Source organism: Vulpes vulpes, chromosome 4, assembly GCF_048418805.1.
Source record: "Vulpes vulpes isolate BD-2025 chromosome 4, VulVul3, whole genome shotgun sequence".
NCBI lineage: Eukaryota > Metazoa > Chordata > Mammalia > Carnivora > Canidae > Vulpes > Vulpes vulpes.
Genome location: NC_132783.1, coordinates 123,100,737 through 123,244,915, shown reverse-complemented (window position 1 = coordinate 123,244,915; position 144,179 = coordinate 123,100,737). Strand labels below are relative to the sequence as shown.

At 35.9% G+C, this 144,179-nt stretch overlaps 1 protein-coding gene across 1 annotated transcript; it reads right to left on the bottom strand.

Moving 5' to 3' along the window:
• Positions 1-67,046: 67,046 nt before the first annotated feature.
• Positions 67,047-121,543, bottom strand: EMB (embigin). Its single transcript, XM_072757293.1, has 13 exons — positions 121,522-121,543; positions 120,481-120,662; positions 119,832-120,408; positions 108,448-108,537; positions 106,860-106,949; positions 105,269-105,358; positions 89,082-89,265; positions 88,761-88,849; positions 80,505-80,632; positions 77,395-77,674; positions 76,609-76,642; positions 73,788-73,842; positions 67,047-73,201 (listed from the first exon to the last, which is right to left on the bottom strand). Exons 1-13 carry the CDS (start codon positions 121,541-121,543, stop codon positions 73,184-73,186), a joined length of 1,839 nt encoding a protein of 612 aa, XP_072613394.1. The 3' UTR covers positions 67,047-73,183.
• Positions 121,544-144,179: the final 22,636 nt, after the last annotated feature.

Here is a 144,179-nt window from a genome sequence, read left to right as displayed (position 1 = left end):
ACTGTTGGCAGAGGTGAGTGATGGGCCTCACTGCAAAAGCCTGAAACAGCATGGAAAGCCTGAGGAACAACACACTCAGGGTCTGTGCACCACTGAGTATGAAATGGAAAGAGTGGAAGATGAGTCTAAAAAGTTACACAAGACTAGGGATCTGATAAGAAGAGTACATTCTGCTAACGAGTTGCAACATCTTTCTGGAGGCAATGTGAATACTTAAAACTTTTTTTAGATGTTGTTGGCTGGACTTATTGTGGTGATCATTTTGTAATATATACAAATACCAAATCATTATATGTTATATACTGGAAGCTAACATAATGTTTTATGTCAAGTATATCAGGTAACAAAGAAGATGACATGCTCATTGATCCAAGACTTCTCAACTAAGTAGTTATTCAAACACCTGGATCAAAACGACTTCTTAGTCAGTGTCACATAAAAATGATCTTAAAGTTTCCCAACAATTTAAGGAAAATCATGGCTGGTTTTTTTGTGGTTGAATGAACCCAGAGAATGCATGCATATTCATGCCAACAGAGATTAACCAGTGAAAATAGGGATTAATATATAAGTAAATATGTACCATTTAAGAAAATTTGGTATGCAAATTTAAAATTAAGAACTAAGCCAAAGGGATGCCTGAGTGGCTCAGCAGTTGAGCATCTGCCTTCAGCTCAGGACATGATCCCAGAGTTCCAGGATCGAGTCCCTCATCAGGCTCCTGCATGGAGCCTACTTCTCCTCTGTCTGCCTATGTCTCTGCCTCAATCTGTGTCTCTCTTGAATAAATAAGTTAAATGTTTAAAAAAAACAACTAAACCAAAGAAAAATAATTTAAGGAAGACTGTTTGCATTATTTTTCTAAGATTTTATTTAATTATTTGAGAGAAAAAGGGAGCAGGAGGAAGGTGAGAAGCAGGTTCCCCACTGAGCAGGAAAGCCCAACATGGGGCTCAATCCCAGAACCCTGGGATCATGACCTGAGCCAAAGGCAGACACTTAACCAACCAGGTACCCTGACTGCTCACATTATTGGAAGATGATTAACTTCAAAGAACTTTTCACCTTGTGTGTTAATCTACACATGAATACTGATTCTTTTTCTTCAAACATAATTGACCACTTGAAGTCTATGAACCAACAATTTTTTTATTGCTAGGAGCCACTTGCTTCTGGATACCAAGTGAAAATGAAGACAAGGCTCTAGTAAAATGATTATACAAGGTAGAAAGATACTATGTTTTTAACATGCACTCTGCACTTTTTAAAACCCACCTATGATATGAAGGGAGCTAAATCTCCACTGATGATTTTGCTTAAGCCTATATTTATCTTTTAAATTTTGGTCAGTGAAGGAACATTCCCAAACTCAATTTTCTGAAATTTTCATTTCAATTTTTGCCTTTACAAATCATATACACTGAATACTGTAAGAAAGTACCTTTTAAGAGTTTGTCATTGTATTTCTCTCAGATGTTGTGTACATGACCTTATCTTCCTAATATCATGAGATGTTCTAGATTCACTTTCCAGACTTCAACCTTTGCTTGCATTTAATGTAACACTATTTAATTTTTCCTCTAATTTATAGGAATGAAAAATGAATGGCTTATAACATAAGGTTATGATCCAGTATTGAAGAAAAATGACAATTTGAATCTAAAGGTTAACTTAATGGATGGCTTTCAGAAATTTTAGGAATCACATAAAAATGTTTAAAGGTAGTTCTTTAATAAATTGTTGGAAGAGTATTCAAAGAAAGGATGAGAGACAAGAAACCTTTAAATTGAATAACATCAAAATCCTTAGTAAGCACTTTTACACTAGATCCTTGGGAGAAACTATAATATCTGCTAGGCTTTTTCTAACTTGAACTCCCGGGCTACCAATTAGAAATGGAAAACTACTTAAGTTATGCCTGTTGCCCACAGAAACCATTTAGACTCTAGGTTCATGAGCCTTTGGTCAGATCTATAGAGAAGGCCGAAGAAAATATCCATATCATCAGGGAAGAAATAGAGAGGTCTTGACTTAAAACAAGGATGTGAAGTGAAAATACAAATATCTAGACTATCATTTCTTTAATCGAAAAGCACCTAGGATAATCCTCCTAAACTTTTCCATTAAGCTCATGGCCTAGAAAATTTAATGCAGCCCTTGGGGAGCCTACAGGCATAGCCCAAAGTGCCACCTAAAGTTTGAAATATTAAAAGTGTCAGTATAACCTTTAACAATGTTTGCAAGTTTTGTATTCTACTCCTTAATATATCAATGTTTCTTCTAATATAAACATGGTTTCAGCTACCTATATGTTAATTAATCCTTGTCATAAATCTTTGAATGAAATCAATGCTCTCAATGTTAATCATGCTTATTTCTGGCTTTATAGACCTACTGTACTCAGCTTGAGAAGCATGACAGGCACAGTCCAAAGATTTCTGTGTAAAGATCACATGCTAGAGGATGATACTGACACCACTAGGGCTCCAGAGATGGAGGGCTATCTGCTCTTCAGCTAGTGAATGCCACTGATGGTCTTTTAAATTCTCTTCATTACTTGGGGAAACGAGTGGTATGGGTATGGCTCATACCTTGAGATCAAAATAGAAAAAGAATTTGTATTCTTCAGTAATAAAAATTCAAGGGAAATACAATAATTTTCTCAGCTTAGGGTCATGCTCATCTCTAGATCAACAGTTGAGCTGAAAATTGAATGCCATAATGACTCCAACATAAAACTGTGAGGTTTTAGGCTGCGTTGTCAGATGGCACAGGGTGGGAATGTATGACTGGAAATCTGCACCAGAATTTTCTGACTGGGGTGGGGAAGAATGGCTTCCCTGATGGGGAAAGGCACTACTGCTTAAAGCCAGGAGGATAAGGATAGGAGCTGGAGATACTAAACTCCTATTCCCCTTTCAGGTCTCTGTTGATTAACCTCGGGGAGTCCTCTCTTGACTCTCCCTGTTGATTTCATTATTCTCTTTACCTCTCCCCATAGACTCTTCCTAAATTGACAAAATATTTTTATTCTCAATTTCACTGTATAAATCTATTACAGAAAGTTTGTCCTATTCTCACTACGTTAAATATAGTAAGTTCTCACTAAATACTGACTGCCCATAAGATTAAATAATGATCACTTTTCTACCAGACATCAATGGCAAATCAGTAATTATATGATAATAATAATATTTAGCTTCATGCCCTCCTCTTATCATTAATTCATTTCCTCCATTTATGGGAAGTGTATGCATGCTTGCATAAACTTTTAAAATCTTTCTATAATGGCTTATCTTCTGAGCAGAAAGTAACTAATTGTGTCTTTCCTTTCTCAGATTCATATATGTTTGACTAGAGAAGGCAATCAATCACAAAACCCAATTAGCATGCTACTCTCAGCAGCTATGCATGTTGCCGTAGTGTCCTTCATTCATATTAACATCATCATTTTAGTAGAGACTATTAAACAAGTAAAATAATACCTGGTGGAATGGCTTAAAATTAGGACACACTTCATCCAGCTTAACTGCAATAAATTAGAAAGGTATATGAATAAAAGGAATGTCTTATTCACTGGAGCTTTTCCTAAAAGCAAAGATGCATTTTTTTTTTAAACAGAGAGACAATTCAAAGCACATAAGAAACATCAGGTCCTCTTCAATGAATTATGACTTGTGGTTATTTCCCCAAACTATGAAGACAGATTGTAAAATATTAATCACCCTCAATCTCTCTTATCATGCAGGACAGATGGAAACCTCAGACTTAAATGCTACAGTCTTGATCCAGGTCACTTGGAAAAGTATATCCCGGAACTGGAGTGCGTTGCTCAGAAATTCAGAGCAAATGTTAATGGACAGTAGAAAGTAGAGTGATGTCATTGGTTAAGTCAGCTGAGACAGGTGATCTGTAGGTTGCACCTTAATTCCCATACCATCTTCAATCTGTCATATAAAATTAATGACTCACTCTGAACAATAAATGACTGTTGTTTGAAACTATAGGACAAATTCCTTTGCAAGGTCACTACATGTAAACACTGCATACTTTATTAAACTCTGACTGAGATAATCAAGAGGAAAATAATAAATTTGAATTTGACATTAGTCCTACCACTGTAGCACTGGAAAAGCAAGAAAATTGGGACTTTTTTATATAAAGAGTAAGGAAATGGATAAGTTGCCACAAGTGATAAATGACATAAGAAATCTGATTCTCAACATATGGTTTAGAGATCAGACAAACAGAAGGATGCCCTATCCCTAAAATGTTGACATAGTGACAGAATTTTCTATAGGAATTAAAATTTCATTTTCACAAGAGTCAAAGAATTGAAGGGCTATGGTATATAGTGACACATAGATTCTGCTTGGGCATTTTATCACCTATATCAGTGCTATACTCAAATACCATGAAATGGGGTACTTCAAGTTTGCCAGCTACAAACTGTCAATTTTTCTCAGGAGTGCATGGATTGGGTGACTCAGCAGATTATGGATTTCCCATCACAAGGAATTCAGTCACAAACCAAAAGACCACTTAGCAGAGATTTGGGGTACACCTTTAAAATCCCTTCAACTCTCATACTACCAAATCATCCTGTACTTGTACATATCAGACATACCATACTCTTGTAATTATTTCTTCAACAGAATTCTTCCTCTAGGTGCCATGAGGGCAGGAGGCTAGTAATACCTTCTTCATTGCAGTGTCCTCAGAGACTAGCACAGTGTCCAACAGATGAGACATTCAATAAAATATTGTTCATTAACTGATTGACAAATCTTGCAAACCTAAAATAAAAGGGTGCTTGCTGAATTAAATGTTTTATGATAAAATCAACGTGGCTTCCTCTCAAATTGAAATGGAAGCTTTAAAGAAGGTTCAGATTACTGTAACTTCCAAGGTCCAAATTAAAATATACCGAAGTTTAAGCTGACTTCATTTATCATTATTAAAGGGCAATAACTCTTTGTAATTATAAACATCTAATTCTCCATCCCACTCCTAGTATATACTAGCATATAAATATATTAGCATAAATAATATAAAAAGAGGTGGTTGTATCATTCCTAAAACCATTCATTTCCTTTGATTTGTCATTGAAATTATAAAATCTAATTAAGCATTTTCTAAACAAATGTGATCTTCGAAATAAATAATGTTACTCTGTCAAAATTCTTCTAGGAGCCTTGGAAATTTTTGATAAATGCAGTCATAAAAAACAAAAATGCCAACAAATCAAGTATGAGTAATACTGGGAGGAAAATTATAAAATCTGGAAATATTCTACCTTTAGATTACTTCAAAATTAATTTCATTTTCCCATTTTGCTTTCATTAAACTGAAAATCAAAATTGTAGAAGATAGTGTGATTTATGACACTAATATGACAATCATCATCTTGCATACTGAAAAGAAAGATGGGGCACCTAGGTGGCTCAGTGGTTAAGCATATGCCTTTAGGCTCAGATCATGATCCTGGGGTCCCAGAATCAAGTGTCATATCAGACTCCCCACATGGAGCCTTCTGCCTCTGCTGTCTCTGGCTCTCTGCATGTCTCTCATTAGTAAATAAACAAATTAAAAAAAAAAAGATAATTACCCCACATCAAAAGACTAAAAATGAAGGCATTTTTATGAATTTAATTTAAAATAAAAGGTTCAAATTCTGAATACATATATATATTTATTATTCCCTTGAACTGACTTAATTGTTTTTTTACCCCAAATATCACACTGACAGCCTTGATTACATAATCTGATTACATAGATCAGAGATTTTCCACTGCCCCAAGGGCCACAAAGTCAAGGCTCATAGGTAGAATGCCTTCATGCAGATGTGTTTTTAAAACTGAATGCCTGTAGCAGGGTCATGTATGTACCAGTATGCTACAGTTGGAATTGCCTCCCATTTTCTAGTCAAGCCTACCTCACACATAAATACAATCCCCTTGGTAGTTTCTGATGGCCTTTGATTTTTTGAGTCCAGACTAAAATCAACCTCCAAGAAATAACAAAATGTTTTTTCTCTTCATTCAATGAACCAATATACTTCATAGATATAATTGTTTCTCTTCATGGAACTAATACAAGCTTTAATGATAGTAAAAATAGTGACTAATGCAACATAAAAATTTTCAGGGCAAAATGCATATATGTACAACCAAATAAAATAGATAAATAATGAAATTTAGAAAGATTACACAATATCCAGGGACAGGCCTAGTGTTTTATATGTAATATATCATTTAATGCTCAAAACTATGAAAAAGGCCATATCATCATCATAGCCATTCTGTAGATAAGAAGTTTAGTGACATAAATATCTTATTCAAAGTCATCTGGCTAAGTAGATGGCTAGGATGTAATTCAAACCTAGGAAGCCTGACTACATCTACATTATAAATCACAGTAATATTTTGTCTATATATATGTATACGCATGCACATGCGGAGACAAAAATATCAAGATCATACCTATATGCAAGGCAGCTTTTCCTTTCTTCTAGCTAATGGCTTCTTGAAGATTTGAGAAAGACAATGCCCTTCAGTTACATTACAATGAAGAGATCAGTAGCTAAATGAATTTAAATGACCACGCAGCCATTCAGCTCACCAATCTTTAAAATTGCTTTTAGTATCAAATTGTATTACAGCACAGCACATTAGTTATCTAAGGTGTATTAGTTACAAAGTATCTTTATTGCTTTTATCTTTATTGCCTTTTTTTTTTTTTTGATGTGATGGACACCACAGAACAAACTGACTGAAAGTGTCACAAAAATAATTTAATAAAAATAATAATAATAATTTAATAAAATAATTTTAAAGAAAGTACATTGTAGAAAGTATGAAAAGGATAGCAAGAGCTCGATGTATAACAAAACTGACTGATATATTCTATATAGAGAGCATAATGACAATTTTTAAAGCAGTTCTATAAGAAAACACTTCAATATTTTTAAGTAATATGAAATTTCCTTATTCTTTTCAATTACCTAGTAATATGAAAATTCCGCATCAATGCAATGGATTTAAGATTTTTTTCCTCTTATAAATTAGCTTATGGACAACTACACTCCCCACTGAACTGTGCATATAAGGTTTGATCCTAAATATATATTGTGTAGACTTTGGAAACTTAACTATGATATGGATATTGTCCAAGTCTCAGACTGGCTACTAAATAGCACACACACGGGGCAGATATGAATAGCACTGAAAAGGCTTTGAAAACAGAACTGACATTGTAACCACAGCCTGGGAGAACCAAGTGGAACTTGTGGTTTGAATGCCATTGGATATTTTGCCTGCTAAAACAGAAATGTCAACATTCCTCATAGAATTTAAAGAGACTCAGTGTCTCATAACATAATATGCAAAGCATCCAGGATATAATCCAAAATTACTTGGAATATGAAGAACCAGTAAAATATCAATTTGCATGTAAAAAGTCAATCAACATATGCCAACATCAAGTTGACAGAGATGCAGGAATTATTTGACAAAGACTTTAATGCAGTTATTCTTAAAATGTTGCAAAAAATAAAGACAAAAATTCTTGAAATCAATGGAAAACTAGGAAGATGTTATCAAGAAATAGAAGTTATGAAGAAAAATCAAATGTAAAGTTTCAAACTAAAATAATAAGGAAAATTTTAAAATTACTAGATGGGCTCAATATTAGAATGGGGCTGACAGAAAAAGAGTAAATAAAAGAGATCAAAAGAAATTATGCTGTATTCCTTTTTTTCTTTTTAAAAATTTTATTTATTTATTTGAGAGATACAGAAACAGCAACAGAGACACAGAAAGAGAACACAAACAGAAGCAGGCTTCCCACAAAGCAGGAAACCCAATGTGGGGATCAATCCCAGGCCCCTGAGATCAGGACCTGAGCTGAAGGCAGACGCTTAACTGACTGAACCACCCAGGCACTCTTTATGCAGTCTTCTTAAGAGAGAGAAAACATTTTGTTTAAAACATGAATAGAGACAGGAAGCCATGAGGAAATACCAAAAGGCCTAACATTTGTGTCACTGGAGTCTCAGAAAAAGAATAGAAATAGTATGGTATAGAAAAATATGCCTAAAGAACAATAGATAAAAAACATCTAAAATTTGGTGAAGCTTAATGCTACAGATTTAAGAAACTCAGAAAAGGTCAAACAGGATAAACATACACAATAACAAAACAAACAAAACATGCCCTATACACCTAATAATCAAACTAGTGAAAACCAAAGATTAAGAAGTAATCTTGAAAGCAGCCACGGAAAATGTTACATTACTTCTAATAAAACAATGATTTGGGGGAAAAAAAAAAAAAACAAGATTTCTCATCAGAAACAACAGTCAGAAGGAAGTGAAACAACATTTGTAAAGTGCTGAAAGAAAAGAATTGGTGACCAAGATTTCTACATTCAGCAAAATATTTTGCAGAAAAGAAGGTGAAATAAAGACATTCACAAATGAAGGAAAACTTAGAAAATTCAGGGCTAGCAGAATGCTTTAAAATAATTACTAGCAGAAGCACTTCAAGGCAGAGGGAAATGATATCAGAAGGCACTTTTGAATATCAGGAAGGAAAGAAAACCAATAGAAATGGGTAACATTTCAATAGATTATTGTATCTCTCTTGAGTTCTTTAATACACGTTTGATGGTTAAAGGAAAAAACTACATTTTCTGATAGAGCTTTCAATGCATGTATACATAATATGTATGACAACTGCAAAATAAAGGGTAAGGGTTAAAGAATCTATATAAAAATAAGATTTCTATATCACATCTGAGGTAGAAAATATTGATCCCTAATAAATTGCAAAAATTTAAGTATGTATTTTTAAACCCTAGAGCAATCAATTTAAAAACCCATTCAGAACAATATAGTAAACATAATAGATAAAATGAAATAGTAAAAAAAATTGTTCAAATTTTTTAAACCCACAAGAAGATAAGCAAAGGGAGACAGAAAAACTAAAAATATAAGGACTTATCAAAAAACAAATATAAAATGGTAGCCCTAATTCCAAATGTGTCAATAATTACACTAAATGTAAATGATCTAAACATACAATATAAAAGACATGTCAGAAGATCCCTGGGTGGCTCAGCGGTTTAGCGCCTGCCTTCGGCCCAAGGCCTGATCCTGGAGTCCGGGGATTGAATACCATATCAGGCTCCCTGAATGGAGCCTGCTTCTCCCTCTGCCTGTGTCTCTGCGCCTCTCTCTCTCTTTCTCTCTCTCTCTCTCTCTCTCTGTCTCTCATGAATAAATAATCTTTAAAAAAAAAAAGGTCAATAAGGGTTTGAAATAAAGTAACATAGTTCTATGCTATTGGCAAGTAACTCATTTTAAATATAATGTTATAGGTAGGTTAAAAGTAATAGGAGAGGGGCACCTGGGTGGCTCGGTTGGTTAAGCATCCTCCTTTGGCTCAGGTCACATGGGGCCTGATCAGCAGTGACCCTGCTTCTCCCTCTCCTCCCACCTTGTGATCTCTCTCACTATCTTTCTCAAATAAAAAAATAAAGTCTTTTTAAAAAGAAGAAGGGGCTCCCTGGGTGGCTCAGTGGTTTAGCACCTGCCTTTGGCTGGGGGCGTGATCCTGAAAACCCGGGATTGAGTCCCGCATTGTGCTCCCTGCATGGAGCCTGCTTCTCCCTCTGTCTGTGTCTCTGCCTCTCTCTCTCTCTCTGTGTGTGTGTCTCTCATGAATGAATAGATAAAATCTTTAAAAAGAAGAAGAAAAGCAATAGGTTAGAAAGGTAAACCCAGACAAAACTAATCAAAAGAAAGCTGAAGTGGTTATATTAATATCAAACAAAGTACTTTTCAGAGCCAAGAAAAATATTAGGAATAAAGAGGGACATTACATGATAATAAAAGAATCAATTTGGCAAGACTTAATCCTAAATGTGTATTCATCTAACTATAAATCTTCAAATATATGAACCAAAACTGACAAAAATAAAATGAAAACTACACAAATTCACTGATATAGTTGAAAACTTCAATACTACTTTCTTACTGATCATTAGAACTAGTAAATAGAAAATGAGCAAAGTTATAGAACTGAATAACATCAACCCATATGATATAATTAAAATCTACACAAGACTCCTTCCAATAAAGGCATAATACCCATTCTTTTCAAATGCATGTGGAAACTGCTAAATAGAATGTATCCTAAACTATTCAGTAAATCTCTAGTAGACTTAAAGGAAATGAAATTACATAAAGTATGTTCTCTGTCCATAATGAAATTAAACTAAAATCAATAATATAAAAATTCAAGGTTAAGGTCTCTAACACTTGGGAATCAAACAACTCATTTTTAAATAATTCATGGTTCCAAGAGTAAGCCTCAAAGGAAATTAGGAAATAATTTGAACTAAATATAAACCAATCTACATATTATCAAAATTTATCAGATGCAAGTGAGGCAGTACTTACAGGGAAATTTATGGTATTATATGTTTATAGGGAAAAAAGAAAAACTCAGATCAGTAGCCTAGGCTTCCACTCTATGAGACAGAGAGAGAGAGAGAATTATATGAAGCAAAAAAAAAAAAAAAAAGAAAACAAAGAAAAAATAATTAAAATAGAAGTAGAAATCATTGAAATTAAAAAAAAAACCACTGGAAATCAAAAAAACTAAAAACCAGTAATTTGAAAAGATGAATAAAAATGTCAGCCCTAGTAACACTCATATAAAAGAAAAGAGAGAAGACATAAATTCCCAATATGGGGAATAAAAGCATGCAGGCATTAAAATCAGGGGGCACCTGGGTGGCTCAGTTGGTTAAACATCCAATTCTTGGTTTTGGTTCAGGTCATGATTTCATGGGTCATGAGATCAAGTACTCCCCATCTCCCTACACGTGCAGTTCTGGCTTAGCGGGTAATGATTGAAGACTGTCTCTGCCCCTCTCCCCACTCATGCATGCAAGTGCGTGTGTTCTCTCTCTTTTTCTCTTTCTCTCTCTTTCTCAAATAAATAAATCTTTAAAATAAAATAACAATTAGGGAATATTATAAACAACTCTATGCATATAAATCCAACAACTTAGATGAAATGGCCTAATTCCATGAAAATCCTTAACTATCAAAACTCATCCAAAATGAAATAAATAATCTGAATAGCTTTATAACTACTAGAGAAATTAAATCCATAGTTTTGAAACCTTCTGTAAAAGAAATGTGGATTGTTTTGCTGGTGATTTCTTAAAAAACATTTAAGGAAGAAATAACACCAATCCTATAAAACATGTTCCAGAAAAAAAAAGAAGTAAACTTCTTAATTTGTCTAATGAATTCAGCACCAATCTGACACTAAAAGTGGGCAAAGACGGGATAAGAAAAACAACTATCTACCAATATATTTCATGAATAAAGAAGAAAATATCCTCAGCAAAATATTCACAAATTAAATCTATCAATATATTTTTTAAAATGAATCACAATCAAGTGTAGAATTATTCATAAAATCGCAGTCTTGTTCAATATTTGAATATCAATCAGCATAACCCACCACATCAATAAGGAAAAAAACACATAATGATATCATTTAATGCAGAAAAAGCATTGACAGAATTCAGAATCCATACCTGATAAAAACACACCTAACTCAATATATAAAGGAATTTCTTCAATTTTATTTTGTTTAAAAAGCACTTACCAAAAATCCTACATCTATATCTTACCTAAAGGTGAAAAACTAAATGATTTCCCCCCTCAACAGGTGGAAGCAAGACAAGGATGTCCACTCTCACCACTCCTAATCAACAACTTACTAAAAGTCTTCACCAGCACAATAAGGCAAGAAATAGAAATGAAAGTCATACAGATTGGAAAGGAAGAAATAAAACTCTTCCTATTCATGAGTAAACATTTTTTTATATTTTTATGTCTCCTTTAATGATTAAAAATCATACAAACTTGATATTCTAAATCACTTGGAATAGCCATTGTGGCTCAGGGAACACTTTCTGCCCTGAAAGTCTTTCCCAGGCTGAGTTGATGATTCTGTGGTCAGAAATCACATCGGCTTTAATGAGGACATTTAAGATGATTTTTATGTTGACGTGGTAAAAAAAAGTAATTAGCATTAAAGAAGATGGAGATGATGACATCAGTGACCCTTTGCCTTAGGAATTGTCCTCTGGAACTGACAGGATTGATGGGTCTGTGGCCTTGTGACAATTCCTGCTGTCTTCAGGGCGACCCTAACACTCGCCCGGTGTCTTGAAGTGACTTGGCAGCTCCAAGGACAGATCAGGAAAGAGGGAAAATGTAAAAATCCTAAGAAGTCTATTTTTAAAAACTCCTAGAACTAATTAATGAATTTGGTAAGTCACAAGATACAAGGAAAACATACACTGATCATAGTTCTATATGCCAGCAATTGGAAACTAAAATAATTGAAAACCAAAATTTTAAAAAATTATTTACAATATCTCCAAAAATATGAAATTATTAGGTATGAACCTAATAAAACATCTGAATGCTGAAAACTAAAAAAAAAACAATAAAAAATTTAAAATTGCCTAAGTAAATGAAAAGATATATTGTGATTATTACAATTAAAATTACTTAAAATTTAAAAATTTCAATAATATCAAGTGCTGTTGTGAATGTAGAACAAAGCAACTTTCCTATGTTGTTGTGGGAATGCAGAATGAAACAGCTACTCTAGAAAGTGGCTGACAGTTTCTTACAAAATGAAATATATATTCACCATATATCTTACAAAGTGAAATATGAAATGTGACCCAGCACTCCCAGACCTGAGTATTAACCCTATAGTAATAAAAACATATGTTTACACAAATGTTTTTCAACAGCTCTAACCATAATATTCCAAAACTGGAAACAGTCCAGCATCTTTTCATAGGTAAATGATGAAACAGCAGGACATCCATGCAATGGACTCCAGAGTAAAAAAAGAACATGTTCAATATATGCAATATATTGAATGAACCTCAAAAACATTATGGTGAGTGAATTAAGCCAGTCTCATATGGTTATGTACTGTGCAATTACATTTTTAAGACATTCTCTAAAAGACATATTTATAGTGCCAGTAAACAAATCAGCAAGACAGAGATCTGGGGAGTCATGGAGATGTTCTATATCCTGGTATGAGAGTATTTACACAAATCTACACAGCTATTAAAACCCATAGAACTGTACCCTACAAAGTTAATTTTACTGCATGTTAACTTTAAATAAAATAAAAATATAATGGAATCAACAGAAGTTATTTGTACTAATCCAGGACATTCTCAGGCTCAAAAAAATAAGCTAAACTAATATTGACTTAATCAAACAAAAGTCTGTTTTTCATATCTAAAAAGTCCCAAAATAAGCAGTTTCTTGTTTGGTTAGCTGCTCAAGAATGCATCATGGCCTTGGATACTTTGTATTTTCAGGTTATTATCCTGTTGTCTTTTCATCTTCATGCGTGTTGTCTCTTGGCCAAATATGACCACTAGGGCTGCAGGCATTAAGATCTTGCTTAAGGCTGGAGGAGGGTGTTAAGGACAAAGCCGTATCTGCCCTCATTATCAAGAAATAAGCGTCTTTGCAGAAGACCACTCACTTCCAGAAGACTTCTCTTTACGTTTTACTGACCAGAATTGGTTCATTTACCCACCACTGTATCCTGATTGTGTATCCAATTACAAGTGAAAGACTAAAGAGTTTCCTGCACTCAAAGTCATGATTCATCTTCAGAAATTGCTGCCCTATCATAAAATTAACTAGTTACACAAGTAACTACTTGCTTCTGCCACTTAAGAGTATGAGCTAAAGTTTGCTCACTTGTTATTTCCACTTGATATGCAGAATTTTTGTAATAGACTACTTCACCACTTAAGTACCACTTCATTTTCACTAATAAAATAATCATTTCAAATCCTTATCACAAGTTTTTTAAAACATCCAACCTATATTATAGAAAAATATTTTGGATAAGTTTAAATATATTTCACATCAAAGACTTAAAAATACATGGAAAAAAAAGAGGCGTACATGAATGTATATGAAGAGGAACTAGTGCTATGAAGAAGAAAGTAAATTGATACAAATGTCTGACAGAAAATGTTAACAGCCAAAATGTTTTCATTCTACACTCAAATCTTTAAAAGAAAAAATTTCAATATAATTTTCCAACCACCTTAAGAAAAGTATTTTCTTCAGAAATGTTTGATGTCATTTGCTTAAGGATTGCATGTTAAGAGTATTGTCAAACTAAAAGGGATCTGGAGAAAGGCACTAAAGATGTGAGAATACATCCTAACAAAATTCACATTTTCTTATTGTTTTAAAAGTCTGCTATTGTATTTTTTTTTTTCAGAGCATTGCTTAAAAAAGCAATGAGCACTTGCTCATTCCTGATCTCATTTTCATCTTTCATATTCTGTGCAAAATTTCCAACCAGGGAAGAAACATTTGGTACCTTGGGTTGTTTGTCCTTTTATAGTCTTGCTGATCTTTGCGTCTGGCACCTCCGTACATTTTTTTTGGTTTCCCATGGAGTATGCAAAACCCAAAGAAAAGCTTATTTTTGTCCAAGATGGTGTCAAAGAACAATATCAAATGTTCATGTAAGCACCTGCCAGTGGGTCAGCATTTAAAAAGCTCAGGTGGAAATTCAATGAGAATTCAGACCTACTTTTATAAGTGATCTTGCTAACCTAACCTCCTATTTTTTTAAATGCTAAGCTCTACTGAACAGCATACAGATAAATCAAATACAAACTGCTAAACTACTTGCTGTACCAGCCGTAAAAGACAGAGTGTCTGACTCCTGCTAGTTACTTTCCCCTTAGGAAAAAAAAAGGAAGCAGTTGCTCTGAGCAAATTTCTATTGACTCTCTAGTGCTTTTTTGAGTTTCTTTAATGGCAAACCATAAAAGTAAGATAAATATGGTTGTGAAATTTCACTCATCATTTACAAGAAGGCAAAAAATTAAAATCCCATCCTCTTCACCCTCAGCCCAATTTCTGACATTTGGTTCAGGTATTCTCAATAAAGATGATTCTCTATGTGTATATGCCCAAAGAAAAGCATTTATGCTGGCAAACGTGTTCAGTGAATAGATTCATCCTGGTAATGTCATTGCAGAGAATTTAATCCAATAACATGTATTAGGTTATAAAATTACTCATGTTTCCATGATTTATAAATACAATAGTTTACTTGAATGTGTAATTCACTAAACTCTAAGATAAATTTTAAAATTACCACCACCTCCCTTCACTCTAAGAAGATTAATTTAAGTACTGCTTCTTCAGGGCAGACCCGGTGGCTCAGCAGTTTAGTGCTGCCTTTGACCCAGGGTGTGATCCTGGACACCCGGGATTGAGTCCCACGTTGAGCACCTGGCATGAAGCCTGCTTATCCCTCTGAGTCTTTCTCTGTGTCTTTCATGATTAAATAAATAAAATCTTAAAAAAAAATACTGCTTCAACAATAAAATAGTGCCATCATATATATAGACTTCTACAACTCAATTGTTTTTTATTCTTACCTGCATCTGTTTTCACTAAACTTTATCTGTAAGTCTTCTGTCTAAAGGGAGGGCATGAGATTTTATTCCTTTGCATGACAATGAACTCCTTTAACAATACTCAGCCTTCATTGAGACTGTATTTAATATTTTTATAGAACCAATATCAACTTCTTTGTTAAACTAACTCTTCCCCTAACTCCCACCATCAAAATACCCTTTCAAAACAAAATGTTTCATTATTACTATCTTCCTTTCATTTCTTTTAGTCTGAAAGTCCTGGAATAAATGGTGAGCATTCTGTGATTCAGCCATAAGAGAAAATACTTTCCTTTCTTTGGATTATGCATCATAAACAATGCTGTCTACTGTTAAGCACACGGATACACACACACCCTTCACTCATGTTACTGTCCAATAAAGTCAGCTCTACTATTAATAGTCATTTGGAGACCTAGGCTCCTTCCATCTTGTGAAACTACCATAGAGGAGAGAGAGAATAATACAGTTTTTTTTCAATGAATTACCTCATTTTATGTCCCAATAATGCAATGGTGTGGAGAGTAAATATACTAGCTCAAGAGGCTATTTGATAAAGCAAAGAGGGACAAGTGATCATAATTTCATATAAAAGTCAGCTCCTTTGGAAAGTATAGTCAAACTCCAATCTACTAGCCCTTCATTAAACCCAGGCTCCATATTTACTAGAGGTATGACCTTGAGGAAATTATTTATCATACCTGTAATTCAATGTCTTTATTTTAATGTCAATATATTAATAGTACTTACATCAAAGGATTAGCCTACAAACTAAATGGATTATTACCCATAGGGTATTAAAACAGCACTGATCACAGAGTAAGTCATCTCTAATGTTAGACTTTATTGTTTATTTTTTTGTCTTTTCCCCTGAATTATAAATTTCCTTAAGTGGTAGCATTATAAAAACCTTAACAGTGCCTAAAAAACAGTGCTTGCCAATAAATATGTCAAATCTGTAAACTTATATCTTTATGTATATCTCATGTAACATGTATATATGTGATATATATAATCTTGTATAATATATATATTCAATACATACACATAATCTCATATAATGCTTGCATGAGTGCCATAAGGTAGATATTTTTATTTCCACCTTAATAGATGAGGATAGGAGGTTAAGAGAGATTGCATAATCTCCCCCAAAGTCATATAGCTCATCAGGATTCAAATCCAGGCCTGTCTTTCTGTAGCATCCCTTTCCTACTACTGCATACTACCTAGGAGTACATAAGCCAATTAATTCATACTACCAAAATGGCCTTCATCACATATTTTGTCATATCTATCTTCTCTACTTCTGCAAATTACTCAATTAGCAGACAACATGCTATATTAATTAACTAATGGCAAACATTAAGCACATGAATCAAAATTTGGACAGAGAACAAAGTGATTTAGAAGTTAGAGCCAACCAATTCTCAAACAATTAATTAATGTTTGGTGAGGGAAAAGTCATAGATGGCTCCAAGTTTTCTAGCTTAGCCATTACTGTGTAGAACTCTGGAACAAAAGAAGTTTTGAGAAGATGTCTAGGTAGGGCTATCAAGTTAACAGTAGGACAAACAGACTGCTAAAAAGAGAAGTTTGCTCTAGATAAAGGTATAGGATTCATCATCATAGAGGTAGAGTACAACATATGGGAGAGAAAAGGTCCAATCACAGATTTAAATGAGACTTCTTTCCTTACAGCATATCCAGATTCAGGTAGCATGGAAGCTGTCTGAATTGTTAATAATCTAACATCCCTTAGTCTTTCCAATGTAGCACATAGTTTTAATGTATTCCTGGATATAATTAAAGATCCTTCTATTTATTTTCCATCTCATCATTCCTTCTGTTGGTTAATGATGTTATAAAGTATTAAATTAATTAAACAATTAAACTGAGGTGATAAGCAAACCAAAATCTAAGCCAGAGTCTATTCCTATAAATATACTTGTATCAGAGAAAATGAAATTTGAGAGCAAGCAATCATAAACAACTATGCTTTCCCAAATACGGTAACTGCCCAAGGTATACCTAATCAATTACGTTTCTTGCTATGCTTTCACATCTGCTGTATAAAAGCCTTTACCCTAGGTCCTGTCAACAAAGTGCTCCTAACCATTTTGATTTGGTGCTGCCTGATTCAAATCAATGTTTGTTCAAGTTCTTGAAAATGTTAACGTGAACTCAATTTATCTTTTGACAGAAGGTAAAAAAAAATGTACATCAAAAATGTACTCTGTCACATTTTAAAAACTGGCATTGCTTATTTCCATCTAAGAGTAAAGATTTGAACTTGGAGCAGTTTCTAGTAACTACTAAATGAAGAACAGCAGCATATAAAGTACCAGTAAATAGAATAAAGCAATTTTAAGATGTTAAGAAACTAAGGCTGTCAGGACACTAAAGGTCACATATCCTAAGTGAAAATCCATTTTATTGTCCTCCCAAAACCTATTTGCCCCACTGGCAAAAATATATCAGTTTTGCTTCAACAAAATAACCTTTTTCTATTGGTCACACCCTTGATAAGTCTGTAAATCAAGGGACACAAGTCTCTTCTGACCAATGTGTGGACAGATGACCCCAGTATGGCCAATAAAATTTGAGTTATCTCTCTACCTGAAACTGAATCTTGCTCAGAAAATATGTTGATAGAATTCATTAGGAGTCCTAAAGCTAGTTAGTGGCAAACTAAGAACAAAATCCTACTTAGGCTTTCCAGAAAATTGTTCTATTCTGACTACACTTTTCACTTTCCCATGTGTTAGAAAATTCTATACCAATCACAGGAAATACAAATCACAATATACAATACATTGTATTATATGCATATGGCATATTATATACATATTACATATACATATATATGTATATAATATTCTATACCAATCACAGGAAACATAAATCACAGTATGCAATACATTGTGTGTGTGTATATATATGTATATGTATGACGTATATGTGTGTGTGTGTGTATATATATATATATATATATATATGTATATACACAGTACACTGACATATTTCCAGAGGAAAGATATTTTTCACTTCACTTGTATGACAAATAATTACACAAAATTATTTAAAGAATAATATCCAAATACTTAATAGTCTACAAACGATAGCTGTTAAAAATAATACTTAAAATATTAGGGGGTGTTGTATAGTATTATGAAAAGGCAAGGCTCTCCAAAATACATAGCTAGCTCACACCCCACATCTGTCTCTCTTGCTATTCTGGTAGGAATGGTACCATTACCATTAAAAAACAACCTATTCATGAGAGACCCCTAACTCTGGGAAATGAACAAGGGGTAGTGGAAGGGGAGGTGGGCAGGGGGTTGAGGTGACTGACTGGGTGATGGGCACTGAGGGGGGCACTTGGCACTGGGTGATATGCTATATGTTGGCAAATTGAACTCCAAATAAATAAATAAATAAATAAATAAATAAATAATAAACAAACAAACAAACAACTTCTTGGGATGCCTGAGTAGCTCAGTGGTTGAGCGCCTGCCTTTGGCTCAGGGCGTGATGCCGGGTTAGCAGGTTCGAGTCCCACATCAGCTCCTTGCATGGAACCTGCTTCTCCCTTTGCCTGTGTCTCTGCCTCTCTCTCTACATATATTTCATGAATAAATAAATAAAATCTTTAAAATAAAAAAAATAATAATAAAACAACTTATTTAAGTATTCTTTTAATTTACCTGTAGCTGGTCTCCTGGGATGAACTCTAGACGCCTCGCGGCTGCATCGCTGCGGGAGGAACAAGTGCCCTGAGGATAAGGGCAGAGGGCTTGAGGCTGCTGAGGCCTGGGCCCCGACCGCCTTGGGACCTCAGAGCTCCCCACCAGCATCCGCACCTGTGCCCCAGGCCTTGGGGCCTCAGGAAGGCAAAAGGTTTCTCGGCCCGCGCCTGCGCAGTTCAACTCTCCCTTGGGGCCTCCAGTTTCTCTGCGGCGCAGCCTCTGGGCGGGAGCCGGTCCCCCCCCCCCCCCCACCTTGGCCTCCGAAGCGACGCGCCAGCAGTGCAGTCTCTAGGAGGATGGAGGGGGCTCAAAGCACCCAGGAGAACTGGAGTTTGCTTGATAGGTAGCATGAGCAGGAGTCTGGGGGAAGAGCCCCCCCACCGGGGTGCCCTGGTGTCTGTCGCCTCAGGAGTCCCCTGCTGGCACCTGTAGAGCTCTAAGATCTCTGGAGAGCAGGCTTCTTCCTGGAGGAGCGGCTGCGGCAGCAGCGCCTCGCGCCTGGCTTGGCCATTTCCAGAGCCTCCCCGAGGCTGAGCGCATCCCAGCCCATATCTGCGCGTCCTTGCATCAGGACCTACGCGTAGTCACCCCCACCCCCGCCCCACACACCCCCAAAGCCACATAGTGCACCATGCGAGCTCCATCTGTGGTTCCTGTTTACCTTCCTGGGGCCCCACCCCACCCCCCCACACACACCTGCCACCAGCTCCTGGGCCCTCGCCCTCGCGCTTCCCCACAGGCGTTCAAACGAGGAAAACACTTACTTACAGAGGAGCTTGGGTGATGGGGTCAGGTCCCCAGTGCAAGGTGCTGGCAGTCGGGCTGGTTCTCAAAGAGAGATCAAAGCCCTGAGGCTGTTCGGGGGACAGGCTTGAGGAGCAGCCGCGATGGACTCCTGGGACAAATTCTAGACGCCTCACGGCCACCGGGAGGAACACCTGGCCTCTAGAAGAATGGACCTGTGAGTAAGGGGTGCTGCGACTTTGGCCTTGACAGATAAAGACCTATTCCTCAGGAGCCTGCACCTGCGTCTTGGCCAATGTCTTGGGTATCCTAGAAGATGATAGACTCCTGTGCAGTTCCCTCTCCAAAACAGACTTTGTATTTCGCTCTCCCCCTTGCACCTCTATTGAGATGAAATTCAGTCCTTCAGTCCTTGCCAGGCCCCTGGGAAAAATATCCCTCGCGTTGTAACTCTGACCATTGTTTCCAGCAAAGTTTCAGAGGATTCAGGGTTTCTTGATCGGTGGTGTGAGCCAGACTCCAGAATGACAAGTCAGGGCAGAGCTGCTGAGAAGCCTGGTCCATCAAGTTGTTGTTAGCTCTGTCCGTACTTAGTTCTTGCTTGGAGATGCCAGGTGGAGAGGTTGTCTCCTTAACATAGTTGTGGCAAAATGATTTTGATGTAGTCTCCTGAGTGCCCAGATGTGAGCAAGGGTGGGAGGGTGGTGGAACCTGTTTCGAGATGACATAAATGGGCAAATGTGAACGTCTAACGTGATGAGAATCATTATCTGAGTGGGATGGAAGAGGGGCTGAGGTTTATGGCCAAAATGACAATTATGGTAATTATGACTAATTTAAATATTTGAATATGTAAATTAAGTAACTTTAAATATAAAACAGACTCATAAATTAAACATATATATAAAAAGTAAACAAACATGTAAACAATTATAATTTCATTATTTGTCATCATTATAATTATTACCTATTACTATTTTTCCTTGAGGTTTCACCGTTGTAGCAATGGCAGCTAAATGCCACTATGAAGTGTTTCTATTTTAAAAAAATCCCCTGGTTTATCTAAATTTAATCAATACTCTAGTTAGCCATTTTAGATTAATTATATCTTGGGTAACATAACCAATACTTCAGAACGAGATATTTGAGCTTAGTTCAAGATCTGGGGAAGGTAGTGAAGAGAAATATCCTGACAGTGGAGAAAGGGGTAAGTCTGGACATAGCAGGTCATCAATCATCACTTATTAGTGGTGGGCACAAGTCTGTGGTTTCTCACTCTGACTAGAACAGTCATCAGATGTTAAGGAAAGTGGAAAATTGGGATGAGAAAGCCCTAAGTCTTCCTGCTTCTCTGTAATCAACAAGTAAATTACATGAGTAGAAGACAAGCAAATGGAAATTTAACAGTCTTCACCTGGGATAAAACCAGTCCACAGGGCAGCCCGGGTGGCTCAGCAGTTTAGCACTGCCTTCAGCCCAGGGCCTGATCCTCCAGGATCAAGTTCCACATCAGGCTCCCTGCGTGGGGCCTGCTTCTTCTCCCTCTGCCTGTGTCTCTGCCTCTCTCTTTCTCTGTGTGTGTCTCTCATGAATAAATAAATAAAATCTTTAAAAAAAATAAAAAACAATCCTATCATTATTAAAAAAAGAAAAAGTCCACATACAAGGCAGTAAATGAGAATTGTGCCATGACATAATTTTATACTGCAAGGCTAGCTTTCTATAAAATCTCTAAAATTAACCTTCAACAGAAGGTATTTCTTTAATCTCTCTTTATTATTTTGTCTTTTTTTATTCCCTCTTCTTGCTTGTTTTTTCACCTGGGTTCAATATGTATATTACTGTTTTTCTTACAAACAGGCAGATTCATTTCTTGGGGTGGGAAATTCTAATATTTTATAAGCCTTCTTCCCATTTCTTCTAGCTTTTTAATTCTAAATTATATAAAATTATTTATATGCTTAGGATTTCTTTATTTAAAAAATAGAACACTACTTAGAAGGAAATAATAATTACTCATGATTATGTAATTACCCAGATTTATCCACTGTTAACATCCTACCATTTTGGATCACAATTATCTTTTTTTATTCACTCACTTATTTCTATGAGCATTATAAATACTCAATAAGAATCAAACAATGCAGAAAGTACCAAAAAAACCTTAAAAGTTATCCTGGAAAAACTACTAAAAAATGATCATAATTTCCATTAGGTAAATGCCATCCTAACTAACTTTTTGGAATACACAGAGATAGGAAAGTAGAGATTTACAAAATGGGCTAATGGGTAAATCAATAAGAAGATAGGAGATAGATGTAGGAACATTTTAATTAAGATGAAATAAGAATAAAGAAGTTTTATTTAATTTAAAACATTTCATTTATTTTTACTTAATTTAATAAGAATAAAACTAAAAAAATTTAAACCTTGAATTTCTTCACAAGAAAATTAATTTCCTAAAGAATCTCATCAAGATTGAAATGAGAAAAATGAAGAAAAATAGATCAGATATGCAGTATTTTTATTAGTAATATTTTGTGTGTACTTATGCTTAAATAATATACATTTTTCATCTGAAGTTCAAATTTAACTACAGATCCTGTAGTAAATAAAAATATAAGACAGTTAAATTTGAATTCGAAATAAACAATAAAAAAGTGTTTATTATAAGCATTTTATCTGATAGCCCATACTATATCAAGTTTGGAGTGGTGGTAGAGAAGAGAGCCAGGCCATTTGTATAGAAGAAATGCCATTGAACTTTGAATCATTTCCCCAATTCAGAACATAGTGCTTGGGGATCCCTGAGTGGCTTAGCGGTTTAATGCCTGCCTTTGGCCCAGGGCACGATCTTGGAGTCTGGGATCGAGTCCCAGGTCGGGCTCCTGGCATGGAGCCTGCTTCTCCCGCCTCCTGTGTATCTGCCTCTCTCTCTCTCTCTCTCTCTCTCTCTCTCTTTCTCTCTCTCTCTCAGAAATAAATAAATAAATCTTAAAAAAAAAAAAAAAAAAAGCAGAATGTAGTGCTTGAACTTTACTTCCAAAGGCCTATTCCTTTCTTTTGCTTCACCTTTTGCAGTAGGGATTTCCATTGTGCTTTTTTAGAAGTTAGAGGGAAAAGGGATCAACACTCTGTTTTCTTCCAGGTTTGGGTGTTATTAAGAAAACTTCTCCTCTCACTTAGAGTGGTTCTGGGCTTGAGGACCATACCAGGCTGTGCTTTTCTATTCTGTTCAGAAATATATGTTTCATTCTTTACTGAGACGTTTGGTTTTTGCTTGTTTTGTTTGCTCTGGGTTTTGAATAAAATTACTGTATTTACCCTGTGTAGTATTGGTAAATTTATCGTTGGTTTCCTTTTTTTCTTTACATTTTTTGCTCATTTTTTCAGGAGTTGACAGGGAGGGGGGGAGTCTATAAAGAAGTTACAATCTTCCCTCTTAGCTCAGTGATACTATCTTTAGATTTTCTATGAGCTCTACTTGGTGAATAAAACTATATAGTTAAAATCTTACAGTAGCAAAAAAAAAAAAAAAAAAAAAGCTTTCTTTGTTTTGGTTTTAGTATAGAGTGCCTAAGATTTGGGCCTTTGAGTCAAACTGCCTGGATTCAAAGCTCCATTCTACCTTTTCCTCCCTGGAAACTTAGGCAAGTCTCAAGCTGATTAATCTTCATTTTCCCACCTTGTCAGTGAGGTATAATAGCACCGCCTTTCTTGTAGACATTTTCTGAGACTGAAATGCAATAAGGTAATTACTCAACAGTGTCTGGCACATAGAACATGCTCAGTAAACACTGATGATTCTTATTATTTCAGCCATTAAGTAATATCCTCTATTAGAATCACAAAACATTGGAACTGGAAGAAACCTTTATACTTACTCAAAATATTTTAAATGCATGTAGTAATTTATTCTTTCCTGGTGCCATAAATAATGAATAACATATTGTTGTCCAATGTCACATTTTGTCAGCATTATTGCTTTCCCAGAAAGGAGGCATTATTAAAAAAAGTTTGAGATTTATCTGTAGTAAGAAAAGCAATACTATATTTACAATGTTGGGTTTGGTTTTTTTTTTTTTCTTTCCTAAATAACATAGTGAATTCAGGTGCTAGGAGACTTTTATATTTCAACACTTTCACTGTTGGTGCTATTGTGGAAGAGGGAACTTTGAATGAAGTAAAGATAAAGCAGTATAGACAAGTAGACTATAATATCTTTTGGCTTGAAATTAGGAAGAAATAAACAGAAGTTTTCAGCAGTTGAGCTGACTCTGACACCCCCTCAATTATAAGAGATGTCCCTGCATAGTGTGACACTATTTGTAGCTTGATCTCTCCCCAGAAGTCTGTATGCTTAAGCTACAATTCATATACTTCAACAACCTTAGGGCCCAAGAGAGCACTTGCTCTGTCAGATTTCATGCACAGACATGATTGAACAAACTGACAAGCATGGTTAGTTCCCTTGTCTGAGCTCAATTTTTATTTTAAAATGTTTCCACATTTTTATTTACTAAGTGTGAAAGAAAGAAAGAAAGAAAGAAAGAAAGAAAGAAAGAAAGAAAGAAAAGTGATATTTGGGGAATATCACATCCACACTATTGTTGCTAAAAGCTTCTTTATGAAAAATATAAGATCCACATAATTACATTTGGATATAGAGACTTATACTGATGAAGCTAAGATTATAAGTTCAATTCCCTCATGGACCAATTAGGTTCTTTTGTTGCTCCTCCAGAAGTTATATGGAGTCATTCATTCAACCATTCATTAAATGCTTAGTACTGACTAGGCCTGGGCCACTACTAAGGACAAATCAATGCTTAGTTAGGGCTACTGTTTGCAATCAAAGAGCGTGTTCTACTGACTGTGTCCCTGTTTCCATTTGGCCAAACTGTAAATGTGAGAAAAATCAAAGGAATAGAGAAAGGTTAAAAATGTAATATCATTTCTAGACACTAACCTATAGAGGAATCATTTTATATATAAATGAAAGTTTACTTATATCAACAGATACTGCTTTCTGAGCTGACATCCAGTCCACAACAACAGAAGGTAATAACAATATGAAGCATGATAGTTCTGTTGCAAGAAGTAAGAAAATACAAAGAACAAAAGGCAAAATTGGGCTCCAGATTCATAATCCTTGGAGAAAAGGAGCTCATCAGGGTAGTTAAAATAATTTGTTCATATGACAGAAGTCTCTGTAACGTTTCAAAAATGAGCTCTTGAATGGAGTGAAAGAAGAGGGGGAGGTAGGATTAGACAATTCTAAATACATGTTAAGCAAACACAGATCTTTTAATTCACACAGCAGTGTCCAAACTATTTCTTTTTGAGTCTCAAAAGCTGAGTTATTATCTGTCCAGTCAAGAGCTATCTTTGGATGTTATAGAAAAGAGATTTCTTTCAGGTGTTTGGTTGATCATACTGTGAATTCAGTAGGGATTTTTTTAAATATAGAATTATTTTAAATGTTTTGAGGGACACTTGGAGTGACACAAATCATTATTTTATTTTATGGAGATCAAGGCCATTTAGACATCCTCTGGTAATGATGAGTTAAACTTGTGGGCAGCCTGGGTGGCTTAGCGCTTTAGCGCCGCCTTCAGCCTGGGTTGTGATCCTGGAGACCCGGGATGGAGTCCCACGTTGGGCTCCCTGGGTGGAGCCTGCTTCTGTACGAGCACTGAAGGGGACACTTGACGGGATGAACACTGGGTGTTATACTATATGTTGGCAAATAAAAGTCCAATAATAAATAAATAAATAAATAAATAAATAAATAAATAAATAAATAAAAAAGAATCTGCTCTCGCCAGCTAAAACACACATAGGCCTGGCCTGTTGTCACACACATGCATACTCATGTACCTTCTTCCACAGATGATTCTTTGCTTAAACTGCTTTTCCTAAGGTTTAGACACCCAAAAGTCTGTTTGCTCTAATTTCATAAAAAGCTTGAAACATTGGTTCAACAAGTTGAATCAACCTTCATGAAATGATTATTTCCTTTCTCTTGTTTTTTTTCCCTTCATTAATACCTGACTTCCAATTCCTAGTACAACATATATTTCTATTTTCTTTTGTTTGGGTTCCTTTTTAGGGTTTTGTTTTGGTTAATCTCTCCTTTAGGGGAGATTTTTTCTTTTTGCTATTGAATATTATTAAGACTTTATTTTAATGTAGAAATAATTATCATAAGCACTTGGACAAAATATATTGTAACAAAACATTGGTACTAAAGCACTATTGGTGCTAAAATTTTAGGTAAATTTTAAATGCTTAAAATAACTGTCAAGTCATTCAGAATACTTTCATATTATCTTCAAATTCGTTTACATCCATGATTAAAATTCCAGAAAAGCAAAATTTAATCCTTGTAAAAAGCAACAAAGTTGATCCCCCCAAAACCCAGTCATTTTGATAGAAAATGGAAAATGTACTCAAATGTACTTCTAATAGTTAATGGATTTTTTTCATAAAGGTTGCACTGATTACATGTGTTCCCAGGAGACTAAAACCGTATGTCTTGACAGCTGATGGCTGCTTGAATAGCCTAGTAGTTTTTAGTATTCAAAACTGAAGATATTCAATTAGAAGCTTTTCTATGTGATTTCACAATTAAGAGACTTTTTAAAAGCATTTTTGGTAAATGGGAAGCTCTGTACAGAACCTTATTAATAAGGCAAAAATATTCTAAAAGCCTTTCAATCATTGTAGGCAGTAATTTCTGTAATTTCTGTAATTTCTGTCAGGATTTTTATTTTAGGGAATATACAAACTACCCTCTATTGGACAAACATTTCTGGAAGATATGAAGAAGAGACAATACTTTTTCCCATAGTTTCTCCTATAGAAAGTAATCTGTCTTGTTGTTTCCAAAGTCAACACTTTTCATACAGAAAGCTTGGGAAATCTATTCTAGAATACCGTGTTATAATAAAATCTTAAAAAAAAAAAAAAGTATTACAAATTGGGCAGCCCCGGTGGTGCAGCGGTTTAGCGCCGCCTGCAGCCCGAGGTGTGATCCTGGAGTCCTGGGATCAAGTTCCACATCAGGCTCCCTGCATGGAGCCTGCTTCTCCCTCTGCCTGTGTCTCTGCCTCTGTGTGTGTGTGTGTCTCTATGAATAAACAAATAAAATCTTTAAAAAAAGTATTAGAATACCGTGTTATACATAAACATGCATCCTCATCTAACAGACATGAAAGTCTACTCTAGCAAGAAACAAGTAGACACAATAGTCTTGCACATCTGTAGTAACATTCAACACCTCTACCTTCCTTTCAGAGTGCACTAGCCATATCTGATCAGCTCACATCAAAAAGCAAACAAATACATGAACAAAAACAACAACAAAACCTTGACTCTACATGTGCATGTTGATTTCCGGACAAAGTACAATAATGCAATTCAACAGATAATTGAAAACTATTACAGAAGCTTCAGAATGCCTAACATTTTGCAGACAGAAGATTTTATGTAATGTCAGTACTTCCCTGTGCAACTTAGTATCTGTAAAAAAAAGCCATCCACAGGAGCTGACAGTATGTCCTTTTAGTCAGACGAGGGACAGTACACCAAATGGTAATTCCACAGAAAAGACACATGCTAATGGGAGCTAGACATGGCATATATGAGAAATGCTAAGAAGATGAAAATACTGTAAAAAAAAATACAAAAATTACACAAACACAATAGAGATCCACTGAAGTATGAAGCAATGGCTCCAAATAGTGGAGAGGTGGGAAATAGCTGATGGAAAAAGATAAATTTGTTCTAGAACAATTATGAGTTTCTTTTTCTTTGTCTCTGTCACTGCTTCTATCTGTCTGTCTCTCCTTTATGAAACAAAAACAGAGGAGAAACTAAAAGATAATAGTCTTTGTGTGGCTACTACTCACCTATACCAAATAAAGTTATTCCCACACACTTCAGAAATTGTGAGAAGCTCGGAGTTCTTAATGTGATACAAGATCTATAAAAATTGCACTATGTACTAATATATGTTAGACTTTTTAAACCTACTTTTCTCCTTTAAATATTTCCTTATGTGTTAGCAAATATTAATATGTTTTTTCTGGCATTTTATTCTATACCCTCATTTGCCCTTTGCCATGTTCAAGTTACTCAAGTTTTTCTAATGTGCATTTCCTCAAGAAAGGGAGACTTTAGGTAAGAGTAATTAGAGGACAGATGCTCAGTGGCCCAGAGAGGCCTGAGAAAGAATGAACACCACAGGTAAGTTGGTGGGATCTGAGAATAGTGAACCTGTGTGCTGCTTCAGGAGTGTAATACTCCAGAAACAGCAAGACTCTAGGGAAAGAATAGGTATCTATTATGCATGGACAGACAGGGCTGTAAATTAATTCCTTGGAGAGAGCTCCCTCCGTTGGTGGAACATGGAAGCAGCAGAGCCATTCCCAGATTCACGGGAATGTGGTACAAACATCAGAAGAACCTATTAGGTCTAGAGTAGTATTAAAGGCAGAAACAACATAAAGTGATATTTCTTTACACCTAAATTTTGCTGACTGAGATTTGTATCTAGCTAATTATCAAAATAATTATCACCTTAAAATGTCATCATCAGGGATCCCTGGGTGGCTCAGCGGTTTGGCGACTGCCTTTGGCCCAGGGCGCTATCCTGGAGTCCTGGGATAGAGTCCCACATCGGGCTCCCGGCATGGAGCCTGCTTCTTCTCCCTCTGCCTATGTCTCTGCCTCTCTCTCTCTATGTCTCTCATGAATAAATAAATAAATCTTAAAAAAATAAATAAATAAAAAATAAAATGTCATCATCCATCCATATAGCATTTCTGGATTTACCAGAGGAGTTAGAACATGGAATCTGATTACTTCATTTCAGATGATGAGCTAAACAAATCATTTATCTATTCTGTGCCTCGATTTCCTAATTTAATAAAAACAGCACTTACCTTATAAGGTTGTTATGGGGATTAACAAATTAATATCTGCACTACTTAAAAATGTAATAAATGAAACAAGAAATAAAGCAAACAAGTGACATAACTCAGAAGAAACTGAGTCACTATACTCACAGGTCACACAAACTACAGTACAAAAAACATTATGGACAGCAAGGTGTGGGAAACTCCAAAACTATATTCCTTTTAATATTAAAAGTATTATATTAAAAGCTAGGGTATTAAAAGCCTGATTTTTCAATAAAGGAAACCAAGATTCAAAGAAGTGACTGGACTGGCACACTGATTTTTGGCACATTAATTTGGATACAAAAACCAAATATGGTCTACATTATCACACACTGGGCTGCCAACCAGATTATCCCAGAGGGCTCAGCAAAACACAAGAGATCCTGCTCTGGTCAGCTGTACTGAGTTTCAGGAAGGGAAATGTTACTGTGGCCTTGATGCATAATGGAAACTTGCACATTCCTCTTTTGATGATCAGTGAAACTACCAAAATTAAAAATAGAAAAGTTACTAGCAAAGAGTAACATTTAAAAATCTAAAAAAAAAAAAAAAAAAAAATTGTGTTTCCTTTTAAAAGGTCCCTGTGTCCTGTAATACATGTCATCAGATAGCATCTCCAGAATGAATTAGGAGTTCATGTTGAAGAGAAATAATTTAGAGAAATGTTTTATTTGTAGTATCTATAGTTTGAAATAAAGCATTATGTATATTCTAAAACACAGGTATTTTAGAAACTGTAAAGGTGACAGGAAGTAAACATTTGAGCAGAATATCCCCATCCATAAATAATGACTATTAATAACGTGATGCCTTTTAACATCCTTTAAAATTATGTCCCTTTTATATATTATATCTATTATACATATACACACATATATGAATGTAATGATAACTGTATAGTGCTGTTTTGAAGTTATCAATATTATGAAATTATTTTCATATATATACATAAATGTTTGCCTCATTTTTAAGTTAAAACAATATGAATTTTGTATCCCAACTCTGAATAAATAATGCCAAATAACTTTCCAGATCTTGCCATTTCACAGTGCATTAATATTAAGTTCTTATCTAGAAGCATGTTTTAAAAGTTCTCCTCCCAAATTGTTAAGTAGAATTATGTATTCTTCCCCTTATATTTAATTTACTTTCTTGAATATCTCATAAAAAGTCGGGAAACTCCCAACTCCTAGTCCACTGTATTTCTGTATTGTAAAAGATAGTATGAGTCTGACACCTGCTGGCTATCTATGAAGTTGCACAATTGTCACAAATTGGAATTAAATTTTAATTTCAGTTTACAAAACTCCTGGCTCCCTTGTGAAGTAAAAATTATCAGTGGTCTTTCTTTATCTCTTTCATTTTTGGTAGGAATTTCAGGTTCTACTTTTCTTTTTTTTTTCGGGTTCTACTTTTCTTAATAAATTTATCATTTTGTATTTTTTACTCTTAAAATGAAAGATTGGGTCAATATTTTAAATAGAAGCTTTAAGATTTAAATCTCATATTCCTTAAATTGTATTTTAAAATGATCAATAGATAATAACATCCCCTTTTCGTTAAAGCCGTCATTGTTTTCAATTTTACTTAACTCAAAGTTGTACTGATATGAATCTTTATGTATAGAAATTTTTCTTTATTAAATGAGACATACTTACACATCAAAAAAATGAAAGTAGAATTGAAGATGAATATTTTTGGGTTATTTAAAGCTAATATTAAATATATTCAAATTCTACAGCAAAATGAGGTATGACAGATCTATGTAATGACTCCAAATATTAGCAATGGGCCACTGTTCATTGGGTTCGCATTTGTGTGAACCACTGACTTAAGCATAAAAAAGAGCAAGGCAGTTATCTCCATTCTTGCACTGAAAATACTGTTTTGAGATATTTGGATCAGAGATGATTAGACAAACAAATGGTAGGAGTCAAAGAAAAATATGACTTCCAGAGGAATATATAAGGAAAGCTTCATTAATTAAAATTAAATTTAAATGGAGGTATGAATTCCATTTTTTTTCTTTCACTTATTCCATTTCTACAATTTTTTTTTTTAACTAAAGATTTTACTTATTTATTGGAGAGTGGGTGAGAGAGAACACATGAACAGGGGCAAAGGGAGAGGGAGAAGCAGACTCCCCTGCTGAGCAGGGAGCCAGATATGGGGCTCAATCCCAACACCCTGAAATCATGACCTCAGCTGAAGGCAGAAGCCTGTCTGAGCCACCCAGGTACCCTCACTTCTACATTTAATGAAAGTTTAGTTTTTATGTTGGAGTGTTTAATGCTGGCTCATAATCTGGCTCTTTTTCTTTTTAAGATTTTATTTACTTATTCATGAGAGACACAGAGAAAGGCAGAGACATAGGCAGAGGGAGAAGCAGGTTCTCTGCGGGGAGCCCAGTGTGGGACTCAATCCCAGGGACCGTGGGATCATGACCTGAGCCGAAGGCAGACGCTCAACCACTGAGCCATCCAGGTGCCCCACATACCATTTTCTATATGAACTGTCACATCCACAGATAAAGAATTTTACTTTTTTCTTTTCAATATAAGCACCTTTTACTTCTTTGATTACACTGACTAGATGTTGAATAGGAGGGCTAGAGTGGACATCCTAGATCCTTATCTTAGAGGGGAAGTATTCAGTTTCTCACTAGGAAGTGTGATGCTAGTTGTAGGTTTTAATCATGCCCTTTATCAAGTTGAGGAAGCTCCTTTCTCTTAGTTTAAAGAGTATTTTATTTTTTATTTTTTTTTTAAAGAGTATTTTAATTAGGAATAGTTGTTGGAGTTTTTTTAAATGCTTTTTCCTACCTCTATTGAGATACCCATATACTTTTCTTTTTAGTTGTTTCTAAGGTAAATTATATTTATTGATTTTTGAATGTAAAATAACTTTGCTTTCCTGGGGTGAATTGTATTTGGTCATGATGTGTTTATTATTCTTTTAGTATATTGTTAGATTTGTTAAGATTTTTTGCATGTATATTTATGAGAGAAATTGGTCTACAGTTGTTTTGGGTTTTTTTACTATGATATTCTTGTCTAGTTTGGATATCAGGGTGGTGATGGCCTCCTAAAATGAGTTGGAAAACAACCTCTCATTTTCTATTTTCTGTACGTATTTTTTTTCTTCCTGAAATATTTGATATTCTTACTTGTGCTATTTCCTATGAGAAATCTGCTGCCATCTTTATTTTTATTTCTCATATGTAACTTTAAATGTAAATTTTCCCCAGAAAAAGGGAGAGCTTTTAAAAATTTTCTCTTTATCAGTGACTTTTATTAATTTTATTCTGTGACCTCTTGACTCTCATTTCCATCTGCTCTCCTTCTTGTTCACTATTGTGTAACCATACTGATTTGTTCACTGTTTTCTGAATATTCCAAACATACTCCTACCTCAGAACCCTGTACTGTTTTCTTTTTTTTTTTCCTGTACTGTTTTTTATGTGTCAAAAAAATCTTTCGCTCTTCACCTCCTTCAAATTTTTGCTCAAATACCATTCTTTCAGTGATGCCTACTGTTATCTTGCTATGTAAAATTACAAATCTCCTACATACCACCCTTCTAATCATGGATATAATTCCATAACACTTATCACTTTCTGACTTTCCATACAACTAATACATGTTTTTTCCTGTCTTCCCAATCGGAACATAAGCCATAGGAAAGCTGGAAACTGTGTCTGTTTTGTTCAGTGTTGATGCCTAGTACCTAGAATGATGCCTAGAATGGTGTATTGTCAGAAAACATTTGTTGAAAGAATTAATTCTTAAACAAATGAAGACCAAATTAAAATATTAAATTGAAAATAATATTTAAAATAAGTATTGTTTCTGTTGGGATTTATTTTGTACTACAAGAACCTTCATTTTATTTTTGTCTCCTGACAATTAGTAAACCCTTAATAAAGATTTATTGAATGAATGAATGGTAAATTCTGTACTTTATACTTTAGAGGGCCACATGTTAATGTGATGGTTTAGTTGAAAAATCTAGTAGAATCCTAATTCTATTTACTGGTAATTTAACTTCTAGAGCACTTGCCATTAATAATTTTGTATTAATAGCTAATAATTTTGACTGCAATGTTCTTTTGTCATTGAATGTTCATTTTAAAAATATTACAACTGGTGTGGTATAATAAAAAAAATCATTACAGTCAGAAGACTTAAATTCAGGCCCCAGTTTTGCCACTTTCCAGACTTGTCACCATAGGAAAATTTCTTAAAGTTTCTGACTGTCAATTTTCTTATTCTTAAAACGAGAACAGTAATTGTAAGTTCTCCAAGTCCTTTTCAAGTCTTATGTTTTGGGAATCTATCACAATAAATCACTTACCGAAAAGCAGAGTTGTAAAAGATGATGTTTTACAGCGAGGCAAGGTTACTACTATAACAATAAATGTCCATAATGATAACTTCAAGGCATTCTGAGGTCCCAGATTTCCTCCTGAATCATCCTAAATGTTTTCATGTTAATTTTTAATACAACCTATCAGGGAATTAAAACAGACATGTGCATGCACACGCACACACACACACACACACACACACACACACTGGGGAAATTGTAATGGAAGAGACTATAGAAGTCTTTTCCTTCCTTGCCAAGGAGACATGCATGTACAAATACACACCTCCCTGGCAACGAAGGTTGCAACAGTGGAACCTTGTTGGCCTTTTGAAAAACAGGTTTATCTATACTCAGCCTTTTTTGTAACTGTATAACACACTATCCTAAGGACAGTATTGTTGTAAATTAGTTATCCTTATGTCTTATAATTACTACTTAGATTACAAAATATATAATTTGGGAGATTTTCTTGTCATCTGACATACCTACTAACCATCACCTCACAAAAGCCTACCTTTTGTAGGCTTTACCTGCTGGGCTTTACCTTGTCATTGTCTCCAAATGTTTGCTATGCAATTTACATTCTTACTCTAGGAAGGCTCTTAGGTTACACAGGGCCTTGACAGGAAGAAAACAGATCTCCAGACAAGGAACAAGGGAAGGGACTCCCCACATCCTGCAGACACCATAACAAATTTCCAATTTCTATATATTTGATCATACTTATGGTTTCTAATTTTTCGTTTAGCCAAGGACAATTTGTTTAAAGCAACTATCTTTTCTAACCAATACTTCATAAAATATATTGTATCAACAAAATATGAGAAAGGCTTAAATTCAGAATAAAGGATAATACTTTTATAAATGTTGTTTTCTAAACAGCTCATTATATTGACTTATTTTCTTCTCAAGAAATTACTTCGAGGTCAAGCCGGGTGGCTCAGTGGTTTAGCGCCACCTTCATCCCAGGGCATGATCCTGGAGATCCCGGATCAAGTCCCATGTCGGGCTCCTTGCATGGAGCCTGCTTCTCCCTCTGCCTGTGTCTCTGCCTCTCTCTCTCTCTCTCTCTGTCTCTCATAAAATAAATAAATAAAATATCTTTTTAAAAAAAAGAAAAGAAATTACTTAGAAATTAATTTCTAAATACTTAGAAATCACAGTATGCTCACAGTTGTCTGGGAGTCTATGCTCTATGACACTCCCTGGGTCTTTCAACCTAATACCCCAGGGATGTGTGAATCATTTCAAGTTTATCATGTATGGGTGACACCTGAATTTCTCACAGACTGAGGAAGAAAATCATCAAAAGGACAGAACTCAAAGTGGCCATTTAAGAACCCAGGCGTACATGAGGAGAGAATGTCTCAGGAAAAAAAAAAAAAACAACCTAGTTATCATTCTGTTATTGCGTAAGCTTATCCTCCAGCTATTTGATCTCATTGAATGCAACAGCACCAATTTCATAAATATGCAGCCTGACTATATTTTCTCTATTTCCTTTTCTCCTTTCCTCTACAGATGCTGTTTTGCCCCCTTCATTTCCATATTCTTCAGATGAGAACATGGAAGAGGTGACATGAAGAAAGAGAAAGAGCATGGTGACATCAGAATGTAGTTATTAAAGCAAGGCATAGCATATGTGGCTATTGTTGATATACTCACTGTTAGTGGGCTGTACTCTATTTTGTTCATCAAATCTGGAAGGATGAATGAATGCATGCCTGCATTTGTGAATAAATGAATGAATAAAATTTACCATTCCATATAAATGCAACACAGTATATAAGAATAAATGATTGATCTGGAGGAAGGAGTAGGGGGTTTTAGTTACAATAAAGAGGTAAAGGGGCTTATACTTTTCAAAATGGGGAAATCAATACTGGAAAGAGAAGGCTGCTTTAGATCGAGAGAAGAAAATATTGCAGAGACAATCAGGTAGTAAAAGATAATTGGGAGGATTCTATCACTTTCTGATAAGGATAAGAAACAACAGATTTAGGCTGCACATTAATTCACCTTGGTAACTCATTAAGATACAAACTCTGAATGTGAAGGCAGAAAATAGGAACCAAGGTTCTACATTTCTGAGCTGCCTGTGCTGGTCCACAAACCACAGTATGCAGAGAAAGTCTCAGAAGACAGCGGGCACTGGGATCATAGCCAGACCACCACATCTCTCCTTTGACTGGGATGACAGTAGATCTCAACTCTGTAGACTCCAGAAGTTTTTCATCCCAATGATGCAGAGCTCAAAAACTGCAGACTTAGCACTGATATCCAACTTTTGTTGAGATTTTTGTCTCCTCTTTGCTTTTCTTATATTGAACTATGTTTTTTTTTTTCTTCCTCCACCCTACCTTCTTTAATGGCTCTTCTTATATATACATCTTGCCTCCTAAAAGTAGGTATTCTACAAAGCTCAGTTTTGGGATCCTCGATAAACAGATCCTGTTTATGACTTCAATTAAACCTTCCAAACATTTGATTTTTAGACATGCGAGTGAGTATGTGTATTAAAGAGAGAGAACACTCAGAGTGAGTTAAGCAAAAAGTAGATCTACTATTTGGCAAAAAGAAGCAACGCTATCTTCAAGCAAAGCTTAATAATCTAGCTCAACTATAACAAATTTCTTTTCTTCCTCCTGTCTTTTGAGGTGCTTTCTTGATCCGTAGACTTGACCTAGTTATCTCTGGAATATCCGGGTTCTTCCCTTGTGTAGGAAAATGATTATGACAGTTTGCAGACCTCACTTCCTATGAAAGAGTTATTTCCCATTCCCCAGAGTCCCACTAAACATCTCTTCACAACTCACTGACTCTAATTTGCCCAACACTATACTAATCATTGGGATAGTACAAATTTAGCTTACACAATTTGGGTGAAGTTATTCCACCCGAACCTCAAAGCTGAGTATCGGAAATAGTACTGTGGGCAGCAGAAAGGAGGAATGAGTATCAGGGAGCAAATGGACAAATATTCCCTACAGTCAGTTCTAGATCTCTATCTCAATCAATTTTACCTTATTGCCTGACATTGCCCTTTAGTCTTGATAAGATAGTCTACAAAAAGCACCTCTCATTTCAGGTCTTCTCTTGCCATTTGCTCTAATTATTCACACCCTATCCATCTTTTGGATCTTCCCTCACAATTAGCCTTTGACCTTTTTGAATCACATTGTCTTCCCCCCTCAATTTTCTTTTAGTTTACATTATTCCTCAACTATTTTACATGTCTCTTTATGTCCAATTAGATTATAAGTCCATGAGAAGATCAGATGTTTTTACATTTTTTATAACTTCCTTCAATACCAAATAGATTATCAGGCACATAGTCTGTACACAATAAACGATTGCAGAATAAATCTTCTTATAACTGAACAGGCAGCATATTGAGGCAAATGAGCACTTAAGTGGGAAATACAGTTTTAGTTTCAGCTCTATTTTATATCTGTTGCCAATTTTGCCTAAAGTATTTAACCCATGAGCCTCATTATTACCATCTATAAAATAGGCAGCTTTCTATATGTTGTACCTATCTCATATCACTTGCAGGATCAATTGAAATGTTTTCAAAAGAAAAGGGTACTTACAAAGAAATTCAGAGAAGAATCTGGCAAAGAATTCTGGCTTTTTAGGAAACACATCCAGGAGAAAAACATAACTGAGTTTGTAAATGTGAATATCCTTAGAATAAAGAGCAGGAGAAAAGAAAAATGTTCCAGCTGGGAGAGGAAGAGGAGGGCCAGAAGTTCAGGAATGAACACAGCCTTTACCCTGCATCTGAGAAAACCAGCCTAACCAACACTCATTCTTTTCAAAAAGATTGATAAAAGAAGTATTTTGCAATTACTCTTTTGACAGTGGGAAAATACAGAATTTTCAGTGAATCCCTAATTCTGGCTCTATGAAATATCAGGCGTTAGTTTAGAAAAATAAAGGTAGCCATTGCCAGTCAAATTGATTGTATCACAAAATCAAAGAATCAGTAAGAGTATCTGGTTCCTTTAATTAGGATAATATGTCAGCTTTCTAAATCAGACAGAAAGCCAAGTTTTCAATGGCTACAACAAGCTTTTATAGTCTCCTTTTGATGTAAATTCTTACTGTGTCACTAAATGAAGCTAAAGGACAGAATACATATATTATACATACATATACATATACATACACATATAAATGCATTCAGTTGGCCTCAAATTCCAAAAAGACTTATTTTTGGAAGAGGATAATAATTGTCTCTCAGACCTAAGGCTACAGAAAAGCTACCAGAGAGAGGTTCTTTTTGAAAACAACTGTAGTCCTAACTCTACACCTGATTCTTTCCATTGCTGTAACATCCCATTAAGTTAGCCTGTGCTTAATGCAAACGTGATATCCCTGAGAGAAATCTAAAATACCCAGCAGGATTATTACCTAACAATAAGGACAAACAGGAAAACAGATGGAGGTCATTTGGATATGTTTCAAATCCCTGGCCGTTTGAACCTAGCAAACAAATGCAAGCGACTATAAAAATAACAACATCTACGGAACACTAATATCCTTTCTCTGGTATCTAACTTTAGGAAGGGAATTCTTAGGAGTTATTTCTGATGAGTTTAATAATCACATAATGATAACTTTGCTTAGTAATCAGCTAACATTTTTCTTTATGCTACTCAGATAAAGTTTATTAAACTCAATGATACATTTTTATAAATTTTGACTTCACAAATATCACATAAAGGATAAATAATATTTTACAAATAATAAAATATAAATATATGATTATTTTTAATTCATCTTTTTTGTTATTCATATTACTACTAATGTGCTTTATTTCATAAAATGAAGAGCAATTATAACAGAGTACAATATTTCCTCAATATCTACCTTTAAATATGAGACATTTAGAAGGATTTTTTAAAATAAAAGGGTTTTTTCAAATAAAAGGATTGTTATTGCTAATAAGACTATGGAGAAAGAATACTCCATTTATTGTTGAGTACATATAACAGTTCAACTTCTACAGAACACAATTTAATTACATTTTAAATTTTTACCTAGAAATCCCACTGCCAGAATTTTACTATATGGATATAGAAATTGTGTTAAAATATATGTAAAAGATTTCATTTCAGCATTTTCTTAAGTGCAAAAATAAATAAACAGTAATAACAAAACAACAAATATAAAAGCAACAATTTCATCTACAGGGGACGGGTTAAATAAGTTTCTGGATACCTATCAAGAAAAACAGCTACCATAGAAAATAAAAGTAAATGCTGATAGCTAATACTCTTTAAAATACATGTTCAGTGTAAAATTCAAGATCCAAAACACCGTGTATCATGTCATCTCTTTCCTCAAAAACAACAATAGAAAGAATATATAAGTAGACATACCTGAATTTTCTTTCTCTAATTTCTAAAAAAATGGAAAAATTCAGGAAAAAAAGTTATTTTTGAAAAGTGGAAAGAAGGAAAATGGAGGAGAAAGGTTTTTATTTCTAGTCCTATAATTCTTTATACTCTTAGATTTCTATCCTTATAAATATGCAGTTTATACTGTTGTTTTTAATTGTTTTTTATTTCATTAGTATTATCAGTGCGGAAGTTAGAGGCTGTAATTGTTTTTCTTTTTTGGACTCTATGTGCTTTTTTTAAAAAAGTCACAGGTCATATGTACATATTTTATCTTCCACACAAAAAAGAAATAGAAAGTGTGGCTACTGAGGACTTTAATACAGCAATGACTATAAGGACTTCCCAGGAGAGGAAGATGGTATGTAACATGTTTCAAAAGTGTTTAACAGAAGAACTTTTAAAAATAATACCCAATATCCAATATTCCATACAGGAAATGTTAAAAAAAAAAAAAAACTGACTTTACCAATCAATAAAATATCAACTGAATGGGTTCCTTCTTATTGTTAGAGATGAGATGATAAAATGCAGTTGACTTAAGTCCTATTAGTCCTTTTATCTTGATGCACGTTTTATTCTTTTTACAGTTTGTTTATTTGTTTGTTTTCAGTAATCTCTACACCCAACATGGGGCTCAAACTCATGACTCCAAGATCAAGAGTCACATGTCTGACTGAGCCAGCAAGGCACTATTTGATGTGTATTTTAGAACTAAATGTATAGTTTTGTAGAGAAGGGGTCACCTTTTTTGTTAAAGAATGTAATGTAAGAATGTAAGAGGTCCTGACATAGTTGGCAGGATAAAACTTGCTGGACACTGCTTTCCCAGACTCTGCTGCAGCTGAGAGATCCTTGGGACACCTGATAAGCAGCCAGCAGAAGGTGAGATTTCTTACCAAGTCAGACTCCCAGAATCTCTGTCAAGTCCTATGAAGCAAGAGTGAGGAGAGTTCTTTATCTCTCTTTCTACATTTAGATTAGCAAAAGAAATTATTTGTGGAACTAGTTCCTTGGGCCTAGCAACTCTTTGGTTAAATTTGGTAGCATACTCTTTGGATGCCATTTTTTTTTTTTCCAGAGCATTGTCTTTGTTTTCTTTTATCTGTGTTGTTTGATGTGCGCAGGAGGTAAAGGCTTTTGCTAAGGGATATCTAAAAAGTCAAAGTCTCAAAACTGATAGGCACAGGTTGAGCACTTAAAAGCTGTTACAATGCTTGCCACCTCAAAAAGATTCCTTTGATAGGATAAGTTGGTCACAGAACAGGTCAGACTGACACTCAGTTATGTACCAACTTCAAGAAAATTTACATGCAATGAGGTACACTAAACCAACACATGGTCTCCAACCCCACAGCATAACCCGCTTAGGTATTAGTGTGGCTCCAACAGACCCAAGGCTTAACCAGCACTATTGATGTTCATATATTTCCCTGTTGTTTTGTTCTATGTTGTAAGAGCGTGGCTTTATGACCAATGAGAACATTGTCTTTGGTCTTCACCATTTGAAGAATGTACTTACTGGGTTTCACCCTGGTGACCAAACAGACTGGGGATCTGACTCTAACTCACTTTCTCTCTCCCTCTTTGTGTGTGTGTGTATGTGTGGGGGTGTGTGTGTTTGAGTATGCCAGCTCTCAGGGGTGTTTGTCATGAGAGCTTCTAGCCCATAGGAACCTTTGTTGTCTCAAACATCATTGCTTGTTAGTGTTGGAAAGTCCCATTCCCAGTATTGCCTACCTGGTGTCACAGATTAGTGGGTCTGTGACTAAGGGCATTGATGTAAGAAAAGACATTAGGGTTCGAAGCCAAAGGCTAAGAATTCTTGAGATGTCTTTGGTGCAAAAAAGCGATTTTATTAAAGCATGGGTCAGGACCCAGGGGCTGAAAGAGCTACCCCCGGGGGGTCTTGAGGAGTGGCTTATTTTATACTTTCAAGTTGGGAGGGTGTTAAGGATAGCCTAAGTCTCTAAGGAATTTTGGAAGCAAGGTTCCCAAGACCTTGAAGGGGCCTATTGTTGGGAAAAGGTCATTTATTACCCTAATAAAACCTTAGTCATGAGACCCTTCAGATGTATATCAATAGGTTATATACTTGGGGGATGATTGCCAACATGTATCTTGGGGATTTAGAGATAAAGGAAATTTCTAAAGGAATTTTTATATGTTAAAGTAGACTTACAGGATCCTGGGGAGCAGGCTAAGATTTAGCCTTTTGCCCTTAGCAAAGTACTAATATAGATGGAGGCAGGTGAGTTCCTAGAGGAATGTCACTCTGCCTGTTTTTAAGGACTTGTCAGTGGGCTGTAAGTAGTAAAGAAATTTAATAATTTTACTTCTGCCTTTGTTTCCCGTATCAGGCATCTCACAATTTTATGGGAGACTCGAAACACCATTTACACCACACCATCCTTACTGTCTATGCAATGAAGAATGAAGAACTTTTTCCTTTCTTAGACTAGTTTTGGAATAAACTTTTATATCTTGGCCTGTATCACCTGTGCCCTCTCTGGATGCATCTTACGTCTTAGGTTAAGCCATTAAAGTTTATTTGTTTGAGTCTCTATTAGATTCTACTTGTCAATGGCCAGATGAAGGACCCTTTAAATTGGCTATATTTGAAAGAAAAATATTCTTTACAGAAAGCTCTCAATTATCTTATTGTCAATAATGGCTAGCCCTAAGACACTCCCTTTACAAAATGAAATCAAAGAAATTAGACTTAAGATTTAGAAATAAATATCCACATCTAATGTAAATTTCCCTTAAAACCTAGCCTCATCCACCTATTTTAAGTTACCTTTCCCTGTAAGATACACAGGAAGCACTAAGTCTCTAGGTTCAGAGTGTTTAAGGTGCTAAAGCCAGGAAATAAATTTTAAAAAAGCACCTAAGAATGCAAATAAGGCTTACTTTGCTTCTACTATCCAGAGATTGATAATCTAGCTCTGCCAGCTTCAGGATTTGCTATGCAATGTCCTTTACAGGTATATCCTAGAACCCCACTGCTAATGAATTCCTATCTCCTGGATAGCAGCAAAATTTTTAATTTATAAAGCCCTTATACACCATTGAAAAGATGCTACCAAATTTAGAGATTAAAAAGATTAATGACTACTTACAAACCCCCTTCATAGGAAACAGGACCAGAAATTTCTCCTAGGCCCTCTTACAAATGATCTTGAAAAAACAATATTGAAAAGACTAATAGAAGCCAAATTTATATTGCACACGCAGAAAGAAGATTTTTGTTAAAATGCTTTCTACAGATTTTACAAAGATAAAAATCTTTTGATTTTAGTTTTAGTTAAAAATCTCCTCAATCTAAAAAAGCAAATATAGTTGAAAAGGCAGGCCAGTCACTTGATATTCAGATTGTAATCTAGTTCTTTGGGGAATTAAAAACAACTCTTTGTCTTAGGAATCTTTACAAAACCAGAAATGCAACTCTAGAAACAAGTCAGAGCTCACCTATCTTGACCAAACCCCAGACCTCATCTATTCCTCTCAAAATGTTTGAGTATTGTGAAAGATCAAGTATTGTGAAAGATCAAGTATTAAAACAAGTGTCATGTATTTAAAGGGGAAAAAAGGTAAATTTTAAACCACAATTACCCCGAAACTCTGGAAACAAACAAAAAATTCATTCTTTCTGTCCCTTGAAATTAATAAATCTTTTGTTTTTAAAATGTAAACACAGCCCATAATTGCCCAAAACCAAAGAAATAAAGGGGGAAAAGATGTTTTGTTTTATTTTAATAGAAACTGCTAAAATGACTTTTGTGCCTAAACTCTTGCACCTCTCATAACAAACAGATATGCACCAAATCTCCACTTTGGAAAAAATGTGAATACTTTCTCTGCCTTTGTGATATAAATTTTCTACCCCATCTTTTCAAGGATATAAGAATTAAGGAGAACTTTAAGGGGAAAATTTTTCGCAAAATGAGAAAAAAGAAGAGGGATGTATTTGGAAATTGGGGCTTTAATGGCCTTTCCACAAATAGAACAAAAGCTAGAAGACTGTTTGCATCTTGTCTTTTTATGTTTCTATGCATCGATGTCTGTGTATGTGTCATTATATGCTATAAATGTGAGATATTTTTCCTCTCGATGATAGTGCTAAAATCCATTTGCAAAAGAGTTCTATTTTGTTGGTTTGAAGGCAAGCACTTGTAAGAATTGTAAGAATTGGGCATTCCAAAACCCTGAAAGATAAAAACTAACCAAAATGTTTTTCACATGTATATAATCTAGGAAAATATTCAATACTAATGCTAATTTAAGGTTTGGTTTAATTAAAATAAAATTGCCTTTAGAGTTAGTTATGCATTAAATGTAAGACTTACTTTACCTGCATTTAATTAAGGTTGAATGGGTTCATATCATTTCTGTTACAAATTAGTCAAAAAGAAAAATTAGAATAATGGTTAACTTTGTCTAATTCCTCTTGAAATTTTGTGGGTAATCTAAACTGTTAAGAATAAGTAGATTTAATAGATGTAAATAAGATTAAAATATTTATGGATAAGCTATCGGGTAGCCTCCAAAATATTTGGTAAACTGAAATTTTGGAGTTTTGCTAAGTTAGATGAGAAGTTCAGTTTGTTGAATATCGAGATCATTTCCAAATAAGATAAAATAATGACTAAGTACTACTTATACATTTGCCTACTTTTGTCTTATTGCAAGAAACTAAAGATAGTATGGATCTGCTAGTAAACTTGATTTGTGCTTTAATAAAAATTGTACATTGAAAAAAACACATTTCCAGAAATCATAAAATGTATTCGTAGATTTGCTAATCTAAAAAATACTGGCATAGCAAACTGTTCACAATTGCTTATTACTTAGTTTTCACTAGAAATTAAGTTTCTAAGAGTTGAGAAGTCTAATAAATGTTACTAAGACTACTAGAAATAAGGGAAACAACTTTGTATGCAAGAAAAGTTAAGATCTGAGTTTTTGAAGGAAAAAATGAGAAATGGGAATAGATTTTTGATGAGAGAAGAGAAAGTAATTCTGTCTTAAAGTGAGAAAGGTTATTTAAAGAAGGAAAACTTGGGACAAAATCTGAATGTAAAAACCTTCTCCAAAAAGAAGGTTTATGGAGAGAGAATCTGTAGAAGGGAATTTTGTGTGTGGTCAATACTGGCTAAAATTGGAATAAATTTAAGTAAGCAAGTAAGTTTTAATATCAAAAATACACTGATGTGAAGTTAAAATTTTTGTTTTCTCCTTGTTAAAAAAACAAAGTTTTCCTAAACCACTGATCTGCTTTTAATATGACATTGTAAATGTTTTTATCTTTAAAGTTATCTGCCTAGAAAACAAGGATTCTGTGGTTTGGCAAAATAATTTCTTATATTTATCAGATCTTTGATTTACTTAAAAAATCATATTTTTAAAAAACTAAATTTTGTTCACAGCTATGTAACCTTACATATTCATCTTTGACATTTTTATTGTCATTTTGGTTAAATGGATAATTAAATATTGTTTCATAATGACATGATCCTATTTAATCAAATATTCAAACCATTGATATTTTCTGACATATTTCCCAAAGCCAAATTCTAAAACAAAATCCTTTGACCACAATCTGAGATGTTCCAGCTCTCTGAAACACTCCAAAGATTTTGTGAGAAATAAAACTAATCAGACTTTTTTTGTATGTTAAATGGAAAGCTTTGTCAAATAAGAGTACTAAACTTTATTAGATTATATTTGTGTAGATCATAATTAAAATAAGTGTTCTAAAAATTGTATAAAATCCCTAGAAATCTGAAATCAAGGTATGTTATTACCTTGAAGTGTTGTGTGTCAGAAATAACCAAATGTCCATTACATCATGATGAACTTTAATCAGATCTTTAACCATGGCCATTTTTTAAGTTACTGTTTTACATGGATGCTGTTGCAAATATGTTTTGTTTTGTTTTTTTATATTTTATTTATTTATTCATGAGAGGCACACAGAGAGACAGGCAGAGGCATAGGCAGAGGGAGAAGCAGGCTCCATGCAAGGAGCCTGATGTGGGACTCGATCTTGGAACTCCAGGATCACGCCCTGAGCCAGTCAGTCGTTCAACCGCTGAGGCACCCAGGCATCCCAAAAATGTGTTTCCTCCTCAGTGAGACCCATAAAAAGAATTCTTGAGTACAGGTTTCTGATAACTTTAAGATTATAAAACTGAATTAGGTAAGAATTTTCAAAACTAGTGGAAAAACTAGATTCTAACAAAACAAAAATTAATGACATGGACTGAAATAACTGAAGAAGTTAATCATAATTTTTATGACTCTTTGTTTAAAATATGGCCGACTTTTGGGCAGCCCGGGTGGCTCAGTGGTTTAGCGCCACCCTCAGCCCAGGGCATGATCCTGGAGACTAGGGATTGAGTCCCACCTCAGGCTCCCTGCGTGGAGCCTGCTTCTCTCTCTGCCTGTGTCTCTGCCTCTCTCTCAGTCTCTCTCTCTCTCTCTCCCTCTCTCTCTCTCTCTCTCTGTGTCTCTCATGAATAAATAAATAAAATCTTAAAAAAATAAAAATAAAATAAAACATGGCCGACTTTTAACTTTATTATTTCTATTTTTTTTAGAGAGAGAGAGTGTGTGTGTGAGCAGGCGGAGGGGCATAAGGAGAAGGAGAGAGAGAATCTTAGGTAAGCTCCATGCTCAGCATGGAGCCCAATGCAGGGCTGGATCTCATGACCCTGAGATCATGACCTGAGCCAAAATCAAGAGTTAGACACTTAACCAACTGAGCTATCCCAGTGCCCTGCCAACTTTTTAAAATATTTTATTTTTCCAGATATAAAGAAATCTCTTATGCAAATTGACCCATAGCAATTTGTTAAATTATACTATTATAAGTAGAATTGAGAAATTTGTCTTTTCTTCCTACTGAACCCTCCAGAATTCAAAACTTCAGTGAGTATTCTTAATATTTTATGGCCATATATTTATTTGCATAAGTTCAGTAAGAATCTATTCTCCTTGTAAGAGGACACCAATGGAAACATTGGTTATATTATCAAGGCTTTGACTGGAATTTCATATTTGAGACATGCATAGACTCAGATATGTCTAGACAGATTTAAGGAACTAAGGTTGACTTTAAGAAGCCAATAGAGCCCATTGGAGATGTTGACTTGATCCCTTGCTTATAGAGTTTCCTGCAATCTTGTTGCCAGTTGTGAACTGGGGAGACATTGGGTCCAAGGCCCTGAGGCCTCAACCCAGCCCATCCCAAAGATGTCACTGAAGGCTCTTCATCCCATCAGAAGAAAAAATTCAAGGACAGACACAATACAGTAGATACACAGAATATAAACAGTTTTTTAAAGCAAAAGTACTCTCTGGAAATAAAATAGCAGATGAGCTCGAGAAAGAGCTCCATACACCATAGTCTGGGTTTTTCTTTCATTGACAGTTGTTAACAAGGGGGTGGAATATTCATTATTTGTGGCAAGGATCTTGGAAACAGAGTTTAACACTTTTTCTTCCTTATTTGGTCAAAGGTTTTCTGTCATGGCACCTGCCATCTTGGGCCTGTCTGATTTGATCCAGCTTTGTTTTGGAGCACTGCCAGGATAGGCCTCTGACTTTCCCCATAGCTGGCCATGACTTCCTTTTTTGCTGGCCTACAGGCCTGCTGTTAGAACCTATCTAGACTCATCATATGTACGCTAATAAATTTTATTTTCTCCTGTTAATCTGTCTCATGTCAATTTGATTCTAAGTCCAGCCAGAAGGACCTTAAAGGGAAGAAGAAGGTCCTCTTCCCAGACAAGAGCCTGGTAGTAAATATTTTAGGTTTTGTGAGCCATATGGTATCTGTTGCAATTGCTCAGCTCTGTAGATACAGAGGGAAGCAGCCTCTGAATTCAATGATGGTCTGAATTTGGCTTATGTGTCATAAATTTCAAACCCCTGGTTAGCACTATTTTAATTTATATTATTAATATTTCTTTTTTTTCTTTTTTTAAGTTTATTTGTTTATTTATGTAATCTCTACACCTACTGTGGGGCTCGAACTCACTACCCTGAGAACAAGAAGCACACACTCTTCCAACTGAGCCAGCCAGGCGCCCTGTTCATATGTATTATTTAAACTAAGAATCACATAGTTATATATAGGATGTGGAATTTGTATTTCTGGATCATACATTCTGTAAAAGGCTAGACAACTCTATTGAGCTAAGGGTAATTCCCATGGATTACTGACAGCTGAGGACTGTCAGCCTGCAGCATTGGTAGCAGCTCAGAGAAAAAGTCCTTTAGTCCTAAAATGGGACATGGGGACATAACACAGTATTCACCATGATCCTGTCTTCAACCCCGGTATCTGAATCAGATTACTATCTGTATATTTACTTATTTGCTCAATGCTAGAATACGCCAAAAAAAGGTTTCAAAATTGCCAACCAATCCCATTAGGAGTTTGTGAGAGGAAAGCTAGTAACTAGATTTCAATATTGGTTTAGCTATCCTTTTCTTTTCAGGGGGAAAGTTGCCCAGGATACTTAATTGATGGTACATGACAAAGTAGGGTTCCCCAAGTCCCTCCTCTTCTTCAGGGGGTCTAGGATGGAAATTGTGGAGATCAGCAGATTCCCATTATGTTGAGGGATTAGTTGGGCCCAAGGACTCCCCAGCAGCTGAGGGCCTCTCTTCCTCTTGCTCTTGCTGGGCTAGTGGCCCAAGGGTCCCTTACTTCTCAGAGGCCATATGGATCATAAGATCCATCACCCAGTTGCTATAGCCAAATTCCATACCAGGAAATGAGCTTGACACAGTGGTCATTGAGAGCAGTATCAGCCCCAGCATCAAAGATGGAAGAGTTGGTGTCACTGTTAAAATTGCAAGACACAATCTGATCCTTAGCATGGCCCAAATGCCCTTGAAGGGACCCTCCAATGCCTGCTTCACCACCTTCTTGATGTCATTGTATTTGGAAGCTTTCTTCAGGTGGCAGGTCAGATCCACAACTGACACCTGGTGGGGATACAGAAGGCCATGCCAGTGAGCTTCCTATTGAACTCAAGGATGACCTTGCCTATAGCCTTGGCAGTGCCAGTAGAAGCAGGGATGATGTTCTTGGCAGCCCATTGGCAATCATGCCACAGCTTCCCAAAGGACTGTCCACAGTCTTCTGGGTGGCAGTGATGGCATGGACTGTGGTCATGAGTTTCCTCCATAATGCTGAAGTTGTCAAGGATGGCCTTGGCCAGAGGGGCCAATGAGTTGGTGGTGCAGGAGGTATTGCTGACAATCTTGAGGGATTTGTCTACTTCTCATGTTATAAACTCATCACAAATGTGGGGGCATCAGCATAAGGGATAGAGATGATGACTCTCTTGGTCCCACCCTTCAAGTAAGCCCTAATCATCTCTATGGTGGTGAAGACCCCAGTGGACTCCACAACATACACCAGCATCACTCCAATTGATATTAGTGGGATCTCACTCTTAGAAGATAATAACGGGCTTTCCATTGATGGCAACTTTCCCATTCTCCACCTTGACTGTACCAGGGAATTTACCATGGGTGGAATCATGCTGGGAGTTGAGATCAATGAAGGAGTCACTGATGGTGACAGTATCCTCTCTACACCTCTCCTACCCCTTTTCTCCCATTTTTATGTCCTCAGTTTTCCCATCCTGATCCCACTCATTCTCTGTAAGCAACCAATCTCACTAGTTTTTGACATTTCTTCTGTGTTTCTTTTTTATACTGTTAAAAACATATATGTCTATTTTCTTATTTCTCCTTTTTCTTACACAAAAGTAACATACTATCATTAATCTTCTTCTCTTCTTTAGCTTAAAACTCTATTTTGAAAATTCCTCCACATCAGTTCGCAGAAAGCTTGCTCATTCTTTTATACAGCTGCATTATTCTTTAATGTGTGTGTATACTAATCTGTAATAAGAAGGAATGGGCTGTTGATACATACAACTAGAATGGATCTCAAGGTATCAGGCTTATCAAATAAGGCCAATCTCAAAAGCTACATATTGTATGATTCCATTTATACACCGTTTTTGAAATGATAAAATTAGAGATGGGGAACAGATTTATTTGTTGCCAGGAGTTAGGGATGAGGAAGAGAGCTAGTTTGTTGTGCAATAGAAGAGCAGCATGAGGAATCTTTGTAATAGAACTGTTCTATATCTGGATGGTGGTGGGGATCACACAAATCTATATATGTGATAAAAAGGTTTGGTAGAATTTTTCTGTAGAAATATCTGACATTAGTACTTTTTGTAGAGTATTTCCTAGATAATCTTCTCTATTTCTTTTACAGAACTTGCTGTATCTCCTAGAGACAATATCCATTTAATCAAGGTTTTCATATTTATTTGTTGGAAATGTCAGCAGTTTCATATGTTTTTAATTTATTCTCTTTAAATATTTATTTCTTCCCTTGTCATGCATTACATGAATATTGGTGTTTTATTTTTCTAATGAAGTCTGTTAATTATTTTTTTTAAAAATAGGATTTTTGAGTTATTAATTACATATAATGTTTCCAATTTCCTACCTCATTTAACTTCTAGTTTTATATTTATGATGTCTGTGTATGGGTGTTTTTATTTTGCTTTATTTGGTCTTCCTTTCCTAGGTCTTGAGTTGGGAATTACATTAATTTTAATTCTCTTATTTTCATTAAAACAAGTGCTTAAGGTTATACATTTTCCACTAATATGCTTTAAATGCATTTCATAGATTCTAAGATGTAGTGTATTTTTAATATTTTATTTTGGGATAATTGCAGATTCACATACACTTTTAAGAAATAACATGGAGATCCAGTATATCCTTCATTTTGCTTCTAATAATCGTAATAATTTCCATGTCTTACAGCCTTATTCAGATTTCTCCAGTTTTCATGTATTTATTTGTATGTGTGTATTTACTTATTAATTTTATCACATATATAGATTTGTGTGAACGCCACCACCATCCAGATATAGAACAGTTCTATTACAAAGATTCCTCATGCTGCCCTTCTATTGCACAACAAACTAGCTCTCTTCCCCATCCCTAACTCCTGGCAACAAATAAATCTGTTCCCCATCCCTGTAATTTTATCATTTCAAAATGTTATATAAATGGAATCACACAATATGTAGCTTTTGAGATTGGCCTTATTTGCTCAACCTGATACCTCAAGATCCACTCTAGTTGTTGTATGTATCAATAGCTCATTCATTTTTATTGCAGATTAATATCCATGGAATGAATAAACAACACAGTGTTTAACCACAAGCCTTTTGAAGGACATCTGGATTTGTTCCAGGTTTTAGCTATTGTGAATAAAGTATCATATGAACATTCATGTGCAGGACTTTGCATGAGTATAAGTTTTCATTTCTCTTGGATACATAGCCAAGAGTTCAATTGCCAGGTTGTATAGTCATTACAATTTATCTTTATAATAACCTGCTATATTCTTATCAAGAATGATTATGCCATTTACATTCTCACCAGCAATTTATGAATGTACAGTTTCTCTACATCCTCATCAGCATTTAGTGTTATAACTATCTTTTATTTTGATACTTGTATACAGCTATCTCAGTATTTTTTTTTTCAGTATGGTTTTAATTTGCATTTCCCTACTGGCAAATGATGTTGGACATCTTTTCATTGCTTATTTGCCATCTGTATATCCATCTGTTCGTGTCTTTTGGTAATTTTCTAATAAGATTTTTTGTTTTTATTTTTAGGGCTTAGTTTGAGAATTTTACTTTATATATTCTAAATATAAGTCCTTTTTTTAAATATGTAGTTTGCAAGTATTTTCTCCCAACCTGTAGCTTGTTTTATACTCTTCACAGAATAGAACAGTGTCTTTGTAAAGCAAAACTGTTTTATATAGTAAATATTTACAACTTTGATGAGGTCCATTTTATCAATTTTTACTTCTGTGGATCATGCTCTTGGTTTCAAGCTCAAGAATTTTTCATGTAGCCCTAAGTCATGAATATTATCTCCTATGCTTTTTTCTAAAATTTTATGGTGTTATGCTTTACATTTAAGTTCATCATATACTTTGGTTAATTTTTGTATAAAGTTTTGAGATTTAAATCAAATTTTAGTTTTTGTTTATGGATGCTCAGTTGCTCCAGCACCATTTGTTGAAGGGTCAATCCTTCCTCAATTTAATTGCCTTCACATCTTTGTCAAAATTTTCACAACTATGTTTGTACCTCCAACAATAGCATATAGTCTTGGTTACTTTAGCTATTTGGAAAGCCTTAATATAAGTTATAATTCCTCCCACTTTATTCCTTTTTATTTTTCAAAATTATTTTGGCTATTCTAGGCCCAGTGACTTTCCATATAAATTTTAGAATATGCTTGCATATGTCTACAGAAAAACCTTGCTGGGATTTTTTTTTTTTTAATAAGAGTTGCATTATACCCATTAGTTGATTTGGGGAGAATTTTTTAAAGATTTTATTTGTTGAGAGAGAAAACACAAGCTGAGAAAGAGGGGGAGAAGGAGAAAAAGAATCTTAAGCAGACTCCCCACTGACCATGTAGCCCAACCCAGTGTTCAATCTCATGATCCTAAGATCATGGCCAGAGCTGAAATCAAAGGTCAGGCACTTAACCGTTTGAGCCACCCAGGCACCCTGAAAATTGACTTTTTTACTATATTAAGGCTCCAGTTGATGAACACAGAATGTCTATTCATTTATTTAGATCTTTTTTTTATTTCTTTCACCAGCATTCTATAATTTTAACCTTACATATATTGTTCCTTTCATAATATATAAGAATTTTATTTTCTTTGGAGCAACTGTGATATTGTTTCTTAGTTAAATTTCAATCTTAGCTAGTGAATTAATTTTTGTCTGTTAATGTCATATCCTGTAACCTTAGATTACTTGTTAGTCCTAGGAATTTCTTTTTGTAGATTTTTGCAATATTTTACATAATAATATAAGGGAAGAAGTTAAGATGGCATAGAAGTAGGGGGACACTGGGTTTGCCTCATCACTCAAACACAGCTAGATTAACATTATTTTCTTTAAGATTTATTTATTTATTCATGAGAGACACAGAGAAAGAGGCAGAGACACAGGCAGAGGGAGAGGGAGAAGCAGGCTCCCTGGAGGGAACCCGATGTGGAACCTGATCCCGGAACTCCAGGGTCACGCTCAGAGCCAAAGGCAGCCACTCAACCACTGAGCCACGCAGGGGTTCCTAGATAAACATTAAACAAAATTTAACACCAAGGAAATCGATCTGAGGATTTAGAGAACAATTTGCATAATTAGGAGAGAATGTAGTAGCATGGTTGGATTTCAGGAGCAACATAGCACCCCCAGTGGAGGCTAGAGTTGCTTACACCAAACCCTGCCCTGCTGTACCTTAGAAGTAAAAGGGAAGGTTTGACTAAGGACAGTGGTCCTTTCCTACAGAAGACCAGCACAAGCCCCCCGCATGCACTAAGTCTACTGGCCATAGACTGCTCCAAAGTGTCAGCTTCATTTCTGATGGAAAGACCAAGCTTGTTTGCTTGCTTGTTTTCTTTTTTTTTCCTTTGGTATCAGGCTTATCCTCTTTTGTTTCGTTTCCTTTTCTCTTTTTTAGATCAGGCTTCTTTTTTAGTTTTCTTATTTTTCTTTGGAATCAGGTTTATAGAGTTTTGTCTGTTGTTGTTGTTGTTGTTGTTCCTTTCCTTTTCTCTATTTTTGGATAAGACTCTTTTTTTTCCTTTTTTTAAAAAAAAATCAGAATTATTTTAACAAACAAATCAAAGCACACTTAGTTAAAGATCCAAACACTCCCCACTACAAGCAAGGAGGAACTCTGCAGAGGACTGACTTGTGGGAAAGAACAGCCGAAACTCAACAGCAGAGTGCATATATCATCCACTAGAAACATTTCTGAAAGCACCAGACCCTGTACAGTGTATGACCCTTTCTTAATATAACATGACTCTCAGTAGCAGGAACTATAACAAGCTTTCATAACACACAAAAGACAGAAACCTAAACAAAACTACAAGATGGAAGAATTCTCCCTAAAAGGAAGATCAAGAAGAAATCATAGACCAGGATTTACTCAAAATAAATATAAGCAATGTATCTGAATATCTGAACAAGAAGTTAGAACAATAGTCATAAGAATACGAGCTGGGCTTGAAATAAGAAAAGAAGATACCAGAGAAACCCTTACTACAGAGATAAAAGACCTAAAAACTAGTCAGGCTGACTTAAAAATGCTATAACTGAAGTGCAAAACTGATTGGTGGTAATCACAATGAGGGTGGAAGAAGCAGAGGAATGAAGAGGTGATATAAAAGATAAAATTATGGAAAATAACAAACTAAAAAGGAGAGGGAAAGAAAACCTCTAGATCACAAATGTAGACTGAGGAAACTCAACAACTCCATAAAGCACAATAATATCCATATCATGTGAGTCCCAGAAGAAGAAGAGTGAGAAAAGGGGTCAGAAGGTTTATTTGAACAAATTATAGCTGAGAACTTTCCTAAACTGGGTAAGGAAACAGGCATTCAAGTCTAAGAGGCACAGAGAACTCCCCTCAAAATCAATAAAAATCAGTCAACAAAAAGACATATCATAGTGAAACTTGCAAAATACAAAGATTAAGAGAGAATTCTGAAAGTGGATAGGAATAAAAGATCCTTAACCTACAAGGGTAGACATATAAGGTAAGCAGTAGATCTGTCCACAGAAACTAGACAGGCCAGAAGTCAGTGGCATGATATATTCAGCATGTTAAATGGGAAAAATATCCAACCAAGAATATTATTTCCAGCAAGGATGTCATTCAGAATAGAAGGAGAGATTAAGAGTTTCCAAGACAAACAAAACCTAAAGGAGTTTGTGAACACTAAGCCAGTTCTGCAAGCACTATTAAAGAGAGCTCTTTAAGCAGGAAAGAGAATCCAAAAGCAACAAAGACTAGAAAGAAACAACCTACAGGAACAACAAGTTTACAAATAATATAATGGCACTAATTTCATATCTATCAATAATTACTCTGAATGTAAATGAAAAAAATGTTTCAATCAAAAGACACAGAGAATCAGAATGGGTAAAAAATAAGATCTATTGATATACTGCTTGCAAGAGACTCATTTTAAATCCAAAAACACCTCTAGAATGAAACTGAGAGATTGGAGAATCATTTATCATGATAATGGACATGAAAAGAAAGCTGGATACTTAAAGACTGTAATAAGAGATGAAGGACATAATATTATAATAAGGGGTCTATCCAACAAGAAGATCTAACTGTTATAAATATTTATTTCCCCAAATTGGGAACACCCAAATGTAAAAATCAATTAGTACCAAACTTAAAGACAGTTGTTGATAATAATGCAATAGTAGTGGGAGACTTTAACACCCCATTTACAACAAAGGATAGATAATCAAAACAGAAAATGAACAAGGAAACAATGGCTTTGAATGACAACTGGACTAGATGGACTTAACAGATATATTGAGAACATTCTATCCTAAAACAGCAGAATATACATTCTTTTCAAGTACATATGGGGCATTCTCCAGAATAGATCAAATACTGGGTCACAAATCAAACCCCAACCAATATAAAGAGACTGAGATCAAACCATGTATATTTTCAGACCACAGTGCTATGAAACTTGAAGTCAACCACAAGAAAAAAAAAAAAATTGGAAAGACCACAAATATACAGAGATTAAAGAACATCCTACTAAAGAATGAATGTACTAACCGGGAAATTAGAAAAGGAATAAAAACAAATGCATGGAAGCAAATAGAAATGAAAACATGACAGTCCAAAACCTTTAGGATGCAGCAGAGGTTGGCATAAGAAGGCAGAATATAGTAATATAGGTCTTCTTCAAGAAGCAAGAAGTCTCATATCCACAATCTATGCTTACACCTAACGAAACAATAATATAATCTGTAAATAGAAATAATTTTATTTTTCCTTTCTACCTATTAGCATTTATATTATTTTTCTTTTTATTTTAAATATATATTTTAAATATTTCATTTATTTTATCATGACAGGCACAGAGAGAGAGAGAGGCAGAGACACAGGCAGAGGGAGAAGCAGGCCTCACGCAGAGAGCAGGATGTGGGACTTGATCCCGGGTCTCCAGGATCATGCCAAGGGCTGAAGGAGGCGTTAAACTGTTGAGCCACCCTGGCTGCCCTATATAATTTTTCTTATCTTTTGCACCAGCTGTAGTGTTGTGTTTTTTTCCACTATTTTTAAATTTGTTTACTTTTTAGTTTGTATTTCCCTTTTCACTAATATATAAATCATGTCTTTTTATTTTGTATTTTTGATGCTTTCACATTTTTGGAGTCCTGCTGACCCTGAAGAGATTGACCCTCTCAAGGCCAGTCAATTCCTAGATATAGCAAACAACTCACTTAGATTATATCTTTCGTATGCAAACCAATCAGTCCAGGGTCCATACTCCTAAATACCTTCTTTATCAGGCTATCACATTCTTGGCCCCTATTGCCTCCTATGCTTCCTTCCACACAGTGCTGTTTTTCATGTTATATTTTATATTCTTCAAAAATATATGACATTTCCATTTTTTTTTATTATTATTATTATTATTTTTATCTAAGTCATGTGTCTAAAGTATATTCACTGGATTCTTCTTGTGTAAGTAGATAGCTTCTGTCATCCTGGTTCATGCACTTGACAACACAGTCTGATTGCTGGAATTAGTAATAGAACAGCAGATAGCAGAAAGTAAAGCCTGTGATTAATCAATAGTGATTAAATTAGAAAGTAGAAACTACAATGACTTCACCATGTGTTTCTAAGAAAGCAGTACAAGCTAACTAGTGTGCTTCTGTATGTGGTCCCTATTGTAAGGTATGACCCTTCCTTTTGGGATCTGTGAGTGTAAGAGATTACCTTTTCAATGGTAGTTGTCTTCTGACCTGTTGCCTTTGTCATACCTAAATAACAATAAAGCCTATATTTTGAATAAAGAGGTGTTTAACAGTAAGTTTTTATTCCTGGTAGAAAGACCCTTGGTTTATATCTTGTAACTAATTTCTATTTTTATTGCATTGTCAGAAAAAATTATCAATGTCTTTTGTTTTGTCAGGATGTAAAGGATAAGTAATTGTAAGGTCTTCCTAATTGATTTTCTTATTCAGATTTTCTATATACCCACTTATTATTTGTCCTTTTAATCTTAAAGAAGTGTATAAAAATCTCTCTCTTTTTTTAAGATTTTATTTATTTATTCATGAGAGACACAGAGAGAGAGAGAGAGAGTCAGAGACCCAGGCAGAGGGAGAAGCAGGCTCCATGCAGGGAGCCCGTTGTGGGACTGGATCCCAGGTCGCCAGGATCAGGCCCTGGGCCAAAGGTAGCACTGAACCACTGAGCCACCTGGGCTGCCCAAGTCTCTTATTTTTATAAGGTTTCTTCCTCAGTGTCTTCGTATATTACCTGTGGCATCTACTATATAGATGCTCAGTGCATAGATAATGAGTATTATATTTTCATTTTGAATTGTGTCTTGATATAAAATGTGCTTTTCTTTGTCATGTTTAATAGTTGTGACTTAAACTCTTGTCTGATATCAGAATTTCAACCTGTGCTTTCTTATTGTTTTCCTTTGCCTGGCATACCTTTGTCCATCCCTTTGTTTTTAACCTTTTTGGATCCTTTTGTTTGCATATGCTTTTATATACATCATACAGTTGAGTCTTGCTTTGTGAGTTAAACTGAGAATCTTAAACCCATGCACATTTATTGAAAAGACTGATACTATTTGGTCTCCACTCTATCCAAGCAAGGACAATTACTAGGCCTGTTGTGTTTGCTTTCTCTGTGTAAGGTGCTCTCTGTTTGTTTATTTTAAAAAAATAATTTAAGTAATTTTGTATTTTTTGTCCTAATGGCTATCTTTATATTTCAAGTGCTCCTTTGTTCTGGTTTTCTTGTTTGATCTTTTATTATCTAGTTAGTAAATTTGTAGTAGAATCTTTTGACTATACCTATTGTTTACACAACAGTGAATGAGGTTTTTCTACTTTCCTCTTTCCCACTCTCTTCCTACATTTGTAGGTATATTATTCCTACCATCAAAAGATATATTTGTATGTTTTTCTGTAGCCCTCCTCCCTATGTTTATTTTAGTCTTAGATCATTAATTAAACATATAAAGTTGTCACTATCTTTTTTTTTTTTTTTTTTTTGCCAAACTTCCCTTAGTCACCTCTTGGTTTAACAAAGCTTGTCCTCTCTTAGATTGCTCAAAAAATGATCCTTAATATCGTGTTTTCAATTTTTTGACTATAGCCTGATCACTCAAAGGACAGTTTGCCGAGGTAAAAAAGCCTTTCTTCATCCACTCCTTCCTTGAATATCCTGAAACGGTTGCTCATTGCTTTCTTGCTTTATAATTGCTTTTGAGAAGGCTAATGACAGCCTGATTTTCATGAAATGTGTTTGTGTAGGCCTAGAGGGCCTGATTAATTTTTTCTTTGTATTTTAAGTTGAATAGTTTTGCTAAAATATGCCTATGACCTGATTATTCTGGATCGTCTTTCAAAGATAACTAGGAAGCCCTATAGATCTATATTTTGTTTCTGAAAAGTGTTCTGTCTAATAAATATAAATATTGTTATTCCAGCATTGTTTCTTCTTCAGTAACTTCAGTTATATTTATATGAATCTTCTTTGCTTGTCTTTTTCAGCTGGTGCCTCTCTGACCAATTTTACTCCATTTTCTCAACTTTTATTCTCTTTGATGTTTTCCTACTTTTGTTTCTCAGGAATCTTATAATTTTATCTTTACTTAAGCAATTTTCTCTTTTTTCTTCTATTTCTTTCCTAAGGTGGATCAACTACCATTTTTTTTTTTTTTTTTTACAATTTTGGTAGTTTCTTTCCCTTTTTAAATTTCTAATTTAAGGTTATTGGGATGTTTTTATATCACTAAATATTTGAAAATTTAATTTATTTCAAAATATTAGATTCCTTCTACTGTGTGTGTGTGTGTGTGTGTGTGTGTAGCTTGTGTTAGCTAAAATGGTTTATTATCATTTATGATTTTCTTCTTAAAATGATTTTCTGGAGATCAAAATGTCTTTTGCCTTGCTTTTCATGAACAAGGCTACTGGTGTACAATAGTTTAGAATATTCTTACTTGAAAAGTGACGCCTTTCCCTCTAGTCAGTATAGGAAAATACAATTTTTTTATCAGGGGCACTTGGAGGATAGTTTTTGTGTTTCGTTTTGAGTTCTATTTTTTTTTTTCTTATTTCTTTCAAAATTTCTCCCTACTTGGTCCCTGTTCTCTTCACTGCACAATCTCCAGAACTCTTTGCTCTTTTTACTCCTTTCTCTCCAAAAGTAATAACTTTTCAAACTGCACACTTTTAAGTTCTTACCTGTAACCAGAGCTCTGATATATAAGGTCCCTTTTTCAGCATTTTATTGCTTAGAATAGACTTTATTCTTCCTGGCGGTGATTTAGTACAATCTTATGCCCTCCGTTTCCAACTCCTAACTTTCAGACAATTTTTTAAGAGGTCTACCCTCTGCTTTCTGCAAAGGTTTGTTTTATTTATTTTTTTAGACATACATTTATTTATTTATTTATTTATTTATTTATTTATTTATTTATGATAGACATAGAGAGAGAGAGAGGCAGAGACACAGGAGGAGGGAGAAGCAGGCTCCTAGGCTCCTTGTCAGGAGCCCGACGGGGTTGGGGGACTCGATCGCGGGACTCCAGGAACGCGCCCTGGGCCAAAGGCAGGCGCTAAACCACTGAGCCACCCAGGGATCCCCACAAAGATTTGTTTTAAATTAAAGAAATAGCTCCACAAAAATTATGATGTTGGCCTATTTAACAATTTGAAATGGTAGTGTTTTTGTTTCTACTTACGGTGAAGGTTTGAGATTTGTGTGGTTTTCTTTGCTGTTCTTGTTGATTTATATAGTTTCGAAGGACATGTTGGGAGATTTAAATGTAGGTGGCCACCATTACTTTAATTATCCGGAATCAATGTATGTCATGTAGACAATGACTGTTGTGTTTTATATTTAAACTCTCAATTATTTGTAGAAGAACATACAAACTTTTCAAGATTTAATTCAAAAAATTTTTTAAAGATTTTATTTACTTGAGATAGAGAGAGGGAGGGAGAAGGCACAAGTGGAGAGGGACTGGCAGAGGGAGAGAGAGAGAGAGAGAGGGAGGGAGGGAGGGAGGGACGGAGGGAGGGAGAGGCAGGCTCTCCACCAGGCAGGAAGCCCAATGCCAGGCTTCATCCCCAGACCCTGGGATCATGACCTGAGCTGAAGGCAGATGCTTAACCAGCTGAACCAGCCAGGTGCCCCTAATTCAAATTTTTTTTACAATATAGATCCAATTTACTTTTGCAGATTCATCAATCCACTTAACTCCCTGCTTCCCACATCTATACTCCATTTTAATAATTGGTGACACAATTTTTAGCATTTTATAATTTAACAAATTCATTGATTTTGTCTTGTCATATCCCATCTGTATGCCTTTGTGTGTGCTCTTCCTAATGTGAAAATTTCTCTCCATTAATTATTCTCTAGTTGAAAATATTTGTCAATTGAATTTCTACCTTTCTCTTCAGCTATAATTAAATACTCTATGGTTATATAGAAAGAAGTCATATCAGGAGTCCTCCTACTTTTGAGACTGGAACCACTTAGTGGGAGGACAAGAAGCAACATACAGCAAGGGAATACTTTTCTCTTTTTTCCAAAGATTATTATGGAAGGAATAAATTCAACTAAATCAATCATCTGAGTCATTAAAATTGAACTCCCATTTAGCATTTTAATAATATATGGTGAACTTTTCCTTGGTAAACATTATGATTTCAGTTTCTGCAATATTTCATATTTTTCCAAAAAGACATTTTAAAGATTTAGAAATTTTTAAATTAGTAAAGGCCTGATTTTCTTTTTTTCATAGCTTGAATATTTTCTACTCTTGATTAACTACTACATGTGACAAAAATCAGGATTCTTGGATTCCCATTTCAATTTTTTTAAAAGCTATGCATTTATTGATATTTTTCAATTCATAACTGTGGAGTTTGACCTCTTCATTTGGTCTCATAAACTAAGGTGATCTCTGAGTTATATCCAAACGTCTACAGTGTTATAAGAAATAAATATAATTCTGGGGCAGTTTAATTCACTAACAATCTATGATGACTATTGAAAACTTCTGAGGCAACTGCAGCATTTTAGTTCTGAACCATTCTTAGACTGGGGGGATTGTTCTCATCCACTTAAACATAAGTTTGCTGCTGATTTGGCACATTTGTTCATTGAGGAGCTTCTTGAAATAATTCTGTTAAACTCCAAACCATGCTAAAATGAAGCACTAAAATATTGAAACATTATTCTCCTCATTCTACATAATGGCAGACATTGCACCATCCATCATAATATCCTTAGAAAATTGACTTTTGGTGTCCCTTGCGTTTCAAAGTAGCACTTTCCCAAATGAATGATTTCACTGAAAGAGTGGAGAAAATATTTGTAATTGGTGGAATGTTCCTGTTACGACTCAAGTCAGACCACAGCACAGAAAGCTGGCCTCGACAGCAAGATACCAAACACATCAAGTCATTTAGGAAATCAAATTCAATGCTCTTTAGCTGATGAAAAAATAATTACTTGTTTCCTGGCTTCTTTTCCTTATTATGTTTTTCTCTTTCTCTACCTTGCTCTCAAGCATACACAATACAAATTGTTCCATAGCCAAGTTGGACAATATGTTTGTTCAGAAACAAAGCATGATTTTTCTCTTGTTGGTGAAAATAATCATACATTATTAAAAATGATTAATATGAAAAATTGCAGGAAAATAGCAAAAACTGTAATGTTACCAGATTATCTTTCTTGCTGACTTTCAGGTAGGACCCTCCATAAGGATGGCTATTAATTTTTTTCCTTCTCTCCTCTTTCTTACATTCTTTTGACCATAGTTTGGCTTCTTATTGAAAGGAGATTTACACTAAATAGAAAATGTATTTCAAAATCTGGTCCATCTGGACTGGCAAGAAAATGATGGCAAAATGCTTTGTCCTGAGATTATGCTCTGTGGTGAATAACATTTATTTAAATAATTACTCCTCTAAATACATTTTCACCAAACATATATTACTTTGTTTTGTCATAATTTTTGCACAAGTTTTTATATTTAATATATAGATAGTATTTCCTGTCAGTGAGATTTGATGTACACCTCATGTAATAGGGTTACAGAAAAAGGCTTCTATGTTGTCAACTGACTTTTATATTTTTTGAGACAAATATTAGGTGAATAATCAAGGAAAGATAAACTTGGGGAAGTAACACCAACAACTGGTATTTGGCTTGTTCCAAGTAAACCCTACCACTACAAATCTAATAAGCCATTACTAAGGTGTCCTTAATGAAGTTTAGATTACTACTATAGACTTTTAGCCTGGTCTCTCTGTTTCAATTCTTATATCCTCCATTTTCCACACAGCAATTTTTTAATAATGTAAATCAGATTGTGTCATGCTTCTACTCAACACCATCCAATAGCTTCTGATGTTAGAGCCAACTCATCTTCCACGAATACCTATTTACCAGTCTTCTTTGAGAATTTAACCCCCAATATATTCACATTTGTAGATTGAAAACTACATTTTCTACTGTCTCTCAGAGAGAAGCATGGCCAGAAGATACACTTTCCAGGATATAACCTTATAAATAAAAGCATTTGTTTGCTCCTACTTTCTGGTGATTGAAATATAGAGCTGATGGCTGGAGCTCATTCAGCCATCTCAGTCCCTGAGGCTAAAGCCATATTCTGAAAATGAATGAACAATAAGGATGGAAGTAGCTAGTTCCTGATAATATTTTGAAGCTGAACAGAATGCCTATATCTTAATGTCTTCATGTGAAAGAGAAGTAATCATCTATCTTTCTTAAGCTATTCTAAATATAAATTTTTCATCACTTGCAGCTGTACCTAATTCTAACTTTTCACATGACTGAGAATAAAATTAAAATCCTTTCCATGGCCTACATGTTCCTTGGCTAATTTTATCCCTCATTTCCTACCCTTCATCCTCATTCAGCTATACTGGACTTCTTGCTGCTCCTTTGACACATCAAGCACATTATGTTCTTGGTACATTTTCTTTCCCTCAGCCTGTCATACTTTCCCCAGATATATATATATGTAACTTTAGTCTCTGCTTGGACCTCCTCCAGAAAAGCCTTCTAACTACTGTACTTAAATAAAAACACAAGTTAATCTTTCTTTGTCTGCTTTATTTTTCTTTATAGCATTTTTAATCCCAGTTAATATATTTTATTTGTCTTTTTGTTTATCTGTCTTCTCCACCAGAAGGTAAGTTCCATGAGGTAAGCACCTCACTTTGTTGGTCACTCCTTCTCCCAGACCGAGAACTGTATAGGCACACTTGCACAATATGCATTTATTGAATATATAAATGCATGAATAATACATCTATGTGTCCATCTGCTATTCTTACAGTATATATCCTATCAATAATACCCAGATAGTTACTCATAAACTGATAAGACACTGTTTTTTTTGTTGTTGTTGTTGTTATTGTTGTTTTGTTTTTTTTTGATGAGTTTGTCAAAGGTCTCCTAAAGAGTCTGCAAATTTCCACATAAATCATTTTTTTTGGTTTGATTTGACACTCATGAAATAAGAAGTTGGGTGAGATTAGACCTTAAGATTAGTTTTATTTATTTATTTACTTTTATTTGATGGGAAGACACCAGAAAGGAAATGGTTTCAGCTCAGGTCATGATCTTAGGGTCAGGGGATCAAGCCCTACATTGGGCTCCACACTTAGCAGGGAATCTCCTTGAGATTTTCTCTCTCTCTCTTCTTGAGATTCTCTCTCTCTCTCTCTCTCTCTCTCCCCCCTACCTGCTTGAGCTCTCTCTCTTTATTTCTCTCTCTCAAATAAATTTTTTGAAGAGTCATTTCCTCTGCTAAACTGTAACCTAATTCTGAGAAAATAAGCTAGCTTCAAATTACCATCTCTCTAAACACCTCAGCTTCCTTCCCCAAATGTAACTTCTTGGACTTCTAAAGCTAAAACAAAGGAAAGTTCTGGCTAATATCCAGTTTTGTTCCTTACTAGATACTGGTTAGCAAATTTTGCCAGATAAAACTTAGTAAACTCCACCACATTCCATTATGTGTGGTGTAAAGAGAAAATGAACATGTAAATTCTTATTTATGATCTCAATAGTTCAAAGCTCATGAAAGTAAAACATTTTGCCACAGCTCCCAGGATTTTGCAAAAAAAAAAAGTCAACTGTCCTAGTTCATTCCTTTGGCAATATTCTTTCTCAAGTCAGCCGAATGCAAAGCCTGAATTTCAGCTCCTGTCTTTTAATAGCTCTCTTTTGGGCTGAGAAGCTTCCAGTCTAAGCTCAATCCTATGGATACTGATTGCTTTTCTGAAACATATTATTAAAGTAATTGAAGCCCATTTAGTCTGCGTGCACAATGGTAGGGACACAGATACAAAGGAATTAGTACTTGACAAATTCCTATGATTAGAACAGAAAAGAAAGAACGACAGATAAATTTCACATGGTTTAAAGTCAGACCAAGAGCCCAAAATGAGATGATGTCAATTGCCATTTCACAAGAGAACATCACTATTTCTCTCTACAACTGACTTTAATGGACAAGTTTTTGGATCATGAACTCAAAGTTTACTTTCACCATGAATTGTTAAGCTCTAAATAATACCATAGGAAATAGCAAGACACTACTTAATAGATGTGAGGTGAGAAGGCTAATTTTCATGGCCAAGGATTCATTTTATTTCTTTTTTTTTTTTTAAGATTTTATTTATTTATTCATGAGAGACACACACAGAAAGAGAGGCAGAGACACCGGCAGAGGGAGAAGCAGGCTCCACGCAGGAAGCCTGATGTGGGACCCGATCCCTGGACTCCAGGATCACACCCTGAGCCGGACGCAGGCTCTCAACCACTGAGCCACCCAGGCATCCCAAGGATTCATTTTCTTAATTATGTTTTTCCCCCACATACATAGATGTATCATTTCTGTCATCTCTTCATGCAGTTTAAAAATGTTTTAAAAATGTGAAACTTGGGATCCCTGGGTGGCGCAGCGATTTGGCGCCTGCCTTTGGCCCAGGGCGCGATCCTGGAGACCCGGGATCGAATCCCACATCGGGCTCCCGGTGCATGGAGCCTGCTTCTCCCTCTGCCTATGTCTCTGCCTCTCTCTCTCTCTCTGTGTGTGACTATCATAAATAAATAAAAATTAAAAAAAATAAAATAAAAATGTGAAACTTTGGTGTCTGTTTATATGAAATATACTTATTTGTTATGTTTAACACTAATTTATTTTGTATTTAACAAAAGGTTTTGTTTGCTCCAACTCAGGAACCTACAGGGTTTCACTAGGAGCAAAATTAAAATAGAAGTTAATTATGAGTTTCAAAATTTCAGAAGATGTTTTGAAAGCATAGAATGTTTCTGAAAGCATAGAATTTTAATACTTCCTGAGTTACCTAACAGAGATGTGCAAACAGGCTGGTTCATGGTGTCATGAAAGGCAGATGTCTGTCTCACTAGTAAACATGTGCTGCCAAATGCTGTCTCTAGATACAAACTGTCTCCTGCCACTTCAAATCATTGTGACCCTTGACTAGTCACCCATTATCTCCTGTTCCACATGGTAGCAACCATAATGGCTCCACAACCCTATTTGAAGAAACAAATATAAGTAAATACAGTTATGACAGGGCAATGACATGAATATGAATATTTACTCTGGTATTTTGCATGTGCAGATATATTTTGTAAATGTGAAAGGTTTTGATTCAACCTTCATTATGGATTTACTTTCAAAATAAAGCAATTTTTTTTTTTTGGTCAACATAAAATTAAGTTGCCCGCATAGCTATGGTTATGTACAATGAGAGATTTAATATAATTTCTATCTCTTACATAAATACAGTAGTTCAGAATAAAGAACCTTATGCTCAGGTGATCTTTCTCAAGTTTGTATCTAAAAATGGTCAACCAGTCAATGATGGGAAGAAACTTATAAACATGCATTGTCATTTACGAATAAAAAACAGATTTCTTTTCTCCAAGGCAGGGAGGACATTATAATCTGAGCTCATGGGCTTGTAACCATTCGTGTTCTTTACTTTTTTCACTGGTTTTTAGCTGACCTTTTAGGTTGATTTTCCAAACTAAAGTTTAACCTATAATTAAAAAGTAAAAATTTCTACCATATTCCTTTCTGATTCTAATCCTTTAATGCCTAGACTACTCAATCAATTCAAACATTTTTAAACATTTTATTTTGAAAAAAATATAAATTCATAGGAAAATTATGAATTCATAGGATATAACAGAGAACTGTCATTTACCCTTAATCCCATTTCCCCCAATGGTTACATCTTAGGTAATTATAGTACACTATCAAAAGAAGGAAATAGGCATTGGTATGATGTGTATGTATAGTATGTATAGTTCAATGTCTTTTTAGATTCATGGAAACTCCAAGATACAAAACTAATCTATAAAAATAACATATCATCACAAAGATCTCCCAAATGCTTTCTTTATTTTTTATTTTTTAATTTTAATTTTTATTTTTTTAATTTATGATAGTCACACACACAGAGAGAGAGAGAGAGAGAGAGAGAGAGAGGCAGAGGGAGAAGCAGGCTCCATGCACCAGGAGCCAGATGTGGGATTCGATCCCGGGTCTCCAGGATTGTGCCCTGGCCAAAGGCAGGCGCCAAACCGCTGCGCCACCCAGGGATCCCCCCAAATGCTTTCTTTATAATCACACTGGCACACCCTTTCAACATTCTAACCCTTAAGAAACACTAATTTGCTCTCTATAATCATGTTGTTTTGAGAATGTCAAATATAAATGGAATCACACCTTTTGAGATGGGCTTTTTTTCACTTAGTACAATGTCCTTGAAATTGGTCTAAGTGGTTGCATGTATCAGTACTTTGTTCCTTTTTATTGCTGAGTAATATTCCATGGTTTGAATATAGTGTCATTTGTTTAAATGGTCACCCATCGTGAGATATTTTGGTTGTTTGCAGTTTGAGGCTATTAGGATTAGAGCTGCTATATACAGTAATGTACAGTTTTCTTTGTAGACATAAGTTTTCATTTCTCAGAGATAAATGCCTAGGAATGTGATTGCTGGGTCAGATGGGAAGTATATATTATTTTAAGAAACCTCTGCACTGCTTTTCAGAATGTCTGCACATCTCCACAAGCAATGTATGTGAGATCTCATTGCTGTGCATCCTTGCCAGCATTTGGTATTATCAGTATTCTTTATTTTAGCTACTCTCATATATGTGTAGTAATAGCTTATTGTGATCCTAATTTGCATTTCCCTAATGACCAGTGATGGTGAACATCTTTGTATGTGCTCATTTGCCCTCTGTATTTGCTCTTTGCTGAAATATCTTTGTATTGTTTGCACATTTTCTAATTGGATTGGTTTTGTTCTATTTCATTTTCAGAGTTCTTTATATATTCTAAATATGAAACCTCTGTCAGATACATGGTTTGCAAATATTTTCTCCTGGTGTGTAATTTGTCTTTTTTTATCCTTTTAGGGTTTTTTTTTTGCAGAGCAAAACCCTTACATTTTAATAAAGTAAAAATTTTTTCTTCTATAGATTTTTTATGTCATGTCTATATACACTCTTCTACCAAGCCCTAAGTCCCAAAGATTTTTACTTTTATGCTAAAATATTTACAGGTTATTTTTCAATCCTATCACTCTTTTTTAGAAAATTGTAATAAAAATTACCATAAATAAAGAGTATTACCATCTTAACCATTTTAAGTGTCCAGTTCAGTAGCATTAAGTATATTCATATTGTTGTAAAACAGATCTCTAGAACTTTTCACTTTGTATGATTGAAACTCTATACCCACTAAACAACTCCCCTCCAGCCCTGTACTCCCACCTACCACCCCTAGCCAGAGATAACCAGCTGCAGGAACACATTTTTATTGGGCTCTCTTGAGAAAGATGAATTGTTTTATAAAAATTGAATTTCCTATGAGTATAATCAAAGGAAAAATCAGTTTTTTCTATTATTTAGTGCCTTTAAATTCACTTTAAGCCATTATTAAAAGTTTAAAATTCAAATATACTTTCTAATCGTCACAAATCTTTAATTCTAAGGACATTTTATTAAACTTAATTGCATATTAGATACATTCTTTGAGTTATATTCAACAAAAATGTTTTTTTGAAACAATCCAGTAGAGACATTTCTGTGCTATTTACATAATACAGAAAAGCATTAAGAGAATTTAGACACATATGCTAAAAAAATAAAATATTAAAATTATTAGGAAATATGTCATAATAAATCCATGGCCCTCGATTTTTTTTTAAAAAAGTAAAGTGTATGGCCAAATTTTTATCTTAAGACATACAAAAGCAGTTAATGTAATCATGTTTTGTGATATTTTTGTAATATTAGATAACATTATAGTTCATTACATATGCAATAAGTCTAATTTTCATTTATCAAATAAAACTTAGAAAAACAAACATTTGTGCTACTCTTGAAGTAAATTACAAATAAGTAGCAAAATCAATTTTGTGAACAAAAGTTCTTAAACATAATAGATAACACAACAAAATAATATATAGATTTCAACCAATATTGTGAACAAGTTGCCCTACCATTTTCTCCTTTGGAAAATGAAAGAGTAGGAAATATAGATGTTACAAGTTAATCATGTGACTAAAAGTAATTTTGACAACGTTATTCATGAGTGATATTTACTGGTTTTGTAAGTAAATTTTATTGTAAAAGCATAATCAGGTATTCTTGATTCATTGAGAATCACCTGGGTGTTATTATGACACATTAATCATGAAGATAAGCAAGTCCAAAGAATTGTCCAGTTCATTTCACAGGTTATCAAAAACCTGACTTTCTTTTCCACCTTCTCTTAGGGCTGTGAATCATACTTTCGAATGATAATAAATTTTAATCATATAACTTTTGGAAAGTGATAAATCTTCAAGTTTACCGAATTGTCTCATTCTAGACATTTCTCTATAGTGAGACTCACCTGGCATTTTCTAAAGATAGTTCTTTTCCTGACAGTGAATTTTTGTTTATCATTCAAACTTGCTACAGATGTTATTGCTATGCCTAGGCTAGAATCTCTATAAAGTAGTTAGCTCCTTCTTACAGACTAAAAAGGTGAACGTATGGTCTGTTTTCTGTCTGTTGTCCTGGTGAAATGATACATAGGACATTCTTTCATTCGAAGTATTTCGATGATAAAGTGAACGGTCACACTAGCTATTGAAAAGTAAAATGGTGGGGGGTGGGGAGATGCAGAAGAAAGAAAGACTCTCCAAATGAACAAAAGTGTCATGATTCCCCAGCATCACTGCAGGGACACAGGTATGCCATTGCATAGGTCATTACAAGCCTTAAGGATAAGATTGTGGATCTTATCTAACTGACCATCTAAAGAGTAAAAATTTTGTTAAAAGATGCTCGATAAAGATAATAGCCTTATTTTCTAAGATACATGTAAGTAGAAGCTAAAGCTGTTCAACGTGGTTGTTAAACCTAGATTCCTGAGAAGGACTCCCTGGATTTCAATCCCAGTTCCAAATATTTCATCTCTCTAAGTTTTGGTTTTATCATCTCTAATACAGCAGATGATAATAGTTCCTGTAGCAGAAGATGATATGATGTGGAAATTCAATGAGATGACATATGTCAAAGCATTTAGCACAGTGCCTGTCACATGCTAAGAACTCGACAAATGTCAGTTATTATTATTTAATGATAGTATATATTCTCAATGAAGAACTCAATTGGGCATGTAAGTGACCTTCTAAATTCAGTGCAAATACATTCCTATATATCACAGAAGTGAACATAGGCAGTTCCAGTTTTCTTTTTCTCTAGATAGGATATGTTCACAATTAATCAGATTCAAAATAGATATCATGTAAATATATATAATTTAAGCTCCAAAATAATTGAGTCATTCATCTATTTTTCATTCATCCAATAAATATTAATTCAGAGGGCAGCCCGGGTGGCTCAGTGGTTTAGCGCTGCCTTCAGCCCAAGGTGTGATCCTGGAGACCCGGGATCGAGTCCCACATCAGGCTCCCTGCATGGAGCCTACTTCTCCCTCTGCCTGTCTCTGCCTCTCTCTCTCTCTGTGTCTCTCATGAATAAATAAATAAAAATTAAAAAAAAATTAATTCAGAGCATGCTGTAAGTAGGTCACCATGCCTTTTAATTAATACTGGAACACATACTTGAACTTACCCCCCTATGAAGAGGAACAATGGTAATAGGGAGTAAGGCCCTAATTCATGGCATAGCCCTTTTCAATTAGAAAAATTCATTTTCTATAAGGTAGCATAGTAGATATTTAGTATGAATCTTTGTATTAATCTATTTAAATGCCTCAAAGATGAAGACCTAAGGAATAAGTGAGCAGAACTTACATTTTTTTTCTTTTCATGAATTTGATTAAAGACAAACTTTCAGTGGTCAAACTAAACAAAGAAAGCTTTCTTTGAAAATTTTTGTTCCTTTTAGGGTGAAATTTTGATTGGATTCTGAGATACTTTATGGTACTATATGGTATTAGTGGGAAAGAGAAATGAGAAATTAGTGGAGGGGGCACAAATACCAACCACTTTCTATAGTATCATGCAAAGGGCTACAATTGCTAAAGTCCTTTATATTTAAAGTCAATACATTATATTATTAAAAGATAAAAATAAGGTTAACATTCAAACTATCCATGAAAAATAGAGAACAACAGGAATTGAAAAGGGGCATACTCTGTATAACAGTTTAGGAATCGGAACTCTATTTACTTACTAGATATTAATACATTATTAAAATCTGATGGGCATTTTATCCTATTACTATGCAGTTTTCAAAGTAATTGAAACAAGCATTGACTCATAAAGCTTTGTTTATCTCTGTTAATATATTGCATTTTAATTTTTTTAAGTTTTTAAAAATATTTATTATTTCAGAGAGAGAGAGAAAGAGAGAGAGAACAGGGTAGGGGGAGAGGGAGAGAGAGAGAATCCCAAGTAGACTCCAGGCTGAGTAAAGAGCCCAATGTGGGACATGATATCATGACCCTGAGATCATGACCTGAGCCAAAACCATGAGTCAGTTGCTCAACCAATTTAGTCACCCAGGCACCTGTGTATTTTAATTCTGATGTCACAATTTAGATTGTTCTAAAAATAACAAAAAATTAATGAAATTTGAGTTTTACTTATACAATGATCTGTTCAACACACATTTCGTGACCTCTCTAATTGTATCCTCTCTTTGGTAAGTCCAAGACCCAAGAAGGAGACAAATTTATATTTATAATACAGGGTAAAAAAAACACAAAGAAATGTGGAGTTACTTGAACAAATAACATTGTATACACCTCACTGGGTATGAGAGATCCACCAGGAAGTAACGTCAGATTAAAGTTTTGAAAGCTAAACTTGAGTTAATCAGGAAGAAGTACAAGGGGATAGCATTCTACACTAAATCTCTATATGTTAAGATTAAGTCAAGACATTAGAGATAGATTAGCAATTTGGAAAACTGCAGTATCAAGAAATGGCAAAGGTGAGCCTGCAGAGGCTTGGCATGGAAGCTTCTATATTAAGTTAACATAGCAAGATTTGTATTTAAAAAGATGACTTGGGCAGCTGTACAAAAAAATGGATTAATATAAGATGAGACAGAGGTTGGAAAATCAAGACCACCACTGTTGGAGTTGTGAGAGTCGGGTGGGGAAGGCAATAAGTGGGTTAATGAGCATTGAGAAGGTCAAAGAAACAGAGATTCATAACTAATGCTATGTTACTTAATAAAGGAGAAGAAAATATCACCATGAGTTCTGGGGTTTTGACATAAGTAACCAGATGCTAGGGAAAAAGAGAAATATACAATGGGAGAAGATTTACATTAGAGCATAAACTTAATATGAAAGTATCTGGGCATTTTAAGACATCATTAAATATACTTATTCTGCAAAACCCTGTTAGATAGAAAGATTAATAGAATTTCCCAAGGTGTCTAATATGTAAACGTGGAGCAGTTTCCTACTTTAGCTTTTCTGCTTACTTAGTATTTTCAGCCAATTTACAATTGGTTATTATGAGTTAATCCATTTATCTTCCACGTGAGGTTAGTTAATGGAAGCATTCCATTTTTAACCTAAATGTCTGAAATAATTTTCCAGAAGTTTCTCCAGAGAGAATCTAAAAAGCCAAAACTCTAATTTTCTGCATACTTTTTCTGCTTAAAATTACTGAAATGAATTGCCTTTGCTAGGAAAAATAGCAAGCATTGACATTTTGAATTCAATTTACTATACAGATATTTCAGACTATTTTATCATGGGGCAGCAATTTCTCTTGCTTGAAAAATATCTTAGCCTAAGTAGTATGGCAAAATGGAAGGATACTGCATATGAGCTACAAATTGGTTTTGGTTTTATATAAACCAATCATAAGTATACCATTTGAATTGGACTTAGTCAAATAACAGGTCTAATTTTTCACTGATTCAAGCTGTTTATATTAATTAAGTGACCTAACTGGTTGTCTGCCATCATATAAATACTATCCAATACAATGTTATCAAATAATGAATTAAACCATGGTGTAAATAATGGTGTATGGCTCTGATACAAAGAATAAAAGGAAATCTGCCATTACTTAAAGGATATATTCTACTTTAAGAAAGCAGATATGAAAATAAAAAAGAAAGCATATATGTATGGTTAGCATGCTTCACACAAAATAGTGCTGCAACAAAATAATGGGCAGCTTCCAAGTCGCCACTTTATGTGTATTATTCCTATTAGTAATATTTTTTAACATTAAGATGTTAAACACAGAGAAAGATGCCATATAAATTATAATTTTCACTACCACAATTTTATTATTTTCTCAGTCAGTACCTAGTATACATTTCTATAAAGTATTTCTTCCCCAAATCATTGAACTCCTCCAAATGTTAATCTCCTTGTCACCAAGAACTGTGTGTTCCCTACCACCATCCCAAACTCTTCCCCCTTGGCTTCTGATTGTTCTGAACTCTGCTATACTGGACCCACCAGCACTAAGGACACCTAGCAGGCTTCATATCGTTGTCCTCAACCCAATCTAGTATACTGTAGTATGATTTTAATAGTCCACTCAAAGCCATTGACAATGTTTCATGTCTATTCATATTTCATTTAATTTGGTTATGGTGATTTTGTCAAATAGTTCAGTTATATATGCAATAGAAACTATTCTAATTTTGAAGGAAAGTCTAAGGCATTTGCAACATCATAGAAGTAATTTAGAACTTCTGGATATCAAAGAAAGGAATCATGACTATAAAGCACTAATAATGCATTTTTAGATATTTAACCACCCAGAGGTATCAGGACACCAGATGTCAAGTCAGAGATACCAAGAAACTATGAACCAACCACAGAAGCATCCCTGTAGCAGTGCTATATTATAACTATATGGACCTGTGCCCTATAGCATCAACACCAGGGACAACTTTAAAAATTCAAAAACCATGGCATTTAAAGAATGTTTTACATGAAGACTGAAAGTCACCTTTCCCTGTTGTGTGAAAGCAGTGGAGATGAGAAGAACAAAGGTTGGGAAACATGCTTTTGTGGTGATGGAAGATTCGGGGCAAGTATATAGTTATATTTCCTTGCCTTAAACCAATATTTGTGGAGGAAAAGTATGTTTTTCTTGTAGAGATTGTATAGCAAAGGCAGAAAATATTCATTTCCTAGTAAGGATGTTTTCTTCCAATATGACAGGAGGATGACAATTACATGAAAATTATTAAAAATATTTCTACATAGAGTAAGCATAATTGAGAAAAGAACTTTTTAAGGCAAATGGCAAAAGTTTCTCTTTAAAGAATTCTTTGGTTATAAACAGGTCTTGAATGACATGAGTTCTGTGTAGTATTAACTGGTTTTGCTGGTATGTCTTCTGTGCATCTCTTGATGACCAAGATGAAATTAATTATCCTGGGTTATAGCTCATAGAACATATTTAATATAATCGACCTTGATTTAATGTAAAATACTTACAGAATGAAAATATAATCTGAGATAGCATATATCATTACAAAGCTACTGCTGAGCATATTGCATAAACTTTTCATCTTTTTAAAAATAAAAACTCAGATATTCTTAACAGGAAACATAACAAAGCTGAAGTATAACTGTACATCTTCCCATGACTCTTGACATGATGTTTTTCATTCACTGGCTCACAGATTCCTGAGTAAAATAAAGCAAAATGAAATATAATTAGTATGTCCTAATTATTCTATAACTTATTATCACTTTAGTAAAGCAAAAAGTGCTAGAAAGGAATGATTCAAACGACTGCCAAAACTAACAGTATTTTCTAAATACTCAGGAAAAAAATGTTGATGAACTATGAAAATTTTGGTTCTAATCAGTAAAGAAAATAAGCTTATGTGGATTTGTTTATAATGCCAAATACATGGGACTATATGAGAATTAAAAAAGGAAAATCCAGAAAATCTAAGAGAGAAAAAAAATAAGACTACATGAAAAGTAGTACAAGGAACTAGCCTGTGGTGACATATATATGTGCATATATATAGGCAACGTAAAAGATTTACTTTTAGATTGGTTGCTACATGTTCTCTGACAGAAAAAAAGATGTCATTTATTTTTGTATAACTATAAAATTTCTCCTATAATATTGTAAACAAGCATATTCAAGCACATAGTGAATGATTAGGTCTTATATGAAACTAGAAAATGTAGCTGGAATAATAGTCTATGTATATTGAATTTTACCTTTTATTTGGAATATCATTTAGAAGTGACTTACATTTTTTCTGTGCCTGGGGGCATTATTTTCTATACCATTGCTATCGTCTGATTTCCTGCACAGAAAAGAAAGAAAATCACTAGATATTTACACTGCATTAAATCAAGTCAATACATCATCTATATCATGGCCATCAGATTAAAATGTAAAAGGTCAATTGAAACAATTCATTTTTCCTAAAAAAATGTTTTACTCATAATGTTGATTTTGTTTTCATACTGTTGCTTAGAGAAGAGCTGTTGCCACAAATGGCAGTGAACCAAGTTCTGTTTGTTTTATGCAGAGGGAGAACTGCTTCTCTGCCAACATGAGTGAGGACTTGCATATATGGCTATAATTTGTGTGTAGTTGTGAGGCCTGCAAGATAATAACCAATTAGAAGTTCAGCCAACATGTGAGATACACATGCTGTAATCTGACATGTCTATTACAATGAATTAGAGGTTATTTTTAAAATTTTATTTATTTATTCATGAGAGACACATAGAGAGAGGCAGAAACACAAGCAGAGGGAGAAGCAGGCTCCCCGCAAGGAGCCCGATGTAGGACTTGATCCCAGGACCCAAGACTCCAGGATCATGCCCTGAGCCAAAGGCAGACGCTCAACCACTGAGCCACCCAGGTGTCCCATGAAGTAGAGGTTAAATATGATTCTTTGTCTACCCAATGTGCATCAGGGCAATACTACAAAAGGAGGCTTGTCATAAGACAAGAAGGACTAAGCTAGGTAATGATGCATAACGAATACCCTTCTAGGTGTTATGGGCAGGCCTGAGCTCATTAAGCTATTACCAGCAGGTAATAAATTCAACTTAATCAAAATTTGGGGAACGCTGGGGTGGCTCAGTGGTTGAGCACCTGCCTTTGGCTCAGGTCATGATCCCGGGGTCCAGGATTGAGTCCCACATTAGGCTCCCTGCATGGAGCCTGCTTCTCCCTCTGCCTGTGTCTCTGCCTCTCTCTCTCTCTGTCTCTCATAAATACATAAATAAAATCTTTAAAAAAAAATAAGAACGGGCATCAGTAAAAGAGAACCAGAAAGATAAAACACTCATAGCACTACAAACAAGATGTCCAAGTTTCCTTGGACAGAAAGAGGTGCAGTTTCCTTCCAACTGTAATTAAGAGTTTATGCTAAGATAACACTGTTTTGTTTTGTTTTTCCTATGTGAGGTTAGGGAACTCCTGATACAATTATTTCATGCCCTTACTTTAGGAGCTCATATGATGTTGATTTATCTTACCTGCCATACATGAACAGAGTAAAAATAACTATTTGAATTATGTCTACGAATATCTAAATGACAGATGTCCATCCTACTCCTACTCTTTAACCATGGCTATAGACCACACGTTAGAACAGAACTTGTGCTGGCTGAGGAAGATAGACTTCAAGTGCCATTCTGTGTTGGTTATATTTGTTCAGGCCTTCCATTTCCTACATTGCCTTCAGCAAATTTAATCTGATCTCATTTTCTTGCTCCATCCCTGGGCAGTGTTACTCAGACTTTAATTCCAGTCTTGGGCACCTCCATCATTGGACTCCATGCTCAGTCCTCTGGCTTAGAAGAACTAGTCACACACATCTTCACTGAACTAAATTACATCCTGATAATTTTCTTCTCAGCCCTCTTCATGTTCCACTCTAAACAAAGGGACTGTAAGAGAACATGGGGCACAATATGTGTTCTTTCAGAAATAGTAACTAATAGAATTCTAGGCCAGTGATTTTCAATATGACAGGGACTTAGGATCAGTGATAGACATTTTAAAGAAATACAACCCAGGCACCAATCCCAGAGGTTCTGATCCAGGAGATTCAGTAAAGTCTGAGCAACTGCATTTTTAAGGAACATCCTAAGTGACCAAAAATATAGCCAGGGTTAAGAAATACTGTTTTACACAAATAATACTTCCTCATGGTTATTGAACACCCATGTGCATCAAAGCCTATGCTAAGCATTTTTACAGATAGAATATCATTTAATCCAAAAGCCTAATATGGCAAATACTATCATTAAAGCCATATTGTTGTGGACAAATTGAAGTACAGAGAAGAAAAAGGGGGATACTAATATAGGCAGGCAAACTCCACTTGCCTCTCCACAACATGGATGTGTTCAGAAAATAACACACACATAATATACTCTTGTACTTTTTTCCTAACTGCAAACTTTTAATTTAAATTCAATTAGCCAACATAAGTACATCATTAGTTTCAGATGTAGACTTTAGTAATTCATCAGTTGTGTATAACACCCAGTGCTCATCACATCATGTGCTCTCCTTAATGCTCATCACTCAGTTACCCCATCCCCCACCCCTCTCCCTTCCAGTAACCCTCAGTTTATTTCCTAGTGTTAAGAGTCTTTCACAGTTTGTCTCCCATTCTGATTTCTTCCCCTATAATCCTCTGTTCTGTTTCACATATTCCACATGAGTGAAACCATATAATTATCTTTCTCTGACTGAACTTATTTTGCTCAGCATAATACCCTCCAGTTCTGTCCATGTCAATTGAAATGGTAAAATTTCATCCTATCTGATGGTCGAGTAATATTCCATTGTGTGTGTATATATATATATATATATATATATATATATATATATATTCATCTGTCAATGGACATCTGGGCTCTTTCCATAGTTTGGTTATTATGGACATTGCTGCTATAAACACTGGAGTACAAGTGCCCCATTTGGATCATAACCTTTGTATCTTTGAGGTAAACACCTAGTCTAACCGCAAACTTTTTATTCCATTTCATATTTATCTGTATTTTACTCAAATGAAACTTTATCTGTAAAAAATAATACTTACAGCTGTTCAATTTGTTCAAATTCTTTCCCATCATCTGTGTAATAAAAGAGGACTTTATTAAGATTGGTTTATCATTCTTATGGAGTATGTATGTTGACTTAACTTTCCCCAAGTTAAGAATGCATCCCGTGGTTTTCTCTCTTTGGAACAAAAGAGAGACGGTACTACATAAGACGCCTGCATGTCCATCACTTCCTCCTCTTTCCCTGCTCTCTGGACCTTACTTGCAATGTTGATCAGGCATAGTCTAGTATCTAGGATTTTCAAGATCAGAATGATTGATTTGTAATTCTTTAGGTTATTAAAAATTTAGTACAAATCAGAAAAGAATATGGAACGTAAGATAAATTTTCTTAGAGGACCATTGTTTTCTCAACCTGGAATCTATCAAGTACATGCTACAAAAATAGAAAACTCACCAATGTCTCTTTGATGTGAACTCCAGAATGTTTGATAAATATATTCTAAGTGAGTTACCTAAGTGAAAGACTGTCTTTGAGATCTTTTATGTTAAGCTATCACAGAATCTTCTAATATTCTAGTACCAAAGCACCTACCACTTGTCTGGTGTTTAGGTACCAGTAACACCAAAGCAAAAGGAAAAAAAGCTCATTTTTATAACAATTTTTTTAGGAAGTTGAAACAGAAAGACTGTCAATATAAGTTCATAGTGCTGTCACCATAAATACCCCTCCAACTAACAAAGATTAGATATTTCCCCAAAAATCTAAAGCCACTACTATATTAAGTCATCATGCAAACATTATCTAAAGAAAGAAATCCTACCTGTGAGCTTCTTTTTCTTTTGGGTGTGTGTTTCATAAAGCAGAATAACAGCCACTACAATAACAACTTCAGCAGCTATTCCAAGAAATGGTTTCAGGGGAACCAAATAACTCAGCACAACAAGTTCAATGCGTTGTTCGCTCTCGCCTAAGGGGAAAGCTGCACGGCACCAGTAAGATCCCTTATTGTCTTCTGAAAGATGCATTATCTTGAGCTTTGTCTCATTGGCATTTGTTCCCTTGATCTCATACTTATCATTCATTTGAACATCAATAGGAACCTAATATAAGGAGACATTAAAACCCATTCCTATCACAATCATAAAAGATACATGATCTGAATGATTGAGTTTTGAGCAAAAGCTATAAAGCATATTAACACTTATGAAAAGTTTACATATCAGAGTCTAAGAACTTCCTTCATCTCCCAAAGATAGCAAAGGGAAGGGGTATTTTAAGTGCTAAGCACTCAGTGTTTGAAACTATAGTGTAGGTTGTTGTGGGTAAATATTAGAATTAAAGATCCAGAAAAACCCAGCCATCTGGGTTTCTCATTCTGATCCCCAACTAGCTATTCAAAGTACTTCCTCCTTTACAAGAGCAGGTGCACATCAAATCAACTACTAAATTTATGAATTAATGAAACTACTAAGTGTGATCATGCCTGTAAAGGAAGATCACTTGCTCCTGACCCTGGGAGTTCCTCAGACTGGAAATGAGGATGCAATCTTCAGGCTTTTGAAGCTGATGTAGAGGAAATGGTGAAAATCCCATGAGCCTGGTATATGTGGTTGTCTTCACACCTGTCTTTTCATATCTGAATTTCTTTCTCAGACAAGCTGGCTTCTGAGATTCACTGGATTTTCCCCAGCCTCTCAAGGGCCATACTAAGCTAGTTTGGAGTTGATTTATTTAATCCATTCAAATTAAAACTTATTCTCATGCCATTTGATGTGCACTGTGCTATCACTCAACTGCACTGCTCAATAAATGCTAATCTGCATACAAATATTCTTGGAGGTTATCTGATGAAGAACTGTCTGTGAGTTTATTATTTGCTCCCTAAAATTAAAGCAATCTGGCTCCCTATGCACAGCACTGCCTGTGCTGCTTGTTCAAATGTACCCTCTCTAACTCGGAGCTGATAAATCAAAGGAATGCATGTTTAATAGGCACCTCGGGTGATTCCAATGGGGATGGTTGGTCTACATTTTGATAAAACACTTGACTTAAAGTTTTGACCTAGGGATCCCTGGGTGGCGCAGCGGTTTGGCGCCTGCCTTTGGCCCAGGGCGCGATCCTGGAGACCCGGGATCGAATCCCACGTCAGGCTCCCGGTGCATGGAGCCTGCTTCTCCCTCCGCCTGTGCCTCTGCCTCTCTCTCTCTCTCTGTGACTATCATAAATAAATAAAAAATTTTAAAAAAAAAATTAAAAAAAAAAATGTTTTGACCTATACCCTCTTCCCTACACTTCCCTCACAGCCGAATATGACCTAAGTATAGGGCCAAATTGAGAGAAAATTACTACAGCAAATGGAGAGAAGCACAGGCTACATTCTAAAAGTTTAATATAATTAGATTTAGTTTTTTTTTTCTGTGTAGTGTCACATATAAATAATCTAGGCCATGTATTTCAAGTACTACAACTGATATTTATCTTTATAGATTTACATATATTTTTTCTAATATTTACCTACACAAAATGATTGCCTTTCCTAATCATCTGTAAGAAGATAAGCAGAAATATTAATGGTTTAAATCTAAGTGATTTGGAGCTTTCTTTAAAAACTCAAACCAATGTTATCACAGAATTAGTCACTCTCCCTTTTAAGTTCGTCTTCTGGTTCCCTTCAACAGTCTGTGGCGGTAGCAATTCTGTCTAAGAAGGAACTTAGTATTTCATTGTCAGATTTGCACTGTCTCGGGATGCCTGGGTGGCTCAGTGGTTAAGCATCTTGCCTTCGGCTCAGGGCATGATCCTGGAGTCCTGGGATTGAGTCCCACATGGGGCTCCCTGCATGGAGCCTGCTTCTCCCTCTGCCTATGTCTCTGTGTCTCTCTCTCATGAATAAATAAATAAAATCTTTAAAAAAAAAAAAAAGATCTGCACTGTCTTGTACTGTCTACCCTTTTTGGAATTACAGCTTGCCTTTACAGGACTTTAATTTCAATGCTCATTAGTATCAGAGTAGTAGATAGGTATGCATGTCTATTTAGGACAACGCCCTAAATTTCCCTGCTATTAGAGAACATTTGGGAGGAAGAAAGAAAATGAGAAATTTTTTTCTGAATATCCATGTTTTTCTTATTATCAGCTCTTTGAATAGCCATTAATTTTTCATAGGAATGTAAGTATTTGACTTCCCTTAGGATTCTGGAAGGCCAAAAGAGGCCAATGCCACTAACTGAAAGAACCCAGGCCCTCAGTTTTAAGTTACCAAATTTTCATTCTTTTTTCAAATGGCACCACTGTATTGCATTCTATCACAAATGTTTCCAGAGACAGAAGCTGGAAAAGAAAACTACCTTTTTTTCCTAGATACTTTCATGGAATGATAAGAAAAAGAATCTTTTTGTTAGGGTTATTTCTAAACTCATCAATTAAAATTGAATTCTAGGGATCCCTGGGTGGCGCAGTGGTTTGGCGCCTGCCTTTGGCCCAGGGCGCGATCCTGGAGACCAGGGATTGAATCCCACATCGGGTTCCCAGTGCATGGAGCCTGCTTCTCCCTCTGCCTGTGTCTCTGCCTCTCTCTCTCTCTCTCTCTCTCTCTCTCACTGTGACTATCATAAATAAATCAAAATTTAAAAAAATAAATAAAATAAAATTGAATTCTAACTTCCTTTTAAAAAATTTAAATAAGTTATTAAATCTAAAAAAATGAAGTACCAGTTAATAAAACATTTAGAGTCTCTTCAGGTATAAATTGTAATATGCTAAAAACATGAAATGACAATTCTACTGCTCTTTCTTTATGAAGACATATTAAATAATAAGATAATAGAAGTACAAATAGTCCTAGGAATTCTGAGCCTGTTAATAATCTTATTATTTATGAAATTAAAGTTTTCACTTTATTTTCTTCAAATCAAAGACATATGATCTTACCTGTGCACTCCCATTATTACTGTACCAGGTCCAATTTAAAGAAGAACAGTGTTGACATTTACATATCAAGACAACTGAATCCCCCACATAAGTGATCAATGGTTTGTTTTTCCCTTGAACTTCAGGGACTAAGAAAAATTTAGAGAAATATATGTTACTGAAACAGTTTGAATAGGGAAATGTATTCAAGTTGAAGATAAATTCTCCTTTCATTTTCTCAATATTATTTTTTACATAATTTTAGTTTCATATAACATGAAACTATTTTTTTAATTAGAATATAGTTGATACATAGTATTACATTAGTTTCAGGTGTACAACATAGTGATCAGACAAGTGTTCATGTTATGCTATGCTTACCACATATGTATGTACCATCTACCGCCATGAAATACTATTACAATATCATAGACTATATCCTCTATGCTGTACCTTTCTTCCCCCAGACTTATCCACTCCATAACCAGAATCCTATACCTCCCACCCCCTTTTACTTATTTTGTTCATTTCCACCACCACACCTCACCCCTCTGGCAACCACCAGTTTGTTGTCTCTATATATGCCTTTTTCTTCTGCTTCTGATTGTTTTGTATGATAAATTTCCTAAGACAGTTTGAGGCAGATGCCATTAGTAACAGAATAAAAATGAGCACTGAATTTAGAAAAATTAAATTTTAAGGATGTGAATAACTTGGTAAAAAAATTAAAACATAAGAACATAAGAAAAGCATTAACAAGACAGCCAACAGCTCCAAGGTGGAATCACTATTATGGAATGTGCACTTATACTAGAGATATAGATTGACCAATAAAGATGACTTTTATTTTTTTTTCTTTTACTCATTTAGCAGGTTTTTGGTTTTATGTTTTGTTTTTCCTTTTTTTGTTTGTTTGGCAATAGAAAGTATAAAATCATGTCTAATTTTTTAATGCTATTTTGATAAATTTTATAGATATTATTTGATATTCACTTGTTAGGAATCCTATTTTTATATTTTATTTTGGGGAGGGCTAGGGTAGAAATAGACCCAGTTTTAAGTACTAAAGTTATATTTCTAGATTAAATACATTTTCTAAGTGCTCTTAGCTTTGTACTACCCAAAGATAATTAGGCATTTGCTGAATGTATGAATCAGAAAGATGAGGAAGGGAGAAATCATTGGTAATGACTCAAAAAGAAATTCTGACTTGTATAACTACCAAAGAAGTGGTAAACTAGGGTTGGAGAATAGGATTTCTTTATAGGTTCTGTCCTTAGGTGATTAAGGTTACACAAAGGTATGGGGAGTCCTCTTTTTTTCCTTATTGTTTAAATTATACCTAAAAACCCTCTCCTTCATCAAGACTGCTGACCAGCAGAATGTTGAATGAGACAGTGTGAATAAAAAAGAGATGCAAACAGGAGGAAGGTATGTCACCCATGACAGCATAAATGCTTCAAGTAATTCATAAGAAAGATAATAGAGCAATCTTTAAGTCAATTGTTCTCACACTTTTCATAACCAGAGAAACATGTTTTGATGAAACTGAATGGTCTACAATTTTACATACCCAAAGATGTGAACCTCCAATCAGAAATTATAAAACATCCACTAACACTTTATGAAAACCTAGTCAGGTACCACTAGGGCACTCTTGAGAGAGGACAGAGGGAGTATATGTGACTACCTTCATTTAAGACATCCCAGTCAGAAGATAATCTGAGCATTCCTTTGACTGAGACCACTAGTGTCCCACACTCCCTATTGGTCACCATCAGGCTCGGGAATATTTAGTTAATATGTGGTTAATATGTGTCCATTTCAAAGGTCAGGTCATTAAGTGTTTGAAGGAAGTCAGCACAATGTGATAATAATGTGACAAAGAATTTATTTGGGTCCAGGAAATACATACCTTCAAATTACAGTTTCAGTGTTACTAATGTTGAGGACTTAGGTAGGTCATAACCCATCCTACCGTGTTGTTGAAAGGATTAGATAGGAAATCATAATACATAAAGTGTTTGCTGCAGAGTAAACACCACAAAATTTTTATCGTGTACTGGTACTGCTTCTCTTAATTGACCTTTCTCACAATTTGTAATCCCATGGCCTTATTACATAGTGGTCATTAGCCAACTTACTAGGATAGATCATCATCATGTGCAAGAATGATTTCTAGGTCAGCTAGGCATGTGGAACAGAGAAGAAATAAGATGTAGCTTTAAAAAAAGAGAACTAGAAATTCATCTGAGTACATCTCAGAACTGTAGGAATGCATAAAAACACCCCAAAACATGGGAAAGGCTCCAAACTGAGTCCTTTATAGACCATCCAGCCCATATGAGAGATTAAACGAGTAAAATGATGAAAAATACAAGGGGATGAATTCACAGGGAACAAGGCCCAAAAGGATGAAGAAACAGGAGCTTTGAGATGTGGGTGGCAGCACCCATCCATCCTTTAATAACATCTATTAAACAACTTAGTGAAGCTGTAAAACAAATTCTACTGTTTGAAACACACATTCAGGTGCTTGGTGAAAGCAGTTGAATAAGATTTTGTATAAGGATTACAATTTCAGTATAAATAAAAATAATTTAAATCATGGTGCCTCATTACTTCTCCTTATCATAAGAAGAAATTAAATTGGTTAAAAAGTTAAAAAGAAAATCTTGTTTCCAGACTCTAGTATGTGGAGCAGAAAGAACACATGGAATACTAACTTTATATATTACATAAAATCTAAGAATAAAAAGGGGCCCATTCACCACATACCAGCTATAAAAGGAAAAAGCAGAATAAAGCAACACTTTGACATAACCTATGAGTGAAATTTTTAAATAGAATAATTGCTATCCTATTTTTTTATTTAAAAAATTGCATTTTTTAAAAAATAAAAGTAAAGATTGTGTCTCTCACAATCTCGTGTAAGTGTTCTACCTTTTAAGCCAAACTACTTTTGTCCACTTTCCTCCATCTATGGCTCCCTCCTCTGGGCTCCCTCCTCCTCTGCTACCTGCTACCCAGGTAGCAGTCTAATGCAGGAAAACAACCGATACAAGAAAATTGGACACACGCTAGGCTCTAAGAGAATAGGTTGACCATCTGTCCTGATATTAACATAAGTGTATTTTAAGTTCTTGAGAAACAAGACAATAAATTTCAGCATCAAAATGTTACAGGTTTAAATTATGCTGAACCATTGAATATTTCATTCTGTTTCGTTTTTCTTACGATAGATCCAGTTTCCTCACTAGACACACTGGAGGTGGTGGCAACAAAGGCTGGGCAGTGGCCCATGGACTCAAGTCCCTGGTGACCTCTCTAGAAAATCCCTCCTCTCATTCAGCCCTCCAGTTTCCCAGTCCTTGAGAGGAGGATTATCCTGGATTAGTCATGGTCCAGGGCACTGATTTGGCCCTGTTTTCTAGGGATAGAAATCTGGAGGTATAAATAACTCAGCCTCATGCTCAGCATATTTTTCCAGACTCAGAAGAGTATTATTCTCCTGTCCAGAGGAGTAAAGACCAAATTGACCTTGGGCCGTGAAGGAATACATGGCTCTGCTTTGGCTTAAGGTTAGTTTCCTAATTGAAGAAAAAGAAGCCTTCTGTATGGCAAAGCCTTCCAAGAATTCCAACAAGGTTTGTGACCAATACTGGCCACTAATAAAATGTTAATTTGCTTTGGTGTCCCATTTTTTTGTGTATGTTTCCTTACTTGAGATTTTGTTGGGAAAAGGAATGACTAAACCAAGTGAGGACAAAGTTATTTGAGGGCCTCCTGACTGAACACTATGATCAACCAGTTCAAGACCACTTCCTAGTCATACTTCATTCCAATATGCCCAACACCTGGTGTGGCATTGCTGTTAAATGAAGTCTGAGAACAAAGAAACTCTTGGAAAGATAAACCCTACTTTAGGGAAGGCCTCAACTGAGGATCAGCCAATTAAGCTGAGTCAAGCTGGGCTAAAATAAGGATTCTTTTCTGAAGCCACAAAGTTCCTTCCAAACCTCAGGTGAAGCAGAAGCACAGTCTTGAGTTCCACGCGAAAAGGTACAACAGGTACATATCTGGCATTGTTTTTCAGTAGTGCAGCTCTGTTATAGTTACTTCTCGAGCCAGGCTAGGCTTGCCTCAAAACAAACACTGCTTTGAAGGCAGACACTGAAACCAGCTTTATTGGCCACTAGTTAAGGACAGTTTCTGCTTTCCCAGCTTGTTGATCTCCCATTCCAGATAACCATCCTCGTTCTCAATCTCAGTGTGATTCTTTCTGGGAATTAATTAGGTCATGCTTTATCAGGAAAATATATATTGAAATATGATCAAAATACTGGAATCTACCCATAGGCCAAGAATCAAAAGTAGAAGAAGGGGCAATATTTGGGGGAAAACATGGCAAAAAATACACTTTTTTCAGTAAGCCAGGACTAGAAATCGTGATGGGCAGCTGAAAGGGGCTTTTCAAGAAAATGTTGGGTATTTTTTGAGGTTTAGGTGAGTAACATACGATTATGCTATTAAACCATCCCAATGAAATGTGAAGATCAGGGTAGAGACTATGGACTGTGCCATGACTTAGTGATGCCAGAGGGAAACAAAATCAAAATTCATTTTCTTTTCATCTCTTCTGTTTTCTTGACTATCCCCTCAACTATTGGCCAAGAGGACATTAACCATGACTCTGCTACACTTTATATGGTTGACAACAGCAGTGTAGATCTAAATTATAAAACGCACCATGGTCAGGAAACCCTAGTTTGTCTGAACCTCTCCAGAGGTCACAGTTGGTTCTGGGCTGCTACTTATGGTTGAAAATATTTATGCAAAGAAGGACAGCAATTAATGTGTACTGCTGACCTTTTAAAACTTTGGATAAGGCAGGCTAGGTGAGAGTCTTGGGATCAGATGAATCCAAGTTTGAAGATGGTGAAATTGCTGATTCAAACTAGTGTCTAAGAAGATGGAGTCCAAGATTTATTTGGTGATGGTAAAAGCCCTATGGAGTCGTAAAGTTACAGATTTATATTTGCATATTTGTGAACTAGAAAAAAATCAGCCTGGGTCATTTTTGGCTCAAGGACATTTAGGTATTATCAAATTAGGGAAAAGATTCTTCCAACTAGTCAAAGACAACTAGACTTCAACACTGGGATTTGAAGCTGACATTCCAACTGATTCCACCATACTATTCCATACTTTGACCCTTTAGATACTTACTAGTAAAGACAGACTAGTCAGCTAGGCCAAGAGAGGTTTCATACCACTTGGTACCATCAAAATCTCACCATGACTTCTAAAAAAGTTCTATGTGCTATTACTTATCCTTCACCAACTAATTTTTTGCATCTTTCTACTAAGAGATTTTTAACATTGATGAATATTATAGAAGTTTTCAGCAACTATGTCAGAATAGTTGACCTGAGCCTGAGAAACTGTAGCCCACCACTCATCTTTCTTGAATGAAAAGTAAAAGTAATCATCAACATATTAGCACTTGCAAGCTTCCAGTGTGACTTTTGCTTCATCAACAGCCAAACACACAAAGTCAGCAAGTTTTGTTTTTTTGCATTGTACTAATTAGTGATGTTGAGGCCCTTTTACAATCTTGTAGTAATAAATCAAGCAGCTCCCATAAAGGCAGAAACAGGGGCTTTGCTGATGAATTGTTCTAAGGACTCAGGCTCATGCACTATAGTTGACTCATGTAATCAATAGCAGAATGGGTTTTTTGGCTGAATTTAAAATAGAAGATAAAAAGCTTTTTCAACCACAGTCTATTGTAGCATTGCTAAGAAAAATAATCCTTCTTAGGAAAACCCATAAGCAAGTCATGTGGAGACATAATATTATAGGATATTTATAAAAATATATGCCATCCTATAAACCTTATAGATCTAACTAAATAATACCTATAATATGAATTGTTCTTCAGATGCCTTTAAATTGTAATTAAATGAAATTATTTTTCCAAGCAATATTCAAATTAGATGAATTATAGAAAATTATTATTTTACCAAAGAAGATCTAAAAAGGCCCAATTTACTAATTTTATAAGTATCTTCAAGACATACTTCAAGACATACTTCAAGCCATACTTAAAATTTATATTAATGGTAAGTGGGCATTAAAAACTAAGAAAGTGAACTAAACTACTTTAAGAAAACTATAAAAAGATGGGCAGTAGGGGTGGCTCAGCGGTTTAGCGCCACCTTCAGCCCAGCGCCTGATCCTGGAGACCCAGGATCGAGTCCCACTGCTTCTCCCTCTGTCTCTGTCTCTGCCTCTTTCTCTCTTTCTGTGTCTCTCATGAATAAATAAATAAATCTTCAAAAAAAAAGAAAACTTTTATAAAAAGAAAAAAAAAAAAACACCAGTAAATATTCAGTGGCTCTTTGCATTCCTCAAGCACTTGATTTCAAACTTAGGTCTTGTGTTGTTGCTCCTGACACAGCCAGAACCAGCCTCCTGGTCTCAAAATAGATATGAAATCAAGAGGCTTTCTCCAAGACCACTTGGCATTAAATGTATTGCTGCACTGAAAAGTGAAATGCTTCTGTTAATATTCACATTAGAGGCAGGAACTATCACTGCCAAATAATAATTTAAGTAATTTATTATAAGAATGCTAATAGGAAAAGGCATAATATATTCAATATTTAAACTTTGAACAGGTATAACTAGTACATATTTCTAGAAAACAGTCCTGTTTAGATGGGGGAAAAAGCAATTTTTAAAGCTGAATCTCCTGGAATCACTTTAAGCCTCAAGATTTGATGAGTACTTCCTCAAAATCTATAGGCTTTCTTTGCATATTTAGAAGAGACTTGATAAAATGTTTATTAGAGGATTGTGTGTGTGTGTGTGTGTGTGTGTGTGTGTGTGCCTGTGTTTAATATCCTCTTAGCTCATTAGGAAGGAAAGAAAGTAGGGAGGAGGAAGGTGGGGAGGGAGGGAAGGAAAGAAAAAGGGGAAGGAAGGGAATAAAGGAAGGAAATGTAGGGTGTATCCTTCACTAAATTAAATTAAGCAAACAGGAAAGGAGATTAAGAGAGAATGCACATGATTAAAATAATAAAAGGGGATCCCTGGGTGGCGCAGCGGTTTGGTGCCGGCCTTTGGCCCAGGGCTCGATCCTGGAGACCCGGGATCGAATCCCACGTCGGGAGCCTGCTTCTCCCTCTGCCTGTGTCTCTGCCTCTCTATCTCTCTGTGACTATCATAAATAAATAAAAATTAAAAAAAAATAAAAAAAATAATAAGAGGATGGGAATAGTTTCTGCCTTTGCAGAGACCGGATTGCATAAACAGGAGGATTTATTATATTTACCAAGTAGGAACATTTACAAAACCAAATGAAGGAAATGAGTCTGTGAGAACAGAGGGAATATAAGGAGGGATATAGGAGCAGACAATCTTAAATCACGATAATGTTTCTGAGGCCGACCATTCTGCTATTGATAGGGCCTTGGAGACAGTATCCATATTTTGTCAGAGCAGCTAACCAGACTTCACAATTTTCAGGAAAAGTAGAGAACGATTTCTCATGTACCTTGGGAAATTAATGTGAAGCAAAGCTCAAAATAGTTAATATGGCAACAGACCACATTTCCCAGATACCAGCAGGGACACTGTGGTTCACTAATCTATCATACAATAGGGGTTTTTCCTGAAGATAATTACTCAACTCAGTGACTAGTCTTTATTATGAGATTGAGACCTTTAAAGTTTTGGTTTAATGATAGTAAAATACTTTGGTTTTGGGAAGAGCCATGGATTGTATTCTGGAGTTTTTTCTTATTTGAGGAGATCAAAAACAGGCTTCTCCATATTATTTTTAAATTTTATGGATCCCTAAACCACCAAGTTCTGGAGCTACTGGTACAGAACACCAAAGCATATTCTCACAGTTTAGGGGTGTAGTAACTCAGACGCCTAGAGAGATAGTATAAAAGCTCTGAGTTTAGTGGGCTAAACCAATAAATTCAAAAGACTGTTACAAGTAACTAGCAGCCCCATCTTTCAAAGTAATATCTGTGCTTTAAACTGGGGGAGAGACAGGCATGGGAATGGATAGAAAAAGGAAACTCTACCACTAGGAAGACTGGGAATCTCCACTTTTTAAAGTCACCACTTAGGATTCAGTGAAAAGCTGAAATTCTTTCACTCGTTATGTTTAGTATTGTAATGATAATTTAAAAATTGGGGGATTTAGAATTCTAAGAATATAATGCTGAAGTTATTACTCTATAAATTATTAGTACTAACCTTTGAAATTAAATGTGCCCCTTTGTTCCTTTTCCTCTTCAAGGAAACAAGAATAGCTTCCCATTTGTTTGCTATCAGTGATGATAAACCTAAAGAGAATTTATTAATATAGGCTTAGTTCTCAAAACACTTCTTGATAAAATTGAAAAAGACTCAGCATGTAATCAAAATTCTAAAACAGAAACAATTCTGTAAATATGCAAATTAGAATATTAGCATAACTTTCAAGAGACAGTAAAGGAAAGAATGCCCAGTCATCAAAAATGTTTCCAAGTTAATGAATTTCATCTAGCTGTGCAGGTTAAAATTTTATGTACTCACATGTACTGGGTATACAGGATGTTTCCTATTGCATTGGTGTGAATATTCTCAAGTTGTTTATCACCTTTTTTCCAAGTCACATTTACTGAATTCACATTTCCAGATGTTATGAATTGGCATGTGAGTTCTATATTAGAAGGTCGTTCTAAAGTGATATTTTTTTCCACTGGCACACTGGAACGAACTATTAGCCACAGAAGAAAACAAAACAAAAGATGTTTTAAAAGTTACATTTAGGGGAGATTCAATATATAGAAAGGAGTTTTAAGTCATCAATAATAATGCTCAATCAACAGTTTCTGAATGTAACATTCCTTTGAAGAATTATTCCTCTGTCAACATAGATCTTGTTCTCTTTATTATTCTCTTTCAGAGTCACAGCTGAAGAAAAGGTTTGTTACATTACCAGAATAGCAAAAGCCTAAGGCTATAATCATAATCTCCTTAAAATTTCCAGCTGACAAGGATATAGGGGAAAGAGCACAGTATAAAGGAGTGTCATACACTCTGACAGTATAGAAACACTCCAACTATAAAAACAAACAAAACCTAAGAGAGAGAATGGAGTAACTGTTTTGACTCCCTTAAGGAATCATGTTATTCGTAGTTATTACAAGAACATTTTGTGTAAAATGTGGATTTGTGTGATATGCTAATTCTATCATTCCTAGTCTCCGTAGTCCTTAAAAACATGTAGGGATTGGATACAGATACAGATGAATGGCAGAGTTCAAACACTTACCCTGTTGTTCTGAATTTTTGCTGAATTTGAAATGCCAGTACAAAGCCATGAGGCCATATCAACTATATATAGATACCTATATCCCACTTATGCAGATACATAAGACTCAACCTGTTTTTGTTTTTTGGTTTTTTTTGTTTTGTTTTGTTTTTGTGTTTTTGTTTTTTGTTTTTTTAGCAGAGGTAAATAAAAGAAAAATATCAGGCAAGTGCACTCCTCTTCTTATACTAAATGTGCCACTGGTAACCAGATAATAGAGGAGGAAATTTTTCTTTTTATACAATTCCAGCCAATAAGTGAAGAAATTAGAAATCTGAGACAGGGTGTTGCAACCCCTAGTGAATAATAGATCTAGGCATTTTATATCAACTGCTGCAAACCCTTTCAGACACAGAACTGTATGTCTCCTGAGTAGGAACACCCCACTACCTGGGAAATAGTTTTGTCAAAAAAAAAAAAAAAAAGGTAAAGGGGGAGGGGGTCCTGAAACTAAGTTTCTAGATCCAAGTAACATTTTACTGGAAATACAGAGGATGGAAAAACATATTAAACTGCACCCCATGAAAGTGATCAACGGAACCCAGAGCGTGAGAAAACTCTGTAAGATGAATGATCTGGGCTTTCTCAACAGTTAAACTAGAAAAAGGAAAGAAATAAACCTAAAAATGAAAGATACTTTAAAAAATACCTTTAAAAAACGAAATAAAACTAAGCTATAATATTTAGGGGTGTACACCTGTGTGATAAAACAATTTTTTAAAGATTTTATTTATTCATGAAAGACACAGAGAGAGAGGCAGGCTCCCCACAGGGAGCCTGATGTGGGACTTGATCCCAGGACCCCAGGATCACAACCTGAGCCGAAGGCAGACGCTCAACCACTGAGCTACCCAGATGCCCTGATAAAACAATTTTAAAAAGCAAGGATATGACTCTATAAAAAGCAGGACAGTGGTGGTTACTCTTAAGGGGAAATAAGGGGTTGTGTTTGGGAGAGGGCACTATATTATATAAACACATTTCTCAATCTCATGCTCAATAGTATAGTATCAGTAAAAGCAGAATGCTGAACCAAAATATAGAAAGAAATAAACAGAAACTAAATCGAGTAACATCACTTTTAATTACATTTAAAACTTTACAAAAATGCTTCCTTAAGCAATGACCAGGTGCAAAGTTTGCAAACAGTGAAGTACAGCTAGTGTGAAGTGCTTTGTGAGCACATACCTAAAATAACTACTCCTGTAATTACAAAAGTGCTGAGTTGAATTATATGCGCAAAAAGAAAGTGTAAAAAACAACAATAACAAAAAAAAAAATAAGAAACACACAAAAGACCTAGGTATAGACAGATCTCAACAAGATTCAATTATACAGAGAAAAAATTGAGTGGTTCAAAGTGAAGGAATTTATGTATCTTGGTACATTTGCTGAGCATTTACTGCATACCAGAAATTATACTAGGTTCTAATAATAAGGGAAAATGCTTTAAAGTTCATTATATTTGGTCCTAAGCTTCCGTTCTCTGTAAATTTTCCTCCTTCACCTCTAGCTCTGGGGTATCCTTAAAACCTAGCCTTGTCTTTCTGTCAAACTAATTTACTTCATTAGTCAATTTCATGAAGGAGTTCTCCATACATCTCTGTCTTCACCCCAATATAGCAAATTCTGGTATCTTACCACATTACAGAAAGCACTTTATCATAGGTTTAAAATGGCCTTAATTGTTTAACCTGGTGACCTCTTTCCAGAGCTCATGTTTTACTTGATATCCCCAAAACATCAGACATTGCCAGAGACTACATACCCCTTAATATTCCCTTTACCTTGCTTCTATTTCAGGATCTTAACATTTTTGCCAGTCACATCAACTCTTCCAACTACCCATAAACGTTTGTATCCCTTGAGACTTTGCTCTCTGGCCTCTACTTTTCAATTTGACACTCCCAAGTTGGATTCAACTATTATTTCTAATATCCTTTTTTTTGGCAAAAACTCTTGGCCCCATTCCAGACTTCCTTCTTGACCCCCAGGTCCACAGCTCTGGGCACTTACTAAGCATCTAAGCCTAGATATCTCATGGGTACCTCAAACTCAACATATCCAAGGGAGACGGATTAGCCTTCTTGTCCCCTGACTCAAGACATTGAATCTCATGTGGTGGAATTCAGTTGATTCTACCTCTGAAATATCAATCAAATTTGCCCAGTTGTCTCCAGCCATTTTTACTATAGGCCTTTGAGGTGGTTCAGGACATACTACCCTCAAAATGTGGCACCTTGGGATACTGAATAGTTAAGCTGAAGGAGTATGAGAAAACAGCAAAGCAGGTCACTCTGACCTTCGGCCTGCCCTTCTCCACTGAAATAGGTCATAAAACCCTGAGATAGTCCCTTCCTATACCTGGAAGAAAGGAGTATCTTCATCTCTGAAGACAAGGGGATGCAGAGAAGAATCCTAACAAGCTTTGCTACACTTCTCCCAACCTATTATACTTATCTCATACTCTGACCCATCATATTGTCCTATGACTGTCTATTCTTCCTCAAACCTAGCATAAAAATACTCAGGTTTAACTACTTCTTTGGATCTTCATTTCCTTATGAAGGATCCTGTGTCACATAAAATTTATATCAAATAAATTTATATGCTACTCTCCTGATATTCTGTCTTTATCAGTTTAATTTTCAGACTCAGTTCCCCTATAACTTTTTTTCCTCTCAATAACCTTGTTTTTAATCAAGACCAGCCAAATGACCTCCTATCTTCTCTTGGCTACATTTTCTCTTCCTCCACATACTTTCTATAACAACACCAAAATTGTCCTTCTAAAGCAAAACTCAAATTATATAACTGCCCTGATTTCATTTGCAAAAAAGTATCTTATTTTTTTTAATTGTGGTATAAAAATACTTAACATGAGATCTACCATCTTAACCAATTTTAATTGTACCATAAGTGTAGTCATCAATAACGACAATGTTATACAGTAAATCTCTAAAACGTAACTGTCTTGTATAACTGAAACTTAGTACCTTTGACTAATACCTCCCCAGTTCTGTCTCAACCAGCGCCTGGCAACCACCATTCTATTGTTTGCTTCTAGGAGTTTAAATATTTCAGATGACTTATATCACAATAGCCAAAATGGAAATAATCCTAATGATGAATGCCCCGAAAAAAGTGATATATACATACAATGGAGCATCACCCACTTAAAAGGGATGGAAATTCGCAACATGTAACAACATGGATGAACCTGAAGGACACCAATTACAAGCGAAATATGCCAGCCAAGGGGGACAAATGCTGAATGACTGCACCCATATGGAGGGGTCTGCATTTCCAGTCTCTGTTCATAGCAGTTATGGTCTTTGTTGGTACTGCATCAATCCTTAGAAAAGCTGAACTAATTTGGTTTATCCCCTTACTGGAGTAAGAAAGGATATCTTAACTTAAAGCGAAGGAAGGGGCCACAGGAGGTCAAAATAAGATGTGTGGGAGATCGACCATCTATCAAAGTCTACAGAAAATTCTTTCATGTCCTGTAAACTCTGCTCAGTTGTTGCTTCAAGGACAAAGCCTTTGGAGATTTCTTGAGTCTTCTCCCTAGGTCAGAGCTGAGTGTCACTCATTACTGCTGGCTTCTGCCCAGCCTGAGTTTATGCTGGCAAAGCCACCCTGCTCAGATTGAGACCCAGGTCTTGCTGTAGGCCATGGAGTTGCCAGAGGTGGTGGAGGCCAGAACACCCAGAGAAGGCTATTTTGACCCCTGCATTATTTCTTTGGCACCTTGTGGGGCTGAAGACAGATCATCTTTCTTGCTGGAAAACTGGCAATAAGGCACAGCAGCATTCTCACTCCTAGCAGGAAGCATTACAGAGATATTTACATTCCAGAAGGTGACTCTGGGGCACCACTCTCTTTTCAGTGATGCAGCTCACTGGAGCCTCCTAACACATGGGGAAGTTAGAATATGAATTATCATCCCCATTTCATAAGGGAGCAGTTCTGTATCAAGTTCCTTGCCTAAGGTTACTCGCAGGGCAACACAAAATATCTTTATGTTGGACACCTCAGTTTCCTCATTTGTAAAATAGCACAATATATATTCATGAGACTAAAGAGAGCATTAAATGAACTATCATAAGGAGAATTTTAGTGATATATTAACTGCTGGATAATTTCCTACTTAACTTCCTCTCAATATTGACCTCATTGGGGAATTTAACAAAAGCTATCATGTACTGCCTGAAGTTCTGTATTGCTCATATCATTTAATCTTTGTAGCAGTTCTATGAGATAAGTACCATTTTTATCATTCCTACTTTATAAAGGGGGAAGCTGAGGCAAAGAAAGATTAACTATCTTTCCTTAGGTCATATATCAGGATGATTATGAATACAAATTTGGGTGTGGCTGAGTCCAGATTCCCATAACCAACTATGTGTACCAACTGTCAAAACTATGAAATTCTCATGACAATGGAATTAAATTCCTCATCACTTTCAAACTATTGAACTGAAATTTTTTTTAATATTTATTTATTTATTTATTTATTTATTTATTTATTTGAGAGAGAGCAAGCACATGCACAAGCAGTAGCAGGGGCAGAGGGAGAGGGACAGGCGACTCCAGACTGAACTTGGATCCTGCTGTAGGGCTTGATTTCACAATCCTGAGATCATGACCTAAGCCAAAATCAAGAGTCGGATGCCTAACTGACTGAGCCACTCCAGTGCTCCTGAACTGATATTTTGAATGAAAAAAAAATACTAATAGAAGATGAAATAAATTTATAATGCAGCAATATGGCAATGTGATGATAGACAAATTGTATGATCGACATATTTTAAACATTCCCACTTTCAACTAAATGCTTCTATTAAAACTGCACTGTAAAAAAAAAAAAAAATCAAAAAAAAAAACAAACAAACTGCACTGTAGCCTCCCTGTAAGTCAGGCGAGGCTCCAAGCTATGATTGTTACCTCCCTGTTTCTTGCAGTACTTCACAGATGCTTCTGCAGCTTGCTTTCCTATCTGAAAATCAAAAATATGTAAAAAGCTTCACTTCTAACTTTAAAATATTTTGTAATTAGCCAACAAACTAATATTATGTCCACTGAACTCAATGGACAATGTTTCAACTTCCCCAAAACCATTGCATTTCTTCCCTAAAACAACAGCATTTCTGCTATTTTAGAGTATTGCAAAAACATCCATGACATCGACATTTTTAAGACTATACTTCTTTGATCATTTTCTGAACTATATTTTTAAAAGACTGTACTTAAATTCATATAATAATTTACATCTGTCTCTTATTTTCATAATGCTCTCTTATTTTTATAATTAAAAATTTTAAAGTATATGGACATTTAAGCAATTTGAAATCTTCAAAGAAATTATAACAGACCTTAACGGGCCCATTTAGGAATCATATCACTTGAAATAAAAGTCTACTTTGTTCCTTTATAAAAAAGGAAAAAAGTAGAAAAAGCAAACTAAAATTTCTTACATAGAACAGTGTTTTCAAGCTTGCTTTAAAAGTAGAAACTTTTATTAGTAAGAGTTAAGTGCACATAAAAAACTAACAAAATGGGACAATTCTGAGGCAGAGATAGGAAATATGGAGCTCTCCTTTACTTTACCATAGAAGTCAATGCGGTCCCATGTTACATCCTAAAATATAGATGGAACATCTAGAATCCTCATTGAGATAGTAGGATGGCTACTCTAACATGAGGCCAACACCACTTTATAAATGTGAAGCAATCAATCCTATTTTTAACATGTTGTTATTCCATTTATGTGATGCTTCTTATCATATGGAGTTTAATGAGTTTATAAAATAACTCCTCTGAATAAGAATAAAATACAGTATCGTAAACTTCATATTCAAAATTTGTACAAGAACAAAAGAATATTGCTCCTTGATTCTTAACATCTTCACCTCCTCCCAAATTAAATTTCATTCATGATCATTATTTTTTTTCACTGAATCTATCAAGTTATTTACATGACATCTGATCAGTGTGGTACTGATGTGATAGAGTCTAAAATCCTGTGGTTCCTGAATTCTGTAGTTGAGAACAGAAAATCACCAATGTGCACAAGAAATACAAAAAGATGTAAGCCTAACAAAAGTGTGTATGGGTGTATGTATATCTGAATACATAAATACTCATACACACACAATCTCCCAAGTCCTCCCTTTGGAATTCCTCAAGACCTAAGAACTATGTGGCTAGTGTGGTATAAGCACAGCTTATTCTAAAACTTTTAGGAATTTTATGCAGATAGCATCAAAAGAAAGGGAAATACTAGAAAATGTGAATGGTTTACACAAATGAAGTTGGGTATACCAACCATAATTCAAAGCTTCAGCAATATTATGGAAAATGTTCTAAAATTAGCCAAGATGCTGGCTGAATTTTATTAAATAAAGTTCCTGCTGGTCACAGTTTTCCTCCATTTCCATCAGTACCAGGTACAGTGGTTATTTCTCTACTTTCTAAACTTATTTAAAATTATTTCAAAGAAAAATTTAAAAGGGACATGGTTCCATTTGAATTTTAGAAAGGCACATTTCTTCTTCATTCAACAATGTAGTATTTAATTTGAGGGTATAGCACTGAGTGAAATTCCATCAATTAAATACATTTTTCTACAACATAAGGAATAGGACAATATTATAACAACTGTTCATATCAGAGAGAAAATACAATTAATAGTTAAACTGTATTGGTAATCAAATAGGTTACTATTATTTCCAAATAATTAACATGAAGTTAATCCAACACTGGTTGTGGACTATTAGTGGTAATGGACTATTATATTTTTGGATAACCAGAATCTGAACACCCTTCCCCTCTGTGTAAATTTTAATGAGGAGCAAAGCCTCCTCAGTCTCTATGTAAGCCAAAAATACAGATATCGCTTCTAACTCTCTGAGGGTAAGATCAATGCACCTGACTAATCATATCCTACCACCCAGGACTTTAAAGTTAGGGGGAATGACTTAAGGACCTAAGAATTGAGAAATTAATCACAACAGTAATGGCAAATGTCTAGCAATAATAAGCATCATTTCTTCATTTATCCATTCATTCGACACTTATTTACTGAACACCTGCTACATGACTTTCATTCACCCATCCATTCACAGGTGTACTAAAAATCTACTATGTGCTTTTATTCTGAACATTGACATCAAGAGTACAGTTCCAGCAACAATGTCTTAACCAGACTATGTCAGGGTTTCTTGCTGACAAGAATAAAGCTTCTTGACATTGGTCTGGGCAATGATCTCATGGGTATAAGCCCAAAGCATAGGGAACCCAGGCAAAAATAAACATGTAGAATTAATCAAACTAAAAAGTTCCTGCATAATAAACAATCAACACAGTTAAGAGACAACTTATAGAATGGAAGAAAATATCTACCAACCATAATCTGCTAAGGGGCTAATATCCAAAATATATTAGGAACACAACCAACTCAAAAGCAAGAAAACAAATAAGTCAATTTAAAAATGGGCAAAGGACCTGAATAAATATTTCTCATAAGAAGAGTTACAAATGATCAACAGATATATGAGAAAAGGGAACTCCTATACACTGATGATGGGATTGGAAATTGTTATAGCCATTATGGAAAACGATAAGGAGATTCTTCAAGAAACTGAAAATAGAACTGCCATATGATCCAGCAATTCCATTTCTGGGTATATACGTAAAGAAAATGAAATTAGGATCCCATAGAGATATTTGCACTGCCATGCTCATTGTAGCATTGTTCATGAGAGCTAAGATGTGGAAACAACCAAGTGCCCAGAGAGAGAAGGATGGGTAAAGAAGATGGACTATTACTCAGGTATGAGAAAGAAGGCAACTCGGGGCACCTGGGTGGCTCAGTGGTTGAGCGTCTGCCTTCAGCTCAGGCTGTGATCCCTGGGTCCCAGGATCAAGTTCCACATCAGGCTCCCTGCAGGGAGCCTGTTTCTGCCTCTGCCTATGTCTCTCATGAATAAATAAATAAAATCTTAAAAAAAAAAAAAAAGAAACTCAGCCTTTAACCTGGAGGACATTATGTTAAGTGAAATAAGCCAGATTTCAGGTACACTCATCCTACAAAAACACAATGACTTCGTGAGATGATATGTTAATTAGTTGACTGTAGCAACTTTTCACTATATATGTATATCAAACTATCATGTACATCTTAATTTTTATTTTTAATATGTTTTAAAAAGGAAAAAAATAACTGTTTCAGACATACTAAGTCAAATGAGACCTAAATTACAGGTGATAATACAATATCATAAAATCTACTCCAAATTATTCTATCAATTTAGTGAAAAATCAGTCAAAATCCAAGAAGTATTTGTTATGGAACTCAATTCCAAAAAAAAAAAAAAACCTATATGAAAGTGTGAAAATGTAGGATATTGGAAAACCTATTTTTTAAAAAATTAAAAAAAATTTTTAAGATTGTATTTATTTATTCATGAGAGACACGGAGAGAGAGAGGCACAGACACAGCTAGAGGGAGAAGGAGGCTCCATGCAGGGAGCCTGATGTGGGACTTGATCTGGGGTCTCCAGAATCACACCCTGAGCTGAAGGTGGCACTAAACTGCTGAGCCACCCGGGCTGCCCTAAAGATTTTTAAAATTTATTTATTCATGAGAGACACAGAGAGAGATAGAAGCAGAGGCATAGGCAGAGAGAGAAGCAGGCTCCATGCAGGAGCCCGATACGGGATTCGATCCCGGAACTCCAGGATCATGCCCTGGGCTGAAGGCAGGTGCTCAACTGCTGAACCACCCAGGTGTCCCAAGGAAAACCTAATTTAAAAAAAAGAACAAAGATATAAAGATGTGTCATAAAGTTTCAAAAAAATTAATGTGTTAATGATACTAGAAAATACAAAGGAATTAATGAAATAAAATAGAATTTTCTGAATTGCAAGTTGGAAAATAATAGTAGTCAGGTTAATAGTTATCACAAATTTGTTTTTTAATGGATTGGAAGAGATGAGAAACTATAAGTATAACACACCTATTAGGTAGGGGTGTTGCTTAATGAACATTCTGTTTAGAGTGTGTGTGTGTGTGTGTGTGTGTGTGTGTGTGCATGTGCCCCCAGGTATGTGGGATGGTATGTCAGGTTACAATGTAAATTTATTTCTTACTTTGCCCAACTCTATAAAATGTTTGAAAATCACTGAAACAGTAAAGGAACAGAATAGCACAGACGAATTTGGAATATGATGAGAACTATTCAGTACAGGGTATTGAGACCTTGGCTAGCTATATAAAAAATAATAATTTAATAAAGTTAGTGCCCTATCACACACAGTACATAAAACTATTTCAAAAGGATTAAAAACTGAAGGGTAAAAATATTCCTATGAAAATACTTCTGGGGCACCTGAGTGGCTCAGTCAGTTAAGCATCTGCCTTTGGCTCAAGTCATGATCCCAGGGTCCTGGGATTGAGACCCACATTGGGCTCCCTGCTCAGTGGGGAGCCTGCTTCTCCCTCTCCTTCTGCCTGCCTCTCCCCCATTTGTGCTCTCTCCCTCTGTCAAATAAATAAAATCTTAAAAAAAAGAAAATACTTCTATAAAAATGATAGAAAACAAAAACAATGAAGCTTCTTCACAATAAAAAACACCATGTAAATGTTTAAAGACAACTGGGAGATAATATTTGCAATTTCAATAAAAAGTACAAATTAGTATCTAAAATATATAGCTGTCTCACATCAAATAAAAAATACATAAACCCAATAGGAAAACGGGATACAGAATATTAACAAACACACACAGACATACACATATATATGTCCAACTCCAAAATGCAAATTAAAACAACAGTGATAGAGTTTTTAGTGCTCATGCTGACAAAGACAAAAGAGTTTAATAATATCAAGTGGTGCTGGTCAAGAACTGTGGAGGATTATAGTCAAATAAGGGAGTGAGGAAAAAGGTAAACTGTTACTTTGGAGGGCAATTTGCAAGTATGTATTAAAATTAAAATATACATAATTCCTAATTCAGCAATTCTACTGTATGGTATTTATCGTAGAGGACTACACCGTCACACCCAGAGAGAGGTATGTAGAAAGGGCTGTTGTTTATTGAATGGCTTACAATAGAAAAAAACAAAGTAGGACCCATCAAGAGGAAAATGTCTAAGAATGCTGGTATGTCTATACTGTGCATACAAGTAAGAGAAACAAGGTATGTCCACGTAATATGGCTAGTTCTCAAGAATTAACACTGACTGGCAACAAAAATATTCAGAACAATACATATGGATTTAAACCACTAATATTAAGGAATACAAAACAGTGTTACACAGCACTCTAGAGTTTCTATGAATACATACATGCATAAACACACACACACACACACACACATTGAGTAGAGTTTACCCCTAGAAAGAGTTCAGTTGAGACAGAAATAGGAGTGGTCAAAAAGAGCTTTGGCTTCTTCTGACAAGTTGAGTTTTTTATCCCCAGAAATTCTGTCTGGCTATTTTTCAAACATGCTTTATCTCTTTTTTTAATAGCATAATATTTTTTCTCATGTTTTAGTATTATAACTCTACTTTTTCTATAATCTTAAATTCTGGACAATCTAATCTTACTGTTCCTTAGTTGACTCTCAGTCTTGGGGGATACTTCATTGTATTTTATAATTCTGTCTTGTGAGCGAGTCCTCAGTACAGACTCCATAGCCAGAGTGGGCAATGTGTCCTTCCATAAATGTTTTTTGTTTGCTTTCCTGCTAATTAACACTTGCCAGACTCATGTTTGTGTTATCTCTCAGCTTACAGGCTTCTGTATAATGCAGGTAGTAATGTAAATTTGCAATCTAAGTGTCATTGAGGACAGGCCTTTGACTGAGTACTCAGGGGAGTCGGCTTTTGATTCAGAACAAGGTTAAAACCCAGAAACCAATTTATCATTGCCTGGTGCTGATCCACTGTTGTTACCCACCCCTCCCCACCTCCCAGGTCAAACCTTTTTCACTGTATTTATAGTCTTCTGGGGGTTATCAGTTCCAGCTTTCTGGAAAGATCACCTTTCTGGGGATTTTCAATTCCATTTCCCCTCCTGGCTTAGATTCAAGGCCTTTTTCTTACATCTGTGGCTTTCAGAACTCAAATGCCCTATCGACAAACACAAGGAAAACTAACATAACTTTAATTCACAGGCTTGATGCCTGGTCACCAGTTTTGGTCAGCAGAAATTATCTTTATTTGTTGTGTACTTAGCTAAGTATTTAAAAGAATGTTTGCAATATTTTAAATTTTCTAGGTGTGGTAGGGGGATTTTCATTCTCTAATTTACTATATTACTGAAAATAAATTGTTAATATTTTTAAACATCAACTCACTTTTACTTATGAATTAAAAATGCTAAATACATATCAGAGAAACAGAAATAATACTTCTTTGTATGTGCCTTATTGAGGATGTAGCTTTTGACTTATTCTCAAAGACTGGGAAGATTTTGAATGTACACAGCAGACAAGGGAAGGGATAGGATTATAACTGACCAGGTTCCCTATCCCACTTATGCTAGGAAGTCCCATGCCTGCTACTTAGCACCCTCATCTAACTTTATGGTGAGATTCTTTGTTCAATGTTTACAACCAGTGATTTTTTTTTTTTTTTTTTTTGAGAGAGAGAGAGAGTACGCATGCATGAATGAGGGAACAGAGGGAGAAGGAGAGAATCTTAAGCAGGCTTCACACCCAGCATGGAGCCTGACTCAGGACCCCAAGATCATGACATGAGCCAAAATCAAAAGTTGGACACTCAACTGACTGAACCACTCAGGTGCCCCAACAACCACATGATTATTAAATCATTTGTTTTCTCATGTTGAGAGGATGAGGAACTGCTACACAGCTATTCTTTATGTATAGAGCAGTGCTTCTCAACTGGGTATATTTTTGCCTCCCCAAATGACATGTGAGCGGCAATATGTGGAGAGGTTCTCCATTGTCACAAGTTGGGAAGAGCTACTCAAATCTAACTAAGGATGCTACTAACCATCCTCCAGTGTCCCCAAATAGCCCTACTGCACCCAGAACAAAGAATTATCCAGCTCAAAAGAACAGTATTTCTGCTATCGAGAAACCAAGGTGAAAAAAGTTGTTTGCAGCTACTGCCATTTATATCACTATGGAGGATCTCTCTTTCATTTCTTTCTCTTACTCACTATGAATGTTAGTATTCGCTTTTTTTCCCCACTCTGTGCTTCACCAGTTTTCTCATGAGGTATGATGATGATGGCAGTCTGCCTCTGAGAAACATCAACACATTTGAGCCTCCTGGTGTCATTCTAGGGTCTTCTCTGCTACAAAGTGTCTGAGCAGCCAAATATAAGGAACTCACTATTCTTTTTCTTTTAAAATTAAAAAGTCCACTTATTTTCCTCCCTTCCCAAACCACTAACCCTTTTTCTCAATCTCATGGACCAGGTACCTGGCCCTGGAGTCTGAGAGGTCTTAACACTGACCTTTTGCCTGGCTGGCTCTAGGCAGCATGTCCACCTTTCCTGACCTTAACTAGTCTCCCTAAATTTCACTCCATACCTTTATCTGAATATCTTTTCTTTCGGTGACTGCTTTGTTTAACTCCATGTCTCACTAGAACCTTCCCATGCCAGCTGCTCACATTTCAACAAGGTAAATAAAATTTGTCACTGGGGAGAGCCTACCTCAACATTACCAGGATGGTCAAGAAAACTGCCTGCTGATGTTTTGATTTTAACCTCTTTGGTTAAACCATAACACACTGTATGAGACACCAGAAAACATAATATGCAGAAGGAAAGAATGAAAAATAAAAGTTACAATAAAGAAATGCTTTAATTGCTGTAACACAAACAATTTCAAATTCTGACAGTGGGAAACTTAGTTCAGTGATTAAAAAAAAAAAAAAGTCCATTATCAAAAGATAAGTTTTAAAAGCCAGTGATATTAGTAAGGGAAAAAAAACCCTTTTATTCTTAGTGAATTATGCTTTCACTAATATATTCTTTATCTCCGCAAATGCGATTTTTAAAACAAACACATTTAACAATAAGGAAGACAATTAAAATAGTTTTGTTTTCACTGTTGCTGAAACTTTTTACATGATTTCAAAATTAATGTAAGAGATACATTTTCAAGGAAAGATAAGGTTCTTTCCTTTAAAAGAGATATAATTGTTTTAATAATGCTGTTGAAAGAAATGTCTAAGCATTAAGAAAGGCAGCATATATAACGATTAAGAGCATGCCCCCTGGTGCTAGACTGCCTGGATTTAAAACCAAACTCCTACGTATCACCTGGGACCTTGGTCAGTTCACTTACTTTCTTTGAACCTCCTTTTCCTCATCTGCAAATTGCAAATAGTAATAGTAACCACTGCACAGGGTTGTTATGAGCACTAAATAAAGTTATATTTAGACATATATACACATCCTGTGTATATATTTCTAAAGTCAATCCCATTTGTTTGTTAAGTAAATAATTAGCAACACTTTAAAAACATAAAATAACTAAACAACCAGGCTTCCGTGAATCAAAGGTCATATTTCCAATTCTCCCTCTGTTTCCCCAGTCTCTAGCTTCTTTGGTAAGTAAGCTGCTAAGAGGTGGGCCAATGTCATCATGCTGGTCTAAAATGTGCAAGTAATTTATTATATTTGAATCTCTCTACAAGAAACATTTTATCTCCAATTTCTAAAAGGGCCTGAAGGAAAGAGAAAATGGTAAAGACAATGTAGAAATGTAGGTGCAATTCAAAGTAAACAATAATATGACAATATGAAAACATTCCATTCATAAAGTAGGTTAAAAATCCTAGTGATAGCAGTAAGAAGAAAGCCTATGGTTCCTCATAAGGATAAATGTATCTTCAGATTGGACTTCCATATTTCAATAAAGGCTGTTCCTAAGACAAACTTTTTGATGAAAAGGCAACCAGAACAACAACCTACATGAAAATGCAACCATTCACAGCTCAGAAATCCAGTCTTTCAAAATTAATGTCAAATCTTTTCTTTTGTCAAATAAAAAGAAATCCAGATTTATATAAAGAGATTTTATTCAAAAACTCTATTGGAATAAGGAAGATGCTCCAAAATTCAGATCTGTCTGATAGCATCTCGAAATCAAACAGAACATGCTTTCCTTTTATAGAGAGGGGTTGGCAGGCTAGCAGGAACTTTTGAGAGGAAATGGGACAAATGAGTGGTGGGAAGCAGGAAGCATGATCAGGCCATGGTGAGGCATTAGTGGTTGCTCATACTTGGGGTAAATGAGAGTGCAGGGGCCTGAGAGGATGAAAAGCCTGACTAATGTTTGATCAAGCTAAGGCAGACAACTGTGAATACTTGGTCTCTTCATAACAGCAAGAATACTGGTTTTAGTAGTACTACTACAATAAAAGAGTAGTTAGGATTTAAACCCTCCCAACAGGTTAAGTAAGTAAATAACTAGCCTGATATCAACCAAAAAAGCCACTTCTTTGTCTCTTCCTGGACACTTAACCCTTTTTCCCACAGGGTCGTTACTACGTAAGTAAGGGGTGTGCTGCTGCAAACATCTACCTAGATAGTCAAAGGATTTGCAAACTTACGTTCTCATATGGATGTCTCATAAAGAAATTTAATCTGACAGAGGAAATTGATAACTAGAACATGCAAAAAGCAAATAAATAAATACTGTAGGGGTGTTACATTGGGGTTTGGGGTTTTTTTTAAGATTTATTTATTTATTTATTTGACAGAGAAAAGCAGGTGAGCAGCAGGGAGGAGCAGAGAGAAAAGGAGAAGCAGACTCCCTGCTAAGCAGGGAGCCCGAAGCAGGGCTCAAAGCAGGGCTCAAAGCAGGGCTCGATTACAGGACTCTGGGATCACTACCTGAGTCAAAAGCAGATGCTTAACCGAATGAGCCAGCCAGGTGCCCATTAATTATTTTTTACAATCAAGAATAAACCCCAAGTGTTGGAATAGAGACTGAGAACAAACAGTTGTAAAAAGTCATAAAAAAAAAATGTTAAGTCTTCCAGTGGGTACACGAATTCCTCCTTCAATGAAGAGAGATTTGAATGGATGCACCAGCAAGAAATGATGAAAACTTAAGAGTAGCTGCCAATCGAAATGAACCCTCCCATCTTCTTAGGCTCCCCCTTCTAAAGAGTCCTTCTCAGGTTTCCCACATCTGACCAGCCGACCCCTCCCTACATGCAGAGCACACTGGCCTCATTGCGATAGACTCCCACATACTATGCCTAATTATATGAGGTACTGGTGTGTTTCTCCCAGTACCCAGACCATGAGCAAGGACTAATATTTCATGAGGCAAAACACAATGGCTTAATTAAAAATCAAAACTTTTGGGGGCATTGTATTATTTGAAAGGTCAGACACATTTACCAGTCAGTGATATGTTAAGAGTCTCCAAGGAAGGGTTAAAATGTTTTGTCGTTGTTTCTTCTCGGATGGGTAAACTTGTAAAAGGTGACACTGTAAGAAAAAGAAAATGTTATCAAGATGAAAGGACTACAAGCTAGTTTGTAACAGCTAAAATGCCATATAGTATACTATTAATGAAAAATAATGTTTTCAGGAAGCTCCGATGAACTAGATCTCATACATTCACAGATATTTAGAAATATACTGGGCTATTAAATGTGACCACATTTCCAACTTTTTTTCTATTTTTTTTTTTACTGAGAAAATCCTACTGATTTACATCAAATGGCTTAAAAAAAACATTTATTGTCTTATCCTACCATTTGTAGTTTCTTTATAAAATATAAATGAAAACAGTGAAGAATTAAATAAGAATGTCAGAAAGAAGACAGACATGAGGAGACAGGAGGAAGATGAATGAACAGACACAGAGACACCATAATGAAGGACATGAAAAGAGGACAGAAAAGAAAAATGGATGCACAGTGAGTTTCTACTGTTTGTTCTCCAGCTTCGGTGACAGACCAGGCAACCCTTCATCAAACTGACTTTTGGTTCTCCTTTGTCACTTCTCTCATCTTTTGAAAACTCTTATTTTTTTTAAGATTTTATGTATTTATTCATGAGAGACAGAGAGAGAGAGAGAAAGAGAGAGAGAGAGAGGGGCGGAGACAGCAGCAGAGGGAGAAGCAGACTCCACGCAGGGAGCCCAATGCAGGACTTGATTCCAGGACTTTGGGATCACTGCCTGAGACAAAAGCAGATGCTTAACTGAATGAGCCACCCAGGTGCCCATTAATTACTTTTTACAATCAAGAATGCACTCCAAGTGTTGGAATAGAGACTGATAACAAGAAGTTGTACAAAGTCATAAAAAAATGTTCAACAAAAAAAAGGCAGTGCAAACATAACTTTGGTATCAGGTGGGTGATGGGGGAAGCATATCTTTCATTTATATGAGAGAGAAACAGTTCTTAGACTCAATGACAGTTAAGGATGGAAAAATAACTGGATAAATCATGTTACTGACTCAGATGAGTTTACAATATTTTATATTCTAATTATGCCTTTAACATTGTTACTAAAAGAGACAACTATTTTACGCATGCTTTACTTATGTTTCCATAGCACTGTCATTGACTCATTTGAGAGCATCTTTAATTTCCCTGCACAAGGGTCTTCCAGTGGGTACACGAATTCCCCCTTCAATGAAGAGAGATTTGAATGGATGCACCAGCAAGAAATGATGAAAACTTAAGAGTAGCTGCCAATCGAAATGAACCCTCCCGTCTTCTTAGGCTCCCCCTTCTAAAGAGTCCTTCTCATGCTTCCCACATCTGACCAGCCGACCCCTCCCTGCATGCAGAACACACTGTCCTCATTGCAGTAGACTCCCACATACTATGTTCTAATTATATGAGGTACTGGTGTATTTCTCCCAGTACCCAGACCATGAGCAAGGATTAATATTTCATGAGACAAAACACAATGGCTAATTAAAAATCAAAACTTTTGGGGGCATTGTATTATTTGAAAGGTCAGACACATTTACCAGTCAGTGATATGTTAGGAGTCTCCAAGGAAGAGTTAAAATGTTTTGTCGTTGTTTCTTCTCGGATGGGTAAACTTGTAAAAGGTGACACTGTAAGAAAAAGAAAATGTTATCAAGATGAAAGGACTACAAGCTAGTTTGTAACAGCTAAAATGCCATATAGTATACTATTAATGAAAAATAATGTTTTCAGGAAGCTCCGATGAACTAGATCTCATACATTCACAGATATTTAGAAATATACTGGGCTAATAAATGTGACCACATTTCCGACTTTTTCTATGTTCTTTTTTTTTTTTTTACTGAGAAAATCCTACTGATTTACATCAAATGGCTTAAAAAAACATTTATTGTCTTATCCTACCATTTGTAGTTCTTTATAAAACATAATGAAGACAGTGAAGAATTAAATAAGAATGTCAGAAAGAAGACAGACATGAGGAGATGGAAGATGAATGAACAGACACAGAGACCACAATGAAGGACATAAAAAGAGGACAGAAAAGACAAAATGGATGCACGGTGAGTTTCTGCTGTTTGTTCTCCAGCTTCGGTGACAGACCAGGCAACCCTCCATTAAACTGACTTTTGGTTCTCCTCTGTCACTTCTATCATCTTTTGAAAATTCTTATTTTTTTAAGATTTTATTTATTCATTCATGAGAGACACACAGAGAGAGAGAGAGAGAGAGAGAGAGGCAGACACCGGAGAGGGAGAAGCAGGCTCCATGCAGGGAGCCCAATGCAGGACTTGATTCCAGGACTTTGGGATTACTGCCTGAGACAAAAGCAGATGCTTAATTGAATGAGCCACCCAGGTGCCCATTAATTACTTTTTACAATCAAGAATGCACTCCAAGTGTTGGAATAGAGACTGATAACAAGAAGTTGTACAAAGTCATAAAAAAATGTTCAACAACAAAAAAAGGCAGTTTAAACATTCCTTTGTTATCAGATGGGTGATGGGGGAAGCATATCTTTCATTTATATGAGAAAGAGAGAAACATTTCTTAGACTCAATGACAGTTAAAGATGGAAAAATAACTGGATAAATCATGTTATTGACTCAGATGAGTTTACAAAATTTTATATTCTAATTATGCCTTTAACATTGTTATTAAAATAGACAACTATTTTACGCATGCTTTACTTATGTTTCCATAGTACTGTCATTGACTCATTTGAGAGCATCTTTAATTTCCCTGCACAAGGGTCTTCCAGTGGGTACACGAATTCCCCCTTCAATGAAGAGAGATTTGAATGGATGCACCAGCAAGAAATGATGAAAACTTAAGAGTAGCTGCCAATCGAAATGAACCCTGCCATCTTCTTAGGCTCCCCCTCCTAAAGAGTCCTTCTCATGCTTCCCACATCTGACCAGCCGACCCCTCCCTGCATGCAGAACACACTGTCCTCATTGCAGTAGACTCCCACATACTATGTTCTAATTATATGAGGTACTGGTGTGTTTCTCCCAGTACCCAGACCATGAGCAAGGATTAATATTTCATGAGACAAAACACAATGGCTTAATTAAAAATCAAAACTTTTGGGGGCATTGTATTATTTGAAAGGTCAGACACATTTACCAGTCAGTGATATGTTAGGAGTCTCCAAGGAAGAGTTAAAATGTTTTGTCGTTGTTTCTTCTCGGATGGGTAAACTTGTAAAAGGTGACACTGTAAGAAAAAGAAAATGTTATCAAGATGAAAGGACTACAAGCTAGTTTGTAACAGCTAAAATGCCATATAGTATACTATTAATGAAAAATAATGTTTTCAGGAAGCTCCGATGAACTAGATCTCATACATTCACAGATATTTAGAAATATACTGGGCTATTAAATGTGACCACATTTCCAACTTTTTCTATGTTCTTTTTTTTTTTTTTTTTACTGAGAAAATCCTACTGATTTACATCAAATGGCTTAAAAAAACATTTATTGTCTTATCCTACCATTTGTAGTTTCTTTATAAAACATAAATGAAGACAGTGAAGAAGTAAATAAGAATGTCAGAAAGAAGACAGACATGAGGAGACAGAAGGAAGATGAATGAACAAAGAGAGACAGAGAGACCATAATGAAGGACATGAAAAGAGGACAAAGAAGACAAAATGGATGCACAGTGAGTTTCTGCTGTTTGTTCTCCAGCTTCAGTTACAGACCAGGCAACCCTCCATCAAACTGACTTTTGGTTCTCCTCTGTCACTTCTCTCATCTTTTGAAAACTCTTATTTTTTTTTTTAAGATTTTATTTATTTATTCATGAGAGACACAGAGAGAGAGAGAGAGAGAGGCAGAGACAGCATCTGAGGGAGAAGCAGGCTCCACGCAGGGAGCCCAATGCAGGACTTGATCCCAGGACCCCAGGATCATGCCTGAGCAGAAGGCAGACAACCTCTGAGCCATCCAGGCATCTCGAAAACCCTTACTGAAGAAAGAGGTTTCCACTTCTCATCTTACTCTCCTCAAAACTTCCTTTTTTTTTTTTTTTTTGGCTGGCTACTGGCTACTGGCTACTGGCTACTATAGAGCACACAGAACTTACCTCCCATAAAAACTACCCCAACTCTATCAAATAAGTCAGAAAAGAGGAAAAGCTTCTGACTGCAGTCTTGGCTGCATTCTTATGAACTTTTCATTCAATTTATATTAAACCTGAGCCTTTTTTATTTCACTTTCTTAATACTCTGCTCAGAAACTTATTCCTAGTGCAAGATTAGATTTCCAGTTCTTTCTTATGTGTTTGAAAAGTATCATCAGTTAGTGATCACCTAAGCACAGCTTTTACAATACTACCTAATAAAAAAAATATACCTAGCAGAACCTCACTCTGCAATGAGCTGTATTCCAAAGGCTTGACCACTTCGAAGGCAACTCTGGAAGGTGGAGTTCACTTTCTATAAAATAATTCTCTAATGAATTGATTATGTAAATCATACCACCCTCTGACAATGATTACATAGGAAAATATGGCCTGAGCTTCTCACTGGGCAATCAAGAATACAAAACATTTCTTCCACTGACATCTAATATTCATTCTTTCATATTCTTTGTGTCTCTCTGTCTCTCCATCTCTGTCTCTCTCTGTCTCTCTCTCTCTCTCTCTCACACACACACACATACACACATACACACATAGACGTACACACAGCCAAAAAGGCACCTATCAGTACTCTTTTTCTGATGAAAAAAAAAAACAAACAAAAAAAAACCTGTTTTTCCATTCTTGGCCACAGCTCACTCAGAGGTTGTATTTAAGAGGAAACATCTCAGGAAGATGAAAGCAGATGCTATTGGCTTTTGGATAGGAAGCCAGGAGTGTGTGGATGGGAAGGAATGAGCTGTTCTATATCTTCCACTCTGTGACACTTGCAAAACATAAACTTTGATATCTTTGCTCCTTGCTAGGGACTTCCCTTTTCTTGGCCTCGCCTACTGCCGAGCTGAATATAATTGTGACACTCCATCCCTAAAACAAGCCCAAAATCATCTGAGATGGTCCAATATCATTTATTAGTATTATTATTAGTAGTATTCAGACTATCAACAGCAATAAGAAAGTGACATAACCTGAAATAAGTATTTTATTCTTTCTTCTTATTTCATTTAAATAAGTGACTATGTAGAGCACTGGTACATGCTTGATGATGGTAAGGAGTATGAAGCTGCATAAACTCGGTCCCAACAGGGCCACATGGATCATAATTATATCAATTTAGGCCCACAATTTGTAATTGAGAATCATTAAAATTGCAGAGTCCATTCATAGTATTGACTATATAACTAACCCATGTATTTTCCAAGCTGGCGGTGAGCTGCAGAGCCTGATTTACATCTGGAGCTGGAATAGAGGTGGAGATAATGCCATCTAAATGAGTTCGGAGGCTGAGGTTATTTTGCCATTTCTCAATATCAGGATTGGATAGAAGAGCCTACTTGTGTTAGCACAAGAGAAGAGGTGTCTAGACTTGGCTTGAGCAAATCTAAGCTTACAGAGCTGAAGGGATAGGAGGGAAAAGAAAAGACAAGCTTCAAGAATAGGGAAGTTTGGGTAGTTCCAGAATATAGTAGCTGTTATGATCACTTCCCACTACCAGTCCAGATATTAAAAATACAGACACCCAAAACCAGCCACCTCTATACCCTAACTTCATATCCCCTCTAAGCATTCATCTTGATCAGGCTCCAGATTCCACTGAACAAGTCTCATTGCAAAAGAACATGTGTAACTCTTATGATTTTTTTTTTTTTTTGCCTTGAAAAAAGTCCCTGTAAGAGGCAATGTACACAGAAGTCTTGAGTGGAAAAGGGGCCATTTACAGAAGGTGTTAGAATAGTAAAAGTGAGAAGTTCTTTGTTTAGCCAAAGTATTTTTTTTAATCAAAAAACTGAAAATGTAGACCTTTTTGCCTTCAGTAGGAGGACAACTGGCAGGAGGCTGATGTGGCTGAGATTTGTGTTTAAAGGAAACTGGCAGGAGAATCAGGCAGATGTGGTTTGAATACTTCCCTGAAAGGAATAGGCTAAGTCACAAAAAGGAACACAAAATGGAGAGGCAGGAATTTGGTAGCTTAATCCAGATTCTGCCTCTGACTTGTTACCCGGGGTTTCATTTCATGGAGAAAAAAAGGAGGATCAAAAAAGTCTAATATTGAGTAGTGGTGCCAAGATCATAGCAAACATTCCTCTAGTTATCACGCTCACCCCTTTCTTAATCATTGCGGGAAACTTTCCACTAGGCATTCTTTTACAGTTTGTGGCAAAAATGCCACATAAAAGAGTAACATCTAATAGTTTTTCTAAAGATGAAAGATTTCTCTCCTTCTGTGGGGGCAATGGGTCAGGAGGGTGTTGCATCAAAGAGATGAATAACAACCTAATTTTCACCTATTATTAGTTCATGTGAGATAGCAAAATGGTCTCTACTTAAATATCTTTCACATATTATATTTTAAAACAGACATTGCTAGATGGGTTTATAATTTATCCTATTAATATTTTTAAAAGAAATAAACATGCTATAATTTATACATAAAATTTATTTATGTAGCATTTTCACATCTTAAATTCTGATGCTCCATTTCAAATGAAATAAACTGAGAACTAAAAAAAGAGGATAAGTAACACTAAAACACTGCATTGGGTCTTGTGCTTTTCTCTAAATCAGAAAATAAGTTCAACCATACCTCTGGTTAATAATAAGCATTTTCTCTAAATCCTCCCAAATCTCTTCATTATATTTTACAATCTTGGAAGAGTCTGGACTTCATTTAAAGAAAGCTATAAGTAAAAGCTATTATTAGGATAAATATTCTCTTTTTTCTCTCCTCCATTAATGTATTGATTGTTATCAATGTTTATAATTAACATTATCTTTAATAAATCTTAATTTTAGCATTCTGATACACAGCATTATAAATGTACAGCACAATTTCAAAAACACTATAACCTAAAAATGGATAATATATACTATTTACAAAACAAAGGTCTGGAATTCTGAATATATTTCCTCATGGAAGCAATGCTATATATAACCGTGAGATCCTATGTCAAATTGTTAAAGCCATGATATGGCTAAACTATAGCATTAAAATATCTACTTACCAATATATTTAATAAACAGTGCTTTTAGAGTTCTACTTCTGGAATCTAGAAATACAGTATTCCTATCACCTGTCTGTAATGGCAATAGCAGAAAGAAGGGGAGAATAAGGTTATATTGATTCCCAGACAGTATAATCCACAGAGAATTTGTCAAGAAAAGGTTTAGCAAGAAAATAAATTCCTGATGGGAACATTTATAAGTTCTATTTTCTAAGTCAGGGACAGATTAAAACAAACAAACAAACTGGAAGCTCATATTTTTTCTACATAGAATGAGAACCATTGGGCAAAAAGGCCATATTTAGGAGCACCTGGGTGGCTCAGTTGGTTACCCATCCAACTCTTGATCTCAGCTCAGGTCATGATCTCAGGGTTATAAGATGGAGCCCTGTTCTGGACTCCACGATGGGCATGGAGCCTACTTAAAATCTCCCTCTGCCCTCTCCCTCTGCTCCTCCTCACTCCACTTGCACACAGGCATACACTCTGTCTCTTTAAAAAAAAAAAAAAGCCATTTTTAGACTAACATGAAAGAAGAAAGAGAGAAAGAAAGAAAGAAAGAAGAAAAAAAGAAAGAAAGAAAGAAAGAAAGAAAGAAAGAAAGAAAGAAAGAAAGAAAGAAAGAAGACAATTGTGGAACAATTAAAAAGCTTAAAAACAAGAACAATGTGCACTTTTACAAAGCCTTGTAAAAGTTGGTCCTATTGAAATATAAGCAAATTGATCTTTTCTTTTGAATAGAATTACTGCAATAAAATATATTTCTAGGGGCAGTATAAAAACTCTTGTTTCAAACTACTTCAAAATAGTCACTAAGTCTTTTCTCTGTTCAGTGGTTCTCAGCTGGGGCTGACTTTTGCCCACCACAGGACATTTAGCAAAGTCTGGAGACATTTGGATGTCACACCTTGGAGGAGGTTACTACTTGTATGGAATAGGTTGCAACAGTTTCCTAGAACTGCAGTAACAAAGTACCACAAATGTGGCTGCTTCAAACAACAGTTTATCCTCTTGTGGTTCTGGGGGCTGAAATCAAAGTGCAGGGCTTTGCCCCCTCTGAAGGCTCCCAGTAAGTATCCCTCCTTGCCTCTTCCTAGCTCTTGGTGGTTGCCAGCACAGCAGTCCTTTGCATTCTTTGGCATATAGCTGCAGCACTCCAGTCTTTCAGATGATTTAGGGGAAGAATTCTTTATTCTGTACTTGAAAGTCTTTTGTTTGAGATCTTTTGAAAAGAAGCAAAAAGCAATGGCTCCATCTTTACATGATCATCTTCCTTCTAGATGTGTCTGTCTCTACATCCAAATCTCCCTCTAGTTTCTTTCATGGAGATCACAGTCATTGGATTAAGGGTCTATCCTAATCTAGCATGACCTCTTTTTAACTTGATTCCATCCTCAAGGACTGTACTGTCAAATAAGGTCACTTTCAAGGGTACCAACAGTCAGGACCCAAACATAACATTTTGGAGACAGAACTCACCCACTGCATAGGAGAGGCCAGAGATTCTGCTAAGCATTCTGCAATACAGCCCCCCATGACAGAGTTGTCCAGCCCCACATGTCAATAATGCCAGGGTTGAAAAACCCTGATTTCAAAGCAGGTATATCCTCAACTCTGATTCTTCAGTGTGATGATTTTCAATAATCTTCAAATGGCCCTGTGGCTCTAAGGTCATATTCTATATACTTTAAGTAGATATCTTATTTATTTTTATTTTTTAAAGATTCTATTTATTTATTCACAAGAGACAGAGAGAGAGAGAGGCAGAGATACAGGCAGAGGGAGAAGCAGGCTCTATGCAGGGAGCCTGATGTGGGACTCGATCTTGGAACTCCAGGATCACACCCTGGGCCAAAGGCAGATGCTCAACTGCTGAGCCACCCAGGTGTCCCTAAGTGTAGATATTTTAAAGCAAGGACATTTCTTGCCACCCTATTTTGCCCAGCCACACCCTCCTGCCAGGGACCTATTTTGAGGACCTTTTACAGAGAGGCACTAAGTGCTGCATGGAGTTTTGAAATGCAAACCAGAAAACCTGTTACGGCTGTTAGCTAGCTCCAGACTTTTGGCTACATCATGAAAGCACTTTGGGTTTCAAGATCAATCAAATGAGAGTTCTAAATTCCCCTTCAGGATCTCAGAAGTATGTCATTATAAGGCTATAAAAAAAGATTCTATCTTGGGAGTAGAGATACATTACTAAGGATATAATCACAACTTTAAAAATTGCAGGAAAATGTTATTTTCAATAAAAGAATAATACCATTTTCAAAGATCACATTATTTCTACACAGACAATATGTTATTTGAGATATTTTATTATGTGTGAACAGTTACTGTGTTTTATTAGGATTAGTGGGGTTACTTTTAATAAAATGTTGTGAAGGGTATTTTTTCTCTTCTTTTTAAGATTTTATTTTCAGTAACCTCTACATCCAACGTGGGGCTGGAACTCACAACCCTGAGATCAAGAGTTGCATGCTCCATTGATTGAGCCAGCCAAGTTTTTTTCTTCTACGTCACTGTGTGTGTCCCAAGTTGTTTATTTCTATGGTTCACATTATATTGTGAAATATGGGAGGCCAGTAATACAAAAGCAATTTCAAAAGAGTACAATCCAGGACAAACAGCTTCCACGCTTAATCTGTTTGAGGACAAATACTCCTTTGGAAAATGGTACTTAAATAAAATTGATGACAGTTTCTCAACTCTCATTATGGCTTAATGTCTATGTTAATTAAAGTTTTCTCAGAAAGAGTTGAAATTATTTTTGCTTCTTTTCAAAAGATCTTAAACAAAAGAGTTTCAAGTACAGAATAAAGAATTTGTCCCCTGAACCACCTGAGAATAAGCTGCTGACCTGATGACTCATTCCCCTTCTAAAACATGAGTGTATATTCCCAGAAAGGACCTACCCCCACCCCCAAACACACACTTCGTCTCAACATTGCCATTAAAGTTGGGAAATTAACATTTACAGATTATCATCTCATCCTGCACCTCATCGAAGTTTCAACAGAAGTCATTAAGATGTACTTTTCAGCCAAAGATTGCAGTTCAGAATCACATGTTACCCTCAGCTGCCATGTCCCCTCTGTTCTCCCTCACTCTGTTTCAGCTTTAGTAATTCTTGACTTTTAAGACCAGTATAGTTCCAATACGGTTATGTTGTAATATAGTTAGATATGGAGTAGACCTTTGGCAAATATATTACAGAGGTAATATTGTGTTCTTCTCATTGCATCTTATCAGATGGCCCCTAATTTTTATTCTTCTCTTCATTAATGGTTTTCACTCTGATCATCTGTTTAAACTGGTATTTCCCAGACTTATCCAGAATGAAGTTGTTCTTTTTCCCTTTTCCTTAATACTACTTTATGAATTTTGTAGGAAATTACGTTAAAACTATGTAATATTTTGTGCCTCATCAAACTTCCATTTGATTCATTTAATTACTTTATATCAGTATGTACTCATGAATACCTGTAATATTCAATGGGCATTATTCAGTGGATACTAATGGAGACAAGTCCATTAGTAGTATTATTTATGCTGATGTTCTGTTTGTCCCAGATCTGTCCAGCGGGAGCTCTTTGGCTTGTATACTTTTGACATGGCACATCATTCTTTGAGCACTTCATTGCTCTCTGGCACAAGAGGTTCAGGGCTTGTCTTATATTTTCTCCTCCCTATCATAAAATCAGCCATTTCTCCAAGAAATCCTAGTTACCATTAATAAAGAATGGTATACAGAATCAAGATCTGACTCATCATCACTATTGGGAAATCGTTGCTCCACCCCAGTGGATGTGCATGTATATTCATACACACACATATTATACACACACACATGAAGGGTATAATATACATACATATATAAATATGTGACATATATATGCATTATACATATATTTACACATATACACATTTACAGCTATGCATCTGTTTAAATAGAAAGAGACATGAAAGATAATGACAGATCTGAAGTCATGAATCCATGCTGTCAATTGCAATCCAAATACCACAAGGTTCATTCTAGTTTTACCCCTTTCTTTATTTTCTTCTTCTCCAGAGAAAAACCTGGATCCTGTTACTGTTGCTGGCTTTACTTGTTTGCTCGGTCTCCCATTGCCACTGCCACTCTTGGCCCCAAAGAAATGTCTTACTCATCCACTCTGGCTCCAAAATCCTCCACTGCTTGCTTTTCTGCATGCTTTACTTACATCCCCTGATAAGGATCAGACACCACAATGTTGGGCTGCCCCTGTGTAAAAGTGCCTGTCACTCTGCTCAGTTCTGAGGCCCAGATGTAGGCCATCCCTCTGCAAGAGGGCCCACCTCACTGTGCTCAGGCTCTAATACTCCACATGGGGCCACTCCCCTACCTGGAAGCCATCCTGACCTGGGACCCTCTGGCTTCCTTCACAAAGGAGGTTGCCTCCCTACATTCCCCAACCTAATGACTATAGGACCCATTCCCAGAAGGAAGAGAAGGAGATGGGGATAAGCAGTGGGAACAAAAGAACTGGAACAGGAAGAGCCAGTTGAACTAATGCTTCATAAGTTTTTTTGTAATTTTAAATGTGATGATAAATTAGGGTCACAATTTCGGTGCATCAAATACAACTCCATTAAAGATAAGGTTATAATTAATCTCTTCCTTTAAACAGTTTAAATGACAAGAAACTGCTAAAACACTGCTGAAGTATTCTACTTAGACATAGACTAACACAATATCAGGAGCATGTAGGTGCTTGAATAATATTTATTCTCATAAATATTTATTGCTAGACAATTGCTGTGTGTGTATGTGGGATGGGAAGTGTCTCTAGAAAGTGGTTGATCAAGAGAGTGTATAAGCAAAGTCCTCCAGAAGCTAAAAATGATCTTTCCAAGTGACTCCCCTGCAAACACATTTTTCAAAAGATAAACATCAGCCATTCCCTCAATTTGTTCTACATCAGAGTAATAATAATGATGTTTAAATATTCCCACTTATCTAATATCTGCTTTTATAAAGTTATTTTACCTTTATTAATTGAAACAGCTTAAAAGAATTAAGGGGAGTCCTTGTGCCTAACTTTATTCTAGAATTCCAAATATGGTAGCACGCCCTTCACCCAAATCAAGCATTTATATCCACACACTGTACTCTGTCAGCGGTTCCAAACTTTCATAGACATATCCAGTTATCTCAGAGAGAGAACTGAGTATTGTGTTTAAGAAAACAGGCATTGGAGGGAGTACCTAGCTGGCTCAGTGGATAGAGCAAGCAACCTTTGATCTCATGGTCATGAGTTCAAACCCCATGTTGGGCTCAGAGTTTACCTAAAAATTTTTTAAAAATAAAGAAAGCAGGTGCTGAAGTCAGACTAAACAAATAGATTTATAAATTCCAAGATCCTCATCCAAAAGTCAGGGACAGTAAATGCTAACCCATAGGGCTGTATTCTGCACAGTGCAATGCCTGGCACATAGTTGTTAAATAACAAATACGACAAATTATAACCATTTTTATTATTAAAATTTGGCCCAAAGTCTTAGGCTTATAGAACCTATTTCCAAGTAGTTCAAAGCACCTAGAAACAAAACAGCCATAAACTTCATAACAGCCTTCAGCAAAGAGGAAACTGAATCTCACAGAGATCTGTACAGAGTCTATAAAAATGAGATAAGATTGCCCCACAATTTTTAATTCTGCCTTAAAATGAGATGCTAACTTCATGCCTTTCATACAGCACATCATTCTACAATTTTAACTTAAAGGGAGCTAAAAGGCCAAGAGTGACCCTACACATACACAGACACTTGCTATACCTACATACATCATCCCGTTTATTTGCAACTTTGTTCACTTATTCCACTTTCATTTGTTTCCTGCTTTTTTTTTTTTTTTCTCTTTAGAAGTCTGCTTTGAATGTCAATTTAAACCTGACTCCCTGCTACCAACAGTATAAATATTTGCCCAATAGGGCACACTCTAGGCCATTATAATTTTAAAGCAGTGGTTTTCAACCTGCTTGGGATCACATGATTAAAAATCGCCTGGGAGCTTTTAAAATACCTAATGTCCAGACTAAATCTCAGGCCAACTGAATCAAAAATTTTGAGGGCAGTAACCAGCTACCAATTTTTTTAAAACTCCAGATAATCCTAAGAGAGCCAAGTGGAGAACGACAGTTCTAGAACTCAACCAGAATGTAGTGGTCCTCAGAGCTGCAACAGTCTTAAGTGAAAAAGGAGTGAATTTAGGAATAGCTCCAGGGGTAAAAAGTCCTTGACTAGTCTTTGTAAGTAGTATGAACGGAAAAGAGGGTATGTGGCTAGGATGTGGAGCAGGGAGATTTAGTAACTGAAGCAACCCGAAATATTTTGTTCAAGTTGTTAATGAGGCCTTTTAAAGGACATTATGAAAATCAAGTAATCTTATCCTTTGATTAAAATAAATGGAGATGGAAATAAAATGGAAATCCATTTTATGTCACAAAAACTCTACATGCTACAAGCTCATAAAAGTGAATTCCTACGAAAGTTTGAAAATCTTGTCTAGAATAATGTCTTAATTTTAATTGCTGATAGGCACTATTTGTCGACCTGATTGGCAGTCTACTGCCCTAATAAGCTGCTAACACGTTGCAATTTTTTACACAAAAACCTGTGCTAGGGCAGCCCGGGGTGGCTCAGCGGCTTGGCGCCCGCCTTGGGCTCAGGGCGTGACCCTGGAGACCCGGGATCGAATCCCACGTCGGGCTCCCTGCGTGGCGCCTGCTTCTCCCTCTGCCTGTGTCTCTGCCTCTGTGTGTGTGTGTGTGTCTCATAAATAAATAAATAAATTCTTAAAAAAAAAAACCTGCATTCGGAAGTAGGTTGGATGAAATACTGTCTACACAAAAAGTAATTCTAAACAAGTGAAGCTAAAGCGGCAAATTCGGTGTTGGTCTCGGCAACAGAGATCCCTGTTTCAAAGTGCCTTGAACAGGTCAAACAATGAGCACACGCATGTCCCTGTCAAAGCCCGTGGGGCGAGGAGGCCCCACGGAGGCACGTTGCCCAGGGCCGCCGGCGGGCGGGCTGCGGCTCTTCCCGCTCAGCCCACCCACCTGCCGACGGGGATGGGGGGGGGGCGATCTCTCAATCCACTGGGTTGCAGGGAGGCAGCCGGTGTGCGGGAGCGTGGCTTCCAGCAGCCCGGCCCCTTGGGCGGAAAGCGGCCCCCAGCGGGCTCCCGCCGCATCCTCGCCCGGGCCCAGCCGCTGCGCCCCCCCCTCCCCCGCGCTCTGCTCGCGGGGCGCGCCCGGTTGCCGGGTCCAGCGCCGGAGCCCGGAGCCCCGGAGCCCGGCCCCGCCCCGCCCGCGGCCTTCGCACCTGAGGTCTCGCCGTCCGCCCGGCCCGCGCGCCCCGCGGCCAGGAGCCCCAGCAGGAGCAGCGGCAGCGCCCGCAGGCCGGGCAGGGCGCGCATGGCGCTGGCGGGTCCCCGCGGTCCTCGCGCCGCCGTCGGTGGCCCGAGCCGCTGCGCACACTCGCCGGTGGCCCGCGGCGCCCGCTGCCAGCGCCGGGGGCGGGACGCGGGACGCGCGGCGCGGGCGGGTGGGAGGGGCCCGGCCGCCGCCCTCCCCGCCCCCCCCCCGCCCCCCCCCCGCCCCGCGAGACGCCGACCCGGGGCCGCCGCGCTCCCCACCGCGCCCCCCCTGCTCCGCGCTCCGGGCGGGCGGCCGCGGCCGAGGCTGGGCAGCCCCTCCCCGCGCCGGCTCCGAACGCCGCCGGCACGTGCGTCCCAGGCCCGCCGGCAGCTCGCCGCGGGCAGGGCGCCCTGCGGTGCTGTGAGGGGCCGGCGGGCAGGAGGGGACCCCGCGCCCAGGCCCGGCCCTCGCCCGGGGCTCGAAGGTGCCCTCGGGCCGCACACGCGCGCGCCTCCTGCCGCCCAAGGCTTCACCGGCCCTTCCTAGGTCGAGGTCTCCGAATCCCAAGGTCCCACAGCCTCTGTTTTCCTCTTCCTGCTGTTTGCTCAGCCCACAGCGTTCAAGGAGCCACCTAGAGGTCGAGAAGCAGGAGACCCTGCGGGAGCGGCGCCAGCCCGGGGCCCTGCGAACTCCGAGGCTGGAGGCTGCCGACGACGCTGCGGCCTCCTGCCCCGCACGGCCCTGGCCGGGAATTCTCCGGGCGCCCGACCGCAGGCAACACAGAAATCTTTATGCTCTAACGTAAAAGAGCAGTGAGATCTGATGTTTCTCCACGGGGTAGTAACACATTGATTTTTTTTTTAAGCATTTCTGAGTTTCGTTCCCTTTTCCTTTGTTTTTTTAAGGTGCCAGGTTTGATATTCACAAATTCATTATATATACATCACTGTCAGAAAGAAAAAAAAAAGTTGAAAGAAAATGTCAGACACAGATTTTGAAAGCTGACATGCTAAACAAGAGCTCACTTCCCTGAGGAAAGGTTAATTTTTAATTGGTCGTTATTACTAAAATATGCCTGTTTCTGGTTTAATGTTACACAGGCAAAATTTCAGAGGAGTGTGGATTATTTAAATCGGTGTGAAGAGAATATGAGTAATACAATTCAGTAAGCACATTAATATCTGATGAATATTAAATATCTGCCAAGTGTCAGGCACCGGGTTCAAAACATACACACAGTAATCGAGAGTCTATCTATGAACTACAAACCTCAGGAAAGCCTCTTCTTAGTGAGAAAATTATGGTTGTGATGATTAACCCTTTCCGAACAAAACTTTGTAATATTAATTTTACATCATGACTCTTCGGACTTTGATCAGACTTGTAAACCCAAATTGCCTGATCCACGGTTGCTAAATCACACCCCTACCTTGCTGCACTGCATCCTATCTCAGGATTAACTATAATCATTTGTCCACACCTCTGGAGTTTTAACAGTGAGCACTTCTCACTGTTCAAACAAGCTGAAGATTGGCCTTCCCCAGTTGGTCCTATAATCTCAAATTCACTATACTTCAAATGAGCTGACATCATTTAAAGAAAAATCATCTTCTCCATTGACTCAATGTGTTCACGAGCAGGGAAAAGTGACTTGCCCAAGCTGAGGCCAATTCCCATGGTCAGTTGTGTTGTTAGAGCAAAATAAGTTGAGAAAGAAATTTAATTCTTGGTTTGCTAAGCATTTGGAATATCTTTTCCCCATTGCTGTTTTATTTTTAGATATTTAATATTTTTGGCCTTATCCCAACTTCATTTTTTCAAGTGTTCTATATTCTTTAAAACCAGCTTATATTTTACACCTTACTTGTATGGCTCTTCCTAACCTTTCTGGTTCAAACTGACCCTTAGTTGCAGAATGAATTAAATATGACCACAGATATTTTGACACTGTCCTCATCAGGAGGTGTGTTGAGGGGGAAAGAAGGTCTTATGGTTTCTCTGTTCAAGCTGGGTGGTCTCTGTGACTTCTCTGATCTATTGAATTTTGCAAAAGTAACATTTTGTGAATTTCCGGATCCAAACCACAAGAGAATTCACTTCCTTCCTCCTTGTTCTTACAAGACAGCTGCCAGGAAAGAAGTATGACTACCTTGAGATCAACATGCTCTGAGAAGCTCAAACCACATAAAGGGACGGGAACAGTGAGATGCTATGTGGGGTGGCCAAAAAGCAGGAAGGGGCTAGATTTGTGAGTCTCTTCTCAGAGCCTCAAACGAGGTCAGCCACCAGCTCAGAAACACGCAATGGTCCCAGCTGATACTCACCAGAGGAGAATTGCCCAGCTGAGTCCTGCCTGAACCCCTGGCCCACACGATTGGGAGATAATGCTGTTGTTTTAAAGCCACTAAATTTTCAGGTAACTCGTGTCACCATAATAAATTATCCAAACATTCTCCTCTGAACTCATATTGTCCCTAGGATTAATTTGACAATTAATAATTGATAGCCTAGTGACTTGATCTTCATTGTTGGCTTCAAGTTACACTGAAATATTTTATTAGTATTCAGCTCATTATGTGATTATATCTTCTTTCCCAACTCCAGTATAACTCTTATCAGTACCTCAAAATAGTTCCATAAGTCTTTGGACCTCCTATAGTATCTTTAAAAAAAAAAAAAAGTATTTCTAGCATGCTCTGTTTTTTACCCTTTAGAGAATCAGTTAGGAATTACATTTTTTATTTTTCTCCCTAAAATTTGCATATGTAGAATAATGCTACAAAAGTTTTTTTTTTTTTTTCTTTTAGGATATATACTGTTGCTGAGTGAAAAGTGTGTGACAGTGTCCTAGAAAGGTATGAAGATGATAATGGGGATATAGGTTACCTCTTAGGGAAGGCAATATATAATTTTAAAACATTATTATTGAAGAAAACATTATATCAAACAGCAAAATACGAGAGGGCCTGTTTCCCTATATCAACGTCAACAAATCAAAATTTCTGTCTGTCAATCTCATAGTTGACAAACAGCACGCATTTACAGTTTAATTTATATTTGTTTTATTGTAAGTTGGGGTGAGCATTTTTTACATATGGAAAACGTCATGTACAGATGCTGCAAACAACAAAATCCAGTCTGGCTTGTTTAAGCAGAAAAATAAGCACTTCAAGGTTATTAGGTACTACTTGAGATGGTTGAAAAAACAGACCCAAGGATAAACTTTCAAGAGCACCAGAATTCATACAGTGAACTCACTAAATATAGATACCACTGAGGCCTCCCCCATCAAACATGAGACACCCAGGGGCTCAATGCCCTGCATCCACCACTGTTTCCGTCCCTGAGGTCACCTATGTCTCAGCAAGTGGCCCTTGCAATCCCTGATGCCAACTTCACCACCCAAAAGAGAGTGCTACTCTGCTGCTCTGCTCCTCTGTCCTCTCCACATCAGTCTCCCTCACCTGGGGAATGTCCAAGGCTAGAGCACACAGCTGACTGCTAGCATCAAAAGAGGCTGAGTGTTTGAGTTCTGATCTCGATGGGAGAAGGCAGGATTCATAATGTGAAAATCTTCCCAAGTATAGAAAGTTTTTCAAAATATGACAAGAAGCCTTGAACATCCACTCCAGTCCTCCCCACTCCGACAGACAACCTTTCTTTATACTTATTATTTGAAACAAAAGCAGATGCTCCCCAATTTAATAATACCCTGTACTCATTTCAAATGTAGATACCCCATTCAACCCAGAAAGAGGCCTGGCTCATTAGAAGGGGAAGTTGGATCCCTGGCTTGTACAGATGCACATTCTAAGGCTCTGGGACAGGAACTAGTAGTATGCTCATTTAACATATGTTTTTGCAAAATTTGCTAAAGTAAACATTTTAACTGGAATTATTTAATATGACCATTTATTTCTACTCCAACTGCTCTTGCATCTCACTTTCCCACATGTCAGATGGCATGCTGTGAATGTTTTTGAGATCCTGTTAAGAGGAAGTTGAGTTAAGGATACATTTCACAAGGATTTATTATAATATAGTTTTGTGTTTAGCAGTCCCTTTGGCATAGAGACAAGTTATTGCTAGCCACCCAGTTAGAAATGGCTTAAAAGTATACAGACTTTTTGCTGTGTGACTCAACTAGCACTGTGACTGAATCAACTCTCTGGGCATCCCAACATAAAGGTGAAGAATCAAAGACCAGATCCTGACACTCTATTGTCAGTTGGCATCAGAAGGAGATTGATGGGAAAAGAAAAGGATGCCATTGCCAGAACAAAGGTATAATGGACTGAACTGTATCCAGCCCTTGCCCCATACCAAATTCTTATGTTGAAGCTCTATCCTTCAGTAGCTTAGATTATGACTGTATTTGGAGATAAGCCTTTAAAGAGATAATTAAGGTTAAATGAGGTCATATGGGTAGGCCCAGAATCTAATATGACTAATCCTTATAATAAAAAGAAAAGGGGCAACTGGATGTCTCAGTTGGCTAAGAGTTCAACTCTTGATCTCAGCCCGGTCTTAATCTCAGGGTCATGAGTTCAAGCTCCGTGTTGGGCTCCACTCTGGGCATGGAGCCTACATTAAAAAAAAAAAAAAAAAAGAGAGAGAGAGAGAGAGAAAGAGACACCAAAGGAAGAGTGCACACACACATCTACACATGCATACACACACGTGTGCACACACACGCACTCACAGAAAAGGTCATGTGAGGACACAAAGAGAGGGCAGCCATCTGAAGGCCAAGGAGAGAGGTCAGGAATCCAAACTTGCTTCCATCATTTATCACTATTTAGTTTTTGGTAATAATTTTTCCCAGTATGCCTTTTGTCTTGGGACATTATCACTAAAAATTATATGTTATATAGTCAAATTAACCAGTCTTTTCAAAAAATGGCTTTTGTTTTTGTCTACCTAGAGAAGCCTTCATTGCTTCAAGAAAAAAATAAAGGCATCTTATATTTTTTTTGCTTTCTCTTTTTTATGTTTGAAATTTATGTTAATATAAATTAACATTAACATGTTATGTTAATCTCTAGAAATGTAAAATTATTATGTAAATTAGTGGTAATAATTATGAATTATCTTCCTGTCATTTTCAGCCATCTTTTATTTTAGAATTTTATATCATTTCTGATTTTTGAAATAAGCTAACCAGTCATTTAAATTGTTTATTATTTGCCTAATATTCCTGTTTCTCATATTTCAAGCTACCTCAAAGAAGTGACAATGTTTAGTTAAAATTATAGGGAGGAGTGGCTAACCAAACACATGAATAAGAAGGAAAATTAAATAATCTGAATATGCCCAATAATCTGAATAGATGCCTAATGGGAGTAAAGACTTTGTTTATTTTTTAAAGATTTTATTTATTTATTCATGAGAGACACAAAGAGGGAGGCAGAGACATAGGCAAAGGGAGAAGTAGGCTCCCTGAGGGGAACCTGACACAGGACTCAATCCCAGGACCCTGGGATCATGACCTAAGCCAAAGGCAGATGCTCAATCACTGAGCCACCCAAGGATCCGTGGAAGTAAAGATTTCATACTAGACTGAATCTTAAGAGATCCAGCTCATGTTCATATTTTAGAGATGAAGCAATTTGAGGAAGGCCAAATCAAAATGTCAAAGCCCTGATCCCTAAAATTTTATCTCAACATTTACAATGTTGGGGGTGAGATGGTGAGGGAGAACATTTTTCACTATAAATGATTTAAAAGTTTCAATTTCTATCTGAATATTTGACTTTATGCACAGACTTTTATCTCAGAATAGAACTAATATATTATTTCTCGTGACATTGTAGTTTTTTCGTTAAATTTTTAAAAAATAAGAATCAAAAGTTAGATGAAAGTAATTCATCTCTACAACCAGATATTTGGCCATTTGTAGTGATGTCATTGTTTTTTTTTTTTTTCCATTAAACTGTTTCAGAGAAAGCATATTCTATTTTAGAATTAACAACATGTTAGGTGGTCTCTAAATGTCTTTCTGAAGATGAACAAAATCAATAAGCAGTAACTCTGGGTTTAGGTTCTGATACTAAGCAGCTTTGTATTTATTCTGGAAAATTAATGGTTGTTAAGGAGAGTGTTTAGCTAATAAACATAGGTTTATTTTGTTAAGGAACTTCTGACCAAAAGGGAAGGGCAGAAGGTGTAGCTCTTTTCAATGTAGAAAAGTAGGAAAAATGGAGATAGTACATGAAAAAGAAAAACCTCAAAAAAAAAAAAAAGAAAAGAAAAGAAAGAAAGAAAGAAAGAAGAAAGAAGAAAGAAAGAAGAAAGAAAGAAAGAAAGAAAGAAAGAAAGAAAGAAAGAAAGAAAGAAAGAAAGAAAGAAAAAGAAGAAAGAAAGAAAGAAAGAAAGAAAGAAAGAAAGAAAGAAAGAAAGAAAGAAAGAAAAACTTCTGTGTGTGGGTGGGACAGCCTTGCTGATTCACATGGATTAAAAGGGTATTTGAAGGCAGTGGTTTTGAGCCAAAGCACTACCACTTAATCTTTTTGTGAATTTAGAAATAATCACCACTCCAAAGTTCAGTTTCCTTTCCTACAAAACAGGGAAATAGTACATATCTGCCAATGTTGTAAAGATAAAAATAAATATTTTGGCAGTATTGCAAACCACAAAATATATGGATGTTTGTTGTAGTGATTTTTGTTGTTATTGCTACTATTATTATAAATTACACAATAGTGATATTTTTTTCTTGAGGTAGTTTTGTGCAAAATGCATCCAATTTGGAGCTGTGCCTTATTGTGCACTGGAGCTCGGAATGAATGCTACCAAGTCATTCAAATGGATTGAGGAACAAATTTTATTGGCAAAAGTCATAATGGATGTGATCACCAGAAAGAAAGGCACAATTTGGCCAATACTTCCCCTTATATACCGCAATACCGTAGAGAGGCATGCTAGTGCCAGAGTATTATCCTGGACACACAATGTAGGTTTAGCATTCAGGGGAAGGACCCTGCCCCGCTCTTCATAAAGAGCCTTTTTGGTGGATTTTGTGGTCAACATATACAGGACTGGTAGAGGAAAATCAGCTGCCCATATGCTCTGAACTTGGTGCCCATGCAAAGCTAGATTTAGGCAAGCTACTTTTTGAGGGAGAGGAAGGAAGGGTAAAAAGCAGTGTTACAATAAAGAGAATTGTGTGAAGTTTAATTTAGAAAGAGATCCCCACCTGAATTATATGCTGTTGGAAAAGGCCCCTCTCTCACCCTCAAAAAAAACTAAAGAGAATACAACTAAGGGTCTGGATCTGCAGACTTGAGGGTGTGGGCACTCAGAACTGGACACTTAATTTGTGGGGCCCAGAGCAAAACTAAAATGCAGGCCCATTGTTCAAAAATTACTAATTTTTGGATGACTACTGGAGAGAATTAAACAATGTGTACAGCCCTCATTAAGACTCAGTGTGCCTTTACAAGTTGGTTCTGCCTTTATAGCTGGCTGCATAGGTCCTTTACTAAAAATAAGAAGATCAGTGCTCCCACACACTGAATGCTGGATGTTAAGAAACTTCTTTTTTCCTTTTCTTTCTATTTTTTTTAATTTGACTATAATTGACACACAATATTACATTAGTTTCAGGTGTACAACATAGTGATTTCACAACTCTATACAGTATGCCATGCTCATAAGTGTAGCTCCCATCTGTCACCATATAAGGCTGTTATAATACCATTGACTATATTCCTTATTGTATGACTTTTATTCCCATGACTTATTAAATCCATAATTGGAAGTCTTTATCTTTTTACTAATTGGCTGTTACCTTTATTTTCCAGATAGGAAATTGAAAGAATATTTTCAGGTGTATATGACCAACCCAAGGGCCCCCAAAAACATTTAAGATAATCTTCAAGTGAGGTTCAAAGTCAGAAAAGTCCCACATATTTCATCAGAATGATTAAAATAAGCTTTTAATCCCTACAATCTTGAACAAGAATAACAAAAGATCACCAAACACCCAAGAAAAAGATTTAATATGGAAAGAGAAACCAAAACAGAAGAAACATGACTTATCAGTGAAAAGTATACAGAGACAGGAAATCTCAACAGAAAATTATCATAAAAATTTTCCAGATTAAAAGATGATATTACATCTATGAAAAAAAGAACAAGCTATTACGAGAAAGAACATTTAAGGGGAAAAAGATATCTTAAAACATGATAAAATAAATGAAAAAAGTTTGGGAAAATAAAGTTGAGGAAAATCTCACAGAAAGTAAAGCAGCAGGACAAAGAGATGGCTATAAGAAGAGAAAAAAAAAAAAATTACATAATTAGTCCAGGAGGCCCAGCATCCAAATAATAGATAGAACAGAGAAAATGGAGGAAATCAACAATTAAATAGTTGAAAAATTAACCAAAACTGAAGAAATGCAAGCTGAAAGTTTCCAGCAAATTCCCAGTTGAATGAAAATAGACTCATCAAAGCACATCACTGTGAAATTTCAGAATACTGGATAAGGAGAAAAATGTATAGAAGGGGATATGGAACTGGTCAAAAAATAGAATGAGTTTGATATTCTTAATAGAAGAGAAACATCTCCAAAATTACGAAGGGAAATGTTTCCAACCTAGTGTTGGAAGTGTTGTAGGCCCTGCTGAAATGTCAACTAAATATGAGGATGGAATAAAAACATATTAAAGTATGAGCTATCTCAAAAAAAAATTATCTCCCTTTCATACTTTTGCTCAGCAAGCTACTGAAAAAAGTCCTCAAAATAAAGAGAGTAAATTAAATTGAAAAGGGAAATATGGGAAAAAGAAGGAAGATCCTAGGATGAGAAAAAATTACAAAAAATATCTGATACTCATCAAAAAAATCTGTAAAAAAGCAATGGAAGTGTAATTTATTTTCTTAATTAGAAATCCTATAGTATTCTGCTGTTAAATATAATTTTTGTTGGTTTCTCTTTCCATAAGAAATCTTTTCCCTGGGTATTAGAGGTCTTTGTTGTTTATTCTTGTTCAAGCTGTGGGGATTAAAAGTTTATTTTACTTGCTCTGAGCACACATATGGGATTTTTCTAACTTTGAACTTCACTTGAGGAGGTTTTTTTTAAAGATTTTATTTTTAAGTAATTTTTATGCCCAACATGGGGCTCCTATTTACAACCCCAAGATTAAGAGTCACATTCTCCACCAACCAAGTCAGCCAGGCACCCCCACTTGAAGATTATCTTAAATGTTTTTGGGGACCTTGGGGCTGGTCATATACACTGGAAAGAAAGAAAGAAAGAAGAAAGAAAGAAAGAAAGAAAGAAAGAAAGAAAGAAAGAAAGAAAGAAAGAAAGAAAGAAAAAGAAAGAAAGAAAGAAAAAGAAAGAAAGAAAAAGAAAGAAAGAAAGAAAGAAAGAAAGAAAGAAAGAAAGAAAGAAAAAAAGAAAGAAAGAAAGAAAGAAAGAAAGAAGAAAGGAAGGAAGGAAGGAAGGAAGGAAAGAAAGAAAGAAAGAAAGAAAGAAAGAAAGAAAGAAAGAGAAAGAAAGAAAAGAAAGAAATCACATATATATTATCAGATAACTGGTGACTTTACTAAAATATTTTGTTTCTTTTAATAGTTTTTTTAAATTGACTTTCCAGGATTTTCTATGTAGAAAATCACACAAATTGCAACTACTGATGATTTTTTTGTTTTGTTTTTCCCTTTCCAATATTATTTCTTTCATTTAAGTTCTTGTTTTATCACATTTGGCCCGCATTTTTATGTAATAATCATGGTACTTAATTTCAAACAACAGGATAAACCAGACTCTGGTTAATTTTGGCAAAACAAAACAAAAAAATAAATAGTTCAAGGAAAACTAAAGAGCCATATTTGGAAAAAAAAAAGTGTGATATTAGTAGAGGAAAAAGCAAATAGTTTAATGAAGAATAGAGAAACAAAAGGAGACACACTTGTACATGAGAATATATATGATATTTCAGATTAGTGAAGGAGAGAAAGATACTCTAACAAATTAGAGGCCAATGCGTTATCCATTTTGATAGGTATATTTAGATCCCTATCACACACATCATATTAAATGACAAATTCCAAATTGATTAGAATTATAAAGATAAAACTATAAATTGTGTAAAAGCTATAGAAGAATTTACAAATTGTTTTAGGAATAGAAAAGGACTTTAGAAATACAGAAAACAACTGACATTTTTTACTATATGAAATTTTAAAGAAATTTTATACATGACGAAAGACACCACAAAATAAAAACAAAATTCAGATTAGGAGAAAATATGTACAGTGTATCATCTATAAAGAGTTAATATCCTTAATATTAAAAGAGAACCAATAAATCAGTACCAAAGATAAAGAGCCCACTTAAAAAAAGAGTGGCATGGGATGTATTTTGGGGCAATATATAAATGAGTTAGGATTAGTCTTAAAAATCTGGGTAAGAAAGTAGAGTTTATTGCACTTTCTTAGCTTTCTTTGCATAGCTCCAAACAACAAAGATCTCAGTTCACAGCTTCTGCAATGCATTTCTTCATAGACCAGAAATAAAAAGGACGGATAGAGCCATCAGCAAAGCCAATGGCACAGAGATAGCCTGAAAAGCAAGTTCATTCTGATCAGGGGGTTTTAGAGGCACTAGCTATATAAGTTCTTTGAAATCTAAGTGTTTTCCAGAACTTTGAGGGGATGAATTATGTTCTCCATCTGTTGGTAGCCCAGCCAGGCTCCTAAGCCAAAGGAGAAGAGTTCTACTGTCTTAGGATGTTTTGAAAAAACATTTTTAGAAATGCTGGTCCCTAATGCAAGCTGGTGTAGCCACTCTGGAAAACAGTGTGGAGGTTCCCCAAAAAGTTGAAAATAGAGCTACACTATGAGCCAGCAATTGCACTACTAGGCATTTACTGCAAAGATTAAAAATGTGATCTGAAAGGGCATCTGCACTCCAGTGTTTATAGCAGCAATGTCCACAATAGCCACACAATGGAAAGAGCTCAGATGTCCATTGACAGATGAGTGGATAAAGAGGATGTGGTATATATACACATATTCAGCCATCAAATAAAAAAAAAAGAAAAGAAAAAAAGAAAGAAATCTTGCCATTTGCAACAATGTGAATGGAATTAGAAGGTATTATGCTAAGTGAAATAAGTCAGTCAGAGAAAGACAACTATCATATAATCTCACTCATATATGGAATTTAAGAAAAAAACAGGATCATAGGGGAAGGCAGGGGAAAATAAAACAAGAACAAAATCAGAGAAGAAGATAAACCATAAGAGACTCTTAGTCTTGGGAAACAAACTGAGGGTTGCTGGAGGAGAGGGAAGTGGGGAGATGGGATTAATGGGTGGTGGGCATTAAGGAGGACACGTGATGTAATGAGCACTGGGTGTTATATGCAACTGATGAATCACTGAACTCTACCTGTGAAACTAATAATGCACTATATGTTAATTAATTGAATTTAAGTTAAAAAAAAAAAAAGAAATTCTGGCCCCTTTGCTGTTGAAGCAAATAAACGGGGGAGGCCAGGGCAATGGTGTGCGTCTGAGTGAGCGTGCCCCAACACACTGGCAAAGAGAATCTGGAGAGGTTTGCCACAATGGTGGAGCTGGGTAGAATGGTCAAAATCCTTGCTGCGGTACCTGGAAGACAGCGCCGCTGACCTCTATGCCATGGTGATATCCTCTGCAGGGAGGGCGTCAACACGCTGGGCAGAGATAGCTCCAGGATTGGCAGGGCCCAGAGCAGAACGTATGTGTGAACTCCCTGTTCAAAAAGCAGGAAGAAGCTCTGTCACAATTACTGAACTATAAAGCTGTTTACCTTCCTTCTGTGGTCTCTCTCTTGACTTCTGTCTTTTTTATTTGTTATGTAATGCTGTAAGTAGAGAAAACAATTTTTAATTATTAGAAAGAATTTTCCTGTTTATCTTTATATTGTTCAGTACCAGATTAGATGCAAATAGGCAGTCACTGAAATTACACAATTCATATGTCATAGTTGATACATATATCTGTTTTTGGTTCTTACTAAGTGAAAAATGTTGCACAAAAGTAATTCTGTGAGAAGTAAGGAAGAAATGAAAGGAAAAGGACCTAAGGAACACCCTCTCTTCCTGCTACGTCATGTTCAGTGTAAGTGGCAGATGAGGACAGATACATTACATGTATTGATTTCTTTCACCCAGCATTTATTAAATGAAGATTATTTTATAGTAATCTATCAAATTTAAAAGATTATAATGTACATATAATAAATATATAGTACATCTCAATATTTAATTATTTTCCTGGATACCTATGAGTCAAGAGATCTTAAAGAAACATATTAAGTTACCCTCAAAAGTTACTCATGAGTAGAGTTAAATATACTCATGAATGATTTCATGTCACATAGATGAGAGTACTAAAAAAAACACAGACACTTGTAGGTACATATGCACACACATGCACAGACACATTCATGTACTTACTTAATTTTTTCTCCAAAACTAAAAATGAATGCATTTTGAAAGACTAATTTAAATTCCTCCTAGATTGGCAAGGCCAAAATTCATCTTCTGTTTACAACCATTATGTACACTATCTATAAAATGCTATCATTTCTTTATGAAATATTTTGTTTTCTCTAAAGATTATATAACATAATAGGACTTCAGAAACTACAAAGCTACCATCTTAAAGTTAAGCAAGCATTTCACTTTGGAATATTATCAGAAATCGCTCTATGGGGCAGCCCGGGTGGCTCAGCGGTTTAGCACTGCCTTCAGCCCACGGCCTGATCCTGGAGACCCAGGATAGAGTTCCACATCGGGCTCCTTGCATGGAGCCTGCTTCTCCCTCTGCCTGTGTCTCTGCCTCTCTCTCTCTCTCTGTGTCTCTCATTAATAAATAAAGAAAATTAAAAAAAAAAAAAGAAATAAATCACTCTATGAATATATAGCAAAAAAAAAAATTTAGCCCCATCTAACTTTATTTATTTTTCAAGATTTTATTTATTTATTTTATTTAAGTTATCTCTCCACCCAATGTGGGGCTGAAACTCACAACCCCGAGATCAAGAGTTACATGCTCCACCAACTGAGACAGCAAGACACTCTAGCCCCTAACTCACTTTAAAAGCGATAGCAGGGGGATCCCTGGGTGGCACAGTGGTTTGGCTCCTGCCTTCGGCCCAGGGAGTGATCCTGGAGTCCCGGAATCGAGTCCCACGTCGGGCTCCCTGCGTGGAGTCTGCTTCTCCCTCTGCCTGTGTCTCTGCCTCTTTCTCTCTCTCTCTCTCTCTCTCTCTCTCTGTGTGTGTCTCTCATGAATAAATAAATAAAATCTTAATAAATAAATAAATAAATAAATAAATAAATAAATAAATAAATGTGATAGTATTTGGCAATTCTGGAGTACTTTCAAATAACTGATTATGCCCACGTGTGACCCTGCACTACCTATGTTTCTTATTTCAACAAAGCCTTTATCTTTGAAGTGGAGTAATGTGAGATCAGATATCATTGCTCCTCAAGGAACTGAAATTCTAGACAACTGTCCTGTCCAGTTTCACTTCTCTGTAATCAACTCAAGTTTACAAACTGGGAGAAAGGGTAACATCTATACACAAAGGAGGAGAAAGGTAGAAGAGAAGATAAACTCTTGCCAATTACCAAAGAACATCATCAGTGGAATTTACTTTTTTCTATAATTTCAGCTATTCCCCTGACTGTATACATTTCTGTTAGAATGAGTACTGGACTGGGTTAGCATCTCTACACTCTGTTATTGTGTCTTGATACCTGTAGCCAAATGTTTCTCTAGAATTTAAATTTCCTCAACATTATACCATATTATGGTGATTTCATCCCATTGGAACACAGCTTTTAGTATTATTTCTTGTTCTCTATTTAATATCTATTGGTCTGAATTATAATCTAATGATACAAAACAATTTTAAAACAATTTGCCTATTTTGCTTGCAGGAAATAGTATTCAGAAATTTTTAATTAACAAAACAGTAGTGACCTCTTGAAATGGAAGCACATGATATTTCCTTAAAATACATAAATTCATTTTAAATCACACACATGCACTCACATCTATATATCTAGATATGGATATCTAGGTATACATGCACCCATATAGGTATGCACATAACATATATATTCATATATAGTATTAAAACTCATACATATGACAAAATTTTCAGTTTGAGTCTGCAACCCCAAAAATGTAATTGGAAAAGTCAGAAAGGCTGAAAGTATAAATTCTTTATGAAAAAGTAAATTTTTTAAAAAAGTGAAATTTAAGGTGTATTATGCTTTAAAATATGAAGCTATATGTACAACTTATAAATTACCAGAACTTTTTTGGGTGTGAACTGACTAGTGTTGTTAAAATAGCAATATAATCCTGTTAAATAGCAGTAGTTGTTCCATTCAACTCTAATTTTCCCAGCCAAGGATCAAACCTGACCTTATTTCAATTCCTCTCATTCTCAAATCAAACTGTATACCAAAAAAAAAAAAAAAAAGGCAAAACAAAAAATTCACTGTAGTTTGAAAGCTGCATGTTAGTGAAGCAGTGATCGATTTTTAAAAGTATTTTACTAGAAAATAATTGTAAACCACTTAAAATAAAGATGTCTCAAAATATAGCCAATGCAGGTAAGTATAGTTTTAACACTGTAATCAATTGTAGTTAATTTGACCTAAAAATCAGGGGGTATACAGTGCTCTCCTTTAAAACTTCTATATTGTATTCACATCAGCATTGCCTTCAAAATTTTTTTATGACTTCAGATTTTGTGCAGTTGTTTTTCTTAGGCTTTTTGTATCTTTAAACATTTGTTATGGAATATTTTGGAACAATTTTCCAGGGGATTCTTGTGAAAATAAGCTTAAAGGACATGAGTCTCCAATTTTCAAGGTGTTTTCTTTTTCCCTTTGGAGAGATTCCTTCTGCCATTACCAGCTATAATTATCCAGCCTTCATAATTTGCTTTTTCTTACAAGCACCCCTTTTAACATAGTTCTTTCATGCATACCATTGAATTTATGAGCCTATAGTCTAATACAGAAGAGAAATTAATCAATGGAAATACAATTTTAAGACTCGTAATGCCTCAAAGTTGTTCTGATTTCAAATAAAACCGTTGAGGAACTCTGAAATTAAGATGCCAACATCTTTTCAAGAAAATGACCAGTTTGTTGAACATGGGTTAACTCAGAAAATTGACAGCTGTTTGATTCACAGGCGACCCCAGGAGAGAGCAGTAAAATGTGATCCAGAGCCAGACCCAGAACAGACATTTGCTGATGCAGTTCCACCTATAGGGGTCAGTGATACCCTAATAGTAGATCACTAGCTTACGGTAGACTCACAGATGATTTTTTTTTTTTTTTGCAATTGTGTGTCCATTAGTTTGTCAGCACATTACCTTATCCCTTAGATGATGGCTTTAAAACCTAATTGCACATCACCATCAATTCTGGAAATGTCTCCAAAATGCAGTTTTACAGTACCATCCAATTCAGTCCACTGAATCAGAATATTTGGGAGGAAAACCTATAAGCCTTTTCCTTCTGCCCATGTCTCTCCCCCTTTCTCTCTCCATTTCCCTCTTTCCCACCCTACTTTACTCCCTCCATCCATCGTACTCCCTTCAGGCATATTATAAGAACAAAGACCATTGGTGCAAGATAGAAGAGAGAAATAAAGAAGAAGAAACCAGTGTCAAAAAATCTTAAGTGAACAAAAGCAAATACTCAAATAGCTCCAAGCCTTCTTTTTCAAGTGAAAAACATGATGGCTTACCTAGCTCATTTGAAAACTATTCAAAAACACATCTAAGATCAGAAAAGGCAGCCCCCATTTTATGCCTTTTAAAATACATTTCTTTCAAGACTGGTCCCATTTTCATTTTCCTATAGTATGTTATTAAAAACTTCTGGAGATGCTCAGCTAAAGGCCGAGTCTGATCATTGGCTTGTCTATTTATGTTCCTATAATATGAATTCCTTAAAGGAAATTTAACAATACCAAGTAATTTTGTTCAATTTACCCTGCCTCTTAATTGCTTCCACTGCCTAAACACCTCTTCCTACCTTATTCATCTCTTAAATTCCTATTTGTCCTTCTAAATGAAACTGGTACATTCCATAGATAATTTAATTACTGAGTGTCTATTTCCTACCAAGAATTGTGATTGCACAGAAAATACAAGTGGAATTAGGCTTTGTCCCTTCACCAAGGATATTACTGTCTAGCTGTTGAGAGTGATAAGTAAATAAACAATTACAGCAGGTATGATAAGAATGATGCTGAGAACACCTTGCTAACATGGCAAAGCAACATATTAATTGAACTAGAAGGCCACACTAAGGTGAAGCTAATATAACATGTGTCTGTGCTCTGTTCTTGAACCTCTCCTCTTAATATTTTTATAATTTGAATGGAAACATAAGAAATATTCTAAGACTTGAGGAAAAGAAACACAGCAGGTGGGAAATTTAGTATGTTAAAGAGTTGAACCAAGATTGAAGCTAATGTCAACAGTCTAGGTTGATCATCCAAAATCAATGTAATCAAATTGAACAAGGGAAAAATATAGTATGGGATGGCAGACACCTGTCTAGATAATGTTTTTTAACAAAAGACACACAGATTTAAGAAAATAATTTATATAAGACATCATTGTCATATGGCTAATATTATGCCATTTATTTAAAGTTCAAAAATGTACAGAATTAAAGAATTTACATATAAGAAAAGCAAAGGAATGATAAGCATATTCAGAATAGTGGTTACCTAAGGGAGAGGGGGCATGTGGAGCGATGCAAATGGGGTGTATCAGAGCATGTGCACGTGTGTGTGTGTGTGTGCGTGTGTGTGTGTATTATTCCGAAGTTAAATTTGAAAATAATAAATTCTTTGGTGTTCCTGGGTGGCTCAGTTGGTTGAGCATCCGACTCTTGGTTTTGGCTCGGGTCAAGATCTCAGGATTATGAGATGGAGCCCTGTGTCAGGCTCCCCACTCAGCAAGGAGACTGCTTAAAGATTCTATCTCTCCTTCTCTCTCCTCCATCTCCAAAAACAAGTAAATAAATAATTTTTTAAAGAAAGAAAAGAAAAACTTAAATAGACAATAATTGTATCCATTTGACTAGGAAAGTAGAATCACTAGGAGGCAAAAGTATATAATTTGCTACAGAGAATTGTGCAATTGTGGGAGCTAGTTAAGCACCTTCTGTGTGATGATTGTCACTGCTTCTAATGCTGAAGCATGAAGTCCACTAGGTAGGCAGTTGGGAAAGGAAGGTTGATGTAAAGTGGAGGAGACCAAGAGAAAATTGGAACCCACAAGCACAAACCAGAACCCCAAGAGGGCAGAGAAACCATGCTCCTTTTTTTTGCCTCGGACCTTGTTAACAGGGATATACTGTAAAATTTCAGGAGTCCTTTGTCAGAACTAAAAAACACACCTGACTCAGGAGTAAAAGAAGCCGAAGTTGGATCTAGGGCAAACTAGAGCAGTTGCAGACTCAGATGCTTCTTCACCCTGAGGAAGTGATTCAGCAGATAGGAAACAATATGCGTGAGCTACAAAAGAGCTGTTGCTTCCTCTCTGCCTTTCCAATCTCCCAAGTATCTCCCCTGTGACTCACCCTAGCATACAAGAAAGGAAATGGAAAATGTAGTTTAGTATAGCTGAAATAGTAGTGACAAACTGTTGACATACCAGACTATTCTAAAAGAATGCATATCAACTGTGTACTGTATTTGGCAGACAGTATCTACATTCAGTTCTGAATATTGCGTTTTAAGAGGGTCTTGGAGAAAATGAAATGTGATCTGAGGATTTACTCATAATATTTACATGAGGAAGGTTCTGATGATTCTTAAGATTTTTAAAGAGTTCTCATGGAAGAGGTAATAAGTTTTTTGGTTTGCTATAGATAATCAGCAATTAAAATGTCACAGGAAGGTAGACTTTTGGTTTAATTTATAAGCTAGAAATTGGGGTGACTTGGTGGCTCAGTCGGTTAAGCTTCCAACTCTTGATTTTCAGCTCAGATCATGATCTCAGGGTTGTAAGATCCAGCTCTGAGTGGGGCTCTGTGCTGGGCATGGAGCCTGCTTGAGAATCTCTCTCTCTCTCTCTCTCTTTCTCTCTCTCTTTCTCTCCCTCTGCCCCTGCCCACCCTCCTCCAAAAAAAGTAATAAAATCTAAAAAAAAAGCTAAAAATCCCTTTAGACTGCAAGCTCTACAAAGGCAGGAAATTGTGTGTGTGCATGTGCACATGCTTTTAAATTCCAATGCTCAGTATTCATTTGCATATGTGTAAAGCGATAAAAAATGTTTCTTGGATTAGTCAATTAGTTAGTGGACAACTAGGACAATTTTATAACAAATAGAATTGAACTAGCTAACTGTGAAATAGACTATGTACATATTACATAATTCCATTTTATCACAGCAAAGTAAACACGCCATCTCTTCATAAGCATATGTTCTTTCAAGGTTGTAAAAATTCAGATAACAGGAAAGTTTAAAAACATAAGAAATCTTCATAAAAGAGTCATAAAATCCCAGATCTTTGAGAAATTACAGTTTAGTAAAATCATAAAAATAGCACAATGACTAAAAATATTTTATACTTCCTTGGGCAGCTTGGATGTGTCTACTGAATTATAAAACTAGGTGGAGGGTAAATAAAGGTTTCCATTTTCTCCGGTAGTAATATCTTTTAGTTCCACATGCAATAATAGAAAAAAAGTGATTTCATTTTTCATTTACTTTCAGTGGCTTAGAAGTCACCAATCATTTGAATGTGACTAGTTCTGCTTCACAGATTAAAACACTGAAGAGACAAAATAGTGTTCACTTGGGGATGTTTATGGTTTTGCATATAGGTAACTGGCATCCTTTGAGCAATATATATATAAATACATATTCACCAATATTTCCATCACGAGGAGCCTATCTCCTTCACAGTGACCTACGGATGCAATAAGAATACCAATCAATTCTTTTTAAAACTCAAGGATTTTGAAATGTTTTGCATTGTTTTATGAATTAGTCCCTTTTTTTCTACTTTTGATTTTGTAGGGAAGGGGAAAAATTCCCTTTCAGCTGGTTTAGTAATTAGATTGACCTGAGACTGATCAGCAGGAGAAAAAAAGTTTTACTATGTGTGCGCAGAGGTCCAATGATGAAATTGACACCCAAAGACGTGACCAAGGCAGGCAGCTTTTATATATTTTAGACAAAGAGACAATAAATTTGGGAGGGCTTGGCGTACCTGGGTGGCTCAGTGGTTGAGCATCAGCCTTTGGCTCAGGGTGTGATCCTGGGGTCCTGGGATCAAGTCCCGCATCAGGTCCTGCGCAGGGAGCCTGCTTCTCCCTCTGCCTATGTCTCTGTCTTTCTCTGTGTGTCTCTCGTGAGTAAATAAATAACATTTTTAAAAATAATTGGGTAGTACTTGACAGTATAAAGGAAACAATGTGGGAGTTTTCATTAGTAAGAAATTCTAAGTGGAATTTGGACTGAGGTAGTAGACTAGTAAAAAGTAACAGTTTGTTTCTACAGCTTTCTCTGTTTTAAACTCCCTATCTTTGGTGATAAGGATCTCAATTTCCTGCTTAGTACATGGAGGGTACCTTTCATATGAGACATTTATTTTTTCAGGAGGGGACAGAGGAGGGTCTGAATGTCCTTATGCTGGCTACTCCTCAGGTAGCTTTGATTCAAAATAATCTATATGCTATTGTGGATATTTGGGGGCAGACTAGCTTTGGCCTTTACAGTTTTATCTTGTTAAATTTTGTAATTCAAATGTCAGTATACTGACTTAGAAACTGTACTGTAGGGCAGCCCCGGTGGCTCAGTGGTTTAGCGCCACCTTCGGCCCAGGGCCTGATCCTGGAGACCCGGGATTGAGTCCCACGTTGGGCTCCCTGCATGGAGCCTGCTTCTCCCTCTGTCTGTGTCTCTGCCTCTCTGTGTGTGTGTGTCTCTTGTGAATAAATAAACAAAATCTTTAATTAAAAAAAAAAGAAACTGTACTGTAGATAAAGATGTCTCCACAGTATCTACCATGCTCGCTGGCCTTCCGCAGTCATACAAACCATCTTGCTCTTGGTTTATAATCCAAAGGCACTCTGCCCAGTACCTCAAACATAAATTTTTAAATTAAAATACATGGCAGAAATTCCTCTTCAAAGTACTTCCTCAACAGTAATGCCCAAAATAAATTAGTAATACTCTATTTTTTATAAACATAGCAATGTGAATTTAACTTACATTAAAAACGAAATTCTCCTTTTAAAACTTTCCATATCCCTTTTTTAAAACTATTGTGGTTTTCTTATTTTTAAAACTTAAGTGATTAGAAATTGAGCAAATTTCACTCTGGAAAGTATTATCTGTACAGACAAGACCTTCTCTTGGCTTCTATTTACTTTTCTCTTTTATCCCTGGGTCCTGCTTCCATCATATTTCCCACCTCACCACCTAAGCACTTTGCAGGATATTTGTTCTTAAATATATATATAATCCCTAGAAGGGTAGATGAATATGCCACTCTTAAATATGCCACTTTAACATAAGGATTATTTGAGCTGAAGGTAACTTGAGAAGAAGTAGATATAAGAAAAGTTCTCCACCTTCCCTCTCTTTGACTAAAAGCAGGACGTCAATTTATAAAGGTGTCCCCTCTCCTTTTGTACCAGGAAGAAAAGATGTTAACCCCAGGGAACAACTTGAAAGCCTCATTAGCCTGAAGACAGCACCAGAGGGATCAGCATAACGAATCTTGCTGTAACTAGGTCTTATCTACCATTAGTTTGCCCATATGTTTGCCTTCCCACAATTTGTGCCCCAGAAGCTCAAAGTCTTTTTCTTTTGTCTTGTCACTTCTCCAAAATTTTATTGGCTATTTTGTTAAGATGCTATGTAAATTAAATTTCTAACCACCCCTTTCAAGTCACTCATCACTGGATGTTCCGTAAGTATGCACAATGCACGGGTTAATAAACTTCTGTTTCTTTCTCTCTTTTGTTAGTCTAATTGATGGGGCCCCAGTCAATGAAACTAAGACAGGAGAGGGAAAATAGTTTTCATCCCCTATGTTGGCACATCTGGGACGTATTGAAGGTTCCATTGCAGACCACCATGATAAAGCAAGTAAATGAATTCTTTTTGGTTTCCCAGTGCATATAAAATTATGTTTATACAATACAGTATCTACTAAGTGTACAATGGTATTATATTTTTTAAAAAGTATATACTTAATTTAAAAATACTCTATTGTGAAGAAAAATGCTAACCATTACCTGAGTTTTCAGGGAGTCATAATCAGTAATCACAGATCATTATAACAAATATTATAATAGTGAAAAAATGGAATATGAGAATTACCAAAATGTGACACAGAGACCTGAAGTGAGCCAATGCTGTTGGATAGATTTGCTTGATGTTTCCACAAACCTTCAATTTATAAAAACTGCAATATCTGCAAAACACAATAAAGTGAAGTCCAATAAAACAAGATAAAACAGTACTCTGAGAATTGTATTTTGGGAGCATAGATGTCTTGGATTTAACTAAATGATTGTATTCTATCAGTCTGGTTGGGTTATTTTTACTTTTTTTAGTCAACAGTATTTTAAAGATCTATCCATGTTCTTCAAATGTATCTAGCTAAATGCCTCTATCTGCTACACTGGTATTCCTTTACCATTTTTCTTATTCATCCTATTGCTAAGAACAGCAAGATTTATCTCTTTCTTTCAAAACAATGCAGTAATGGACACATGCCTTCAAATATGTCACCCTGTGGATCTGTACAGAAGGTTCTCTGGGAAACATCCAGGCATGGAATCACTAGGGCATAAGTTGTACATGGTTTTAGAGTTTATTGGTTTGTAAAATTTTTTAAATTGAAATATTGTTGATACACAAATTGTACACAGTGATTCTACTCCATAAAGTCACCTTGCTCTCCGTAGTGGTTACACATTTATACTCCCTTTCCTACTGCTTTACCAATACTTGGTTATGTTCAGCTCTCAATATTTTGCCAGACTAATGGGAGTAAAGTCTTAATTTCATGGTTGATTTCATTTGCCTGTCTTAGCTTATAAGGGAAACTGAGCAACTCTCCCCAGAGTTCTTAGCCATGCAGTTTTCTCTGGATGGGAATTGTCTAATATTCTTCTTTGCCCATTTTTTAAATTTATTTTTTATTTTATTTTTTAAGATTTTATTTATTTATTCATGAGATAGAGAGAGAGAGAGAGAGAGAGAGAGAGAGAGGCAGAGACAGGCAGAGGGAGAAGCAGGCTCCATGCAAGAAGCCCCTTGTGGGACTCAATCCCGGGACCCCAGGATCACGCCCTGGACTGAAGGTGGCGCTAAACCGCTGAGCCACCCGGGCTGCCCTGTCCATTTGTTTAAAACTGGATTTCCTATCTTTTCTATATTTATTTTTAGGAATTCCTTGCATATTCTAGATGCCAATCCCTTGTTTATTTTGCACGTTGCAAATATCTTCTCCAAGCTCATCAACTATTTATTAGTTTTATCTGTTTCTTCTCCATTAAAGTAGCTTTTTAATTTAATGCAATTAAATCTGTATTCTCTATTTCTCTCTCTCTCTCCCTCTTTCTCTGTCTCTCTTTTTTTTATTTTCCTTTGTGCCTTTATGGTTTGTCTTCCCAGAGTTTTAATCAATATGATTTTCCACTACTCCAAGGTAACACATATATTCTCCTGATTTTTTTTCTTTTTGTAATTTTACTTTTTATTATCATGTTGATGTTTCTGGAGTATCTTATTTATGGTACAAGGTATGGTTCCAAAGTAATTTTTTGGATTTTATCATTTTCCCAATGTCACCTACCAAACTATCTTTTCTGCACTCACTTATAGTTCAACTGTACCATACAACACATTTGTATATGTGCTTGTAATTGTGTGTCTGTATATATTCCTGAGTTCTCCATTATCCTCTATAACCTATTTGTGATGACTACTACAATTATTATTATTATTAACATGGCTTTGTACTATGCCATACCTAGCTGGATGTGTTTTCACTCTTTTCTTTCTCAAAAATAAAAATGCCTAAAGTATTCATTAGCCTTTATTCTTCCATACATATTTTTGAATACAAGTACTAAATTCTTCCCAAAAGGCCTGATTGAGTTTTGATTGAAAATAAGATAGCATCTCCTCGACAATATTAGCCATGCATATTTTAGACCCTTTTTCTGTCTGGTCCATTGATCCTGCTGACTTTGGGTTTCAGTTTACTGTCTTTCTTCAGTAGCACTGAGATGATGGTCTCCTGATTTTTTTCCTGTGCACTCGTATTAGAGTATCAGCTACCATAACAAGCTATATGTGCCAAGGCAGGAGTTAAAATTCAGGTCCTACCCTGTGAGCACTACCAGTGCTCAACTGGTGAGTTTGGAAATGAGATGGAGTGCAGAGAGCTTATGTCTTAACAATCAAGACTCAACCATGCTATTTTAACTTGTACCCCCTTCTCCTCATGGCACAAATGTGGCTGAAGGACAAGCTGTGGCCTCTAGTCTTTTGCTCCTTTAATGCAGCTATTCTTTCATTCTGGGCTCCGCCTCCCCTTTATCCTGTTAGTAATGATACTATCACAGGTCCTGCTTATTAGTTTAGATTACTTAGAAAACTTCATAGTGTTGACATTTTGCAGCATTAATAAAACACAGTTTTAGACTTCCTTTTTCCAGCATGTGTATATGAGACTACTGCCAAAATTCCTAGTTTGTCAGGTAATGCAGTAGGAGCAAGTTAGAAAATTTATCATGCTAGAAAAACATGCTTTCTCTCACAGTTCAGAAGATGATTGCACAACACTTTTCATTTTAATAAAGTACACACAAATGAAAGAGATTGTCTTGTCAATCACAGGAGGAAGCTGGGATTCCATGTAAAGACTCTGAGGTCAGATTATCTGGATTTGAATCCAGTGCTATCTTTTACTTACTACATGACCTTGTTTAATCATTTAACCTATTTCCCCATTTACAAAGTGGAAATTTTTAAATTGGGCAGCACATAGTAGGCACTTTATAAAGTCTTGTTATTATTACAAGTTTATCAAGTCTTGTTATTATTACAGTTGTCTCAGAGGTTCCAAGAGTTTGAAAATTCTGATTCTAGAAACCCACTCTTATTATTTTCATTTTCCTATTTTCTGCCCTCTAGTGGTAATTTCAAATATGACTTTGATTTTAAACAAAATTCCTGCTCTTGAATATATAAACCCGTTTTGTTTCCTTAGTCTTATTAAGCTGAAATTAT

What these genes read in the sequence shown, in the direction of transcription:
- EMB (XM_072757293.1), bottom strand. Translation starts at nt 121,543, where the DNA reads ATGGGAATTGGCCTCAGCTTGG. An exon ending in GGCGGACGGCGAGACCTCAG is followed by an intron (nt 108,538 to 119,831) that starts GTGCGAAGGCCG and finishes TTTTTCTTACAG; the next exon opens with TGTCACCTTTTACAAGTTTA. An exon ending in TCTTAACATATCACTGACTG is followed by an intron (nt 89,266 to 105,268) that starts GTAAATGTGTCT and finishes TGTGGCTAATAG; the next exon opens with TTCGTTCCAGTGTGCCAGTG.